Below are 138,825 nucleotides of genomic sequence, written 5' to 3'. Positions count from 1 at the left end.
GTCTGCACTCCGACAGTTCCTGTGCCAGAGCTCACACCTTGAATAAAACCTTTTCGGTCTTAAAGGTGCCTGACCGGACTCAAACTTCATTCTGCAACTGCAGGCCAACATGGCTACACCCCCAAATCTATCCTAGAGTTACTAGTCACCCTGGTTGAGAATGACGGCGCTGAGCAGGGGGTTGGACTAGATGGCCGGCATGGCCCCTTCCAACTCTATGATTCTATGATTCTATATGATCCTGCGTTGAGCAGGGGGCTGGACTAGATGGCGTGTATGGCCCCTTCCAACTCTATGATTCTATGATTCTATATGATCCTGCGTTGAGCAGGGGGCTGGACTAGATGGCGTGTATGGCCCCTTCCAACTCTATGATTCTATGATATGATCCTGCGTTGAGCAGGGGGTTGGACTAGATGGCCTGTGTGGCCCCTTCCAACTCTATGATTCTATGAGTGTGGAACAATTATCTGGGAGGTTCAAATCCCCACTCTGCTGGGGGAAGCCTCCTGGGAGCCCTCGGGCCAGCCACACACAGCCTCCACCTACCCACCTCGCAGGGCCGTCGCAAAGATCTAATGGCGGCGAGGGGAAAGATGGAGGGCCCTTCGCTTTCCCACCGCCTTGAGTCCCTGGAGGAAGACGGGCTACAAGTTCGATAATAATAATTTTTGCAAAACTTGCTCTACGCGGGCCTGCCCGTATCCCTGATCCGGAAACTACGCCTGGTGCAGAATGCAGCAGCCAGGGTTCTTACGGGAATAACCCGGAGGGCCCACATTCAGCCCACAGCTGCACTGGCTGCCAGTTGACTACCAGATCAGGCTTAAGGTTCTGGTCATCACCTTCAAGGCCATGCACCCTCTGGGCCCTGAGCATCTGGGAAACCTCTCTACCTATGCCCCCCCAATGAGCATCACGCTCCCCCAACGCCGACAAACTGGTGATCCCAGGCTCCAGGGAAACTCGTCTGTCGATGACCAGAGCCACGGTTGCAGAATATCGGAACTAGTGTTACTTTAGAAACGTGGGAACACATGTGGGCAAACGTGCCTAAATTGAGTCAGTCAGATACTAAGAGAAAACCGCACAATAAAATGAGAATCCAGTAGCACCTTTAAGACCAACAAAGTTTTATTCAGGGCGTGAGGTTTCGAGTGCAAGCACTCCTTGTCAGAAGAGAAAACTGGGGTAAGGTGTTTTATAGATCAGGAGTAGTCAATCTGTGGTCGTCCAGATGTTCGTGGACTACAATTCCCATGAGCCCCTGCCAGCAAATGCTGGCAGGGGCTCATGGGAATTGTAGTCCATGAACATCTGGACGACCACAGGTTGACTACCCCTGTTATAGATGGTATGTAACACCTAAAGTCTTGTGGCGCAGAGTGGTAACGCAGCAGTCATGCAGTCTGAAAGCTCTGCCCATGAGGCTGGGAGTTCGATCCCAGCAGCCGGCTCAAGGTTGACTCAGCCTTCCATCCTTCCAAGTCCCCAGCTTGCTGGGGGGTAAACAGTAATGACTGGGGAAGGCACTGGCAAACCACCCCGTATTGAGTCTGCCCTGAAAATGCTGGAGGGCGTCACCCCAAGGGTCAGACATGACTCGGTGCTTGCACAGGGGATACCTTTACCTTTTAACACCTAAAATAATTGCAAAAAATGACTAAGGGGTATGACAATACATGCTGGAAATGACATTAAAAAGTGGGCTCCTTTTTCCACATGGGGTTGGGATGTGGGAAAGAGCATAGATTCTGGGCAAAGGTACATAATATTAAACTCTTCTAGAACAGTATGTTTTCTATAAATTTATGTTGTCAAGCGTGCATCCAGAACTACTATCTCAGGCCAGGAATTTCTTCCTCCACGCTAGGACAGCGGCATGATTCGTTCTGGCTAAGAACTGGAATTCCCACGAGGTACCAACCGTCAATTCACGCCTGGCCAAGCTTGCTGAACTTGCAAAAACAGCAGAACTCACGTCTGCAGTTAATAAAAAACCAAAGGAAGATTTTCAGGAGCAGGGGAGCTTTCATCTGGACTGTCTTGTTAAACGAAGGTTGAATTTTACAAAAAATGGAACGATGGGAGGCATATTGTACGGAATGTGGATCTATTTTCTGTCTTTTTGTAAACCCTTGTTAAAAAATCAAAAAGATATTAATAGACCAGAGCCAGGGCCTTCTCAGTCTTGGCCCCCACCTGGTGGAAGAAGCTCCAGAAGGACGTCAAGGCCCCGACGGAATGAAAACAATTCCGCAGGGCCTGGCAAATGGAGCTCTTCCGCCAGGATTTCGGCCCAGGCGAGTGAAGAAGCTATGACCACCAACCAGAAGTAAAAAAAACCCTGCCCTAACAGGAAACGGAAACGCAGTACGCACAGACCAAACTGTTGTTTGTTATTCAGTGCTGTTGTTATACCACACTGTGTGATACAAGTTCCACCATTAAATAAGTTTACTGAATGTTTATTGTATTGTACTGTGTATATGAGCTATAACGTAACCGGAGGGAGAAGAAGGAAGGAAGGAAGGAAGGAAGGAAGGAAGGAAGGAAGGAAGGAAGGAAGGAAGGAAGGAAGGAAGGAAGGAAGGAAGGAAGGAAGTCAAACCTCTTCACAGCAGGAGGTGCAATGCATACTGTGAAACTTTTATTTTATTTACTGACTAGAAATTAAGCCCATTGAAAACAAAATTTGGGGTTGTATCAAGCAGAGTATCGTGTCCAGCACCCCAGTCGACGGGGTATGTAGACAAACTAGAGCATGTCCAGAAAAGCATGGGTTTGGAAATTTCTAAGCAGAGGCTGGATCTCCATCTGACGGAGAGGCTGATTCTGTGAAGGCTCAAGGGGGTGGCAGGTGACAGTGGGTGAGCGAGAGGGTTGTGAGTGTCCTGCCCAGTGCAGGGGGTTGGACTAGATGACCCAGGAGGTCCCTTCCAACTCTGTGATTCTATGAGAGGTTGGGAGACCATCCTACAGGTGGAACCTGGACTCTTCCCTTATTCCAACTCCTCTCCAGACAACAGAGGACAGATACCTGGGAGAAAAAGGCTGCTCTGGAGGCCGGACTCAAACTGCAGAGGCCCCACCCCTCCTCAGACCCCATGCCCCAAAATATCCCCACCCAGAGGCTGCAACTCTCACAGAAAAGGCAGGGCCCTCCCTCGCAATCTGCAGAGTTTTGCAAGAGGTAGCTGCCACAACAATCTCCTGATGTTTACGTTTGCTCTTTAATTCAGGCCATGGCAACATGTCCCATGCACGCCCGCACCTCCACCCACCACGCACTGGATTGCCTGGATCCTATCTGGGATAGGAAGGCCATGCATAGAAAGGCAAATCCAATACGTAGGAAAATTCTGGAGATTTGGAGACGGAGTTTGTGGAGGGCAGGATCCTCTGCACGGCATCAGGGCAGAGAGGTCACCCTCCGAAGGGGCCGTTTTCTCCAGAGGAACGGATTGTCTTTGGCTGGAGACCAGTTGTGATTCCCGGAGGTCTCCATGCCTCACCTGTTACACAGGTCTCTTATCTCACTACGAACCAGAGTTGTGCAGTGGCGGCTAATCTGGCCCGCTGGGCTTGCTCCCCCGCTCCTCTTCCACACACAGCCAGCTGGGTGACTTTGGGTGCGACACAGTCCTGGTAGAACTGTTCTCACAGAGCATTCTCTCAGAGCTCTCCAAGCCTCACCTCCCGCCCTCCCCCAGGGTGCCTGTTGTGGGGAGAGGAAGAAGAAGGGTTGGTTCTTATATGCCGCTTTTCTCTGCCCGAAGGAGGCTCAAAGCGGGTTCCAATCGCCTTCCCTTCCTTTCCCCACAACAGACACCCTGTGGGGTGGGTGAGGCTGAGAGAGCCCTGAGATTATTGAAGAAGAAGAAGAGTTGGTTCTTAGATGCCGCTTTTCCCTACCCAAAGGAGTCTCAAAGGGGCTTCCAATCACCTTCCCTTTCCTCTCCCCACAACAGACACCCTGTGAGGGAGGTGAGGCCGAGAGAGCCCTGAGATTACTGAAGAAGAAGAAGAATTGGTCCTTAGATGCCGCTTTTCTCTACCCAAAGGAGTCTCAAAGGGGCTTCCATTCGCCTTCCCTTTCCTCTCCCCACAACAGACACCCTGTGAGGGAGGGAGGCTGGGAGAGCCCCGAGATTATTGAAGAAGAAGAAGAGTTGGTTCTTAGATGCCGCTTTCTCTACCTGAAGGAGGCTCAAAGTGGCTTCCAGTCGTCTTCCGTTCCTCTCCCCACAACAAACACCCTGTGAGGTGGGTGAGGCTGAGAGAGCCCTGAGATTACTGAAGAAGAAGAAGAGTTGGTTCTTATATGCCACTTTTCTCTACCTGAAGGAGTCTCAAAACGGCTTACATTTGCTTTCCCTTTCCTCTCTGCAGGAAATTCACAACTACCTGCCCACCCACAGTGACCCCTAGCCAGTCTGGCCTGGAAGAAATTTGCCTCCTGACCCCAACGTGTGGATTGGCCTTTGAATCTAGCTCCCCAGGGCTCTTGTGAGGATAAAATGAAGTAGGGTGAAATTATGCAAGCCCTTTTGAGTTCTTAGAGGAATGAAACACAGCATGCAAGCAAAGTAAACGAGAACTTTATGTTCGGCGACACATCTACCCTTGCCAGCCAGCCTACATTAATGTTTACTTATGGTATGGTGCATGGAGAATGTAGAAAGCAGCTCCGAAGACCGTCTGGCAGACAGGCAAGGTAGGAAGTGCCTTGGAGGAACGGCCGCACAAATCTCTGGGGTCTCCCATCCAAATAATAGGCAAGGTCAGCTCTACTTCGCCTCCAAGAACTGATGGGATCGGCCTTGAGTTTCCCATTCCTGCACCCCCCCAAAAGCAAATATATTGTTATTCCTAGAATCACAGAGTTGGAAGGGACCTCCTGGGTCATCTAGTCCAACCCCCTGCACTATGCAGGACACTCACAACCCTCTCGCTCCTCCACTGTCACCTGCCACCAACTTGAGCCTTCACAGAATCAGCTCTCCGTCAGATGGCTCTCCCGCCTCTGTTTAAAAACCTCCAAAGATGGAGAACCCACCACCTCCCGAGGAAGCCTGTTCCACTGAGAAACCGCTCTGACTGTCAGGAACTTCTTCAGAGGTTTAGATGGACTTTTAAAATTAATTTCATCCCATTGGTTCTGATCCGTCCCTCATAGAATCATAGAGTTGGAAGGGGCCATACAGGCCATCTAGTCCAACCCCTGCTCAATGCAGAATCAGCCCAAAGCAGCCTAAAGCATCCAAGAAAAGTGTGTATCCAACCTTTGCTTGAAGACTGCCAGTGAGGGGGAGCTCACCACCTCCTTAGGCAGCCTATTCCACTGCTGAACTACTCTGACTGTGAAAATCTTTTTCCTGATATCTAGCCTATATCGTTGTACTTGAAGTTTAAACCCATTACTGCGTGTCCTCTCCTCTGCAGCCAGCAGAAACACAGCTCCTGCCCTCCTCCAAGTGACAACCTTTCAAATACTTAAAGAGGCTATCATGTCCCCTCTCAACCTCCTTTTCTCCAGGCTGAACATTCCCAAGTCCCTCAACCTATCTTTATAGGGCTTGGTCCCTTGGCCCCAGATCATCCTCGTCACTCTCCTCTGTACCCTTTCAATTTTATCTACGTCCTTCTTGAAGTGAGGCCTCCAGAACTGCACACAGTACTCCAGTGTGGTCTGACCAGGGCCGTATACAAAGGGACCTATGACATCTTGTGATTTTGATGTGATGCCCTGTTGATACAGCCCAAAATGGCATTTGCCTTTTTTACCGCTGCATCACACTGCCTGCTCATGTTTAGTTTACATCCACAAGGACCCCAAGGTCTCGTTCACACACAGTGTTACCTAGAAGCGTATCCTCCTGGGCAAGAGGGTGGAACTCTGTTCCATCCTCCACATGGCAGCCTTTTAAATACTTGAAGATGTTTATCAGATCCCCTCTCAGTTGTCTCCTCTCCAGGCTAAACAGACCAAGGCTGACAGACACCTCCTTCTGTTTTCAGGCACGGGGGAAACATACAATTGCAACAAGCTGGCAACTTATTATGGGAAGGTGCTCAACTTGAAGAAGGCCCTTCCTGGAACTCAAGGGTGTGGGAGGGGAGGGAGAAAAGATTAAACTCCCACAAACTCTCTTCTGACACACTTGTCAGGTGAGTGGAGAGTCCAGGTGACTCGGCCCCGCATGCAAAGTTCTGCCGGCAGCCCCAATCCCCGAAAAAACCACCCATCTCAAAGACACTAGGCCAAAGCTCAGCTACGGTGGCCCCTTTAAGACCACCAAATTTTATTCAAGGTGTAAGCTTTCGTGTGCACAGCACACTGGAATGTAAGACAATGGCTCACGCATTTGATGTACAAAACAACATCGGCGTTAAGAAGAAAAAAGTATTCGATATTAGATATTGACCGTCAAAACCGAGAGGAAAAGATTTTCAGGCGAACAGTCCTGTCAGGATTTTTAGAGGAATTTTACTATGCATTTTTTATAATGTATCCATCAATTATACAATTTTATATATTTTAAATTTTGTACTGGCTCCCTGATTATGCAATTTTCTGCTGTGAAATGTTGTTTTTCCCCCCCCCTTGCTATCTGTTTTATCTGGCCGCAGTGCTCTATTAAAACAAATTTGAATTTGAAAGTCCTGTCAGGCTCCTTCAAGACCCTTTTTTCAAGGCATGCGCTTCCCAGTGCATGCGCTCTTTCTCAGATGCAATGTCACAGAACGAGAGCCACCTGTTCACACTTGGAGGCAAAATGTGAGAGGAAGTCTACCTACGTCAGGGGTAGTCATCCTGGGCTCCTCCAGATGTTCATGGACTACAATTCCCACGAGCCCCTGCCAGCGAATGCTGGCAGGGGCTCGTGGAATTGTAGTCCGTGAACATCTGGAGGACCCCAGTTGACTACCTCTGACCTACGGCATAAAGAACATGGGTAGCAAATCCCAGAGATAAAAAATCCCCTGAGGTCACGGCCTCACATAAAAATTCCGAAACTTGGATTTGTTTGTATTCACTTGAAGAGAATAATCCACTGCTGACTGCAGGTACCGGAGGCCCTGGCGCCAGATTTTTAGACTGTAGGTGTCAACTTGGTGGGAAATGCAAACGCTGGGGAAAATGCACGATGCAAAAGAAGAAGACTTTGTTCTTATATGCTGCTTTTCTCTCCCCGAAGGCTTACAGGCGCCTTCCCTTTCCTCTCCCCCACAACAGACACACTGTGAGGAGGGGAGGCTGAGAGAGCCCTGATATTCCTGCTTGGTTTAGAACAGCTTGATCTGTGCCGTGGCGAGCCCAAGGGCACCCAAGCTGGTTGATGTGGGGGAGCGTGGAATCGAACCCATCTCCCTAGATTAGAAGTCTGCACTCCTAACCACTATACCCAGCTGGCTCTCTGAACAGGCATCTGACGGAGAGGCTGATTCTGTGAAGGCTCAAGGGGTGGCAGGTGACAGTGGATGAGCGAGAGGGTTGGGAGTGTCCTGCATAGTGCAGGGGGTTGGACTAGATGACCCAAGAGGTCCCTTCCAACTCTTATGATTCTAAGATCCGTATTGTCAAACAACAGCTGTTCTGACGGGCCCATGGCAGAGGCCGGGCCATAACCATGTGAGATGTTCTCCTCCCTACTGGAATCATCCCCCGACTGGAAGAAACACCTCCCAAAGGGACACAATCATTATAGGAACTGGTTTTCAGGCAGGCTATGGCGTTGGGTGGCTTAGAACCCTCTGGGATTTTAGCAGGGACGGGGTGGGATATAGCTAAAATATCTTATTTATTTCACATAGTATAGATTCATAGAATCATAGAGTTGGAAGGCACCTCCAAGGTCATCTAGTCCAACCCCCTGCAAAATGCAGGAAATTCACAACCCAGTTGCTAATTGCCACTGTGGGTAGGTGAGTTTCCTCCAAGCCAGGCTGGATGCTGGAGATTTTTGGTGGAGGGATTCCTTGGGTATGAAATCGGGGTCCGCTCTGGTGGGGCAGGTTATTGTGAGCCCCTGCATTGTGCAGGGGGTTGGACTAGATGACCCTGGAGGTGCCTTCCAGCTCGTGGATTCTATGAACGACCTGCCCGTCCACGGGGACCCCAATTCCAGGCCGAGATGATGCCCCTCCCCGAAAAACCCAGAATCCCCGGCCAGTCCTGGAGGGAATGTCGCCTCCTGACCCCAAGGTGGGAATCAGAACTTCCCTGGGCGTGCAAGAAAGGCCCACCAGAGCCAAGCTCGGCCACCCCCCCTCCCCATCTGCCAAAACTTGCAGAATCAGCACTTCCATTCCTACCACCTTTGCCCCCAAAGCCCCACCCAACAAGGTACATTTCCACGAAAAAGAGCTCTCCTCGCCCATTCTACTAGCCCAGCTCCTCCCTCCCCCCAAGCATTATCTCCTCTCTTTTCGGCATTCACATTTTTTAAAGGAAAAAGCACAACCTTGTGTTGGCCTGGCAAGCGTCCACAGGCAACACACCTGAGCGACACCGCCGGGCCCAGGCGACGGACTCGCCCCCCGGTCCCAACCCTCCCGTCCCCTCGCCCTGCAGCCCCGCGGGGGTCTCCATGGGTCCCATGGGAGCAGCAAGGCCGCGTTGAGCCTCCGGGCTCTGAGTGCCCCTGCCGAACAAGGAGGCGACTGGCACCGGATCCCGGGCCTGCCCCAGCGTGGGTGCGCGCCAGCCTCCGGGCGGCACAAATCCCTTGGCCGGGCGTCCCTCTGCCGCGATCTCTTTGCAGAAAGGAGAAAGGGGCTGGCGGGTGCCAAAGGCAGGGCTGGGGGGGGGGGCAGAGGGACCCGATCCCCTCTCCTTCCCTCTGCTTCCCTCCCCTCGGGCGTGGATCCGACCGAGTTCTTCGGAAGGGCCGGCCTTTGAAACTGACTCACACACCGGCTGGCAGCGGACGGGGGTCCGAGCGCGCCCTCCCGGAAGCCGTCGAGCCGGAGGGGGGGAAGGGGAGGGCGGCTGCCGGGTAAATGCAGATGTGGCCCAAAGGGAAAAGGGGGAGGGGGTCTCACGAGGGGTGGAAGGGACTTCCGGGGTCTCTAGTCCAGCCCCCTCCTGCGCCATCCGGGGAATGCACGGCTAAGGCTCCCCCACCCGGATCCCCAGGGGGAAGCAACGGCAACAGATCTCCCGCTCCCCTCCACCGGGATCCCCGGGCGGGTCGGCGCCGAGGCTGATCCCTTCGTCGCCGCACGCTTCCTGGATGGGGGAAGCGCCCCTGCGGAGCGGGGCCACGCGCGGACCGCGCAAGAGGAGGAAGGGGAAAAAACTACCGAGGGGAGGGGGATCAAGTTTGGAAAAAAATGAGCATTTTTTAAAAACACACGTAACCCCCCCCCCAAATGCTCCCCCCCCCGCCCAGGCTCGAACCCGCGGGGTCCTCGTCCCGTTTCCCGCGAAAGGAGCCCCCCGCGACGGCGCCCAGCCGGGGGGAGGGTCGGAAAGGGCAGCGAGGCCGGACTCACGCGGCGAGGCGGGCGGGGTCGTCGAGGCTCGTCCGTCGGGCTCCGGGCCGGCCCCCCTCTCCTCTGGGGGTCTCTCTCCGCCGCCCTGCGGCCCCGAGGGCGGCCCGGGAAAGCGCGCAGGCGAGCAAAAGCGGCCCCGCCGCACCGGAGCGCTGGGCCGAGGCAGTGCCCTGCAGCTGCGCGCCGGGGCCGGGCGATTCCGCGTCTGCACCTTCCTGCCCGCCCACCAGCCCGAGCAATCGACCGCGGAGCCAGCGCAGGCCGGGAGCGGCCGCCCCTCCGGTCAATCGGGGCGGGGGAGGGGCCTGGGGGGCGGGCTTGGGGGCAGAGGAGGGGGCGGGGTCTGGCGGCTCCCCCCACCCCCACCCCTGTCCCCGCCTTGCCAACCGTGACTCATCGCGGCCAGCCAGCGCGCTCCTGCCACCGCGCCCCGACGGCCGGCCTGACTCAGCGCCCAGCAGAGCCGAGCCATGCAGGGGGAGGGAGATGCCCCGCGGAGAAGCGCTCGCACGGCCGCCGCCCCCTCCCCCTTCTGGATCGCAAGCAAGGGAGCTGCGAGACTCCCCAGGGCGCCTCCCCGGCCCCGACGGCGCTGCTGGATCCGGGCTCTCCTCCCGCTGCCGACAGACGCCCATCGGCTGCAGAAGGGAGCCCTGAGACTTCCCGAGGGAGGCCAGGAGACCTGTTGGGTCCTAAGGCTGCGGACCGAGGCGGGATCGCGGCTCTGCGCGCAATCCGCCCGACGGCGGCGCCAGCCCGTCCGCGCTGAGACTGACCCTGGCGGGAAAAAGCCACGGGGTTGCCCTGGGTACCAGGAGGGGAGGGGGGTTCAATCACCATGCAGGGGGTCAAAGCCAAAATCTGAAGGGACCTCCCCCTTGGATTTGACAGGCGCCCTCGAGACTAACCCGATTTGTGTCCCTTGTGTGTCCGGGCTGGCTTCTTGCAGCTCCCACCGGCTTCTCCCTGGCCTGCCCACGGATTTCTTCCTTTAATTTATATCCCACCCTCCTGCTAGCAGGTGCATCATTTACATAAGACATGCAAATAACCTTGCCCGTGCTCCTCGTCTCTGGCGCGTTCCTCTGGCCCCTGGCAGGACGGAATCCAGCAGGAGCTACTTTCCAATGTGTGGGGCAGGCAGAAAGGGCAGGGAGCTTCGCCTGTTGAATTACAGTCTGCTACGCAGCTTTCTTACAGGTGGAGCCGGCAGAAAGGGCAGGGAGCGTCACCTGTTGAATTACGGTTTGCTACGCAGCTTTCTTACAGGTGGAGCCGGCAGAAAGGGCAGGGAGCGTCACCTGTTGAATTACGGTTTGCTACGCAGCTGCAGAAAGCTGGAGGCCGTGCACAATGGCAGCTGGACTGACTTGGCTGGAGACAAAAGGCTTTTCTAACTCTGCTGTAGCCTGGGGGAATTCACAGAGATCCACCCCCCCCCAGTAGCATAGACAGCTGTGGATTGGGAAATGGTTATTGTTACTGTTTGTATGAATTTTATGCCACCCTCCCACAGAGCAATTCAGGGCGCTGAATAGCATAATTGGGGACGATAAACAATAAATAAATTATATCAGCCATTCATTGAATCATCTAGTTGGGTCATCTAGTCCAACCCCCTGCACTGCACAGGACTCTCCCAACCCTCTCGCTCATCCCCTGTCACCTGCCACCCCCTTGAGCCTTCACAGAATCAGCCTCTCCGTCCGATGGCTCTCCAGCCTCTGCTTAGAAATCTCCAAAGATGGGGAACCCACCACCTCCCGAGGAAGCCTGTTCCACTAAGGAACCCCTCTGACTGTCAGGAACTTTTTCCGGATGTTGAGATGGAATTTCTTTTGAATTAATTTCATCCCATTCGTTCTGGTCTGTCCCTCTGGGGCAAGAGAGGACACCTCTGCTCTGTCCTCTACATCAGCGGTCCTCAACCTTTTTCAGGTTGCGGCCCGTTGCCAAGCGGTGGGGGGGAGAGGGCGACCCGGGCGCCTGTGCACGCGCGGTAGGCCTGCGCACATGCTCATGCGTGGACCTGCTGTGCATGCATGTTTGCGCCCGGCAGGGGGCGCAAATGTGCACTTGTGGCAGTTCGTGCATGCGCGCATGTGCAGGGGTGCAACACATGCGCATTTGCGCTTCCATTGGGGCGCAAACATGCATGCGTGGCGGTTCTGCGCATGTGCAAAACTGCCAAGTATGCGCATTTGCAGCGGGCAGAAATGTGCATGCGCGGCAGGTCTGCCGCGCTTCTGCGAGCTTCTCGCTGCGGGGGGCGGGGAGCGGGCGCTGCGGCCTACTGCCAAAGCTCCCACGGCCCGACACCAGGCTGCGAACCGAGGGTTGGGGACCCCTGCTCTACATGGCAGCCTTTTAAATACTTGAAGATGGTTCTCAGATCCCCCCTCAGTCGTCTCCTCTCCGGGCTGAACAGACCAAGCTCCCCCAACCTTTCCTCCTACGTCTTGGTCTCCAAACCCCTAACTTCTTTGGGTTGTGTAACGTTCCGGCCGGTGTCCCTTTCGGTCCCGTCCAACCACTGAGCCTTTTGTCGGCCTGGTTTCCTTTTCCACGGACTAATCCTGGCAGAATTACACTCCCCATTGAATTGGATTGCATGATGTGGCCAAAGTAAATGAACCGGAATTTCATGATTTTGCCTCCCAGCGAGAGATGAAGCTTTATTTCCTTGTAATTTTTGCTGTCTGTGAAACCCGCAAGCTGGAGTCCCCTCCAGCACCGGAGTTCAAACCCGTCGACTCTTCTTGTTTTAATCATGCACATCTTCATTAACATGCACAAAATACAAAAATGTATTACAACTAGTAATTAAGACCGCTGTACTTGAAAGACCGCGGCTGCTGGGAGGGCTCTCCCCTCCCCCTCCCGGGGCAGTGTCCCGGCTTCGTGTAGCTGGACCCAGCTCTTTCCCCGCCCAAGAAGCAGTCTCCCCCCCCCCCTGGCCAGGCGCTCTATGCCCCCTCCCAGGCCAGCTTCCCGGCTTTGCAGCTGGGGAGGAGCTGGGCCGGTACCGGGCCAACTCCTGGGCTGGCTGCGAAGGCCTCCCCTCCTCGGGCCAGCTTCCCGAGGCCTGTGGGCCTACCTCACCTTTCGGCGGCCAACATAGGAATGGCCGCCGTTGGGCGAAGGTGGGGCACATGGGGGGTTGGGAGGCGCTAGGCATGCTGCCACTGATTGGTGCCTTGGCCCCAGACTGACAAGTGGAGGGCCTGCGCCTCCTGATTGGGCCCTCCGCTTGTCAGTCCGGGGGAGGGGCCAATGGGCACCCTTCCCCATCCCGGACAGGGACCACCCTAATGGCCCTTACTGTTTTATTTATACCGCTCCCGCGGAGCGGTTACAGATAAAAAAAATCAATTCCAACGAAATTCTATCGTCTTCAACCAATAATGAAACATTTAAAACTGCAGATAGGCAGCTGTCCCGATCAGTTTATTACAGCTGACTTCAGTGGGGTACAAGGCCTTAGAACCCCCCTCCAAAGCAGCCCTTTTTCCCAGGGGAACTGGTCTTTGTAGTCTGGAGGTGAGCAGTGAAACCGGGGGATCCCCAGGTCGGGGCCTGGAACCAGTTTGGCGTACTGGTTAGGAGTGCCGAGTCGGAGCCGGTCGATTCAGCGCTCCCCCACATGCAACCAGCTGGGTGTCCTTGGGCTCGCCACAGCTCTGATAAAGCTATTCTGACTGAGCAGTGATATCAAGGCTCTCAGCCTCACCTCCCTCACAGGGTGTCTGTTGTCGGGAGAGGAAAGGGAAGGCGACTGTAAGCTGCTTTGAGACTCCTTTGGATAGAGAAAAGCAGCCTATAAGAACCAACTCTTCTTCTTCTTCTTCAGTAATATCAGGGCTCTCTCAGCCTCACCCACCTCACAGGGTGTCTGTTGTGGGGAGAGGAAAGGGAAGGCGATTGGAAGCTGCTTTGAGCCTCCTTCCGGTAGAGAAAAGCAGCGTATAAGGACCAACTCTTCTTCTTCTTCTTCTTCTTCTTCTTCTTCTTCTTCTTCTTCTTCTTCTTCTTCTTCTTCTTCTTCTTCTTCTTCTTCTTCTTCTTCTTCTTCTTCTTCTTCTTCTTCTTCTTCAGTAATCTCAGGGCTTTCTCAGCCTCCCCTCCCTCACAGGGTGTCTGTTGTGGGGAGAGGAAAGGGAAGGCGATTGGAAGCCGCTTTGAGCCTCCTTCGGGTAGAGAAAAGCAGCATCTAAGAACCAACTCTTCTTCTTCTTCTTCAGTAATCTCAGGGCTCTCTCAGCCTCACCCACCTCACAGGGTGTCTTTTGTGGGGAGAGGAATGGAAGGCGATTGGAAGCTGCTTTGAGCCTCCTTCCGGTAGAGAAAAGCAGCGTATAAGGACCAACTCTTCTTCTTCTTCTTCTTCTTCTTCTTCTTCTTCTTCTTCTTCTTCTTCTTCTTCTTCTTCTTCTTCTTCTTCTTCAGTAATCTCAGGGCTCTCTCAGCCTCCCCTCCCTCACAGGGTGTCTGTTGTGGGGAGAGGAAAGGGAAGGTGATTGGAAGCCTCTTTGAGACTCCTTCGGGTAGAGAAAAGCGGCATCTAAGAACCAGCTCTTCTTCCTCTTCCTAACCCCCAGGGACAGGCTAGAGGGAAGGGACTTCCCAGCTAGATGAAGACATCTGGTTCAAAGCTGTGGGGGGGGGGGGGAGAGAGAGGAAGCAATCTCGACTGGGGGGTGGGGGTGGGGAACCAGGTTAATGTTTCCAAGATGACTGTGCAGATAGGCCTCTTGCATTAGTCAGGGGGACGTCGTCAAGCCCGGTTCCTGTTTTACAGATTTCACTCTCGGTCTGCCAGATGACATTTGCCGGAGCCCCAGAGCTTTTCCCCGGAACAGGAAGGGTTTCCCGCAAGACTTCGTAGGTGCCAGAGCTCAGCGGGGCAGCTGCATCCTTAATTTGGCCTTTACAGTGGATCGTGACTTGAGTAGTGCCCATTCAAGACGGGTCCCCAACAGGGTGCCCACGGGCGCTTGCCGATGTCTTTCCCCATGCCTGCCGAGTGCTTCACAAAGTGGGCAGAGCCAGGTGGAGGTTCTGCCCTCCCAAGTCACCTGGTTGGCTATTGGAGATGTACCAGTCTGGTGTGGATGGCTCCGGGTGCCCAGATCTCATCCGGTCTCAAGAGCTAAGCAGGGTCAGCCAGGGTTAGCACGTGGGCGGGAGACCACTGTGGAAGGCTGGGCTTCTTATGCACCTGTGGCTTGACAGAACTCTGGATTTTCCATACACAACTCCCACAATTGTCGGCCTCTGATGTCACTTCTGGGGGTGTGCCAAGGGGCGTGGCCAGCTGACCTCACTTCCGGGGCTCTTTGAAGCCTGAAAAATTGTTCCAGGGGTTCCTCCACAGTCAAAGTGTGGAAAAAGGGTAGTCTAGGGGAAAATCCTCAAATACGGCACTATTATTATTATTATTATTATTATTATTATTATTATTATTATTATTATTATTATTATTATTATTATTATTATTATTATTATAATATTTGAATACTGCCCACCACTGAGGCTCAGGTCAGCTCACATGGAACATAAAGAATACATAAAACTTTGTTTCTTTCATCGTTTGACATATAGATGGACTGTAACAATATAACCATAACAGTAGCAAGCATAATGGAAAGGAAAACTCGAATTCCATCTTTGGAGATTTTTAAGCAGAGGCTGGGTAGCCATCTGACGGAGAGGCTGGTTCTGTGAAGGCTCAAGGGGGTGGCAGGTGACAGTGGAGGAGCGAGAGGGTTGTGAGTGTCCTGCACAGTGGAGGGGGTTGGACTAGACGACCCAGGAGGTCCCTTCCAACTCCATGATTCTATGATTCTAATTTATAACAGTTCAAACATGTTCATGGTTCAGTTTGTATGGGTTCTTGGGAGGGAAGTTCAAGGGCCCTGCAGAGGTTACTGATTTAGCAAAGGTTTCCAGCGTACTGTCATGGTTAAGATCGACAGCTTCTAATTTGGCAACCCGGGTTTGATTCCCTGCTCCTCCCCCACATGCAGCCAGCCGGGTAACCTTGGGCCAGTCACAGCCCTGATCAAGCTGTTCTGACCAAACAGGACTATCAGGGTTCTCTCACTCAGGCCTTCCCCGGAGAAGACCCTCAGAAGAGCCTGCTGGGTCAGATCAGGGAGGGTCCCTCCAGTCCAGCCTCCCGTCTCACCCAGGGGCCAGCCAGTTCCTCTGCAGGGCCAGCCACAGGGCAGAGGGGCCAAGGCCTTCCCCTGAGAAGACCCTCAGAAGAGCCTGCTGGGTCAGATCAGGGAGGGTCCCTCCAGTCCAGCCTTCCCTCTCACCCAGGGGCCAGCCAGTTCCTCTGCAGGGCCAGCCACAGGGCAGAGAGGCCGAGGCCTTCCCCTGAGAAGACCCTCAGAAGAGCCCTGCTGGGTCAGACCAGGGAGGGTCCCTCCAGTCCAGCCTCCCGTCTCACCCAGGGGCCAGCCAGTTCCTCTGCAGGGCCAGCCACAGGGCAGAGGGGCCAAGGCCTTCCCCTGAGAAGACCCTCAGAAGAGCCTGCTGGGTCAGATCAGGGAGGGTCCCTCCAGTCCAGCCTCCCCTCTCACCCAGGGGCCAGCCAGTTCCTCTGCAGGGCCAGCCACAGGGCAGAGGGGCCAAGGCCTTCCCCTGAGAAGACCCTCAGAAGAGCCTGCTGGGTCAGATCAGGGAGGGTCCCTCCAGTCCAGCCTCCCCTCTCACCCAGGGGCCAGCCAGTTCCTCTGCAGGGCCAGCCACAGGGCAGAGGGGCCAAGGCCTTCCCCTGAGAAGACCCTCAGAAGAGCCTGCTGGGTCAGATCAGGGAGGGTCCCTCCAGTCCAGCCTCCCCTCTCACCCAGGGGCCAGCCAGTTCCTCTGCAGGGCCAGCCACAGGGCAGAGGGGCCAAGGCCTTCCCCTGAGAAGACCCTCAGAAGAGCCTGCTGGGTCAGATCAGGGAGGGTCCCTCCAGTCCAGCCTCCCCTCTCACCCAGGGGCCAGCCAGTTCCACTGCAGGGCCAGCCACATGGCAGAGAGGCCGAGGCCTTCCCCTGAGAAGACCCTCTGAAGAGCCCTGCTGGGTCAGATCAGGGAGGGTCCCTCCAGTCCAGCCTTCCCTCTCACCCAGGGGCCAGCCAGTTCCTCTGCAGGGCCAGCCACAGGGCAGAGAGGCCGAGGCCTTCCCCTGAGAAGACCCTCAGAAGAGCCCTGCTGGGTCAGATCAGGGAGGGTCCCTCCAGTCCAGCCTCCCGTCTCACCCAGGGGCCAGCCAGTTCCTCTGCAGGGCCAGCCACAGGGCAGAGGGGCCAAGGCCTTCCCCTGAGAAGACCCTCAGAAGAGCCTGCTGGGTCAGATCAGGGAGGGTCCCTCCAGTCCAGCCTCCCGTCTCACCCAGGGGCCAGCCAGTTCCTCTGCAGGACCAGCCACAGGGCAGAGAGAATCATAGAATCACAGAATCACAGAATCATAGAGTTGGAAGGGGCCATACAGGCCATCTAGTCCAACCCCCTGCTCGAAGCAGGATCAGCCCTAAGCATCCTAAAGCATCCAAGAAAAGTGTGTATCCAACCTTTGTTTGAAGACTGCCAGTGAGGGGGAGCTCACCACCTCCTTAGGCAGCCTATTCCACTGCTGAACTACTCTGACTGTGAAAAACGTTTTCCTGATATCTAGCCTATATCATTGTACTTGAAGTTTAAACCCATTACTGCGTGTCCTCTCCTCTGTAGCCAGCAGAAACAGCATCCTGCCCTCCTCCAAGTGACAACCTTTCAAATACTTAGAGGGCTATCATGTCCCCTCTCAACCTCCTTTTCTCCAGGCTGAACATTCCCAAGTCTCTCAACCTATCTTCATAGGGCTTGGTCCCTTGGCCCCAGATCATCTTTGTCACTCTCCTCTGTACCCTTTCAATTTTATCGACGTCCTTCTTGAAGTGAGGCCTCCAGAACTGCACACAGTACTCCAGGTGTGGTCTGACCAGTGCCGTATACAATGGGACTATGACATCTTGTGATTTTGATGTGATGCCTCTGTTGATACAGCCCAAAATGGCATTTGCCTTTTTTACCGCTGCATCACACTGCCTGCTCATGTTTAGTTTACAATCCACAAGGACCCCAAGGTCTCGTTCACACACAGTGTTACCTAGAAGCGTATCCCCCATCCAGTAGGCATGCTTTTCATTTTTCTGACCCAGATGCAGAACTTTACACTTATCTTTATTAAATTGCATCTTGTTCTCATTTGCTCATTTTTCCATTGTGTTCAGATCTCATTGAACTCTGTCTCTATCTTCCGGAGTATTTGCCAGTCCTCCCAATTTGGTGTCATCTGCAAACTTGATGAGTAGTCCCTCCACCCCCTCATCTAGATCATTAATAAATATGTTAAAAAGTACCGGGCCGAGCACCGAGCCCTGAGATACCCCGCTACTCACCTCTCTCCAGTCTGATGAAACACCATTGACAACAACTCTTTGAGTGCGGTTCTCTAACCAATTCCCTATCCACCTAACTATCTGAAAATCCAGATTGCAGTCCTTCAACTTATCCATCAGAACATCATGGGGAACCTTGTCAAAAGCTTTACTAAAATCCAAGTAAATGACATCAACCAAATTTCCCCGATCCAGCAAACCTGTTACTTGGTCAAAAAAGGAAACTAGGTTGGTCTGGCAGGACCTGTTGGAGAAAAATCCATGCTGACTTCCTTGGATCACCAAATTGTCCTCCAGATGTTTGCAGATCGCTCCCTTTAATATCTGCTAAATTATCTTCCCCACAACAGAGGTCAGACTCTCTGGTCTGTAGTTTCCCGGGTCATCCTTCCTCCCTTTTTTGAAGATCGGAATAACGTTTGCTCTTTTCCAGTCCTCCGGGACATCTCCATGTTAACCTGCCACCCAGACACTGTCCTTTGGCTATGGCCATCTCTAGATGTGCCTAAACACTTTGACCTGTGGGAAAAAACAGATGTAAAATAGGCACTAAGCCTTTCTGCTTTCTCTGCATCTTCCGTTAGAGTTTGTCCATCCGCACCCAACAGTGGGCCTATTGCCTCCTTTACTTTACTTTTGCTCCTCACATAACTGAAAAATCTTTTCTTGTTACAATGGGCTTCCCTGGCCAATCTTAGCTCACTCTCAGCTTTGGCCTTTCTGATGATTGATCTACAGTGCCAAGTAACCTGTAGGTACTCTTCTTTAGAGCTCTGTCCTTCCCTCCATTTCCTGAACATTTTCCTTTTCTTTCTTAGTTCCTCTTGAAGTTCTCTGTTCATCCAAATAGGCTTCTTAGAGCTCCTGCAGTGTTTTCGTCTTTCTGGGATAGTCATTGATTGAGCATGCAATAGCTCTTCTTTGAGTAGCGCCCACCCTTCACATGCTCCCTTCCCTTCCAGCATTCTCGTCCATGGTATGACACTCATAATGTCTCTGAGTTTATTGAAGTTTGCCCTACGAAAATCCAACATCCGCGTCTGGCTACAAGCTTCCTTGGCTCCCCATCTCAAAAGGAATTCTATGAGGACATGGTCACTTCCCCCTAGGGTCCCCACCTCCTTCACCTCATCCACCAACTCTTGCCTGTTGGTCAGTATTAAGTCCAGTATGGCTGAACCTCTTGTGGGTTCATCTACCATTTGATAAATGAAATTGTCAGCCAGGCAGGTCAGAAACTTGCATGACTGAGGACGCTTCGCAGAGTTAGTTTCCCAGCACACATCTGGGAAATTGAAGTCACCCATGATGACAAGGTCCTGCCGCTTGGATATTTTCTCAAGCTGCTCACAAAGTGCAGCATCCACATCCTCTCGTTGGTCAGGCGGTCGGTAGCAGACACCAACCACCACACTGTTTGTTTTCCCCTCGCTTATTTTCACCCAGATGCTTTCCACTGTAGATATGCTCTCCTTCACTAGAATTTCCTGACAGGTAAGCCCTTTCCTCACATACAGTGCCACTCCTCCACCTCTTCGATCTATTCTGTTTTTTCTGAACAGTTCATATCCATCCACCATTACATTCCAGTCATGAGAATCATTCCACCAAGTTTCTGTGATGCCTACTAGATCATACCTTCCCATCAGCATGAGAAGTTCCAGCTCTTCCTTCTTATTGCCCATGCTTCGGGCGTTAGTATAAAGACATCTGAATCCTTTTACTTTTGGTTCCCTATGAGCTGGCCTTGCCGGTTGGGCTGCCTCCGATAGTTTTCCTTCCATACACTCCCTATGTTGATCATCTCCTTCCCCTAGTGGCTTTAGTTTAAAGCTCTCCTGATGAATCTCCCCAGGTTCCTGCCAAGGCCGAGGCTTTCCCCTGAGAAGACCCTCAGAAGAGCCGTGCTGGGTCAGGCCAGGGAGGGTCCCTCCAGTCCAGCCTCCCGTCTCACCAGGGGCCAGCCAGTTCCTCTGCAGGGCCAGCCACAGGGCAGAGAGGCCGAGGCCTTCCCCTGAGAAGACCCTCAGAAGAGCCCTGCTGGGTCAGGCCAGGGAGGGTCCCTCCAGTCCAGCCTCCCGTCTCCCCCAGGGGCCAGCCAGTTCCTCTGCAGGGCCAGCCACAGGGCAGGGAGGCCGAGGCCTTCCCCTGAGAAGACCCTCAGAAGAGCCCTGCTGGGTCAGGCCAGGGAGGGTCCCTCCAGTCCAGCCTCCCGTCTCCCCCAGGGGCCAGCCAGTTCCTCTGCAGGGCCAGCCACAGGGCAGAGAGGCCGAGGCCTTCCAATGAGAAGACCCTCAGAAGAGCCCTGCTGGGTCAGGCCAGGGAGGGTCCCTCCAGTCCAGCCTCCCGTCTCACCCAGGGGCCAGCCAGTTCCTCTGCAGGGCCAGCCACAGGGCAGAGAGGCCGAGGCCTTCCCCTGAGAAGACCCTCAGAAGAGCCCTGCTGGGTCAGGCCGGGGAGGGTCCCTCCAGTCCAGCCTCCCGTCTCACCCAGGGGCCAGCCAGTTCCTCTGCAGGGCCAGCCACAGGGCAGGGAGGCCGAGGCCTTCCCCTGAGAAGACCCTCAGAAGAGCCCTGCTGGGTCAGGCCAGGGAGGGTCCCTCCAGTCCAGCCTCCCGTCTCACCCAGGGGCCAGCCAGTTCCTCTGCAGGGCCAGCCACAGGGCAGAGAGGCCGAGGCCTTCCCCTGAGAAGACCCTCAGAAGAGCCCTGCTGGGTCAGGCCAGGGAGGGTCCCTCCAGTCCAGCCTCCCGTCTCACCCAGGGGCCAGCCAGTTCCTCTGCAGGGCCAGCCACAGGGCAGGGAGGCCGAGGCCTTCCCCTGAGAAGACCCTCAGAAGAGCCCTGCTGGGTCAGGCCAGGGAGGGTCCCTCTAGTCCAGCCTCCCGTCTCACCCAGGGGCCAGCCAGTTCCTCTGCAGGGCCAGCCACAGGGCAGAGAGGCCGAGGCCTTCTCCTGAGAAGACCCTCAGAAGAGCCCTGGAGAGCCACAAACAGGGCAGAGAGGCCCAGGCTTTCCCCTGACACTGCTTCCTGGCTCTGGGTTTCAGAGGTGGACTGCTTCTGAACATGGAGGTTCCCCTCCGCCACTGATAGACAGATCCTCCATGAATCTCTCACATCCCCTTTTAAAGTTGTCGGTTCTTGTGCTTTTCTCGCAGCCAATACCATGTCCAAAGTATTCTTTGGGTAAACCAGCAGGGCTTCTTCTACTGGCCCCTGAGTGTTGCTCCTGCTTTTCTCCTGCTATGTAATGTCTGTATCGTTTAGCATGTTGTTTTGTCCGCTTGGCCTTTGTGGCGGCTCCGTTTCGGATTTCGGCTCCGTTTCAGGTTTCTGCACTCCAAATCCTGCGGCATTGTTTGTTTGTCAGGTGCCCCATCCTGTAATCGCAGTTGAGTTACGTTGAGGATTGCCAGCTGCGGGTTGGGAAATCCTTGGTGATTTGGGGCGTGGAGGCTGCGGTGGGGGGAGGGGAGGTATCGACTGACCCCCAAGTGATCCCCTGGAAGGGGGCCGGTCAAGCCAGGCAAAATTTAAGCAGCTGACAGATAAGCCCCCCTCACACCATCCCCAGGAACAAAGTCACAGCTCTCCTGGAACTCACAACCTCATCTTGCCAGTTTGGTGTAGTGGTTAGGAGTGCCGACTTCTAATCTGGCAAGCCGGGTTCGATTCTGCGCTCCCCCACATGCAGCCAGCTGGGTGACCTTGGGCTCACCATAGCACTGATAAAGGTGTTCTGACCGAGCAGGAATATCAGGGCTCTCTCAGCCTCACCCACCCCACAGGGTGTCTGTCGTGGGGAGAGGAAAGGGAAGGCGAATGTAAGCCGCTTTGAACCTCCTTCAGGTAGGGAAAAGCGGCATATAAGAACCAACTTCTTCTTCTTCTTCTTCTTCTTCTTCTTCTTCTTCTTCGATGGCCCTTAACCAGCCTGTGCTGAGGCAGCTGCATTGGTTGCGTCTTTTTGCCTGGATCAGGTTCAAGGTTTTAGTGATGACCTTCAAGGCCCCTCCGCAGTCTGGGACCCGCATATTTGAGGGACCACCTGTCACCCTATGCCCCCCTGCAGGGCTTTACGCTCTGCGGATACTGATTTGTTGGTGATTCCCGGTCTGAGAGAGGCACGCCTGGCCTCGACCAGGGTCAGGGCCTTTTTGGTCCTGGCCCCGACCTGGTGGAACATTCTTCTGGGCAAGCTGTGGGCTCTGCAGGAGCTTTCCACATTATGCAGGGCCTGCGGAACGGAGCTCTTCCGCCATGTCTTTGATCGAGGCCAGGGCAGTGAGGAAGATTACTGGAAGATTACCCCGCTCCCCCGGGCTCGTGTTATCACCTGAGCGTTGCCCGCTCTCTTCCCAAATAGTGGGCATTCGTCTTGGGCGCGGGGCTTGCGTTATTTATGGCCTGTTTGCTGTGCATATTTAGATTGTATTAGTATGTCCTTTTGATGGGGGTTTTAAGGGGATTTCTAATGAGGACCTTGTGACCCGCCCCGAGCCATTGTATGGAGTGGTGGCATATAAATAAATAAATAAATAAAATCAAGAAAGCCCCCCCCCCCCTGCAAGCAAATTTACACAGCAAATTTACACAGAACCTATAATCTGGTAGCTGTAGCCCCTGAGGGCAAAAGTCCTGCGTTCGGATTGAGTTCCAGAATGCCACAAGAGACAAGGGTTTTATTTTTTTTAATTGTGCAGAGATAAAAGAGCAAGGAAACCTGAGGAGTAAAATAATAAAGCAAGAACAACCCAGAAGTTGAAGCTAAGCACATTTTCAAGCCCTGATCCAAGAGCCAGATCTTACCAAAAGGCAGATTTCGATCAATTCCCAAACCCCAGGACAAAGTTCCAGGTGGATAAGATCCACCCGAAACCAGACGCCTCCCCAAGGGGACTGTTCCTACAGCAAAGGGATAAACTGGAATGAATAACCTTCAGTGGTTGATTCTAGTTAACCATTCAAAGGTATAGCTGATGGTATCACTTGACTGACTTGTCAGAGATGGATCTCCTTGGGAGGCTATCCGTAGCAGCCGAAGAGAGCCAGAGCCCAGGGGCACCGTAACGACTGGCATAATTTGTGCCAGGGGCAGAGGTTTTGTGAATCACGGCTCATTTCTTCCAATACTGAAGATCCAGGATCCAGGATCACCTTCAGGACAAACAAAATTTGTGGCAGGCTGAGTGTTTTTCAGAGACACCGCTCACTTCTTTAGAAAGTGGTGAGCTCCCCCTCACTGGCAGTCTTCAAGCAAAGGTTGGATACACACTTTTCTTGGATGCTTTAGGATCATAGAATCATAGAGTTGGAAGGGGCCATACAGGCCATCTAGTCCAACCCCCTGCTCAACGCAGGATCAGCCCTAAGCATCCTAAAGCATCCAAGAAAAGTGTGTATCCAACCTTTGCTTGAAGACTGCCAGTGAGGGCAGTCTTACTGCCAGTGAGGGCAGTAAGACTGCCTCCTTAGGCAGCCTATTCCACTGCTGAACTACTCTGACTGTGAAAAACCTTTTCCTGATATCTAGCCTATATCGTTGTACTTGAAGTTTAAACCCATTACTGCGTGTCCAGGATGCTCTGGGCTGATCCTGCGTTGAGCAGGGGGTTGGACTAGATGGCCTGTATGGCCCCTTCCAACTCTAGGATTCTATGATTCTAAGAAACAGCTAGAATGAGTTAGGAAAAAAAATTGGATACCTCTCAGTCGCGCCAAGAATTATATGGGCAAAAAGATGGAAGTCAGAAGAAACACCTACTGTTCATGAATGGCAATGTAAAGTTATGAAACTAGGCAGCTGTGCAGAATTAACTATGAATATAGAAGACAAATATACTTCAGATTTTGACATAGAATGGAAGCAATGGAAAATTTATATTGAAAAAAAATTCAAAACAAAGATGTGATTATAAATATTAAGGATGGCTCTATATTTCATGGAGGATTTGAGATTTGTTATTGTAATAACAAGGACTGATCCTGCGTTGAGCAGGGGGTTGGACTAGATGGCCTGCATGGCCCCTTCCAACTCTAGGATTCTATGATTCTAATACAACAAAAGTTTAGATACAGGCAAAAAAGGTTAAGCATTTTCTTTTTCTTTTTAAGTACAGTTGGAAGTCTTTTTAAAATGACATTATACGTATTTTTCTTTTCTTTTTTTTTCTCTTGTTATTTTTCTTATATGTATTTGCTGTTCTGTAATTTCTATGTGATTTTTTTCCGTAACAATAAAAAATTATATAGAAAAAAAAAAAGAAACAGCTAGAACATGAATCCATCTGTCCGTTTAGAGTGTGACATGATTTCAAATGCCCAATGACACGATCAGGTATGAGCCTCAGGCTAGGCTGGTGTATCAATTATAAAATAAATGAGTAAATATGCAGAGGGGGACAAATCATATCCCCTGATAGTTTTTTAAAAATTAAAATATATATGGCAAATGAATTAACTCCCGCCCAATTGATGAAGCCCTTCCGGGCTGGGGAGGAATCCCAGAGTGTCCCAAAACCCCTTTTGAGAAAGGCTGCTCGTGACAATGAACCCTCCTGGCCCGAATCAAGACCTAGGTTTCCTGCCTCATTACTCCCCCTCTGCATATCACACCTCATCCAATCATAACTGCTATTGTCGTTTGCCTGCTCTTGTCCTTCGGCATCCGAAATCCCTCTTCAAGTTATAAGGGCGGACAGGCTCCCCTGTAGCTGTAGCTGAAGAAGTGAGCTACGAGTTATGAAATTGCATTGCCTGCCGCAGATTCCGTTCATCTTTGCTCCTGGACTCTCATCTTGTACTTTCCCTGCGCTTTAGAAGCAGACAATCCTGTTCCGCATGGGAAAATTCAGCAGCAAAAGGACGCTGACAGTGCATTATCCAACATGTGCAGAATGGGCCTACGTCTGTCGTTAACCAGGTGATCCGGCCAATAGCAGCGGTTGACCGATTAACCCCCAAACCCTGCGGCTCCTTTGGATTCAGCCGATCAAATGCCCTCTCCCGCCCCTAAGGGATGGAAGGGACCCAGTTTGATGCTCACAACCTTGAAGACAGAGGGGCTGATGAGGTGACCAGCAGCTGGGTTAACACCCATCACCCTTGTCCAAATCTTTGAAGCTGCAAATGGCTTGACCAATCTGCCAGTTCTAGGCCTCAGCCTGAACCGGAGAGTTGCCAGCTCTGGGTTGGGAAAGCCCAGGAGACTATAGGGGTGGAGCTGGGAATGGGTGGGATTTGTGGCAGAGGGGGGCATCAGTAGAGGAGAACGTTATAGGGCCCACCTTTCTAAGCCGTCGTTTTCTCCAGGGGAGGTGATCTTTGCCTCCTGGAGATGAGCTATAATTCCAGGGGATCTCCTGGGCCTAGTCTGCACACACAGGATAATGCACTTTCAATGTGCTTTGGCAGCTGGATTTTCCTGTGCGGAACATGAAAATCTACTTCAAAAGTGCACTGAAAGTGCATTATCTATTGTGTGCAAACTAGGCCCTGGTCTCATCTGGAGGCTAATATAAGCCATTGTTTTAATCTACACCAGAGACCAGGGCCTTCCCCCAAGAAGCCGTTTTCTCCAGGAGAATTCATCTCTGTGGACTGAAGACCAGTCATAATCCTGGGAGTTCCTCTGGAGGCGGTGGGTTCTCCATCTCTGGAGATTTTTAAACAGAGGCTGGAGAGCCATCTGATGGAGAGGCTGATTCTGGGAAGGCTCAAGGGGGTGGCAGGTGACAGTGGAGGAGCGAGAGGGTTGTGAGTGTCCTTCACAGTGCAGGGGGTTGGACTAGATGACCCAGGAGGTCCCTTCCAACTCTATTATTATTCTATGATGATGATTCGTCAGAAATGCCCCTGTAAAATAATGTCAATAAATAAAATCTTTTGGGTCCCCGTGGGCGAGAAAGGTGGGGGGTGGCATTTGTTATAAATTTAATTTGGGGCAACAGTTCACAAAAAGGGACAGCTGGTCTTCGTGCCTCTCCCTTTGTCACTCAACCTTTGGGGCAGAATCACTGATTTGGTAGTCAAAGGTTGGTTAAATATAGTGAGCACAGGAAGGTCTGCGGTTGGAGGGCAGAATAAACAGGGGCAGGACGCCATGGCTTCATGAAATCAGATGCCTTGGGAGGAAAGAGGTTGACATTTGTTAATCTGGAAGCAAAAGGGAAGGGGCGATGTTTTAAAAGGACAGTAGCCTAATCAATCCAAAACTGCAGCGGTTCTGGAGCGATGAACGTTGATTGCATGATGCGCTTTCTGCGGGAAGTTAGAAATCCTGGCAGCAATTTAACTATGCATGTGGAATAAGGCGTTGCCGTAATTGCATTTAAATCGCCACCAACAAGACTGGAAGGAAAGCAGGAGGTAAACAGCGGCAGCAGCTGATTGAAACCAGCCCGCACCTATGCTACCTGAATTTTCCTGTTCCTCTAACCACGACGCTTCTCACCGTGCTGACTGGTGTGTTTTAAATATTATACCGTGCCGACTTGTGTGTATTAAATATTATATCTTTAGAAAGTCTAAGTCGGGGGGGGGGGGGGAAAGATGGCGTACAAAGGTTTTAAAATAAAAATAAAAAACTCGATGGCCCATTGGACTGCATTGCTTTGGAGTTTCAAGGTGTCGAGAACATCAGAAGAGCCGAGATGAATCAGACCGATGGCCTACTGTCTCAAATAGGGGCCAGCCAGTTCCTCTGCAGGGCCGGCCACAGGGCAGAGAGGCCGAGGCCTTCCCCTGAGAAGACCCTCAGAAGAGCCCTGCTGGGTCAGGCCAGGGAGGGTCCCTCCAGTCCAGCCTCCCGTCTCACCCAGGGGCCAGCCAGTTCCTCTGCAGGGCCAGCCACAGGGCAGAGAGGCCGAGGCCTTCCCCTGAGAAGACCCTCAGAAAAGCCCTGCTGGGTCAGGCCAGGGAGGGACCCTCCAGTCCAGCCTCCCATCTCACCCAGGGGCCAGCCAGTTCCTCTGCAGGGCCAGCCACAGGGCAGAGAGGCCGAGGCCATCCCCTGAGAAGACCCTCAGAAGAGCCCTGCTGGGTCAGGCCAGGGAGGGACCCTCCAGTCCAGCCTCCTGTCTCAAATAGGGGCCAGCCAGTTCCTCTGCAGGGCCGGCCACAGGGCAGAGAGGCCGAGGCCTTCCCCTGAGAAGACCCTCAGAAGAGCCCTGCTGGGTCAGGCCAGGGAGGGTCCCTCCAGTCCAGCCTCCCGTCTCACCCAGGGGCCAGCCAGTTCCTCTGCAGGGCCAGCCACAGGGCAGAGAGGCCGAGGCCTTCCCCTGAGAAGACCCTCAGAAAAGCCCTGCTGGGTCAGGCCAGGGAGGGTCCCTCCAGTCCAGCCTCCCGTCTCACCCAGGGGCCAGCCAGTTCCTCTGCAGGGCCAGCCACAGGGCAGAGAGGCCGAGGCCTTCCCCTGAGAAGACCCTCAGAAGAGCCCTGCTGGGTCAGGCCTGGGAGGGTCCCTCCAGTCCAGCCTCCCGTCTCCCCCAGGGGCCAGCCAGTTCCTCTGCAGGGCCAGCCACAGGGCAGAGAGGCCGAGGCCTTCCCCTGAGAAGACCCTCAGAAGAGCCCTGCTGGGTCAGGCCAGGGAGGGTCCCTCCAGTCCAGCCTCCCGTCTCCCCCAGGGGCCAGCCAGTTCCTCTGCAGGGCCAGCCACAGGGCAGGGAGGCCGAGCCCTTCCCCTGAGAAGACCCTCAGAAGAGCCCTGCTGGGTCAGGCCAGGGAGGGTCCCTCCAGTCCAGCCTCCCGCCTCACCCAGGGGCCAGCCAGTTCCTCTGCAGGGCCAGCCACAGGGCAGAGAGGCCGAGGCCTTCCCCTGAGAAGACCCTCAGAAGAGCCCTGCTGGGTCAGGCCAGGGAGGGTCCCTCCAGTCCAGCCTCCCGTCTCCCCCAGGGGCCAGCCAGTTCCTCTGCAGGGCCAGCCACAGGGCAGAGAGGCCGAGGCCTTCCCCTGAGAAGACCCTCAGAAGAGCCCTGCTGGGTCAGGCCAGGGAGGGTCCCTCCAGTCCAGCCTCCCGTCTCCCCCAGGGGCCAGCCAGTTCCTCTGCAGGGCCAGCCACAGGGCAGAGAGGCCGAGGCCTTCCCCTGAGAAGACCCTCAGAAGAGCCCTGCTGGGTCAGGCCAGGGAGGGTCCCTCCAGTCCAGCCTCCCACCTCACCCAGGGGCCAGCCAGTTCCTCTGCAGGGCCAGCCACAGGGCAGAGAGGCCGAGGCCTTCCCCTGAGAAGACCCTCAGAAGAGCCCTGCTGGGTCAGGCCAGGGAGGGTTCCTCCAGTCCAGCCTCCCGTCTCACCCAGGGGCCAGCCAGTTCCTCTGCAGGGCCAGCCACAGGGCAGAGAGGCCGAGGCCTTCCCCTGAGAAGACCCTCAGAAGAGCCCTGCTGGGTCAGGCCAGGGAGGGTCCCTCCAGTCCAGCCTCCCGTCTCACCCAGGGGCCAGCCAGTTCCTCTGCAGGGCCAGCCACAGGGCAGGGAGGCCGAGGCCTTCCCCTGAGAAGACCCTCAGAAGAGCCCTGCTGGGTCAGGCCAGGGAGGGTCCCTCCAGTCCAGCCTCCCGTCTCACCCAGGGGCCAGCCAGTTCCTCTGCAGGGCCAGCCACAGGGCAGAGAGGCCGAGGCCTTCCCCTGAGAAGGCCCTCAGAAGAGCCCTGCTGGGTCAGGCCAGGGAGGGTCCCTCCAGTCCAGCCTCCCATCTCACCCAGGGGCCAGCCAGTTCCTCTGCAGGGCCAGCCACAGGGCAGAGAGGCCGAGGCCTTCCCCTGAGAAGACCCTCAGAAGAGCCCTGCTGGGACAGGCCAGGGAGGGTCCCTCCAGTCCAGCCTCCCGTCTCACCCAGGGGCCAGCCAGTTCCTCTGCAGGGCCAGCCACAGGGCAGAGAGGCCAAGGCCTTCCCCTGAGAAGACCCTCAGAAGAGCCCTGCTGGGTCAGGCCAGGGAGGGTCCCTCCAGTCCAGCCTCCCGTCTCACCCAGGGGCCAGCCAGTTCTTCTGCAGGGCCAGCCACAGGGCAGAGAGGCCGAGGCCTTCCCCTGAGAAGACCCTCAGAAGAGCCCTGCTGGGTCAGGCCAGGGAGGGTCCCTCCAGTCCAGCCTCCCGTCTCACCCAGGGGCCAGCCAGTTCCTCTGCAGGGCCAGCCACAGGGCAGAGAGGCCGAGGCCTTCCCCTGAGAAGACCCTCAGAAGAGCCCTGCTGGGTCAGGCCAGGGAGGGTCCCTCCAGTCCAGCCTCCCATCTCACCCAGGGGCCAGCCAGTTCCTCTGCAGGGCCAGCCACAGGGCAGAGAGGCCGAGGCCTTCCCCTGAGAAGACCCTCAGAAGAGCCCTGCTGGGTCAGGCCAGGGAGGGTCCCTCCAGTCCAGCCTCCCGTCTCACCCAGGGGCCAGCCAGTTCCTCTGCAGGGCCAGCCACAGGGCAGGGAGGCCGAGGCCTTCCCCTGAGAAGACCCTCAGAAGAGCCCTGCTGGGTCAGGCCAGGGAGGGTCCCTCCAGTCCAGCCTCCCGTCTCACCCAGGGGCCAGCCAGTTCCTCTGCAGGGTCAGCCACAGGGCAGAGAGGCCGAGGCCTTCCCCTGAGAAGGCCCTCAGAAGAGCCCTGCTGGGTCAGGCCAGGGAGGGTCCCTCCAGTCCAGCCTCCCATCTCACCCAGGGGCCAGCCAGTTCCTCTGCAGGGCCAGCCACAGGGCAGAGAGGCCGAGGCCTTCCCCTGAGAAGACCCTCAGAAGAGCCCTGCTGGGTCAGGCCAGGGAGGGTCCCTCCAGTCCAGTCTCCCGTCTCACCCAGGGGCCAGCCAGTTCCTCTGCAGGGCCAGCCACAGGGCAGAGAGGCCGAGGCCTTCCCCTGAGAAGACCCTCAGAAGAGCCCTGCTGGGTCAGGCCAGGGAGGGTCCCTCCAGTCCAGCCTCCCGTCTCACCCAGGGGCCAGCCAGTTCTTCTGCAGGGCCAGCCACAGGGCAGAGAGGCCGAGGCCTTCCCCTGAGAAGACCCTCAGAAGAGCCCTGCTGGGTCAGGCCAGGGAGGGTCCCTCCAGTCCAGCCTCCCATCTCACCCAGGGGCCAGCCAGTTCCTCTGCAGGGCCAGCCACAGGGCAGAGAGGCCGAGGCCTTCCCCTGAGAAGACCCTCAGAAGAGCCCTGCTGGGTCAGGCCAGGGAGGGTCCCTCCAGTCCAGCCTCCCGTCTCACCCAGGGGCCAGCCAGTTCATCTGCAGGGCCAGCCACAGGGCAGAGAGGCCGAGGCCTTCCCCTGAGAAGACCCTCAGAAGAGCCCTGCTGGGTCAGGCCAGGGAGGGTCCCTCCAGTCCAGCCTCCCATCTCACCCAGGGGCCAGCCAGTTCCTCTGCAGGGCCAGCCACAGGGCAGAGAGGCCGAGGCCTTCCCCTGAGAAGACCCTCAGAAGAGCCCTGCTGGGTCAGGCCAGGGAGGGTCCCTCCAGTCCAGCCTCCCGTCTCACCCAGGGGCCAGCCAGTTCCTCTGCAGGGCCAGCCACAGGGCAGAGAGGCCGAGGCCTTCCCCTGAGAAGACCCTCAGAAGAGCCCTGCTGGGTCAGGCCAGGGAGGGTCCCTCCAGTCCAGCCTCCCGTCTCACCCAGGGGCCAGCCAGTTCCTCTGCAGGGCCAGCCACAGGGCAGAGAGGCCGAGGCCTTCCCCTGAGAAGACCCTCAGAAGAGCCCTGCTGGGTCAGGCCAGGGAGGGTCCCTCCAGTCCAGCCTCCCATCTCACCCAGGGGCCAGCCAGTTCCTCTGCAGGGCCAGCCACAGGGCAGAGAGGCCGAGGCCTTCCCCTGAGAAGACCCTCAGAAGAGCCCTGCTGGTTCAGGCCAGGGAGGGTCCCTCCAGTCCAGCCTCCCGTCTCACCCAGGGGCCAGCCAGTTCCTCTGCAGGGCCAGCCACAGGGCAGAGAGGCCGAGTCCTTCCCCTGAGAAGACCCTCAGAAGAGCCCTGCTGGGTCAGGCCAGGGAGGGTCCCTCCAGTCCAGCCTCCCGTCTCACCCAGGGGCCAGCCAGTTCCTCTGCAGGGCCAGCCACAGGGCAGAGAGGCCGAGGCCTTCCCCTGAGAAGGCCCTCAGAAGAGCCCTGCTGGGTCAGGCCAGGGAGGGTCCCTCCAGTCCAGCCTCCCATCTCACCCAGGGGCCAGCCAGTTCCTCTGCAGGGCCAGCCACAGGGCAGAGAGGCCGAGGCCTTCCCCTGAGAAGACCCTCAGAAGAGCCCTGCTGGGTCAGGCCAGGCAGGGTCCCTCCAGTCCAGCCTCCCGTCTCACCCAGGGGCCAGCCAGTTCCTCTGCAGGGCCAGCCACAGGGCAGAGAGGCCGAGGCCTTCCCCTGAGAAGACCCTCAGAAGAGCCCTGCTGGGTCAGGCCAGGGAGGGTCCCTCCAGTCCAGCCTCCCGTCTCACCCAGGGGCCAGCCAGTTCCTCTGCAGGGCCAGCCACAGGGCAGAGAGGCCGAGGCCTTCCCCTGAGAAGACCCTCAGAAGAGCCCTGCTGGGTCAGGCCAGGGAGGGTCCCTCCAGTCCAGCCTCCCATCTCACCCAGGGGCCAGCCAGTTCCTCTGCAGGGCCAGCCACAGGGCAGAGAGGCCGAGGCCTTCCCCTGAGAAGACCCTCAGAAGAGCCCTGCTGGGTCAGGCCAGGGAGGGTCCCTCCAGTCCCGCCTCCCGTCTCACCCAGGGGCCAGCCAGTTCATCTGCAGGGCCAGCCACAGGGCAGAGAGGCCGAGGCCTTCCCCTGAGAAGACCCTCAGAAGAGCCCTGCTGGGTCAGGCCAGGGAGGGTCCCTCCAGTCCAGCCTCCCATCTCACCCAGGGGCCAGCCAGTTCCTCTGCAGGGCCAGCCACAGGGCAGAGAGGCCGAGGCCTTCCCCTGAGAAGACCCTCAGAAGAGCCCTGCTGGGTCAGGCCAGGGAGGGTCCCTCCAGTCCAGCCTCCCGTCTCACCCAGGGGCCAGCCAGTTCCTCTGCAGGGCCAGCCACAGGGCAGAGAGGCCGAGGCCTTCCCCTGAGAAGACCCTCAGAAGAGCCCTGCTGGGTCAGGCCAGGGAGGGTCCCTCCAGTCCAGCCTCCCGTCTCACCCAGGGGCCAGCCAGTTCCTCTGCAGGGCCAGCCACAGGGCAGAGAGGCCGAGGCCTTCCCCTGAGAAGACCCTCAGAAGAGCCCTGCTGGGTCAGGCCAGGGAGGGTCCCTCCAGTCCAGCCTCCCATCTCACCCAGGGGCCAGCCAGTTCCTCTGCAGGGCCAGCCACAGGGCAGAGAGGCCGAGGCCTTCCCCTGAGAAGACCCTCAGAAGAGCCCTGCTGGGTCAGGCCAGGGAGGGTCCCTCCAGTCCAGCCTCCCGTCTCACCCAGGGGCCAGCCAGTTCCTCTGCAGGGCCAGCCACAGGGCAGAGAGGCCGAGGCCTTCCCCTGAGAAGACCCTCAGAAGAGCCCTGCTGGGTCAGGCCAGGGAGGGTCCCTCCAGTCCAGCCTCCCGTCTCACCCAGGGGCCAGCCAGTTCCTCTGCAGGGCCAGCCACAGGGCAGAGAGGCCGAGGCCTTCCCCTGAGAAGACCCTCAGAAGAGCCCTGCTGGGTCAGGCCAGGGAGGGTCCCTCCAGTCCAGCCTCCCGTCTCACCCAGGGGCCAGCCAGTTCCTCTGCAGGGCCAGCCACAGGGCAGAGAGGCCGAGGCCTTCCCCTGAGAAGACCCTCAGAAGAGCCCTGCTGGGTCAGGCCAGGGAGGGTCCCTCCAGTCCAGCCTCCCGTCTCACCCAGGGGCCAGCCAGTTCCTCTGCAGGGCCAGCCACAGGGCAGAGAGGCCGAGGCCTTCCCCTAAGAAGACCCTCAGAAGAGCCCTGCTGGGTCAGGCCAGGGAGGGTCCCTCCAGTCCAGCCTCCCGTCTCACCCAGGGGCCAGCCAGTTCCTCTGCAGGGCCCGCCACAGGGCAGAGAGGCCGAGGCCTTCCCCTGAGAAGACCCTCAGAAGAGCCCTGCTGGGTCAGGCCAGGGAGGGTCCCTCCAGTCCAGCCTCCCGTCTCACCCAGGGGCCAGCCAGTTCCTCTGCAGGGCCAGCCACAGGGCAGAGAGGCCGAGGCCTTCCCCTGAGGAGACCCTCAGAAGAGCCCTGCTGGGTCAGGCCAGGGAGGGTCCCTCCAGTCCAGCCTCCCGTCTCACCCAGGGGCCAGCCAGTTCCTCTGCAGGGCCAGCCACAGGGCAGAGAGGCCGAGGCCTTCCCCTGAGAAGACCCTCAGAAGAGCCCTGCTGGGTCAGGCCAGGGAGGGTCCCTCCAGTCCAGCCTCCAGTCTCACCCAGGGGCCAGCCAGTTCCCCTGCAGGGCCAGCCACAGGGCAGAGAGGCCGAGGCCTTCCCCTGAGAAGACCCTCAGAAGAGCCTGCTGGGTCAGGCCAGGGAGGGTCCCTCCAGTCCAGCCTCCCATCTCACCCAGGGGCCAGCCAGTTCCCCTGCAGGGCCAGCCACAGGGCAGAGAGGCGGAGGCCTTCCCCTGAGAAGACCCTCAGAAGAGCCCTGCTGGGTCAGGCCAGGGAGGGTCCCTCCAGTCCAGCCTCCCGTCTCACCCAGGGGCCAGCCAGTTCCTCTGCAGGGCCAGCCACAGGGCAGAGAGGCCGTGGCCTTCCCCTGAGAAGACCCTCAGAAGAGCCCTGCTGGGTCAGGCCAGGGAGGGTCCCTCCAGTCCAGCCTCCCGTCTCCCCCAGGGGCCAGCCAGTTCCTCTGCAGGGCCAGCCACAGGGCAGAGAGGCCGAGGCCTTCCCCTGAGAAGACCCTCAGAAGAGCCCTGCTGGGTCAGGCCAGGGAGGGTCCCTCCAGTCCAGCCTCCCCTCTCCCCCAGGGGCCAGCCAGTTCCTCTGCAGGGCCAGCCACAGGGCAGAGAGGCCGAGGCCTTCCCCTGATGTTGCCTCTGTCTCTGGGATTCAGAGGTTTAGTGCCTCGGAATGTGGAGGTTCCGCTCAGACACCATGGATGGTAGTGAGTGATAGACTTCTTCTCGGTGGAGATCCTGGTGCTGAGACTATCTGATCAGTTATGTGTTTGCTGTCTATCCCAAGGCAGTTTAGAAGACCTTCTCCGAAAGCAAGGCATCTGGTATTTCTGTAGCCGTTTAATTTAGCTGTCAGAGGCACAAGAGCAGCCTCATGCGGCCAGACTGACCTATGGATGAACCCATAGCAAAGGCACTTTCCCATGGAAATGTGCACCATCAGCAAGAAAACCTGTGATGGTATCAAAATCCTGCTTCCGATCTGTCCTGTTGTGGGACAGGTCTTTCACCTGTTTAAAAAATGCCCTCCTGAAAGATATGGCAATTTCCTTTTTTTCCTTCGGCCACCGAGAGAGGAGAGCCAAGAATTCAGTGAATGACTGATAGAATCACAGATTTGGAAGGGATCTTGTGGGTCATCTAGTCCGACCCCCTGCACTAGGCAGGATACTCACATCCCATTTGCTCATCTACTGTCACCTGCCACCCCCTTGAACCTTCACTGAATCAGCCTCTCCGTCAGATGGCTATCTAGCCGCTGTTTAAAAATCTCCAGAGATGGAGAACCCACCACCAACCGAAGAAGCCTGTTCCACTGAGGAACCGCTCTGACTGTCAGGAACTTCTGCCGGATGTTGAGACGGAATTTAGAATCATGGAATCCTAGAGTTGGAAGGGACCTCCTGGGTCATCTAGTCCAACCCCCTGCACTATGCAGGACACTCACAACCCTCTCGCTCCTCCTCTATCACCTGCCACCCCCTTGAGCCTTCCCAGAATCAGCCTCTCCGTCAGATGGCTCTCCAGCCTCTGCTTAAAAACCTCCAAAGATGGAGAACCCACCACCTCCCGAGGAAGCCTGCTCCACTGAGAAACTGCTCTGTCAGGAAAAAATTAACTTTAAAAAACATTCTCATATCGTGTTTAGGGACGAGCACCCCCCAGGACCCAAACTGGCCCTCGACCCTAGGGCACGATTCCGCTCTCTGCTTGTTCATTCATTCGACTGTCATGAAACAGAACATGGTGGAGCCCAGGGGCACCTTTAAGAGAAACCAAGTTTAGTTCTGGGCGGAAGGATTTGTGCTCATGCACACTTCTTCAGCTAGAAGCAAGTGCAAGCCCAGCGGCATGTTTAGCTCTGAGTGGAAGCTTTCTTGAGCAGGCACGCAAGCAAAGTTTGAGTTCGGGGGCACCTTGAAGACCCCCAAAGTTTGTTGTTGTTATGTGCGAAGTCGTGTCCGACCCATCGCGACCCCATGGACAATGATCCTCCAGGCCTTCCTGTCCTCTCCCATTCCCCGGAGTCCATTTAAGTTTGCACCTACTGCTTCAGTGACTCCATCCAGCCACCTCATTCTCTGTCGTCCCCTTCTTCTTTTGCCCTCGATCGCTCCCAGCATTAGGCTCTTCTCCAGGGAGTCCTTCCTTCTCATGAGGTGGCCAAAGTATTTGAGTTTCATCTTCAGGATCTGGCCTTCTAAAGAGCAGTCAGGGCTGATCTCCTCTAGGACTGACCGGTTTGTTTGCCTTGCAGTCCAAGGGACTCGCAAGAGTCTTCTCCAGCACCAGAGTTCAAAAGCCTCAGTTCTTTGACGCTCGGCCTTCCTTATGGTCCAACTTTCGCAGCCATACATTGCAACTGGGAAGACCATAGCCTTGACTAAACGCACTTTTGTTGGCAGGGTGATGTCTCTGCTTTTTAGGATGCTGTCTAGATTTGCCATAGCTTTCCTCCCCAGGAGCAAGCGTCTTTTAATTTCTTTGCTGCAGTCCCCATCTGCAGTGATCTTGGAGCCCAGGAAAATAAAATCTGTCACTATCTCCATTTCTTCCCCTTCTATTTGCCAGGAATTGAGAGGGCCGGATGCCATGATCTTTGTTTTCTTGATGTTGAGTTTCAAGCCAACTTTTGCACTCTCCTCCTTCACCCGCATCAACAGGCTCTTTAGTTCCTCTTCACTTTCTGCCATTAGAGTGGTATCATCTGCATATCTGAGGTTGTTGATATTTCTCCCTGCAATCTTGATCCCAATTTGTGACTCCTCTAATCCCGCATTTCTCATGATGTGCTCTGCATACAAGTTAAATAGGCAAGGCGACAGTATACAGCCTTGCCGAACTCCTTTCTCAATTTTGAACCAGTCAGTGATTCCATGTTCAGTTCTCACTGTTGCTTCTTGACCTGCATATAAATTTCTCAAGAGACAAATAAGATGCTCTGGTATTCCCATCTCTTTAAGAACTTGCCACAATTTGTTGTGCTCCACACAATCAAAGGCTTTAGCATAGTCAATGAAGCAGAAGTAGACGTTCTTCTGGTACTCCCTAGCTTTCTCCATGATCCAGCGTATGTTGGCAATTTGATCTCTAGTTCCTCTGCCTCTTCGAAATCCTGCCTGTACTTCTGGAAGTTCTCGGTCCACATATTGCTGGAGCCTAGCTTGTAGGATTTTGAGCATAACTTTGCTAGCATGAGAAATTAGTGCGATGGTGCGGTAGTTTGAACATTCTTTGGCATTGCCCTTCTTTGGGATTGGAATGTAAACTGACCTTTTCCAATCCTGTGGCCATTGTTGAGTTTTCCAAATTTGCTGGCATATTGAGTGTAGCACTTTTACTGCATCGTCCTTTAAGATTTTGAATAGTTCAACTGGAATGCTGTCACTACCACTAGCTTTATTGTTGCTCAGACTTCCTAAGGCCCATTTGACTTCACATTCCAGGATGTCTGGCTCCAGGTCAGTAACTACCCCATTGTGGTCATCAGGGATGTTAAGATCGCTCTTGTATAGTTCTTCTGTATAATTTTGCCACCTTTGTTTAATCTCTTCTGCTTCTGTGAGGTCCCTACCATTTTGGTCCCTTATCATACCCATCTTTGCATGAAACGTTCTCTTCATATCTCCAATTTTCTTGAAAAGATCTCTGGTCCTCCCCATTCTATTGTTTTCTTCTATTTGTTTGCACTGTTCATTTAAGAAGGCATTCTTATCTCTTCTAGCTTTTCTCTGGAATTCTGCATTCAATTGGGTGTATCTTTCTCTTTCTCCCTTGCCTTTCACTTCCCTTCTCTCCTTAGCTATTTGTAAAGCTTCCTCAGACAGCCATTTTGATTTCTTGCATTTCTTTTTCTTTGGGATGGTTTTAGTTGCTACCTCTTGTACAATGTTGCGAACCTCCGTCCATAGTTCTTCAGGCACTCTGTCTATCAGATCTAATTCCTTAAATCTATTTGTCACCTCCACTGTGTATTCGTCGGGGATATGATTTAGTTCATACCTGAGTGGCCTAGTGCTTTTCCCTACTTTCTTCAATTTAAGCCTAAATTTTGCAACAAGAAGCTCATGATCTGAACCACAATCAGCTCCTGGTCTTGTTTTTATTGACTGGATAGAACTTTTCCATCTTTGGCTGCAGAGCACATAGTCAATCTGATTTCTGTGTTGACCGTCTGGTGATGTCCATGTGTAGAGTCGTCTCTTGGGTTGCTGGAAAAGAGTGTTTGCTATGACCATTGTATTCTCTTGACAAAATTCTACCAGCCTGTGCCCTGCTTCATTTTGTACTCCAAGGCCATACTTGCCAGTTATCCCGGTTATCTTTTGGCTTCCTACTTTAGCATTCCAATCCCCCATGATGATAAGCACATCATTTTTGGGCGTTGCTTCTAGAAGGTGTTGTAGGGCTTCATAGAACTGATCAACTTCATCCTCTTCAGCAGCAGTGGTTGGGGCGTAGACCTGGATCACTGTGATGTTGAATGGTTTGCCTTGGATTCGAACTGAGATCATTCTGTCATTTTGGGGATTGTATCCCAAGACTGCTTTTCCTACTCTCTTATTGATTATGAAGGCTACTCCATTTCTTCTGTGAGATTCTTGTACACAGTAGTATACCTGATGGTCATCTGAATTAAATTCACCCATTCCTGTCCATTTTAGTTCACTGATTCCTAAAATGTCGATGTTCAGTCTTCTCATTTCTTGTTTAACCACGTCCAGCTTGCCCCAAAGTTTACTTTTGGGGAAAAGCGTTCAGGTACGTGCACACTGCTTCAGACAGAACAAAATTGGATGCAGGGATACTCTTCTGGCCAACCAAATTCAATTCTGGGTATAAACTTCTAAGACCGACTCATGTTTGAGTCCAGTGGTCCCGTTAAGAGAGTGGTTTTCAACCTTCCTAATGACACTTTAATACAGTCCCTCATGTTGTGGCGACTCCCAACCATGAAATCATGCAAGGGTTTCTTTCACAGAAATTAAACTAAAGCTGACCAATGGCGTGAACATCCTTTGTTCAGGATTGTATATAAATTGTTTTTTTTTCTGGGGTTTCTCAGTTCAGTTCTGCCTCTTGTCCCACCGTGCCGATCTTGCTCTTTTCCACTGCTCCAGACTGACGAACGCTCAATTTCATTCATTCATTCATTCATTCATTCATTCATTCATTCATTCATTCATTCATTCATTCATTCATTCAATTTATATACCGCCCTCCCCGGAGGCTCAGGACGGTTTACATGGAGCATATGAACGATACGTTCGCGGTCAGGGCCCAGTGTACCTGAGGGACTGCCTCCCCGCCTATGCCCCCAAAAGAGCTCTGTGCTCCACCGCCACCAACCGGCTAATGGTCCCTGGCCCTAAAGAAGTCCACCTGGTCTCGACCAGGGCCAGAGCATTCTCTGTCCTGGCCCTCACCTGGTGGAATGAGCTCCCGGAGGAGATCAGGGCCCTGACAGCACTAAAACAGTTCCGCAGGGCCTGCAAAAAGGAGCTCCTCCGCTAGGCATTTGGTTGAGATCAGGCACAGCCAACAGTGAATGAAGGGCCCCCGCTCCCCCCCCCCTCTCCCCGCCTTCCTCCCAGAACTCCACCAGAGTGCTCTGGACCTGTTCTGCCATTGCACTGTTGCATCATTATACTATTTTATTATATTGTTATACTGTTATATTATTCTATGAGAGAATAATATAATATAATAATATGAGAGCCAGTTTGGTGTCATGGTTAGGAATGCGGACTTCTAATCTGGCATGCCGGGTTCGATTCTGCACTCCCCCACATGCAACCAGCTGGGTGACCTTGGGCTCTCCATGGCACTGATAAAACTGTTCTGACCGAGCAGGAATATCAGGGCTCTCTCAGCCTCACCCACCTCACAAGGTGTCTGTTGTGGGGAGAGGAAAGGGAAGGTGACTGTAAGCCGCCTTGAGCCTCCTTCGGGTAGGGAAAAGCGGCATATAAGAACCAACTCTTCTTCTTCTTCTTCTTCTTCTTCTTCTTCTTCTTCTTCTATTATACTGTTACAACCACTGTTATTAATGATTGTATGATTTTTAACGAAGACTGTTTCATGTATTGTTTATTAGTTCAATGTAAACCGCCCCGAGCCTTCGGGGAGGGCGGTATATAAATAAATAAACAAATAAAATATCAATAACACATGAATAGTTAGTTGTAGCAATGAACAGTGTCAACAATGATACAGTAATGATCTACCCCGCAAGGCTGTTGTGTGGGTGGCGCCCCTCCGGCCCAGCTTCTTGCCCTGCTGCGACCCCTGGGAAAGGGTCATTCGACCCCAAAGGGGTCCCGTCCCCCAGGTTGAGAACCGCTGCTTTATGAGTAGCAAAATTTAATTCTGGGGATAGGTTTTCATGGGCATGCCCAGTCCTTCAGACAGAACCATGTGGGAGTTGAATGGCACCTTCAAGACCAACTACTTTTAATTCTGGGTAGAAGCTGGACTCCAACTGGTTCTGTCTGAGGAAATATAAACGCGCACGAAAGCTTAGAATTAAAGTTGGCTGGTCCTAAAGGATGCCACTGGAGTGGACTCAAGCTCTGCTGTGCCTCCAAATAAAACCAGATTGTGGCTCTCCAAAAGCAAACGTTGATCTCGAGCACCCCCTGGTGGCCCTGCTTCTCCGCACTCGGCCGAGTTTCCAAGGGGAGCCGTGTTGGTCTTGAGTAGAAGACCTAGGCCTAGTCTGTGCACATAGGATAATGCACTTTCAATGTGCTTTGGCAGCTGGATTTTCCTGTGCAGAACAGGAAAGTCTACTTCGAAAGTGCGTTGAAAGTGCATTATCTATTGTGTGCAGACTAGGCCCTAGATTAGACTCCAGGAGCCTCTTCGAGGCTGGCAAGATATTATGGAATATGCTCTTTCAACATTCAAAGTGCCTTTTGTCAGACACAAATAGAAACGGAGACCTCTGAGTTAGAATCATAGAATCCAAGAAAAGTGTGTGTCCAACCTTTGCTTGAAGACTGCCAGTGAGGGGGAGCTCACCACCTCCTTAGGCAGCCTATTCCACTGCTGAACTACTCTGACTGTGAAAACTTTTTCCTGATATCTAGCCTATATCGTTGTACTTGAAGTTTAAACCCATTACTGCGTGTCCTCTCCTCTGCAGCCAGCAGAAACAGCATCCTGCCCTCCTCCAAGTGACAACCTTTCAAATACTTAGAGTTCTTTTCTTACGCTCAGAAGTTGGGAGGGATGTTGAAAAGCATCCATTTTCTCCAGGCGAACGGATCTCTTTAGTCTGAGATGAGCTACAATTCCTGGGGGTCCCCAGGTCCCACCTGGAGGCTGGCATCCCTACTGTCTCCCAATCGGATCCTGTACATCCTCCCTGTTTACAGAGTTCAGTTAGCTCTAGACCTCTGCAACTTCCCACTGTATCTGCTTATCCTTTGTTCACGAGTAATACTATTCAGCCCACCTACAAACAGCTGGGAACTAGGCCTTCTCCCAGACCGAATTAGATTCTAACACATTATAAGGAACATGAATAAAACAGTTAATTAGCAGCAAAGGAAGGACCGAATGCAAAACCGTCGGAAGAATGGATTTACATCCCGGTATATCTGATGAAGTTAGTGCTGATTCATGAACGTTTGGGCCGGGGTGAACACCTCTGTCGGGTGTCTAAGTGGCCACTTCTGGTGCTAGCCTAGGGGACTCCAAGCTTTTCGAGCCTGCGGCACATTTGGAATTCCAACAAGGCAGGGTGGGATGTTACAAAATGGCTGCCGCAGGAGGCGGAGCCAGACCCAAAATGGCCACCGCAGCTTCCTTTTAGTCCTGCGGTGAGGTAGCTTGTGTTGTGGTGGCCGCTGCTGCCAATGTAATCTCCAACAGCTTTTGCCGGGCAAACGCTCTACCTGGTCCCCCCCCCCCACACACACACTTCCTAAAAACACCTGGTTTTAGGAACAAGGTGGCCATGGACACCACGCAAGGGATCTCCTACCACCGGCTTTTTCTGGCCTTGAGCCCACATGGGTGGAGCGAATTCTGTCTAGACAGGCATTTCGCTCTGAGCGTGGAGCAATCTGAAAGAGAAGGCAGGTGTTTATGGGATGTGCGGCGAAAAAGGTGTAGTCTGCGGGTTCTGTAGACACACACTGGACGTTCTTCGAAACAACTGCTCTTCTGTTGAATGCAACACCAACCAAGCACCGGACGAGGGACAAGGAGGAAACCATAAACTTACATTCGTTTTGGTGAGCACAGCAAAGCACCTGATTGGTCCTTACTGGGCATAGTTCATTGGTCCGTAAGGTTCCCACAATCAGCGTCTCTGCCTGGTTGTTGTCCAATCCTTTGTTTCATTATGGCCTGTATTAGCCCAACATGAATGACAGACGTCACAAAGGTGTCCCAAGATCAGAGGCAGCCGTGGAGTGGCAAAGGCCTGTCCCGTAAACGTGGAGAGTCCGGAAATGTTTTGACCCGTTTTAATAACAATGCAACGAGTCCGTTCACCTCTCTGGTGCGGAATATGAGAGACCAATACAGAAAAATGACTAAGAACATCTTGCTGGGGCAGGAAAGGGGACAGCTAGGGAGCCTAGTGGGGTTAGGGACCTCACCCTATTTCTAAGGATGCCAGCTTTGGGTTGGAAAATGCCTGGATGCTTTTGGGGGTGGAGGTGAGAGCAGGCGGGATTTGGGGTGGGGAGGGAGTGGAGTATAATGCTATGGAGCCCCCTCCCAAGCAGCCCTTTCCTCCAGGGGAACTGATCTCTGCAGTCTGGAGATGAGCTGTGATTTCGGCAGATCCCCAGTTCCCGCCTGGAGGCTGGCATCCCTCAGTCTCCCCTCCCAAGCAGGCATTTCCTCCAGGGGAAACCATCTCTTTAGTCTAGAGATGAGCTATAATTCCAGGGTATCCCCGGATCCGCTTAGAGGCCGGAATCCCTATAATTACTCCCTTATTGTCTCTTGATTGTCACGTTTTCATGGTTCTTTTGAGGACAGCCTGTTCCTCTTCCTCTCTAGCTCGATTTAAGCAATCAGGTCTGTCTGTCTGTCTGTCTGTCTGTCTGTCTGTCTGTCTGTCTGTCTGCTCCTTCCTATAGTTTATTCTCCATTCATTCATTCATTCATTCATTCATTTGTTCGTTCATTCATTCATTCATTTTCTCGCTTGCTCGCTTGCTTGCTCATTCGTTCGTTTGTTTGTTCCTCCATCCCTCCATCCCTCCATCCCTCCATCCCTCCATCCCTCCATCCATCCATCCATTCATTCATTCACTCACGCGTTTGTTCATTCATTCATTCATTCATTCATTCATTCATTCATTCATTCATTCATTCATTCAGTTTGTTTCCTGGCTCTCCCCGGCCTGCTGGCTTGTAGCGGGTTACATAATAAAACCCAATAAAATCCACCATTAAAATGCCAATTTAAACCCCACTCCTCACCCTCCGGGCAGCAAATCCCCTATCTCCAAACCCTCCCCTCCCATCTGCCTGACGACCCCCAACTGCACCTCACGGGGGTGTTACTGGGGTATCCTGGTGCTCTGGCTAATAAACCACGTTTATTCCCAAGCAGCGTGTGCTCCGCTTTACTGCACCATTCACCTCCGCCAACATTCGCACCTGTGGCTTTCAGATCCTAAAGCTCCCCAGATCCTGCCTTCCAAGATGTCCCCTCTTTGAAACAGCAGCAGGCGGATCATCACCGCTTTCGGAGAGTGGCGTAAAAGACCCAAAGCTCTGCAGTAGTCATCAGGTTTCTCGGGCCGTTGTTCTCTTCCACCATTTCCAGCAGGCAATGTGGAATTTAAGGAGTGCGAAAAGGCAGCAGACGGAAGCGGGACAGGAAGAAGGTGAGGAATGGCTGGAGATGCGATAATTTTTAGCACTACACCATTATGCTGGTGCAATGCGATTTTTTTCGATGTGCGGAAATGCCCACGGAATTGCATGAAAAGGAAGCTGACAGTCACTGGCAGTCTTCAAGCAAAGGCTGGATACACACTTTTCTTGGATGCTTTAGGATGCTCTGGGCTGATCCTGCGCTGAGCAGGGGGTTGGACTAGATGGCCTCTGTGGCCCCTTCCAACTCTATGATTCTATGATTCTATGATTCTAGGATGCAGCCAGCACAGAAGGCAAAAAAGGACCAGCTGTTTCATGTCCTGCGAATCAGCATGGCTCAGACAGGAACAAGGAGCCAGGCTTCTGAGAAACCTACAGCTTCGAACCCAGAGAGCTCCCTGATTCTCCTCCCACTGTCTGTCGCTGTCAACACAGGCTTAGAGTTGCTTTACAAGACAGACGGAAAGCAGCACACCTACAAAGCTCTGGCAGGGAGTAGTTCCAGAAGGGCTCCCATGAAGACCGCAGGCGTGATTGAAGGCATGGCCGGGAGGAATGCTGCGTGGGAACAACTTGTGTGGGTCCTGAGACAGACAGCCTCCTCTCCTTGCTCCTGAATCTCCCGACGACCCAGACTGCCATGGAATCTGGATCCTCCTTACTGGCATACAATATACACGGCAAGAAGACGGAGACGAACAATTGCCTTCCCCTCCCTTCCCTGTGAAGAAGGTGAGCCTGAAAGAGCCCTTAGATTAATGAAGAAGAAGAAGAAGAAGAAGAAGAAGAAGAAGAAGAAGAAGAAGAAGAAGAAGAGTTGGTTCTTATATGCCGCTTTTCTCCTCCTGAAGGAGTCTCAAAGCGGCTTCCAGTCGCCTTCCCTTTCCCCTCCCCACAACAGACACCCTGTGAGGGAGGGGAGGCTGAGAGAGCCCTGAGATTACTGAGGAAGAAGAAGAAGAGTTGGTTCTTATATGCCGCTTTTCACTCCCTGAAGGAGTCCCAAGAAGCTTACAAACACTTTGCCCTTCCTCTCTTTAGAGCATCCCATAAACACCTGCCTGGCCGGTGCTGAGCTGGCTGACCCTTTGGCGTATCCCACAGGGCGTCAGAGGCTGCTTCTCGCACCAGTTGTAGTGAAGGAGGCCAGAAGTGCCCCCTGGCTTTGTTCTCCTTGACCAGGCCTTGAGTGAAATGCAGAGTCCGCGAGAGGGAGCCACCCGGATGCACGTCTCCTCCACATCGTCCGACTGCATTCCTGCGCCGAATTCCTTCTGAGAAGGAGATCAAACTCCCAGGCACAGGAGGGATTCTTGCCTTGACCTTGCTTAGAACAAGCGGCAAGTGGGTTATTTGCTGAAGGCCGTGGGACTGGCCAAGGAATGCCTGATAAGCTCTCTGGAGAAGGGAGCCGTGACTCCCGGAAGCTCCTCCCCTGCCAGAAATGTTCTCAGTCTTTCTGGACTCTGGTTCCTTTCTTCTGCCACAGACAGACTCTCAGGGCCAATCTGGAGCCAGTGTAAATGGGAGAGCACCAGGGACTTGGGTGTTCACCATAGGCTGCTACGTTATGGTCCAGCTGGAGTCTCCAGAACAGCTTCAAGGGCAGCCCTGGGTAGAACGAGTTACAGAAGTCTAGCCTGGAGGTGACCGATGCACGGATCACAGTGGCTAAATTGGGCATCGACCGGCAAGGTGGAAGTTGTTGTCCCGGGCGAAGGGGTTAGTGAGCAAGGAAGGGGTGGTGGGGAACAATGTTGGACACAGACCGAAAAAGCCCGAATCTCTACGTTTCGGCCTTGGCCATCCCTGGTTTTGCGCCTGAAAAGGCAAATTTCAGTGCGGAAATGGACTAAAATGCTCAACCCTGTTCAAGTACGAATCTGGGCCAAAATCCTAGTGCGGAACGTGTCTTGATGGGGCTCCTCCCCAGAATCGATGGTCTGAGTAGACTTCTAATTAATAGTGGGTGCAGAAGCTGGAAGTAGGGTCGCCAGACTTCAGGTGGGACCCAGGGACCCCCCTGGAATTATAAGAGAGGCAAAGCATATCAACTGAGTACCAAAATACTAACCGGTTCTGACAGGTAGGCCGGTAGACCAGATGGTTTTAGGGCTCAGCCACAGGCCTGGCGGAAGAGCTCTGCCTTACAAGCCCTGCGGAGAGGAAGTGTTTGAGACAGGAGGCTGGACTGGATGGACCACTGGTCTGATCTAGCAGAGCTCTCCTGATGCTCTTAAGAAGGCCTCGGTGTCTCTGTCCTGTTGTTGGCCCTACAGAAGAACTGGCTGACCCCTGGGTGAGAGGGGAGGCTGGAATAGATGGCCCCTCCCTGGTCTGATCTAGCTGAGCTCTCCTGATGCTCTTAAGAAGGCCTCGGTCTCTCTGCCCTGTTGTTGGACTTTCAGAGGAGTGGGCTGGCCACTGTGTTAGGCAGGAGGCTGGACTAGATGGACTGGGAGGCAGCAGCAGGAGTTTATTGGGGTTGGCTCCTGCTTCCCCCAGGGATCCAGGAAACATTTCCTTTGCCCAGGAGGCCTGTCTGCATGGCCTGGATGGACTGTGGAGGATGCTGTCGGTTTCCCCCTCCAGCCCGTGCCGCCTGCCAATCACCTGTTGGTCACGGGCGTGCGGCTTTCCCTGCTGACGTACCTGTCTACAGGTGTTGCCGCCCGTCAGGAGTCAGCAGGTGTAGCCGCCCCGCCAAGGAGAAAGGAATTTTGGCTCCTCGGCAGGTGCCTTGCGAAAGGCAGGAACGCCTCTGCTGGAGAGTGAGGACGTGTTGAGCCAGTTCTGCTCTCGCTCTTATCAGAAACAAGGTCAGGGAATCCAACCTCCCTGCGGGGCGGGGCAGGGGTGCCGATCAGCACTCCAGAAAGGAGCCGGGGACGGAACGCCGGCAGGAAAGGTATGCTCAGGGGCTGCGGGAGGGAGGGGGATAGAGTAGCCCGTTTGTTCTCTCTCCAGACCCCCCGGGGCCAGCAAATAAACGAGAGATTTCAACTTGCGTCATATTCCTTCCCCGGAGGCCTTCCTTGAACGGGTTAGTCTGATTTTGACAGTGCTTCCTCTGGATCGTACCAGGTTCTGGTTAGAGTTTCGGACTAGGATCTGAGAGAGTCACTCTGCCGTTGAAACTCGCTGGGGGGATCTCAGTTTATGCCTACCCTGTAGGGTCGTTGTGGAGCTAGAATGGAGGAGTGTAAAATGATGGAAGTTGCTTTGGGGTCCCCCACTGGGGAGTTTTTGGAAGTGGAGCCTAGGGAGGGTGGGATTTGGGGATGGGTGTGACTCCAGGAGGATATAATGCCATCAAATGCACCCTACAAAGCAGCAATTTTCCCCCAAGGAAAGAGAACTTGGTTGTCAGCAGGGAATCTCCAGGTACCACCTGGAAACTGACAGCTCTTTTTTGAAATCAGGTACGGGGTCTTTTTAGTGCTGGCCCAACGCTGATCATGCAGCATCTCCCCCAGAAATATTGGGCTGGAGCCTCCTTTTAAAACACCTTTCCTTTTTTCATGCTTTTGGCTAGAGACAGGCCAGCCTGTGGGGCAGCTTTAAGGTCATGCCGGCTTGTCGGCTTTCTTGTGAAGGGCCATTCGGGATGGATAAATAGAAACAGAGTAATAATGATACTCATAAAGTACATTCCTTTTTCATTGGGATCTATTTGATTTTCCTCCAAAATTTGATCTGTCTTGTAAACCAGGGGTAGTCCACCTGTGGTCCTCCAGATGTCCATGGACTACAATTCCCATGAGCCCCTGCCAGCGTTAGCTGGCAGGGGCTCATGGGAATTGTAGTCCATGGACATCTGGAGGACCACAGGTGGCCTGCCCCTGTTGTAAACTACGGCTTTTCCTGTTAATCGTTTTTATTCCTGAAAATTTTACAAACCAGCCAATTTTTTAAAAAGAACCTATGTCACACTAATAAATTAAAATCTGTTGGTAAGTTGAAATGTTTCATTAATAAAAAAAACTAAAGTTTTTACAGGGTGGGGAAGCCCAGTATAATCCCAGTATAATCAAGACCTCAAAAGTCTGCAGAAGACTCTATCCGGTCGGCCGGACCCCCCCAAATACATTTGCCAGCTGTTTGGAAGCAGTGGCTGGATGGCTCCGGCAGAGTGGCCTGAAACTCCTCCAAGACGGAGGCCCTGTGGCTGGGGAGACGAGGGCAGGACCAGGAAGCCTGTCTGGGGTGCAATTAACACCTGCACCAGTTCCCAGGAATTTGGGAGTGACCTTTGAGGCCTCCCTTTTTACGGAGGCTCAGATCACGAAGGTTCTTCCGCCTGCACCCAGCTCTGCCTGTCCTTGGACCACCTGGCCACTGTGATCCACGCAACGGTCACTTCCAGACTGGACTTCTGTAACTTGCTCTACATGGGCCTACCCTTGTCTTTGACCCGGAAATTACATCTGGTTCAGAATGTGGCTTCCAGGGTCCTCACTTGGACACCTTGGAGGGCTCACATTCAGCCAGTTTTGAGACAACCACACTGGCTACCGGTCTGCTTCCGGATCAAGGTCAAGGTGTGGGTTTTAACCTTCAAGGCTATACGTGGCCTGGGTCAGGCCTACCTGAGAGACCGCTTGTCTGCCTATGCCCCCCGCAGGGCTCTCCGCTCTGCAGGTAGGAATCTCTTAGTTGTCCTGCCCCCCCCCCCGCAATAGCCGCCTGGCCTCAACCGGGGCCAGGGCCTTTTCGGCCTTGGCACCCGCCTGGTGGATTGAGTTCTCAAAAGAGCTGAGGGCCCTGACGGAGCTGTCTAGGTTCTGCAGGGTCTGCAAGATGGAGCTCTTTGGTTGAGGCCAGGGGAGGCTTGACCGGAGTTTTGATCAAGGGCCTCACCCCGTCTGAGCATCCCAGGACTATAATGACAACTGAGATCCGAATAACATTCTGGCTGGACACAGGAGAGTTGGGTTGGGGTAGATTGTTTTCCGCCAGCCTGCTTGTGGGATATGATGTCTATTGTACTGTTGTTGTAATGGGCTTTTAGGGCATGTTGTTTTATGTTTTTTTTAATTGGTAGCTGCCTCAAGGCGATAAAAGTCGTGAGAGGCGGGGAAGGAAGGAAGGAAGGAAGGAAGGAAGGAAAGAAGGAAGGAAGGAAGGAAGGAAGGAAGGAAGGAAGGAAGGAAGGAAGGAAGGGAGAGAGTGAGAGAAAGAGAAAGAGAAAGAGAGAGTGAAAGAGAGAGAGAAGGAAAAAAGAAAGGATGGAAGGAAGAAAGAGAGAGAGAAAGAGAAAGAAAGAAAGAAGAGAGAATGAAAGAGAGAAAGAAAGAGAGGAAGGAAGGAAGGAAGGAAGGAAGGAAGGAAGGAAAAAGGGGAAGGAAGGAAGGAAGGAAGGAAGGAAGGAAGGAAGGAAGGAAGGAAGGAAGGAAGGAAGGAAGGAAGGAAAAAGGGGAAGGAAGGAAGGAAGGAAAGAAGGAAGGAAGGAAAAAGGGTAAGGAAGGAAGGAAGGAAGGAAGGAAGGAAGGAAGGAAGGAAGGAAGGAAGGAAGGAAGGAAGGAAGGAAGGAAGGAAAAAGTGTAAGGAAGGAAGGAAGGAAGGAAGGAAGGAAGGAAGGAAGGAAGGAAGGAAGGAAGGAGAGGTAATGGGGAATATTAACCGTAACAATGTAAATAGTCTCTCCATGAAGAGAGGCAGTGTACCTTGGAATACTAGAGGCAAGATATGAGAAGAAGAGCTGGATTTTTGTACTCCTCTTTGTATTACCAAGACGAGTCTCAATCATCTTCCCTTCCTCTCCCTGCAACAGACACCCTGTGAGGCAGGTGGGGCTGAGAGAGCTCTGAGAGAACTGGTGGTGGCCCCAGGTCACCCAGCTGGCTGCATGTGGAGGAGGAGTGGGGAATCAAATTACAGGACACCGCAACTCAGCCACAATGCCACGCTGGCTCTCTAGCAATAAGGGAGAGATATCCATGAGTTTAACCAGGCTGTGTACTTGGGTGGGCCAGCCAGCCAGAAACCACCAGAAACAAGGTACTTGGACAGACAGGTCCTGGATCTGATCCGGCTAGGTCAAAAATAATAATCCTTAAGTGGATCTACGGGCAGCTATGTGCTGTGCAATGAAGATGAAGCCTCTCCTCTCAGGTGCAGTCTACCTCTGGATGCCACCTGCAGGGTAATAAACCCCAGAAAAGAGCTGCTGCCTCCATGCCTGATTGGAGGGCTGGCCGGGAGAATCTGGCTACTTCCCGCTGGGAACAGGAGACTGGGGCCCAACCCAACCAGACCCTCCTGGGCTCAGTCGCACCGTTCATTCTTGGAATTCACTCTTGCTAGGGGCTGCCCTTGAATACTGTTCGGGGGCAGCAGCTAGTGCAGATAGCTGTCCACTGTCAAGCCCAATTCAGGGGTCTGGTTTTGTCCTTTAGAGCAGGGGTAGTCAACCTGCGGTCCTCCCGATGTCCATGGACTACAATTCCCATGAAGCCCCTGCCAGCATTCGCTGGCAGGGGCTCATGGGAATTGTAGTCCATGGACATCTGGAGGACCGCAGGTTGACTACCCCTGCTTTAGAGCCTTATATGGCTTGGGACTGGGGTATCCCTCTTTCCTTATATGTTCCTGCCTGGCATCACAGGGAGAAGTCATCCTGAGCAAAGAAGCTGATTTGGTGGCTATACAAGACAGGTCCTTTTTGGTGGCGACCCCGTGGTTGTGGAACCGCAGGACTGTCAAGTTGTAAGGGCCCATAGAGGCCATCCTAATCCAACCCCCTGCTGAATGCAGGATCCAAGAGGTACGCATGGCCCCCTTCCCCTGGATTGTTAGGGAGCTGTTGAAGACAGTTCAAGTTAGGGCCACAGTTTGGAGAGCCAGCTTGGCGTAGGGGTTAGGAGTGCGGACTTCTAATCTGGCGAGCTGGGTTGGATTCTGCGCTCCCCCAAATGCAGCCAGCTGGGTGACCTTGGGCTCGCCACGGCACTGATTAAAACTGTTCTGACAGAGCTGTGATATCAGGGCTCTCTCAGCCTCACCCACCCCACAGGGTGTCTGTTGTGGGGAGAGGAATGGGAAGGTGACTGTAATCTGCTTTGAGCCTCCTTCGGGGAGAGAAAAGCGGCATATAAGAACCAACTCTTCTTCTTCAGTAATCTCAGGGCTCTCTCAGCCTCACCCACCCCACAGGGTGTCTGTTGTGGGGAGAGGAAGGGAAGGTGACTGTAAGCCGCTTTGAGCCTCCTTCGGGGAGAGAAAAGCGGCATATAAGAACCAACTCTTCTTCTTCTTCAGTAATCTCAGGGCTCTCTCAGCCTCACCCACCCCACAGGGTGTCTGTTGTGGGGAGAGGAAAGGGAAGGCGAATGGAAGCCGCTTTGAGCCTCCTTCGGGGAGAGAAAAGCGGCATATAAGAACCAACTCTTCTTCTTCTTCAGTAATCTCAGGGCTCTCTCAGCCTCACCCACCCCACAGGGTGTCTGTTGTGGGGAGAGGAAGGGAAGGTGACTGTAAGACTCCTTCGGGTAGGGAAAAGCGGCATATAAGAACCAACTCTTCTCCTTCTCCTTCTCCTTCTCCTTCTCCTTCTCCTTCTCCTTCTCCTTCTCCTTCTCCTTCTCCTTCTCCTTCTCCTTCTCCTTCTCCTTCTCCTTCTCCTTCTCCTTCTCCTTCTCCTTCTCCTTCTCCTTCTCCTTCTCCTTCTCCTTCTGTTGCTGATGTCTTCCAGCAGTCTGGAGTTCTGGTCTTAAATGTTTTTTTTTTAATGTCTTTGGATTTACGGGTGATTTATCTATGTTTGTCAGCTCCTCCGAGCTCCGTGAGGAAGAAAAGCTCTCGTGAACCAAACTGGTCGATCAATAAAAAACAAATTCCCTCCTTGTAGGTGGGTTCCTGTAACTGCCAGGCTGCAGGTGCCAGCCACCTTTCTGTCGTCTCCGAGGGTTTGCAGGCAGCTCCCGTGGATCCAGGATGTCCTCTGCCGGCACGCCGGAGAAGGGCTCCTTGGCCAATAAGATCCTCAGGCAATTGCCCCTGGCTGAGAAGGTGAGTGTGTGTGTTTGGGGGGGGGGGATGCCCTGGATGCTTCCTTTCTTCCTTTCCGTGAGCCTCTGTAGTGTCGTGGTTAAGAGCAGCAGCTTCTAATCTGGCGAGCCAGGTTTGATTCCCCGCTCCTCCTCCACATGCATCCACCTGGGTGACCTTGAGCTAGCCACAGTCCTGTTAGAGCTGGTCTCACAGAGCAGTTCTGTCAGAGCTCTCTCTGCCCCACTTACCTCACAGGGTGCCTGTTTTAGGAAGGCGATTGTCAGCCGCTTTGGACTCCTTTGGGCAGTGAAAAGTGGGGTACAAAAAGACAACTCTTCTTCTTTCTTTCTGGGGTTTCGCCTTAGTGATAGAGGAGTCTAAGCAGGCCGCCGTTTAGTGCCCCGAACTTGGAGGGGAGGGGAAAAGATCTCGGGGTCAGAGAAGAGAGCTCCACAAAGCGTCGGCCCAGCATTGCCAGGGTGATAAAGGAAAACTCTCTATCAGGGATTTTTAGGAAAGGGACTGAGAATAAGCTGACATTATAATGCCCCCAAAGGATCCTGCAGAGATGGGGAAAGTGTAGAGGAGTCCCTTCCCTAGGAGGAGAGGCGGAAGAGGGACTGGCTGGCCCCTGGGTAAGATGGGAGGTTGGACGAAATGGGATCTCCCTGGCCTGACCCAGCAGGGCTCTTCTTGTGTTCTAACATTAATCCGGACTTGGACCATATCCGCATGGGGTTTGTCCCCGTAGTACGTTGGTCCACCCCCTCATTCCTGCATGCATCTTTCCGATTAACAAATCTAATAAACAAGCCAACCAGTACATGAACGCCATTCTGACGGTTCCCTTTTCTGCGATGTCTTTATCCAGACAGCCGTCTGGGGCACTTTGGGGACCATCCGGCCTCTCCTGAGCTTCGAAGTAGAGAGAGATGTGCAGACTCTCCTCGATGCCCTCACAGGGGAAGGTATCGTGCTAGATTTATTGTTATTACTACTCTTTAGGCCGTCTTTATTCAGCGTCGTTCCAGTGGTCACTCCAAGAGTCTGCCTGTGGATTTTTTCCATCTACACCAGGGGTAGTCAACCTGTGGTCCTCCAGATGTCCATGGACTACAATTCCCATGAGCCCCTGCCAGCATTCGCTGGCAGGGGCTCATGGGAATTGTAGTCCATGGACATCTGGAGGACCGCAGGTTGACTACCACTGATCTACAAAACATTCCTGTGAGGTCGGTTAGGAGGACAGAGAAATGACCGGCCTCCAAGATCTCCCTCTTTGCCACCATGGCTAAGCAGGCCCTGAACTGAGGGGTGGGTGAACAGTGTGGGGGGGGGGGTGCGAAAAACAAACCACACAGGTATAATTGAACCTGAGGACTTCTTTCAGAGGGAGAGGTACCAAATTTGCAGCATACCTGCTCGGGCCTCTCCTTGGCAAAAAAAACACACACACACACCAATTTTGTAAAAGATTGGACCACATGGTTCGGTTCTGTTGCCCCCGATGGAGGGTTGTTGTTGTTAGGTGCGAAGTCGTGTCCGACCCATTGCGACCCCATGGACAAAGATCCTCCAGGCCTTCCTGTCCTCTCCCATTCCCCGGAGTCCATTTAAGTTTGCACCGACTGCTTCAGTGACTCCATCCAGCCACCTCTTTCTCTGTCGCCCCCTTCTTCTTCTGCCCTCGATCGCTCCCAGCATCAGGCTCTTCTCCAGGGAGTCCTTCCTTCTCATGAGGTATTTGAGTTTCATCTTCAGGATCCGGCCTTCTAAGGAGCAGGCAGGGCTGATCTCCTCTAGGACTGACCGGTTTGTTCGCCTTGCAGTCCAAGGGACTCACAAGAGTCTTCTCCAGCACCAGAGTTCAAAAGCCTCAATTCTTTGATGCTCGGTCTTCCTTATGGTCCAACTTTTGCAGCCATACATTGCAACTGGGAAGACCATAGCCTTGACTAAACACACTTTTGTTGGCAGGGTGATGTCTCTGCTTTTTAGGAAGCTGTCTAGATTTGCCATAGCTTTCCTCCCCAGGAGCAAGCGTCTTTTAATTTCTTTGCTGCAGTCCCTATCTGCAGTGATCTTGGAGCCCAGGAAAATAAAATCTGTCACTACCTCCATTTCTTCCCCATCTATTTGCCAGGAATTGAGAGGGCCGGATGCCATGATCTTCGTTTTCTTGATGTTGAGTTTCAAGCCAACTTTTGCGCTCTCCTCCTTCACCTGCATCAACAGGCTCTTTAGTTCCTCTTCACTTTCTGCCATTACCGATGGAGGGTAGGAAAGCATTTAAACCTGAAAGGGAATATCGTACTTTTAAAATGTAAACATCTTCTGGAAGCTGCACAGGAAGCGTCCGAAGGCACATCACCTGGGGCCATCCAGTGGTCCCGAAAATTAACAAATGTTTTTGGGATTGTTCAGGTTCAGCCATTTCAGATAGCCGAAAAATCATGCACACACCCAAAAAAAACAACAGGTATTTTTCTTTTTCCCCCAGCTTGCATTAGGTGGCACACCCATGTAAACGAAATATGAGGTCTCACCCAGCAGGACTATTTTGATGTTCTTCTGAAGGCCTTGGAGGAACTGGATTGCAACTGGGCAGCACAAGATGCTGGACTAGTTAGGTCTCTTCTGATGCTTTTATGTCTACTGTCCAGAGCTTCGCTGGCCACTAAACTCTCTCTCTCTCCCCTCCCCCCCCAACCTCACAGCTGTCGACTACAGAACCATAACCCACCTGATCACCAACAGGACCAATGAACAGAGACGGCAAATCGCCGAAGGCTTCCAGAACTTCACGCAACAGGTGAGGAGGAGAGGTCATTGGTCACCTGTGAGGAGGGCCTAGGGTTGCCAACATGCATCTGCCTCATACAGAATCAGACCCTTGGTCCATCAGTGTTCAAGATTGTCTACTCAGGCTGGCAGCTGCTCTCCGGGGTCTCAGGCAAAGGTCGTCCCCATCCCCTCCTGCCTGGTCCTTTTAGCCTGAGATGCCGGGGATTGAACCGGGGACCTCCTGCCTGCCAAGCAGAGACTCTGCCCCTGAGAAAAGGAGGTTGAGAGGGGACATGACAGCCCTCTTTAAGTATTTGAAAGGTTGTCACTTGGAGGAGGGCAGGATGCTGTTTCCGTTGGCTGCAGAGGAGAGGACACGCAGTAATGGGTTTAAACTTCAAGTACAACGATATAGGCTAGATATCAGGAAAACAATTTCACAGTCAGAGTAGTTCAGCAGTGGAATAGGCTGCCTAAGGAGGTGGTGAGCTCCCCCTCACTGGCAGTCTTCAAGCAAAGGTTGGATACACACTTTTCTTGGATGCTTTAGGATGCTTAGGGCTGATCCTGCATTGAGCAGGGGGTTGGACTAGATGGCCTGCATGGCCCCTTCCCACTCTATGATTCTATGATTCTATGATTCTATGATTCTAACTGCAGCCCATTCTCAAATAAAAAAGTCCCATGCCTTTAAGAGAGGCTCAGTGTGCAGAAATGAATCTTTTGGGGCATAAAAAGGTAAAGGTCAAGGTATCCCCTGTGCAAGCACAGAGTCATGTCTGACCCTTGGGGTGACGCCCTCCAGCGTTTTCATGGCAGACTCAATACGGGGTGGTTTGCCAGTGCCTTCCCCAGTCATTACCGTTCACTCCCCAGCAAGCTGGGTACTCATTTTACCGACCTCGGAAGGATGGAAGGCTGAGTCAACCTCGAGCCGGCTGCTGAGATTGAACTCCCAGCCTCATGGGCAGAGCTTCAGACTGCGTGTCTGCTGCCTTACCACTCTGCGCCCCAAGAGTCTCATAAGAAAGTTATAGGAGGGAAGAAATTTTGAAAGTGGAATACCAAAAAACTGGGATGAACAAGTACGGCATGCTCTACAGCTGAGGGAGCCAAAGTTTGAACTAAAGCTTATTCATTTAAGTTAAAAGGTAAAGGTAAAGGTATCCCCTGTGCAAGCACCGGGTCATGCCTGACCCTTGGGGTGACGCCCTCAAGCGTTTTCATGGCAGACTCCATACGGGGTGGTTTGCCAGTGCCTTCCCCAGTCATTACCGTTTACCCCCCAGCAAGCAAGCCGGGTACTCATTTTACCCACCTCGGAAGGATGGAAGGCTGAGTCAACCTCGAGCCGGCTACTGGGATTGAACTCCCAGCCTCATGGGCAGACAGCTTCAGACAGCATATCGGCTGCTTTACCACTCTGCGCCACAAGAGGTTCTCTTTTGGGGCATAGCAGTCAATAATATCACCTGGGAAATTTTGATGCAGCTGAGAATCTCTTAAGGGGATGGGACAATCTTTTCTACTGTCATATGACATGCTTTCGGGGTCTCCTGAGTTGCCCGAGCGTCTTGACTTCAGGGCCAAGTTCCCATTTGCACTGTGCTCAACCTTCCCTCTTCCTTTGCATTCCTTTCTCCAACTGCTTCCGCTCCCCCCACTGCAGGGAGCTCTGCCTTCCCAGCACATGGCCTTGGTTCCCAGGGGAGCAGATTGAGGGCCAGTGGGAGACTTCCTGGCATCTGGGAAGAGATCAGTCTGGATGTCTCCAGGTTTCTCGCCTAAATAGTTCAAGGGTGCTTTTGACGTGAACCCCTATTTCCCGCCTGTAGTTCCAGCACTATAAAAGGCTGGCTGGATCCTTATTCTGTGTATCAGTCCATTTTGCGCTTTGCTAGGCTTCGGATTTCTATCATGCTTTGCGAATATCGTCAATAAAGACTCTTATCCTTTACCTGCTCTCCGGAGTCGTGTGGATTAAGTCAGAGGAATGATGCTACTGAAACCAAAGTTCCTGACATCTACAGGTTGTTGGCAGCCCCAGAGAAAGGGAAAGCCTCCCTTAAGAAAGAGTGGCTGAACCTTAGAGACAGGCAGAGCTTCTAGCAGAATGTCCATCCATCCATCTATGCTTCCATCTACCCATCTTTCTATACTTCTACCCTTCCATCCATTCTTCAATTCTTCCATCCGTCTGTCTGTCCGTCCGTCCATCCGTCCATCCATCCGTCCACCCTTCCTTCCTTCCTTCCTTCCTTCCTTCCTTCCTTCCTTCCTTCCTTCCTTCCTTCCTTCCTTCCTTCCTTCCTTCCTTCCTTCCTTCCTTCCTTCCTGCCATCATCCATCAACCCATCCTTCCATCCATCCATCCATCCATCCATCCAACCAACCAACCAACCAACCAGCCAGCCAGCCAGCCAGCCAGCCAGCCAGCCAGCCAACCAACCAACCAACCAACCAACGTCCATCCTTCCTTCCTTCCTTCCTTCCTTCCTTCCTTCCTTCCTTCCTTCCTTCCTTCCTTCCTTCCTTCCTTCCTTCCTCCCTCCCTCCCTCCCTCCCTCCCTCCCTTCCATCCATCCATCCATCCACCCATCTTCCACCCACCCACCCATCCCTCCTTCCCTCCATTTTTCGATCACATTTGTACATGTACGGAAATGGCTCTAAAGAAGGCTGTCACAGAAAGCATCATTGTAGATGCATTTCTTCCCTGGGCAATGTGGATTGGAATATGCCTTCTAAGGCAGTGGTCCCCAACCTTTTTATCACCGGGGGCCAGTCAACGCTTGACAATTTTACTGAGGCCCTGTAGGGGGGGGTAGTCTTTTGCCGAGGGACGTCACCACTGCCTGAGCCCCTGCTCCGTTTGCTTTCCTGCTGGTGCCCCTGACTTCCTGCCACATGCTGGGGGGCGCTGCCAGCAGCAGCTGTGCAGTGCCACGCCAAGGGGGAGCCCCAGCCATGGCGGCCACCGGAGAGCACCAAAGGTGAGCCAGTGGCAGAGTGGCAGGGCAGCCCCCGAGGCAGTAGCCGGGAAGGAGGACAAGGAGGAGCCGCGGCCCGGTACCGACTGATCCATGGACCGGTCCCAGTCCCCGGACCAGGGGTTGGGGACCACTGTTCTAAGGGACTGTCGGAAGAGGCCTGTTTCCTTGTGTTTGTCAGGTCTGGAGGACAATGTCCCACTCCCTTATCAGAGTTTTATTGACCTCCATGCCAGGCAAATGCTTCCGTGTCCATTTCGGAGACTAAAGTCTCTATTAAAAGGACTGAATGTTGTTCTCATAAAAAATCCACACAGCCAATCAGATCTCCGACGGCCATTTAGAAGGCTCCCAGGAGAGAAGCCCCGCCTCCCCCACCCACTCTCTATAAACACTTGTTGAGTGCCCACGGGTGCCACCTCTAAAACCTCCCTTTGCTTTCCTCCTCCAGGATCTTTTGAAAACCCTGCAAGCTGCCGTATCCGGGAACTTGGAGACAGCTGTGGTGGGACTGCTGAAGCCAGCGGCTCAGTACGATGCTCATGAGATCAAACTGGCCATGAAGGTACAGCTTGATGCGGGCTCAGCACTGCTTGGAGATGCCATCAGCCTGGAGAAAAAAGCCCTGGCCCTTTAACCATCCTACTGATTTTCTGTGCGGCAAGAAACTGTCTTTCTAAATGTTTTTCTCCTGCTGGTTTCCTTCCACTCCTTGAATACCCCCTTTCTCAGTTTTATCCTCCCAGCAACCTTGCAAAGCAGGTTAGATTGAGAGAGAATGTGAGTGTCAGGACGCCATACAGTGGCCTTGCTTGTGGCTAAGATTCGAACTCAAGGCTTCCCAGTCCTAATAAGCCACTAGCCACTTGGTGGATCTCAGTCAAGTGGCAGATGTGCATGTCTCTCAAACACATTTTGAGAGACCCCCTCCCATTCACTATCAAACCATGTTTGGAAGGACAATTTGGATACCTGTTTTGTCTCAGATGCAATTTTAGTTGGGGATCCTGGAGGCATCAAATTTTTAGATGTTATTGTTAGGGTGTTTCCGCACAAGGACCAATGTTGCCAATTGGTTCCTGAAAGCGGAAACGCTATTTTAAATAGTGCAATATCGGCATTACGCATACCTGCCTTTGTAGTGGAATCCAGTAGCGTTTCAATCGTTTCCCACATGTTTCTGGTCTCGCAAAAATCGCTAGAAAGGAAGCAATTTGCAGGACTGTTTCAGGAGTGTTGCAGATTGTGTGTGACGTCTTGCGGAACTGCAAATTAGTAGCGTTTACAATTTGCAAGCCTTCTGCTACATTAAATTTGTGCGGAATGGACCTCATTGTTATTATGTAATCAGTTGTGCTCCTTTTATTCCCTGCCCAAAAGGTAAATTCTGCAGGACGATCTTCTGCTGCTGTACCATTCAAAATGATCCAATCCAGTCTATAAACCAACTGTGCCCACTTGAGGCCTGCATAATTTCATTCAGTATCTTTAGATTTTCTTTTGGATAGGGGCAGCCAGGACCCAGGGTCAGGCGCATGTCAGTTGTAGCTAGTAAAAGGGGAATAGTCGTCACTGCCCTTCCTGGCATTACAGTCCCCCCCAAAATAAGACACACAGATGGACAGTCTACAAGAAGGTCCCCAAAACCTGCCCCAAAGGCCTTTCCCTGTCTTTTGGATCCAGGGGGAAGCTACGTAAGTTAACAAGAAGATATGTAATAACCACAGGCATGTAATAAGCACAGGTGACTGCCCGAAATTTGGCAGGGACTCCGAATTGACTCTGAATTGAACTCCAGGGTCATCTAGTCCAACCCCCTGCACAATGCAGGGAATTCACAACGACCTGTCCACCCACACCCAATTCCATGTTCAAATGATCCCGCCCACACACACACACATCAAAAAATCTCAAGAATCCAGCCTGGCCTGGAGGGAATTCATCTTCCATCCCACTGTGGCGTTCAGCAGTTCCCTGGGTCTGCAAGGAAGGGCCACAAGAGACAAACCCTGGCCCATCCCTTCCTGCCCGCCCCCTCAATCACCATCTGCCTAAATTTGCAAAATCAGCATTTCAGTCAGATGGCTATCTAGCCTGTGCTTAAAAACTTCCAAAGATGGAGAACCCGCCGCCTCGTGGGGAAGCCTCTTTCACCTGTTTAAGATAATCTTTCCCCGTGCTTATTATGCTCCCTCTCCTCTCCGCAGTGGACTTTTGCTGGCCATTGTTCTCGACTATCTGCCTGGCTTGCCGAGCGATTTGAAATCTTGAAATTGCCCCTTTATGTACCACGGAGCTTTTGCGTGCAAACAATTCATCCAGTCTGTTTTGTTTACAAGCAGACAAGGTCGTTTGCTCCTCTTTACAGTCCAGCTTCCTCCTCCTTTTGCTTCCACCCATATTGGATAGTTTAATTGAAGAGAAAAAGGGCGTAGGAAGAGGCCAAATTATTACAGCAGTTTCTTGAAAAAGTTGAGGGGAGGAAAACAAGATGTAGTAAAGATGAAATAATGAGCCTCTTGTGGCGCAGAGTGGTAAGGCAGCCGTCTGAAAGCTCTGCCCATGAGGCTGGGAGTTCAATCCCAGCAGCCGGCTCAAGGTTGACTCAGCCTTCCATCCTTCCGAGGTCGGTAAAATGAGGACCCAGCTTGCTTGCTGGGGGGTAAACGGTAATGACTGGGGAAGGCACTGGCAAACCACCCCGTATTGAGTCTGCCATGAAAACGCTAGAGGGCGTCACCCCAAGGGTCAGACATGACTCGGTGCTTGCACAGGGGATACCTTTACCTTTTAAAAATGAAATAAGTCTTCGGTAGCCAGCGGCACAGCTCAAGGCGAAGTCAAAATTGAGTCATTCTCACCCCATACTGCTGCATGCCATGCAGATAAGTAAAGATAGAATAAATTGACTTACCAAAGTTGGAAGGTTTTGAGCAGGGGTAATCAAACTGCGGCCCTCCAGATGTCCATATGATTCTATTCTATGATTCTATGATTCTTTCGGGTCAAGACAATAACCTTGGGTCTCCACCCTTTGCACATCCCACTGTACCACCCGAATACCATCATGCCAAGTCACTGGAAAAGGTCACAAAAGGCAATTTTTGTCTCTTCCCCCTTTCTCTGCCCGCCTTCAATTGGGTAATATAAACAGTTAATGGCTATTCCCTCTGGCCTTGAGGCCAGTTTGCCATGGGCAATATTTCAAGACCCAGCCAAGAACAAGCCTGGCCTGATTACGAAACCCTTCTGGACGCCAAGTTTCTCTCTTCAGAACAAGGGATCTCACCCCTCATCCCATCAGAAGGAAGGGAGAGTATCAGTCGTAGAATCATAGAGGTGGAAGGGACCTCCAGGGTCATCTAGCCCAACCCCCTGCAGAATGCAAGAAATTCACCACTACCTAACAAAAGAACAGCAACATATAGTGATAGGAAGGTTCTTTCGGGCCCTGGCCTATCTGTATTTTGAACTCTATGGTAGCACCGCTGTGGATTCTGACTTCGCAAAATCTTTCACTTTCAGCATTCTCCTCCTTCTCTCCCTTTGGTCTGGAGTTCTTACTCTTCTTCTTCCCCCCAAAACAGATGACTGGTCCTTCAGCTGAGTGGCAGGCCCAGTAGGATCGGCCCCCTTGCTCTGGGTTGGATTTTCGGGGGGGGGGGAACACCCCAGCAAGATTCCTCCCCTCTCCAAAGTGGTCCCTTCCTCTTGCTCCTGCTGTCCACCTTCCCATGCAGCTGGGTTGTGATTTTCTTCCAAGCCAGATTGACCATGGATTCTGGGTGGGTTTTTTTTTGGGGGGGAGCATCATCTGGGCATGGAATTGGGGTCACGGTGGGTGGGCAGGTAGTTGTGAGTTCCTGCATTGGGCAGCGGGTTGGACTAGATGATCCTGGAGGTCCCTTCCAGCTCTAGGATTCTATGATTTCCTCCAGGGGAACTGACTGCTGTAGGCTGAAAATGGATTCTCATCCCAGGAGATCTCCAGGCCCCACCCGAAGATGGCAACTCTAGTCCCGAGGCTGGCCAGGAAGCTCCTCTCCCGGATCGTCCCTGCGAACCTGTTCTTACTTTAGAGTCTGGGCCCTGCTCGATTCTGCTTTTAGCTTTGCAGGAACCCCAGGAAGAAAAGGCGTTAAGTCAGCTTTCTGGAGAACAGGTCAAAGTCCTGCTTCACCTTCCACCGACTAGACTAAACACTGACCCGGAGATTTAAAAATCGTAAAGTGGGCAGCTTTGCTGTAATCTGAATAACATGAAGCCTTAATTAATTGGATCGCTCAGGCTTGTCGTATTGTCTGGATTACGTTTGTGCTGTTTTTTTAATCTGATGCTCCCCGCCCTGAGTCAGCCCGAGAAGGGCGGCGACTAAAACAAGTTAGGCAGGGCGGGTTCGTAGGGAGGCCAAATCAAGCTTAGAATAACAGAATCCTGGAATCACAGAGTGGGAAGGGACCTCCTGGGTCATCTAGTCCAACCCCCTGCACTAGGCAGGACGCTCCCAACCCTCTCGCTCACCCACTGTCACCTGCCACCACCTTGAATCTTGAATCTTTAGAGCATCTCGCTCTAAAGACTGGGTGTCCCTGGCACTTAGGGTAGCCAACCTCCAGGTTTGGCCTGGAGATCTCCCAGGATTACGTCTCCGGACAAGGAAGATCCCTTCTCCTGGAAGAAACGGCAGGTTCTGATTGCATTTTAGCCTGCTGAGGCTCCCTCCTCTACCCAAATCTCTAGGAATTTCCCAAACTGGAACTGGTAACTGACCGGCAGCCCTCGTGATATGTCAGTTGGTTGGGATAATTCTTGGTCCGTGCAGGTCCTCATCACCTGGGTTGCCAACTCCAGGGGGGGAGAATACCTAGGGGGCTGGGGGGTGGAGCCTGAGGAGTGTGGGACTTGGGACTTCAGCCTATAACACCATGGGATCCAGCTTCCAAAGCGACCACTTCCTGCAGGGGAACTGATCTGCGTGATCCGGAGATCAGTGGTAATCCCAGGAGCTCTCCAGCCACCACCTGGAGGTTGGCAGCCCTACTCACCAACCAGTGAGTGCCAACGATCTTCACAAAGGGTTGTCATCCTCCAGGAGATCTCCCCAAGTTGCAACTGACCTTTGGACAGAGTGAGAGAAGACCAAACGGTATTGCCTGCTCAGCCTGGCAGCTGCTCTCCAGGGTTTCAGGCTGAGGTCTTCCCCATCCCTTCCTGCCTGGTCCTTTTAGCTGGAGATATCGGGGATTGAACCGGGGACCTTCTGCATTCCACGCAGGTGGTCTGCCCCTGAGCCACAGTCCTTTCCCTTGTCTAAAGTGCCTCAATTTTCTTGCCATACAGCAGACTTCTCATGTAAAGTAGCTTTAGCAGCCTCCAGGTGGGTCCTGGTGTCCTCCCAGAATTTCAGCTGGTATATAGGCTGGTGTATAGTTTCCCTGGAGGAATTGGCACCCTAAGAAAGTGGGTGCTTTGGCTCCCTTGCCTCCCCAAAACATGTCCTCCCCACTTACTGCCCCCAAATCTCCAGGGCTTTCCCTTGCTGGAGTTGGCAACTGCAGAAAACGGCTACATCCTTCAGAATTGGTGTCCTTTTGGTCACTAGGTCACCCACTCTCCGCAGGGCCCAGACGGAGCCACCTTGGCTGAAATCCTCTGCACTCGGCCAGCTCAACAGCTACGGGGAATCTTGGACTTTTACAAGCACGGTAACGTTGGAGGGCCTCAAGGGGCCCATGTTTCCCTTTTTGTATTGCTTGAAGCGTTGTGGATAGGCGAGAGACTAGACCTCTAGGGCATCCAAGGAAGCAGGTGACAGGCAGTAGGTACAGGAGGGACAAAAGGAGATACTACTTTACACAGGGAGCAATGGAAATGTGGCATGCGTGGCCAGAGGGTGGAGTCATGGCCACAGGAATAGAGGAGCTGGTTGGCCACTACACGGGACAGGAGGTTGGACTAGATGGGCCCTCCCTGGTCTGATGTATCAGACATTTGTTCTTATGATTCTGAGTTCTATCTGCGCTCACAGTTTAATTCCAGTTCTTACTGAATTGAAGTGGTATCTCTTTAATCCACATCTCGTGTCCCTGCACTCTGCACCTGTTTCCATTCTTGGGCTTTCTCCTCCAAATTGCAGAGTTTAACTCTGCATGCTAATAAGAAAAATCGGTTTGTTGAGATTTCCCCGCCCACTTTTGGAGCTGGTCATTGGTTTTCTCCTGATTGGTTGGTGTGCGGGAGAAGCAGCCCCTTTTGAATTCCTGTTCCTCCATTTCAGCTCTGGCTTCATTGAGTCTAAAGTTTTGTGCTGTAGAAGTATTTTTTTTTCTGCTTTAGTCACGTTGACTACCCTATCAGAAGGAGCCTTCAGCTGCCTCCTTCTCCCAATCTGCTCTCAATGTTCGTGTGGGGAGAAACCATTTCAAAGAGTCCGTGAATGTTGTAAAAATGTTACACAGGGCTGTTAACTTCAACACAACTGGGACAGGTCATTTAATAAAGCACTTGCATTGAATCCATAAATTTATGAGTTTAGGGCTGGCTGTGGATCTTCTTTTTTTCCCCCATGCTGGAGTTTTCATTTATTTATTTATTTAGCTTTTGAACAGCTCGTGTTTTAAAAAACACACCATTTTTTTTTACTTTTGATCATTTTAAAAACTTTTTCAAAAGTGTGTGAGGGGGGAGATTGGATCCACAGCCAGCCGGACTCATATAGCTGTGGTATCAATACAAGGGCTTTACTAAATGGCTTTAGTTGTGTTGAAGCTAACCGCCTGTGGACCTTTTAACAACTGTTGACTTTTTGCAAGCATCCAGATTGGGAGCAGAGATGGCAGCTGAAGGCAGCTCCTCTGATAGGAGTGCTGAAGGGGCGAGGCAAAGCAGAAAAAAATACTTCTACAGCACAAAACTTTAAACACAATGAAGCCAGAGCTGAAATGGAGGAAAAGAAACTCACAGGGGTGGCTTCTGCTGCACACAACCGATCAACAGAAAACTCAGTCAGCAGCTGGTGCAGAGAGGGAATCCAAGGCAGGCCATCTGCACCTGGAAGAGAGTGCCACGGGCTTGCACTTCTCTGAGGAAACAGAGATAATCCACTCTTGGATATGCTGGGGAATATGTGGTTTGAGTCAACCCTGAGCAGTGCAGATTGGTAGAAAAAAGCGAGTAGCATCAGAGTGGAGATTGGGGCTAGGTGCAGATGGCTTTTGTTTAGCTGAACTCAACAAGGTTTAAAAACCCGGTGCAGATAAGCCCCAGGTGTTAGAGAACAAGAGCTGGGGTTATTTGTATCCTGATTTTCACAATTAGAGTAATGTTGGGGTTAAGAGCAGAAGCTTTTAATCTGGTGAGCCCGGGTTTAAATCCTCCTCCACATGCAGCCAGCTGGGTCACCTTGGGCTAGTGATTGTAAGCCTCTTTGAGTCTCCCTTGTGGATTGAAAAACAGGCTATAAACAGCAACTACCCAAAGGAGTCCCTTACAAACACCTTTCCTTCCTCTTCCCAGAACAGACAGCCTGGGAGATAGGTGGGGGTGAGAAAGTTCTGAGAGAACTGCTCTGCATGAACAGCTCTGAGAGAACTGGGACTGGCCCAAGGTCACACAGCTGGCTGCATGTGGAGGAAGAGTGGGAAATCAAACTCAGTTGTCCAGGACAGTCTGCCGCTTTGAACTCCTACACCCCACAGCTCTCCATCGAGGTCCCTCTGCAAACGCCACCCTCTCCCCGATCCATCCCCAAATCTCCAGGAAGGATGCAACCTGCAGTTGGCATCCCTACATCCTCCTCTGGTCACCAAATGCTGATTCCATTCCAGTCACTTTCTGGAGATGTTGTATCCTTGGCAGCCCCCTTCTGAATTCACATTCCACGCTGCTTCCTGTGACGCTCTGAGTGTAATCCTTTTAATCTGGATTTGTTCCCCCCACCTGTGACGCTCTGAGTGTAATCCTTTTATTCTGGATTTGTTTCCCCCCACCCAACAATCCGAATTTCTTCCTCCACCACCTGTAGACTTTAAAACGGACTTAGAGGCGGACGTCGCATCTGGACCCAGTGGCTGCTTCAAGGACCTCCTCCTTGCCCTGATCAAGGTAATAAGAATCCAAACAGTGGATGGGTTTTCCTCTGGCAAAATAGGGGCCACCACCCAAAAGTCTATGCGCAGGGCCAGGTCAACCACTAGACCAATCGAGATAACCATCTAGATCTCCCTTTGGGTGCCATGGCACTTGCTGGCAACTTTCCTAGTAGAAGAAGAAGAAGAAGAAGAAGAAGAAGAAGAAGAAGAAGAGTTGGTTCTTAGATGCCGCTTTTCTCTACCTGAAGGAGGCTCAAAGGGGCTTACAGTCGCCTTCCCTTCCTCTCCCCACAACAGACACCCTGTGGGGTAGGTGAGGCTGAGAGAGCCCTGATATCACTGCCTGGTCAGACCAGTTTTATCAGTGCCGTGGCGAGCCCAAGGTCACCCAGCTGGCTGCATGTGGGGGAGCGGGGAATCGAACCCGGCATGCCAGATTAGAAGTCCGCACTCCCAACCACTACACCAAACTGGTACCCACCAGTTGTTTTTATAAAGTGGGTGAGGCTGGAGGAGGTGTTTGCCCAGCAAGCCTTCCGATTAGCCAGTGGACGTCTGATTGGCTGGGCAGGCTGGTTAAAAATACTGCTTGGCCTCTCACCACAGCACGAGGATCTTCATGGTGTGGCTGAAGGTGAGCTGTTGGCCGCCATTTTTTTCCTGGCTCCGCCTCCTGCAGCAGCCATTTTGGGGCAGTGTCCACTGTATCGTGTCAAAATTCCAAAGGTGCTCAAAAAGGTTGAGGCCTCGCCTAGAATGACAGTTTTTGAGGGGCACCGTGGAGGCGAGAAGAGTCTCCTCGACTGGCTCGAGGATAAGCTCGGCCGTTCATCATCTTCTAGAACAGGGGTAGTCAAACTGCGGCCCTCCAGATGTCCATGGACTACAATTCCCAGGAGCCCCTGCCAGCTGGCAGGGGCTCCTGGGAATTGTAGTCCATGGACATCTGGAGGGCCGCAGTTTGACTACCCCTGTTCTAGAACCTTCATATCAGTTGTCTCTGTTTGGTGTCGTGGTTAGGAGTGCGGACTTCTAATCTGGCATGCCGGGTTCAATTCTGCGCTCCCCCACAGGCAACCAGCTGGGTGACCTTGGGCTCGCCAGGCACTGATAAAACTGTTCTGACCCAGCAGTGATATCAGGGCTCTCTCAGCCTCACCCACCCCACAGGATGTCTGTTGTGGGGAGAGGAAAGGGAAGGCGACTGTAAGCCCCTTTGAGACTCCTTTGGGTAGGGAAAAGCGGCATATAAGAACCAACTCTTCTTCTTCTTCTTCTTCAATAATCTCAGGGCTCTCTCAGCCTCACCCACCTCACAGGGTGTCTGTTGTGGGGAGAGGAAGGGAAGGCGACTGTAAGCCCCTTTGAGACTCCTTCAGGTAGAGAAAAGCGGCATCTAAGAACCAATTCTTCTTCTTCTCCTTCAATAATCTCAGGGCTCTCTCAGCCTCACCCACCCCACAGGATGTCTGTTGTGGGGAGAGGAAAGGGAAGGCGACTGTAAGCCGCTTTGAGCCTCCCTCGTGTAGAGAAAAGTGGCATATAAGAACCAACTCTTCAGGGCTCTCTCAGCCTCCCCTCCCTCACAGGGTGTCTGTTGTGGGGAGAGGAATGGGAAGGCAACTGTAAGCCGCTTTGAGCCTCCTTCGAGTAGGGAAAAGCGGCATCTAAGAACCAACTCTTCTTCTTCTTCAGTAATCTCAGGGCTCTCTCAGCCTCCCCTCCCTCACAGGGTGTCTGTTGTGAGGAGAGGAAAGGGAAGGCGACTGGAAGCCACTTTGAGCCTCCTTCGGGTAGGGAAAAGCGGCATCTAAGAACCAACTCTTGTTCTTCTTCAGTAATCTCAGGGCTCTCTCAGCCTCCCCTCCCTCACAGGGGGTCTGTTGTGGGGAGAGGAAAGGGAAGGCAACTGTAAGCCGCTTTGAGCCTCCTTCGAGTAGGGAAAAGCGGCATCTAAGAACCAACTCTTCTTCTTCTTCTCTAGCTTCTGTCACGGTAGGCCAGGGAGCCATGTCAGGTGTCACCTTGTTCATTTTGAACAACGAGGAAGGGAAAAAAGGGTTAAAGATGTTCTGTCTCCCCTAAATCGTTTCATCCTTGATAAAGGTATCCTGGGTAGTTAAGTTCTGGCGTTGATCTGAAGTGACAAAAGTTTGAATCCAGGGGCACCTTTATGACCCACAAAGTTCAATTCTGGGTAGAAGTTTTCGTGTGCATGCAGACGTCTTCAGATAGATCAAACTTTGAGTCCGGGGGCACCTTTAAGGCCAATTCTGGGCCGAAGCTTTTGTGCTCCTCGCTCACCCTCCTTCAACCTTCTACCCAGAATTAAACTTTGTAGACCTTCAAGGTGCCGCTGACCCAAACTTTGATTTGGGCCGTGAAGTTTGCAAATCTTGAAAACAGACACAGACGAAAACTGAACATTTCCTTGAGCCCTCCTAGTGAGATGATCGGGTTGAAGCTGTGTACTGCCCAGCCTAATTGCCAACGTCTCGTTTTCTGTCTTTGCGTCAACCACAGACCAGCCGAGAGAAATATTCTGGGGTCATTGACTACGTCTTGATCGAACAAGACGCCAAGGTGAGAGAGGTGGGGCAGGGGTGGCAGAAGCAGGAAGGAGAAGGCCCTGTCCTGGCTCTGCAAGCCAAGAATTGCTTCCATGAATTGCTGACTGGTAGCATTCATTCACCTCCTGGGAAATTCAGTGACTGTTCATCGCAGTCACATCACAAGTGTGTGCAGTGCATTGGGCTTTTCTTTTTTTCTTCCTGCATTTCTCTTTATACTCACTGCGCATATCCATCAGGTTTTCTTTTTTGCTCTTCATTGAATTTGCCCCTTGCAGTCCGCTTTCCCATCGTTTTTTTTTTCTGAGAGTGGTTTCGTGCCACTTTCCCCCTTGTTTCACTTTCTGTGCCAAAGGTAATTCGAAAATGTTCAGATTCACTCAGATTTCTCTCCCCTCACCCCTTTCCTGCCCCTTGAAGATCATTCTCTGCCCACATCGGGTTAGAATCATAGAATCATTGAATCCTAAAGTGGGAAGGAGCCATACAGGCCATCTAGTCCACCCCCTGCTCAGGGCAGGATCAGCCTCAAGCATCCAGGAGAAGGATCTGTCCAGCCGCTGCTTGAAGATGGCCAGTGAGGGGGAGCTCCCCACCTCCTTAGGCAGCCCCTTCCACTGCTGAACTAGACTCCTAGAATCCTAGAGTGGGAAGGGGCCATGCAGGCCATCTAGTCCACCCCCTGCTCAGTGCAGGATCAGCCTCCAGCATCCAGGAGAAGGATCTGTCCAGCCGCTGCTTGAAGACCACCAGTGAGGGGGAGCTCCCCACCTCCCGAGGCAGCCCATTCCACTGCTGAACTAGACTCCTAGAATCCTAGAGTGGGAAGGGGCCATGCAGGCCATCTAGTCCCACCCCCTGCTCAGTGCAGGATCAGCCTCAGGCATCCAGGAGAAGGATCTGTCCAGCCGCTGCTTGAAGACGGCCAGTGAGGGGGAGCTCCCCACCTCCTGAGGCAGCCCCTTCCCCTGCTGAACTAGACTCCTAGAATCCTAGAATGGGAAGGGGCCATGCAGGCCATCTAGTCCAGCCCCCTGCTCAGTGCAGGATCAGCCTCAAGCATCCAGGAGAAGGATCTGCCCAGCCGCTGCTTGACACGGCCAGTGAGGGGGAGCTCCCCACCTCCTCAGGCAGCCCCTTCCACTGCTGAACTAGACTCCTAGAATCCTAGAGTGGGAAGGGGCCACAAAGGCCATCTAGTCCCACCCCCTGCTCAGTGCAGGATCAGCCTCAAGCTGAGCAGGGGGTGGGACTGGATGGCCTGCATGGCCCCTTCCCACTCTAGGATTCTAGGAGTCTAGTTCAGCAGTGGAAAGGGCTGCCTAAGGAGGTGGGGAGCTCCCCCTCACTGGCCGTCTTCAAGCAGCGGCTGGACAGATCCTTCTCCTGGATGCTTGAGGCTGATCCTGCACTGAGCAGCGGGTGGACTAGATGGCCTGCATGGCCCCTTCCCACTCTAGGATTCTAGGAGTCTAGTTCAGCAGGGGAAGGGGCTGCCTAAGGAGGTGGGGAGCTCCCTTCCTCGTGCTAAGATGTCCACCTGTGGAATAAGTGATGATATAATATTCATAAAATGCCAGATGGCTAACTCTTTGAAATGTGCAATGTTGCTTATGCCCCTGGATCTAAAGAAAACAGATGAAACATATAGCTAAGCCACTGTAATTAAAAATTAAATTAAATTAAAAAGTCTATTATATTTTATAATTAACTGCCATTTGACTGAATATCAGGCATTGGCCCTAAGCCGGTAAATACAGCACCATTCGTTCATTGGCAGTTAATGCTGAGGACTCAGCTTTTAATATAATCTCAATAACTTTTTTTCTTGTATAATTTATGTGAAATTGAATGTTTTAAATCTTGGTGTTACTGCCCACAGCCAACTAGGGACGGGCGGGTTATCTAAATGAACTAATTATTATTATTATTATTATTATTATTATTATTATTATTATTATACAATTTAATAGACTTTTAATAGACTTTTAAAATATATTTGGACATTTGTCTGTATACCACACAGAGATGCTTATGTGAAAACCCATAGGCATGTGGTTTCTAAATGAGATTTTAACACGGCTCAGATTAAATATTTATGATGTCCTTTGAGCTAGCATGGCATCGTCCTGTTTCATTTTCTTCGTCTCTGCCTGTCTGCCTATTAATCTGGGTCCCAGGCAAGGCACTAATGTGAACTGATTGCTGCAGAACACTGACAGAACGGGATTCCCCAGAGGCAAATGTCTTTGGGAATGCATGCCGGTAACCATGTTTATGGATAAGAAAGTAAGAATTTCGTCTGTTCTAGCCACATCTAGATGAGGAGCCAGTTGTCATGCAGTATCCTAATTCTGAATAGGGAATGAGGGGTGAGCATTAGAAAAGCCCATGGTGCAATATTCAGGGTACGTCGGAAGTTCCAGGGCTCAGAGACAGGGGGACGGTATGCAAGTTGAATCAATGAATGAATCAATGAATCAATGAATGAATCAATGAATGAATTAATGAATCAATGAATGAATGAAGAGAAGACACTTCTAGGGTGTTTCACCTTCTTGGGTTCAACGTGAAGGTAACCGAGACAAGCTACTCTATTCTCAGTTCCCTTGCAGGACCTTCACACTGGACCCCAGATAGTGAAGCACCCGAAAAGTAGAAATGAAAACTTTTACACTGTTCTGCCCCCTAAAACTCTGGTGATGCCATTTTTGGATTGATTTGGAGCGCCAGTTGGGAGTAGTGGTTAAGAGCAGCAAACTCTAATCTGGGGATATTATGCACGGCAGGATACCTTGCAAAAAGTCTGCAAGAAAAGGATATCTTTTTAAATTCTGTAGGTGGTGGTGGTTTCACCACGGAAAACCCACCATAGTATTTTTGATTCTGCATTGGGCTACCCCCTCTTTTCCACATGGATCCTGTACAGTGTTTGAAACTAGCTTTACAATGACTTTTCTTTTATGACAGTATCAAGGATGCCTGTTTTCGCATGAATAAACACTAGTGTGTTTTTGGTCTCATAGAATCATAGAATCATGGAAGGGACCTCCTGGGTCATCTAGCTCTTCCACTGTAACCTGCCTCCCCCTTGAACCTTCACAGAACCAACCTCTCCATCAGATGGCTATCCAGCCTCTGTTTAAAAATCTCCAAAGATGGAGAACCCACCACCTCCTGAGGAAGCCTATTCCCCTGAGAAACTGCTCTGACTGTAAGGAACTTCTTCCAGAGGTTTAGACGGAATTTAGAATCATAGAATCATAGGGTTGGAAGGGACCTCCTGGGTCATCTAGTCTAGCCCCCTGCACTATGCAGGACACTAACAACCCTATCACTCATCCACTGTCACCTGCCACCCCCTTGAGCCTTCACAGAATCAGCCTCTGCTTAAAAATCTTCAAAGATAGAGAACCCACCACCTCCCGAGGAAGCCTGTTCCACTGAGAAACCGCTCTGACTGTCAGGAACTTCTTCCAGAGATTAAGATGGAATTTCTTTTGAATTAATTTCATCCAATTGGTTCTGGTCCGTCCGTCCAGGGAAAGAGAGAACCTCTGCTCCATCCTTTTAAATACTTGAAGATGGTTATCAGATCCCCTCTCAGTCATCTCCTCTCTAGGCTAAACATACCAAGCTCCCCCAGCTTGGTCTTTCTTCATATGTCTTGGTCTCCAAACCCCTCACCATCTTTGTTGCCCTCCTCTGGACACGCTCCAGTTTGTCTACATCCCTCTCCAACTGGGGTGCCAAAATCTGAACACAGTGAGGCCAAACCAGAGCAGAATAAAGCGGTACCATCACCTCCCATGATTTGGACACGATGCCCCGCTTGATACAGCCCAAAATCCCATTGGCACAATGCCATCGTAAGCCTTGCAAAGGCATCACCGCATGTAGAAAAAAACAGTGCAGTATCAGATCACATGCATAAACACAACCATTTTTAAAGACAATTTAAAAGGTTCAGCATACTGTCTTTGGCAGTCCCTGGAGAACTGGGTTTGATTTTCCATCCCTCCTCCACATGAGGCCAGGTGGGTGACCTTGGGCCAGTCACAGTTCTCTCAGGGCTCTTTCACAGAGCACCTCTCAGAGATCTCTCAGCCCCCTTGAGCATCTCTTGTGGGGAGGAAAGGAAGACTGGCCAGTGATTCTGGTTTTGATACTTTAAGCCACTGAGACTCATTCAGGTAGAGAAAAGCAGGGTATAAATACAAACTCTTCTCCTTCTCCTCTGTCTTCTGTCCTTTCTAATCCAAAAGGGAAAAGTAGGATGGGGTGCCCTCATTGCTTAAGAGTTGAGACGCGTGTCAAAACATCCTATGCAATCCACTGCCCCTTGGTGTTGTCTTCCCCCCAGGCTCTCGTGAGTGCAGGCAGCGGCTACGTGAGCAGGACGGACGAGAGGAAGTGGATCCGGATCCTGACCCAGCGCAGCCCTGAGCACCTAAGCAGAGGCAAGGCCACCACTGAGGTTCACTGAGCAATCCTATGTCAAACTGCTCCTGTCTAAGCCCAGTGTAGAGATGCCAACCTCCAGATGGGACCTGGAGATTCCCAACTCATCTCCAGACTACAGAGATCAGTCCCCCTGCTTTGGCTTCAGGGCATTTTGGCCCCTATGGAGGTTCCCGTCCTCCCCAGGCTTCATCCCCTTCATTGCCAAAAGTTTCACAACCTTAGAATCATAGAATCATAGAGCTGGAAGGGGCCATACAGGCCATCTAGTCTGCTCAACGCAGGATTAGCCCTAAGCATCCTAAAGCTTAATCTGGCAACCATGCCCCCTATCCTTCTAGGGATGGCAGCCTCCAGGTGGGGCCTGGCGATCCACTGGAATTGCAGCTCATCTCCAGAACAGAGAGATCCGTTCCCCTGGAGAAAAGGGCTGCTTGGGGAGGTGGTCTCTTTGGCCTTGTACCCCACTGAGGTCCCTGCCCTCCCCAGCTCCAGCCCCAAATCTCCAGGAATTTCCCATCCTTAAGCTGGCTACCCTTTTCCCCATTCCCCAGAGAGACCTGAAAACATGGTGCATGGGTTTCAGAGGGTGCAAACTTGAGTATTTCTGCACAGGAGAGTACTGTTTGTGGATTGTACACAGCAATTCCTGCACAAGAGATTGACACCCTCGGGGGGGGGGGAATTCCTAGAGTTTTGGAGGTAGGTCTTTGAAGAAGAGGTTTTAGGGAAAGGGGGGACTTCTCAGGGACGTGATGCTCCTGAGCCCCCCCTCCAAAGCAGCCATTTCCTCATGGGGAACTGATCTGTGTGATTGGAAGACCGGCCGTAATTCCTGGAGGTCTCCAGACCCCCCTGGAGGAAGGCCACCCCACTGATACATCTTGCACCCTGTATTTCTTCCAGGCCAAACTGGTCAGGGATTCTGGGGGTTTTGGGGGGAGGGACATCATCCTGGCATGGAATTGGGGTCACTGTGGGTGGGCAGGTAGTTGTGAGCTTCCTGCGTTCTGCAGGGGGTTGGACTAGATGACTCTGGAGGCCCCTTCCAACTCCATTATTCTATGATTCAAGCAGTAGTCACATGGATTCCCCACAACCTTAGGGGTCTCCATGTTTGACCTTCTTCTGACCGCCTTCAAATTACAACCCCCAAACATCCCTGCCCCCAGGAGCACCTTTCGGGGCCCGTAAACTTGCATTCCCTCAGCTTGGTTCTCAACCTATCTGAAACCCCCCCTCCCCCAGCACAAACCGGCTTTAGACCAACACTTGAGAACAAAGCTTGAGTCTGGGGGCCCCATGAAGGCCAACAAAAGGGGGAATTAAATATCTGACGAAGAAGAAACCTTCACTCTCCCTCCAAGTTAGGCTTTTCAGGGGCAGGTGCTAAACGTAGCACTCCGGGGTAAATTCTCCGGCTGCCAGAGATTTGAGGGATGTCAACGGCTTGCTTTTTATCCGTGCAGTATTCAGCGCCTACCACAAGATGACGGGGCTCCAAATAGAGGAATCGGTGGCCAAGCTCTTCCAGCGTAACGTCCAGGTGGTCCTCTTGACCCTGGGTAGGTACAGCCTCGGGACGGGGGTCTTTCCCAACAAGGGAGGGTGGGGGGCTCCAATCTGCAGTGAGTCCATGTTTTCCCCACCTGAGGACCCTTGGAGAGGTCTTGGGAGGATCTCTCCGCACTGGTGGAAACGGGAACCCAGACTATTTAGCACCTGCCTTGGCCTGATCTAAGGTGGTCCTTCTCATGCTCTTGTGTTCTCTCTCTCCCTGGCAGTCTCAGTCCTGAGGAACACCCCCCTCTATTTCGCCACCAGACTCCGCCAAGCGATTAAGGTGAGCGCCAGCCCTTCCATGCCTGCCCAATTCTCCCTCTAGCACCTTTCCGGAAAGCATGCGTTTCTAAAAGGGGCTGGGCCATTACTGATTATTTCCAAATCCCAAAACTATACCTGTATTGGGAGAAAATACCAATATTTTTCAGATTCAATATATCTAAACCAGGATTCGCCCTGGAAGGGTTTCCCTAATGGGTGAGAGCTACTTAATTTTGAATATATGTTTTAAAATTATTAACCATTTATTGGGTGATATCTTATATGGTCATGTCGACCCATATCCGCCCCCTCCCCAAATGGCCAATGATAGGTCTGGAAGGGGTGGGGCCCCGGGTGGGCGTGTCCACAGGTCTGCTTCCCAGCCATATTCTGCATCATCTCGCCACTTCTGGGGTTTCTCAAAGCGTGAAGAATGTTTCAGGGGTTTCTCAACGGTAAGAAAGTGCTGAGTTTTCGGTTGTGCTCCAGGAGAATGTGGGAGATTTTCACGGAAGGAGGGAGTCTTCCGAGCGGTTGCCTTTTGCTCTTCTCCTGACCTCCCCCTTTTCAATTTCTCTTCCTGCTTCCGCAAGGGCCCAGTGGCCAGCCACAGAACTCTGGTTCGCATCCTGATTTCCCGCAGTGAGACCGACCTCCTCAGCATCCGAGCGGAGTTCAGGAAGCAGTATGGGATGTCCCTCTACTCGTTCATCCGGGTAAGATCCCAACTTTGTTTAGGGCTTTAGCGGAGGGTCATTGGCGGCTTCTAGAGGGCCAGCCTGGCACGGTGGTGAAGAGCAGCAGCCTTTAATCTGGAGAACTGGGTTTGATTCCCCACTTCTCCTCCACATGCAGCCTTGAGTCAGTCACAGTTCTTTTAGATCTGTTCTTGCATCAGTTCTCTCAGAGCTCTCTCTGCCCCACCTACCTCGCAGGGTGTCTGTGGTAGGGAGAGGAAGGGTCTTTCAGGCAGTAAAAAGAAGGGTACAAAAAAACAGCTCTTCTTCCTGGCTGTTGCCCTTCCCACTGAGTTACACTTCCCAGGATTTTTTCTGCCAGACATTGAGAGAACTTCTGTGCTGGACTTCCAGGAAAAGGCGACCTGAAAATGAGCATTCTTAAGGGCTCAGGACTTATCTCACTGTAGGCATGGCTATACCAGGATAGAGGAAATGTATTTTTCCATTTCCACTTTCCGCCTTATGGGGGAGATCAGACTAAATCCACAAGAAGGGCCTGTGAATTATTTAGACTCCGCTGGGTTCCGATAACACCAAAGTCAGCACAGAATAAGGAGATTGCTAAGAAGAAGAAGAAGAGTTGGTTCTTATATGCTGCTTTTCTCTACCTGAAGGAGGCTCAAAGCGGCTTACAGTCGCCTTCCCTTTCCTCTCCCCACAACAGACACCCTGTGGGGTGGGTGAGGCTGAGAGAGCGCTGATATCACTGCTTGGTCAGAACAGTTTTATCAGTGCCGTGGTGAGCCCAAGGTCACCCAGCTTGCTGCATGTGAGGGAGTGCAGAATCAAACCCGGTATGCCAGATTAGAAGTCTGCACTCCTAACTACTGCACCAAACTGGCTCTAAAAAAAAAATCTCCATCTACTCATATATACTTGAGCACCAGCCGACCCAAATTTTAGCTGATGTACCTAATTTTACCACAATATCCACAATAACAGGTAAGTGGGAACCCTCACTCAAGTATAAGCCTGGGGGGCTTTTTCGGCATTAAAAAATGTGTTGACAAAGTCAGGTTATACTCGAGTATATATAGTATATTTTTTAATCTTTTCCCTCTTTCCTTTTTTTTAAACCTCTCTTTTATACATTTGTGATACCTTGTCTCGTTTTCAAAGAGAGAACTTCCGTACCGATGCCTCTTTTACCACTCCTTATTTCCTTGCAGGCTGAAACACAAGGCTATTACCGGTCAGTCCTGCTGGGACTGTGCCGGGCAGAAGATCTGTAAGCCTCTCTGGGGAGGGATTTCACACTGGACAGAGGCAGTCTACCTTCGAACACCTGCAGAAACTGTTCTCCCCTCCCCACTATCTGCAGTAGAAAAATGCCAGTGTCCAGGAGCACCTTAAAAACTAACAACATTTGTGGCTGGGGAGCTTCCGTAAGTCGCTGCTCGCTCCTTTGGATTGCCGTCTGCAGTTATGGCAGTCTGAATCAAGAAAGAAGACGTCACGTTTGAGCCACGGAAGACACCCCTGGGGCTGCTTGTCTCGATCCCTTCTACTGAGCAGTCACCTAGAAGGGTAGAAACTTTCTATGAAACAAGGACAAGCAGAGTCTTGGGGCTCTTCTGCATTCTCTCCTTTATCTGATGTTACCTGCCCTGAGTCAACCAGAGACGGGAAAGCTATTCAAATAAACTTATTATTAATATTATTGTAGCTTCAGGGTTTTGTTTTGTTTTTTGCTATTGCTTCAGAGTTTTTTATTTACGGTTTTTCGCATGTTGTTGGCTCCCTCTGGTGGTCGATTCAATATTACATCCATTTGCATTGAGCCTGAAAACTTGGTTTCAATCTAAGAAGAACTGGGTTTTTATACCCTGCCTTTCACTGCCTGAAAGTGGTTTACCAAACTCCTTTCATTTCATCTCCCCATAACAAGACACCGCAGGAGGTAGGCCTAAGAGTACCGCTCAAGTAGAAATGCTGTGTGAGAACAGTTCTGAAAGAACTGGGAGTGGCCCAAGGTCACCCAGCTGGCTACCTGTGGAAGAGCGGGGAATCAAACCCGGCTTCTCTAGATTAGTGGTTCTTAACCAATACACCACCCTGGCTCTCTACACGGAGACCGGCAAGGGGCCCTCAGACCCAACACTAGAAAGAGGATAAAATATGCCAAACAGGAAAAAAAATGAGAATCCAGAACTCTGAGTCAGCACAAAATTTTTCAGCCATTTTTTTGGGGGGTGGGGGAATGTAGTGCTTTTGTAGGTGGGGTGAAAAAATCTTGAAACCCCGCCCTCCCAGCCAACCCTTCGGTTGTGGCTTTTCTCTCGGTGCTTTGCCGTTTCTCCTCCCTTTTTAATCCCTTCTTATCCCTCCCTCCTTTCACGGTTCGGGTGCGATCCTAGAAAATCAAGGCTGGCACAGGAGTGTCACGGAGCTGGGCACTAATCCACGGCCACGTCATTAAGGGCAAACGGGCTGCTCAAGATATGGCCTCTCTTTGCCAAAAGCTACCCCCCCAAAAAAAAAATGTTTAGATTGACCCTAATATTTAAATAGTCGCGTGGCTACCTTGAATCGTCGCTTCCGGTCTCAGATGGAGTGTTGTGTGGACAACAGTTCGCAGGGCTGTTGTGTGGATTATATACAGAGGAGAGATGTGTCTTTCAGATCTCTGGCAGAGGGGGGGGGGGGAGTTTGGGATAAAACATTTTGCCAGGCGATTGGAAAATGATCCACAATGCAACTGAGGAGGTGGCTGGATCTTCTTCCTCTGGCCCCGCCAGCTTAGCATGGCTCCTCCCCTTTTTTGACCTCACCCCTTCCTTAGTTGCGACAATAAATATATATAATAAAGAAAAATATCTTAGAGTATGTGCAGAGTGCCTTTCCCTTCCCGCTCCCCAGCTGCGATCTTGTCGCTGCCAGGTTGGAGCCGGATTTCGTTTGAAATAGCTCCCATACACACCTGAGGGGCAGCACCTTTGTTTAATCGGGAAGGGGAATTAAGCTCCACCCCCCTGTCCGTGGAGCTGACGGAAGGTCGTGGTTCCAACAAGGGTGCCAACCTCTCGGGGCAGCCTGGAGATCTCCTGATATGACATTAGGGGAGACATGGCAGAGGTCTGCAATTTATGCAGGGGCTACAGAAATTAGAGAGAGAAGGACTTTTCTCCCTTTCTCACTACTGAAGAACTCTTGGACATGCCATAAACTTAATAAGCAGGAGGCAAAGGAGTTGAGTTCACTCAAAGAGTTGTCCACAGTGGAATTCCCTGCTGCAGGAAGTGGTGGCAGCTACAGGCATAGACAGCTTCAAGAAAGGACTGGAGAAACATGGAAGAGAGTTCCGTGAGTGGCTCTTAGCCCCAAGGTTTAGATGGAACACTCTGCCTGGTGCATTGATGCTTGGTCTTCTTGGTACTTAGAGAGTCATCGTGGGAGGGTTTCTGGAGGCCTTGCTGGTGGACTACCTGATGGCCCCTAGGTTTGGGCCACCGTGTGACCCAGAGTGTTGGATTGGAGGGGCCAATGTCCAGAACCAACATAGAATCATAGGATCATAGAGTTGGAAGGGGGCACACAGGCCATCTAGTCCAACCCCCTGCTCAACGCAGGATCAGCCCTAAGCATCCTAAAGCATCCAAGAAAAGTGTGTATCCAACCTTTGCTTGAAGACTGCCAGTGAGGGGGAGCTCACCACCTCCTTAGGCAGCCTCCCGATGGCCACTGGGCTTTGGCCTCTATGTGACACGGAGAGTTGGGCTAATGGGATACCGATCCAACATGGCTTCTCTCACGTTCGTAAGCACTCAACCCATTTTTTATATACATTTTGGAAAAATGTAGCCAGACATGTTTGATTACTGGATTACTGGAGCAGTCGACCCATTCTGATTAGCCGAACCAAGTGTCTGTCGAAGGGTTAGATCAGGGGTAGTCAAACTGCGGCCCTCCAGATGTCCATGGACTACAATTCCCAGAAGCCCCTGCCAGCATTCGCTGGCAGGGGCTCCTGGGAATTGTAGTCCATGGACATCTGGAGGGCCACAGTTTGACTACCCCTGGGTTAGATGCTTCTTCCCAGGAAGGACCCTGAAGCAAAAAGAGGCTACAGGCTGACAAAGTTTGCCGTCTGGGCAGGATCATTCCCCCCCCCCCATACAAAGACCCCCAACCAGCGATTCTCTCAATCCTGGAACCAACTCATGCTCCCCGCTTGACAGAACCACGAATCAGGTCCCGGCAGGGTTGCGAGGAAGAGAACCCAAACAACCGTTTCTTTTCCAAGGTTTTTTGCATTTTAAAATTTTGGTTTCGGGCCCCCGGGAAGGGGAGACGTTAAATAGAAGTCTTTGAATGTGCACAGGAGGAGAACTTTTCTTCCATGGCAGGTTCTGGCAGTTTGTAAGGGGGGAGCTGGGGGAGGGAACCGTCGGGGTTACAGGACGACGCAGTCCGAATCCGGCTTCTGCCTCTGCCTGCGCTCCCCGGCAGGACGGGCTGGAGGCTGTCCTCTCCCCTAAACCGAAAAACAAAAAGCACGAGTGTAAACCAAAAAACAAAAAGCATGGGTGTAAGCCAAGAGAGTTCGGGGGGTGTTTCTCCCAAGGAGGGGATGGCTGTGGGGGATAGAATGGATCGGGGCCCAGCCTGGCCCAGCCAACGGTGAGGCGATCGTGGGCCCAGGATCTCTGGGTGCACAGAAGGAGGCAAAGTGTGGGCTGATCCCTTTGGGATCACTGGCCAGAGCTAAGAGCTACACCCCCTAGAGTCCATGGGCTTGTCCCCAATTGTTCCCCACCTCTTTAGGAAGCCGATTCCACTGTTGAACTACCCATACGTAGAATCATAGAGTTGGAAGGGACATCCTGGGTCATCTAGTCCAACCCCCTGCACTATGCAGGACACTCATAACCCTATTTCTCACCCACTGTCACCTGCCACCCCCTTGAACCTTCACAAAATCAGCATCTCCATCAGATGGCTATTCAGCCTCTGCTTAAAAATCTCCAAAGATGGAGAACCCACCACCTCCCGAGGAAGCCTGTTCCACTGAGGAACCGCTCTAACTGTCAGGAACTTCTTCCGGAGGTTTAGAATCCTAGAATCCTAGAGTTGGAAGGGACCTCCTGGGTCATCTAGTCCAACCCCCTGCACTATGCAGGACACTCACAACCCTCTCGCTCACCCACTGTCACCTGCCACCCCCTTGAGCCATCACAGACTGTGAAAATGTTTCTCCTGACATCTAGCTGGTCCCATTCTCCATGTAGTTTTCACCCGTGACTGCAGGTCCTCTCCTCTGCTGCCAACAGGAACCTTTCCCTGCCCTCCTCCAAATGACAACCTTTCAGATACTTCAAGAGAGCCACCCTGTCCCCACTCCGCCTCCTCTTCTCCAGGCTGAACATTCCCCAGTTCTTCAGCCTTTCCACATAGGGCTTGGTCCTCAGGCCCCAGATCTTCCTTGTTCTATCCTCCTTTCCGCCACCCCTGGAGGGGCAACAGATCCCCAGAGGCCCCCTGGCCACCAACAGAGGACAGGGAAGGTGGGGTAGGGTTTGCCGTATCCATGTTGGGAGGGGTTGCCTGGGGAGGACAGGGAGCTCAGTCGAGTACAAGGCCACAGAATTCACCCTTCAACGCAGCCGTTTTCTCTAGGGGAACTGATCTCTCTCATCTGGGGATCTCCAGGCCCCAACTGGAGGTTAGCATCCCTAGCCCTAGCCCTGTTTCTGGCGTCACCAATGAAGAAGAAGAGCTGTTTTTTAACACCCCGCTTTTCACCACCCGGAGGAATCTCAGAGCAGCTTACAAACACCTTTTCCCTTCCCCTCTCCACAACAGACACCCTGTGAAGTAGGTGGGGCTGAGAGAGCTCTGAGAGAACTGCACTGAGAGAACTCAGACTGGGCCAAGGCCGCTGAGCTGCCTGCATGTGGAGGAGGAGTGGGGGGATCAAACTCAGTTCTCCAGATTAGGAGTTGGTTCTTAGATGCCACTTTTCTCTGGCAGGAGTCTCAAAGCGGCTTCCCTTTCCTCTCCCCACAACAGACACCCTGTGAGGGAGGGGAGGCTGAGAGAGCCCTGATATTCCTGCTCAGTCAGAGCAGTTTTATCAGTGCTGTGGCGAGCCCAAGGTCACCCAGCTGGCTGCATGTGGAGGAGCAGGGAATCAAACCCAGCACGCCAGATTAGAAGTCTGCACTCCTAACCACGGCACCAAGCTGGCCGCCACACTTAACCACTCTCCAGGGAATACAAAGGGTGAAACATCAGTTGTGAAACGTGGTCCAGAGAAGCCCCCCCCCCAGATGACTCCATGATACCTGTGCCGGGGGGGTGGCCGGTGGGGGCTGTTGGTACTCCTCCTGCTGCAGCTGCTGGGCCAGCTCAAGGTCACTCAGCACAGCGCCCCCTTGCTGCTGCTGCAGGGACAGGGCGATCATGTAGTCCTGGGGGGAGAAAAAAGATTGGGGAGATGCCATTCTGTTCATCTTCCCTTTTGCCACACACCCCCCCCCCACACACACACACTCCGCAGGCCCTCGATCCCTGCTGCCCGTTGCTAGCCCGTGGGCATACTCAGCTTGCTCCTCGGGATACGTTTTTGACTGTTTAATCATTCGCTTTGTTGAGACCCCCCACCTTTCTCCCCAACGAGGATTAAAAGTGGCTCACGTCATTCTCCTCTCCTCCGTTTCAACCTAACAACCCTGCGAGGTAGGCTATGCTGAGTGCAACATGACCGTCACTCAAGGTCTCCCCATCCGCTCTCACATCCAAGGGGAGATTTGGATCTGATTCGGATGCTCTAAGTACCACCCCATGCAGACTCTGTGTGGGCGTCATTACCTGGTCCACCTGCCTCTGGTTTGATTGCTGCTCCTGCGGGGAGCCGCCGGCGGCCTCCTTCCCCAGGGCGTGACTTAGGTGGAACTCGGCGTCACAGAAGCAGCTGTCCCCGTCAACGTTGTGCAGGCTTTCCCAGGCCACCTGCTCCTCGTGCAAGAAGCCTTGGTCCGTGACCAGGAGATATAAGTGGCTCTGGAAGGAAGGAAGAAGCGACAGAAACTCCTCGTTAGGTTTTGCAACCATCATCCCTGCAGTCACTAAAGGGTTAAGCTAAAGTAACTGTCAACTAATAACAACTTTAACATAGGACCAATTAGGGGTAGAGTCTCCCTGCCAAAAGTGGGTGGAGCTTTTGGGGGAATTTCCAGCCCTTTCTGTTCCTCTCCTCATAAGGTAAGAGATAGAACAAAGAAACAAAACAATTAGAAAATTGGGTCATTCCATGTAATCCCTTCCCCTATTTTAACAGCAAGTTGTTTTCTTATAAATTAAAACGTACAAGTAATTCTATGATTCCGTCTGTGCCACATTATTCCACTGTGCTGTGTTTTCTCTTCTAAATATCAACATATTAAGGTTATGGGCCCAGGATACTATAAAAAGCGGCCAGATGTGTTTTTGCTTTCAGGCAACAAAGCTCCGACTATTTTCAATTTTAAAATAAATTTTCCCCGAACATGTAAAGCAGGGGGTCAGCAGCGCGTAGCTGCTGGGCACAATCTGGCTCACTTGGAGTGTGCTTGGACCCACAACGACCATCCCAGAGGAGAAAGGGAGGCTACTGGGAAGGAGAATCTTGATTCATGGTCCCCCTCTTCCTGGATGCCAAGCTCTCAGGCCAAGCTAGATTCTTAATAGAAAATCAAGATAACAAAGTCGAAATATACTTGGAAAGATGTATACAGTGGGGGGGGGGCACTGTGCAGCCCAAAAAATCTTGTAGTTGACAGAAAAATCCCTATGTTCCTACTAAAGGTTAACATTAAACATGAAGAGAACTTCTTGCCTTCAGAGTCTTTTAATATCATCACAATAATTGAGATCTTGTTCGTATCTATGCCCTGATGGAACTCTCAAGGGATTTCCGCACTCTTTAAATGTAGTGTCATGTAGTCGACTCCATTGGATATAATGGGATGGGGGCACCCTGTTTGGGAGCCCCTAGACGTGGACCCCTTGGCCCAATCATTTTCAAATATGGAGGGGAGTCAGGGAAGAGACTCTCAGGGCTACCCTATAATTTTGGAGGCTGTACCTGAAAAACCCAGCCCCCAGGCCCCAGGAACGGCAGGAATGCTGACATTCCCATTACAGTCTGTGGCGCCATTGACTTCCATGGCCACCAAGGTCGAATTGGCCAAATCGGACACTTCGTGCACAAGCCTGTTCGTGATCCCATAAGGGGGATCAAAAGCACTATGCATCTATGATTCTATGCATAGGCACTGCAAGAGAGAAGTATGATTTTTAAAAAGATTAGCAGGCATCGCAGGACCTTTAAACTGCATCAGAATATGGAGGAAGGGGATTGGTTGCCTGAATTGATTGACAGGTGAAAGCGCAACACATATAGGCACATAGCTCTCTTCCGTCTCTTCCAGCAGTAGGTGAGGAGGGTAAGATGCACAAAAAGAAGGCAGACAAAGGTGAGACAGCAAAAAGGTGAGGTGGGCCGGGGGGAGGCACAATATAATGTCACGCTTTGCCATTTTGCGGGCGTGATGCTATTTTTACTAATGTGCGGAAATGCCTTCAAAGTTTCGCAAGGCCTGTAAGATGGCACCCTTCCACCAGACCTATGGCTGTGACCAGAGCAGGCCAAAGTTATAACGGCCTCCGTCCACCTCTTCTTTCGTAGCTCCCCTTATTTTAGATTTTTTGAATGTTACCCCAAGCCTGGGATAGGTGTCGGAGAGCACAAAGGGAGTGGTGGGTGGGTTTTTTAATTGCATTTAATTGTATTTTATTATTGAAACTGATTTTATTGAACATTTTTATTGTTGTGAATTGCCCTAAGCCCATATCGGGTGAGGCAGTATACAAATTAAATATTATTATTATTTCCATTCATTGTCTTCAGAATCTTTAACATCATGAAAACAAGACTCCTAGGTAATGACTACTTTCGTTCTGAGACGTCTTCTGCAAGGTCTCTTGAGAACAGAACAGAGTCTAGCAATTCATGGCCTCTATTCTGTTCCCAAGAGACCTTGTGCTCTGCATGGATTTTATGTTGCGTGCAATTATTACTACACAGCTGAAGAAGACTCACGACGAAACTAGCCTTTCCTGATAATTTAACTCAGGGGTAGTCAACCTGTGGTCCTCCAGATGTCCATGGACTACAATTCCCATGAGCCCCTGCCAGCAAATGCTGGCAGGGGCTCATGGGAATTGTAGTCCATGGACATCTGGAGGACCACAAATTGACTACCGCTGATTTAACCCACAGCCCTTCTATCAGATGCAGTCAAAGAGCAGCAAGTTAAAATTAGGTGGGGCTTGTTATTAGCTTCCTCTCAGGCAAATGAACGAATTTTTGACTGGAGAATAAGGAGGACTGATGTGACGTTGGGCTTTCCTTCCTTTGTCAGCATCTGGTTCCATCCCCCCTTCAGGATTTTCTTCTTTTCGCCATTTCGGGTTTGGCTCCACCTCCTGAGGCAGCCATTTTGAGTGGGTGCTCACTACTGCCTCTCAAAATTCAAGAGGAGCCAGCAGCCTCAAAAAGGCTTGGCAGAACTTGCCTTGTGCTTAATCATGGTGCTGAAGTGGTTATTCCTGAAGAAGACACTCAGCTCCCCCTCTTTCACTGTGGAGGTCAGTTCACACAAGCCGTGGTAGGTCAGCTGAGAGGCCGTGGACTCCAGAAACTGCTCTGCTATCAGCCCTGGCAGAGGAAGAAGAAGACCAATGATGCATCTAGTTCAGCAATGTGTCCCACTCACACGGTGGCCAACCAGTTCCTCTGGAGAACCAACAACAGGGCATGGCGACGAAGGCATTTTTAAGACCCTCAGAAGAGCCCTGCTGGGTCAGGCCAGGGAGGGTCCCTCCAGTCCAGCCTCCCGTCTCACCCAGGGGCCAGCCAGTTCCTCTGCAGGGCCAGCCACAGGGCAGAGAGGCCGAGGCCTTCCCCTGAGAAGACCCTCAGAAGAGCCCTGCTGGGTCAGGCCAGGGAGGGTCCCTCCAGTCCAGCCTCCCGTCTCACCCAGGGGCCAGCCAGTTCCTCTGCAGGGCCAGCCACAGGGCAGGGAGGCCGAGGCCTTCCCCTGAGAAGACCCTCAGAAGAGCCCTGCTGGGTCAGGCCAGGGAGGGTCCCTCTAGTCCAGCCTCCCGTCTCACCCAGGGGCCAGCCAGTTCCTCTGCAGGGCCAGCCACAGGGCAGGGAGGCCGAGGCCTTCCCCTGAGAAGACCCTCAGAAGAGCCCTGCTGGGTCAGGCCAGGGAGGGTCCTTCCAGTCCAGCCTCCCGTCTCACCCAGGGGCCAGCCAGTTCCTCTGCAGGGCCAGCCACAGGGCAGGGAGGCCGAGGCCTTCTCCTGATTAGAACATCAGAAGAGCAATGCTAGTTCCTCTTGAGGCTCAACTACAGGGCAATAGGGGTCAAGACCTTCTTAAGACCACTAGAAGAGCCCTGATGGATCAATCCAATGAGGGTCCATCTAGTCGAGTGTACCATCTCACACAGAACCAAGGCCTTCCTAAGACCATCAAGAGAACCCTGCTGGATCAGGCCACTGGTCCATCTAGTCAGCATTTTATCTCACACAGTGGCCAACCAGTTGACCTGAAGAATTAAAAGAGCATATAGGCTGAGGAATGGTGAACCTTGGTTGAAAATAACCAGACTTCAGATGCAAATACAAAAGTCTGGTGTGTAGAACGGGGATGGCTCCCTCTCCTCACTCCACCTGTCCCAGCAAGGCTGCCCCCAGACCCACCTGGGATAAGTTCAACCAAGAGGAGATGATGTAATGTAGAGGAGACCTGTGGCTGAGTGACACAGCACCTGCTTGGCATGCAGGTCCCCTGCAGAGCCCTGGGGAGGGGCCAGAGCTCAGGGGCAGAGCCTCTGCTGGGCAGGCAGGAGGTCCCCGGTTCAATCCCAGGCAGCATCTCCAGCTGAAAGGACCAGGCAGGAGGGAATGGGGAAGACCTTTCTCTGCCTGAGACCCTGGAGAGCCTGGGGAGGGGCCAGAGCTCAGGGGCAGAGCCTCTGCTGGGCAGGCAGGAGGTCCCCGGTTCAATCCCAGGCAGCATCTCCAGCTGAAAGGACCAGGCAGGAGGGAATGGGGAAGACCTCTCTCTGCCTGAGACCCTGGAGAGCCCTGGGGAGGGGCCAGAGCTCAGGGGCAGAGCCTCTGCTGGGCAGGCAGGAGGTCCCCGGTTCAATCCCAGGCAGCATCTCCAGCTGAAAGGACCAGGCAGGAGGGGATGGGGAAGACCTTTCTCTGTCTGAGACCCTGGAGAGCCCTGGGGACGGGCCAGAGCTCAGGGGCAGAGCCTCTGCTGGGCAGGCAGGAGGTCCCCGGTTCAATCCCAGGCAGCATCTCCAGCTGAAAGGACCAGGCAGGAGGGGATGGGGAAGACCTTTCTCTGCCTGAGACCCTGGAGAGCCCTGTGGAGGGGCCAGAGCTCAGGGGCAGAGCCTCTGCTGGGCAGGCAGGAGGTCCCCGGTTCAATCCCAGGCAGCATCTCCAGCTGAAAGGACCAGGCAGGAGGGGATGGGGAAGACCTTTCTCTGCCTGAGACCCTGGAGAGCCCTGTGGAGGGGCCAGAGCTCAGGGGCAGAGCATCTGCTGGGCAGGCAGGAGGTCCCCGGTTCAATCCCAGGCAGCATCTCCAGCTGAAAGGACCAGGCAGGAGGGGATGGGGAAGACCTTTCTCTGCCTGAGACCCTGGAGAGCCCTGTGGAGGGGCCAGAGCTCAGGGGCAGAGCCTCTGCTGGGCAGGCAGGAGGTCCCCGGTTCAATCCCAGGCAGCATCTCCAGCTGAAAGGACCAGGCAGGAGGGGATGGGGAAGACCTTTCTCTGCCTGAGACCCTGGAGAGCCCTGTGGAGGGGCCAGAGCTCAGGGGCAGAGCATCTGCTGGGCAGGCAGGAGGTCCCCGGTTCAATCCCAGGCAGCATCTCCAGCTGAAAGGACCAGGCAGGAGGGGATGGGGAAGACCTTTCTCTGCCTGAGACCCTGGAGAGCCCTGGGGACGGGCCAGAGCTCAGGGGCAGAGCCTCTGCTGGGCAGGCAGGAGGTCCCCGGTTCAATCCCAGGCAGCATCTCCAGCTGAAAGGACCAGGCAGGAGGGGATGGGGAAGACCTTTCTCTGCCTGAGACCCTGGAGAGCCCTGGGAAGGGGCCAGAGCTCAGGGGCAGAGCCTCTGCTGGGCAGGCAGGAGGTCCCCGGTTCAATCCCAGGCAGCATCTCCAGCTGAAAGGACCAGGCAGGAGGGGATGGGGAAGACCTTTCTCTGCCTGAGACCCTGGAGAGCCCTGGGGAGGGGCCAGAGCTCAGGGGCAGAGCCTCTGCTGGGCAGGCAGGAGGTCCCCGGTTCAATCCCAGGCAGCATCTTCAGCTGAAAGGACCAGGCAGGAGGGGATGGAGAAGACCTTTCTCTGCCTGAGACTCTGGAGAGCCCTGGGGAGGGGCCAGAGCTCAGGGGCAGAGCCTCTGCTTGGCAGGCAGGAGGTCCCCGGTTCAATCCCAGGCAGCATCTCCAGCTGAAAGGACCAGGCAGGAGGGGATGGGGAAGACCTTTCTCTGCCTGAGACCCTGGAGAGCCCTGGGGAGGGGCCAGAGCTCAGGGGCAGAGCCTCTGCTTGGCAGGCAGGAGGTCCCCGGTTCAATCCCAGGCAGCATCTCCAGCTGAAAGGACCAGGCAGGAGGGGATGGGGAAGACCTTTCTCTGCCTGAGACCCTGGAGAGCCCTGGGGAGGTGCCAGAGCTCAGGGGCAGAGCCTCTGCTGGGCAGGCAGGAGGTCCCCGGTTCAATCCCAGGCAGCATCTCCAGCTGAAAGGACCAGGCAGGAGGGGATGGGGAAGACCTTTCTCTGCCTGAGACCCTGCAGAGCCCTGGGGAGGTGCCAGAGCTCAGGGGCAGAGCCTCTGCTTGGCAGGCAGGAGGTCCCCGGTTCAATCCCAGGCAGCTTCTCCAGCTGAAAGGACCAGGCAGGAGGCGATGGGGAAGACCTTTCTCTGCCTGAGACCCTGGAGAGCAGCTGCCAGTCTGAGTCGACAATTCTGATCTGATTTGACGTAAAGCGATATCTTCGGCTCCACTGGTAAAGGCATCCTGATGTTTTAAAGGGCCGTGGGCAGATCGGCAAGAGGGCAAGGCGTAGCCCGAGAACAACCAGCTCGCGGGAGTTTTCCCACGCCACCCGATGTTTTCAAAACAGGATCCTGCATATATCTTTCCTCATAAATATTCAGGGAGGGCAAGTCTCTCTTTCCCGGGGTGAGCGAAGACTGTCCCGACAGGAGGAGCTACCGGAGATTTAAATCACAGACAGAACATTTCCCCCCCCCCCGCCCTGCAGCTCACCTGTGGAGCCAGCTCACCTGTCTAGCTCAGAGTCATCTGTTGACAAAAATATACGAGACAGAGACGTCATCTGAGAAACGTGTGGGTTTAGCTGATAGAGCTGGGGACAGAACCTCCCCATCCTCGGGCAGTATACCTTACATCAATGCAACATGAAGCTGCTCTACTCTATTACGCTCTGCAGGGTCTCTGGTGGAGGTTTTTCACATCCCCTCCTGCCTGGTCCTTTCAACTGGACATGCTGGGGACTGAACTGGGAAACCTCTGCCTCCCAGAAAGATGATCTACTGTTGAGTCATGGCTCAGTCGACAGGAAGGAGGAGGAGGAGGAGGAGGAGGAGTAGTTGGTTCTTCTATGCCGCTCTACCCAAAGGAGTCTCAAAGCAGCTTACATTCGCCTTCCCTTTCCTCTCCCCACAACAGACCCCCTGTGAGGGAGGGGAGGCTGAGAGAACCCTGATATTACTGAAGAAGAAGAAGAGCTGGTTCTTATATGCCGCTTTTCCCTACCCGAAGGAGGCTCAAAGCGGCTTCCAATCACTTTCCCTTTCCTCTCCCCACAACAGATACCCTGTGAGGGAGGGAGGCTGAGAGAGCCCTGAGATTCCTGCTCAGTCAGAACAGCTTCATCAGTGCTGTGACTATCCCAAGGTCACCCAGCTGGCTGCATGTGGAGGAGGAGTGGGGAATCAAACCCAGCTCGCCAGATTAGATGTCTGCACTTCTATCCAACATGGCTTCTCTGGGGCAGCAATGGTCTGTCTTCTTGGTGCTGGGGGGGGGGGCAGGAGTGGGAGGACTTCTGGAGTTCTGGCCTCACTGGGGGACCTCCTGATGGTTGGGTGATTGGCCACTAAGTGACCCAGAGTGTGGGACTGGAATGGCCATTGGTGTGATCCAACTTGGCTTCTCTTGTGTTCTTATATTTGGGGCAGGGATGCTCTGCCCTCTGGGAGGACTTCTTGAGTTCTGGCCCCACTGGTGGACCTCCTGGTTTTTGGCCACTGTGTGATACATCTTGTTGGCCTGATCCAACATGGCTTCTCTTGTGTTCTTACGTCTGGGGCATGGATGCTCTGCTTTTTGGTGCTTGGGGGGCGAGAGTGGGAGGACTTAAGGCCCCACTGGGGGACCACGTGATGGTTAACCCATTGGCTACCAGAGTGTTGGACTGGATAGGCCATTGGCCTGATCCAACATGGCTTCCCTCATGCCCTTAAGCACTCTTCAGGCGGTACTAGAGTTGGCTGCTGCTGCAGACCCAACCCTGATACCCCCCCCCCCCAAGCACAGGCTCTGATTCCGCCCCACCATCCAGAGGTTCTTACCTTCGGTCACCACATTGGGGTCCCTGGAGTGTTTGGCGGTGATGATCTTCTCTACCAGCTGGTTGTAGCTCAGCTTGCCCACGGCCCGGGCCACCTCTGCCAACTGGGGGGGGGGACAATATTGGAAAAATCCTTCGCTGAGTTCTGGACTGCAAGGGAAGGGACCGTCTGCAATGTGAGGTCAAGAAGCTCCTTCTGCGGACACAACTGGGGTTCTGACCTGGCCTGGTGGCTGCAGCGACAAAATGGCCGCCACAAAATGGCCGCCACAGGAGGCGGGGCCGGCCACCACATGATTGCCATGGCTTAAATTCAGTCCCAGAGTGTAGCCGCTGATGCAGCAGCCAGAAAAGTGACGTATTTTAAGAAACCTGCACAGACAATCAAATCTCCACTAGTCAATCAGAAGCTTTTCTGGTCAAGAGATCTAGTTGGCACCAACATTCGTTAAGAGCACTTGATGGGCCCTGGGGAGGAGGAGGAGGAGAAGGGGGAGGAGGAGGAAGAAGAAGAAGAAGAGGAGGAAGAGGAGGAGGAGAAGGGGGAGGAGGAAGAAGAAGAAGAGGAGGAAGAGGAGGAGGAGAAGGGGGAGGAGGAAGAAGAAGAAGAGGAGGAAGAGGAGGAGGAGAAGGGGGAGGAGGAAGAAGAAGAAGAGGAGGAAGAGGAGGAGGAGGAAGAAGAAGAAGAGGAGGAAGAGGAGGAGGAGAAGGGGGAGGAGGAAGAAGAAGAAGAGGAGGAAGAGGAGGAGGAGAAGGGGGAGGAGGAAGAAGAAGAAGAGGAGGAAGAGGATGAGGAGAAGGGGGACGAGGAAGAAGAAGAAGAGGAGAAAGAGGAGGAGGAGAAGGGGAGGAGGAAGAAGAAAAAGAAGAGGAGGAAGAGGAGGAGGAGAAGGGGGAGGAGGAAGAAGAAGAAGAAGAGGAGGAGGAAGAGGAGGAGGAGGAGGAGGAGGAAGAAGAAGAAGAGGAGGAGGAGGAAGAGGAGGAGGAGTTGGTTCTTATATGCCAACTTTTCTTCTTCTTCATGCCTGTGGGCACCATGTTGGGCACCATCTGTAAACCACTTGATCTCATCAGATCTCAGAAGCTAAGCAGGAGGGTCACCCCTTGTTAGAACCTGGACAGGGGTTGCTATTTGCTATGCAGAGGCAGGTAAGGGCTTGTTTCCTTCCTTGAAAAACATGCGGGGGTCACCAGAAGCTAGCTCCCCCCGGATGGCAAGAAAAGGGGGGGGACTGACACCTTGTCCCCACCCGCATCCAGCTGCAATTCAATTTGCAACCAATCTGGGGACAGCAAGAAGCTAGAAGCTGAGTCTTTACCTGTGGGTTCCTACCTGCGCACGTGGCAGGAAGCAGTTCCGCTGGCCAAGCCCCAGAACCCTCGGGAAACGCGGAGGACCCCTGCTCACAGCCTGAAGCCCCCACTCCCGCCCCACCCAGATTAGGCTGGAAACGACTTACTTGTGGGTCCACCAGCCACCCGTGATAAAGGGGCACGTTGAGGAGGTCGAAGACGATGCACTCCGGGGTGTACTCGAAATCGGAGACTCCCGTAAACCTCACGTTCACATCCAGGCCCGTGGAGAGCTTGGGGAGGACCGTCATGGCATCGTTGACGTTCTGGGGAGGGAGTAGGAGGGAAGGAGAGCAGCACAGGGAGTTTAGGAACCGGAGAGGAAATTTATACCTAGCTTTGTTGGTTTTCAAGGTGCCGCTGGATTCAGACTGTGTTCTAGATGAGGGGCCGCATTAGTCTGTCTGTAGCAGCAAAAGAGAGCATGAGACCGATAGTATGGCCCATTCCGCACAGATTCATTGTAGCAAGAGTGTGGCAACTTGTAATCGCTACTGAAATGCAGTTATGCACAACGTCATGCACAATCTGCCACACTCCTGAAACCGATCAGCAAAAAGCGCTTCGTTGTAGCGCTTCCAGGGAAATCCCCAAAAGTGGATTCACCCTCTGGAAAGCGCTACACTCTTGCAACCAATCTGCAACACTGGTGAAAAAGTTCTGTGCGTTCCCATTGTTGCGGTTTCTGCAAAGCCCCTCCCTCTGGCTCTCTCCTCTGATCTTCCGCCGAGCGATCGCCATTTTTTTTTCTCGGAGCGAGCAGAGAGCAACGAACTGGCGAGCCTTCATTCACCCAGCGAGGCTTCCCCGGCTGCAGTCCCTACACAGAGCTGTTTTAAGTCACCAAGCACAACACAGCCCTGTTTTCTGGTTCCCTTTATTTTCGGCCAAAAATCGTGCCTGTACGGTGGGGGGGGGGTATTTTTTTTTTCACTCGGGGGGAGCGTGGTCAATGATGAAACGGCAGCTCACACGCCACCTGCCAGCTGGATGGGTCTCTCCGTTGCAATGAATCAACACAGATTCATTGCAACGTGTTTTTTGGGTTTTTTTTTAAACCTGCCTTAAAGCGAAAGGGGCTTTTCAGGAGCATGATAACGGCCGCCCATTGGCTGTTTGTTTGATTGACGGCCAGGGGCGGGGCAAAGCACGGAAAAAAAATCGCTTCCTTTCTAGCGATTTTTGCCGAGACCGGAAGCCTGTGGGAAACGATAGAAACGCAACTGGATTCCACTACAAAGGCAGGTATGCATAACGCCGAATTCCACTATTTAAAATTGCGTTTTTTCTTTCCGAAACCAATTTGCCACATTGATCCTGGTGCGGAATGGGCCTATTTTAATGACTAACACAATTTGTGGCTGGGGAGGAGCTTCTGTGAGTCATTACTCCCTTCTTCAGAGCCCGCGAGCACGTAATCCCATCCGCTCTATAATGTGGAGAGGTACGTGATTTCTGACAGCTGCCGTTGTCGTTCGGCACCCAAAATCCCTCCAAGTTTGTGTCAGGTCCTGGCTCAGGCACCAGGCATGCCACAAGCCACGAACCAACCCTGAACCCATTTCTCCAGCCCAGGCCCGTTCCTCGTGGACTGTGTATTTATTTATCGTTTTGACACTGCATTATAGATGGCCTGGTGGCCTCACCCCCCACCACCTGTGAGCAGCTTTGAGCTGTGGGGAGGGGGGGCAGGAAGAGGCTCCCTCCATCGATCTGTCCGCCCAACGAGCCCCCCGGCTGACCCACCTGCTGGAAATTGAGCTGGAGGCCTTCCGACTCCTTCTCGGGCTTGATGGATAAGATGCAGTCCCCTTTTGAGACAGAGCAGACAGACAAAGACAAAAGAGAGAAGGAACAATCCCGTATTCCGCATCATTACCAAATTCGGGGGAAACCCTGGATCGGGGATGCAACATTCCACCCCGATGACTTCTGTTCATCCATGAGCCCCAAGATGCAGGAGTTGATATTGAGGGTTTTGAAGAAAGTCCTGCTGGATCAGACCTGTCGTGTTTGTGGATCTGCCTTGCGGTCCAAGGCAGCATCCAAGCCGAGGCATAACTGAGCAATGTGCAGGGGGGGATCCCGTCTGCCGGATCCAATCAGTTTAAAACTCCATCTACCAATCGTGCGCATCGGTAGGAAGATCAGAACAGAAAGAGCTGTTTTAAGGCTTCCTTTCGAACCCACAGATTTAACAAGACCAGGGAGGGTCCATCTCGTCCAGCCTCCTGTCTCACACAGGGGCCAAGAAGTTCCCCTGGGGGGCTGCCCTGACTCCCCCCACCCCAGAAAGCTTTGCCAGTTGTTTGGAGGCCGTGCCGGCTTGGCTCAAGAGAACCTGGTTGAAACTCCAAGCATCCAAGATGGAGGTCCTGAGGTCTGGTCGGAGGGGGATGGATTTGGAAGCGCGTTTACCCACCCTGGACGGGGTGTGATTGAAGATCTCCCACTCTGCCAGGAATTCCTAACCTTTGTGGTTTCCTAAATCTCCTGGAACTAACTCTCCTGGAACTTCCAGGCCTGGAGCTGGCAGCCCTGTCACAGGACTGGGGACCCCCTCTCCACGGGCCCATGCTGGGGAAGGGGGTGCCCGTTGACCCCGCAGCAACCAGCTCCGTATTTCCCCCTGGATCTCAGGTTGCAGGCTGCAGGCCCGGACTTTTCAAAGGATGAAAGAAAAGAAAATCCTTCCCCGGAGATGCAGGTGAAAGGGGGGGGGGGGGTCATGTGCCTCTACAACTCACCAAGGTGTGCCATCAGTTCGTCAGAGGTGATCACTTCTTTCTGGGGAGGAAGCTTGACCTGAAAGCAGAGAGGGAGGAATTAGTCTCCTCCAGATACTGGATGTAGACATGTACCGATGAGAGGCCCATAAGATTTCACCTGCCAAGTAAAGTACTTGGGAGATGTGCAGGCCGGTTTTCTAAATGGGGCCAGATACCAGGTCCCGAACGTGCTTGTGGTACGGCCCACCAAGCTATTTTCCGTCTGTCCCAGGGATGTACGGATGCCAGTACCCCAAATTTATAGCTCGTGTCCCAGAGATGGGAATCAGTTCCCCTGGAGAAACAAACTGCTTTTGAGGGGGGCTCCATAACGTTCTAGCTGATGTAAAGGTTAAGAGTTGCGGTTTCTAATCTGGCAAGCCGGGTTTGATTCCCCGCTCCTCTACATGCAGCCAGCTGGGCGACCTTAGGCTCATCACAGTCCTGTTAGAGCTGTTCTCACAGAGCAGTTCTCTCAGAGCTCTCTCAGCCCCACCTCCCTCACAGGGTGTCTGTTGTAGGGAGAGGAAGGCGATTATAAGCTGCTCTGAGACTCCTTCTTCTCCTCCTCCCTTCCCACCCCCAAATCCTGCCCACTCCTGGCTTCAACCCCAAAATTGTCCAGGTATTTCCCAAGCCAGAGCTGGCAAACCTATGGGGATATGAGCATCATGCTTTCCAGGGAGATGTGACAGAGCTCTTTGAACTCTCCCCAGCTGCAATTGAGTGAATTGGAAACTTAGATATTAGTCTTTAAGGGGGATAGCCCAGTAGGTCTGCATAGCCATCGTGCCTACTTGGATATATATTTCATATTATTATACCTTTCCTTGGCATAATTCTGCCATCCCCCCTAATTTGGATAAGCATACTGACTCAGGGTACGTGGCCATCAGCTTCGGCGCAGAGACGGCTGCTCGGGGAGTGCCTACAGGCACTCCCCGAGCAGCCGTCTCTGCACCGAAGCTGATGGCCACGTACCCTGAGTCAATATGCTCTGTTTGCATCTTCCGGCCGTTAAAAACGGCCCCCGGGATCTCCTATCTGGCAAGCCGGCCTGTCCCGGAAGCCAAGCTTAGCCAGGCCCTCTGTGCTCCGATCCTGCAGCACGGATTCTGCCTTAATTCCGGGGGAGGCCCTGCCGTAACAGCGGCCTCCGCTCTTGCAAAACTTATCCCTTGACGGCGGACGTGAACCGGAATGGTGCAGCGGGCTGGAAAACGTCCAGGATCCTGGACAGGGGGGTACAAAATCCCGCTCCATTTGTTTTTCCGAAAACCAGCTTCCCCCACCCCCTCTCTTCCATCCCTCCACCCACCCCCACCCCAGATAGAGAAATTCCTTTCAGCTTCCCTTTACCTTCCACTGCAGAAAAAGCATATTCATGATGGCCAGCAGTGGGCATGGCCCGTTCTCGCTCTGGGTGATGACGGGGGTCCGCTCCCCTTTCCAGCTGATCCACTTCACGCAGTAGAAGTCGGGGGGCTCGGGCTGATGGCTCGGGGAAGGCCGAGCTTTGGGGGCCTCCGTGGCCGGCTCGGGGGTGGTGCTGCAGCTAGGGCTGGAGACCTCCGAGCTGAGGAGCGGGGTATCCGGCAGGGCCGAAGCGCTCTCCGATGAGATATCCTCTCTTGGCTCCTCTTCTTTATTTGGGGTTTCTCCCTCTCCCGGCTTTGCGGGCAATGCGATCGGGGCCTCACCCCCCTCGCCCGTCCCCTCTTTGACATCGGGAGTGGGGGTCTCCTCGCAGGTCGGGCCTACATCCGCCTCCTGCTCCTGCCCGTTCAGCACAGGGCTCTCTCCCGCGGCCGCCTCTTCCTCCTCTCGCCCGTGACCAGCATCCACCTCTCCCTGTCCTTGGGGGACCTTGGTGGTGGTCTCATCCTGCCCTTCCCCTCTGGCTTCTACTGACTCTATAGGCTCCATCTGTGACTCCCCGTCCCACGGCGTCCTTCACAGCCCCCCAACCATTCACTGCGAGATTCTTCGGACCCAGCTGTCTTGACCAGGAAGAAGAACCTGCAAAAACGTGACCCCGGAAGTTAGATCTCACTTCCAATTGCACCTCTCGGAGTCTGGCGTTCCCGTCCTACCAACACCCGGCCCCTGGGGTCGACAAATCACAACGTCCGCCGTGCAGAAACGCCTCTGATCGCTTTGGTTATAAACAATGATTGTGCGACAGAGTTTACTAAACCAAATCAGATTCCGATTAATCGGTCCACAGGTTTCCGGACATACGCTTCCTCTTTTAATGCTTATAATAATAATAAGTACGTAATAAGAGAGTCATTAGACCTCGGCTCCCTGGTCGGGGCTGCTGCGTGTGTGATTTTCGGATAGGCACTGCTGATGCTATTACTTTTTAAGAAAACGTTTATTCTTCCAAATCGTCTCTTCCTTTCCACTCTCCGGCTCGTGCGCGTCTCATGTGCCAATCAATTCTGCCGTCTCCTCTTCTTCTTTGTCTTCAGATTCAATTATTTAACAACCAGGAAATACAATCTCTTCTCGTCTCCTCCTGTGTGTGTGTGTCTGTGTGTTTCTGTGTGCGGGATAATTATAGTTCCAGATCACCTCTTATTTTTTTCAACCTCAAAAAAGAAATGTTTCCTTTTCGTAAAAAAAAAAAGTAATAGAAAAGAGGGATCTAAAAAAAAAAAAAGCCACCCTACATTTGAAATAAAAGGGGACAAAAGATTATTTACAAAAAGTGATTTTTAAAAGATTAGAAACGTGAATAATCTGCCCTGCAAAAAGCTCAAAGCAAAACCAAGAAACTTGGCAAAGGATGTTTTGGGGTAAATCTGTCCCGATCTCTGGGTTTGAATTTGCCCGGTCGACTGTCCACCTCACTGTATCTGTACCTGAGGTTCATGCAGACGCCAGATAACCTATCTTGTTCTCATCTGTTTTGGGGGGTTTCACCCTTTGTGATGCATTCTAGAATCCCAGCTTTCGCACTCAGAACCGAGTCCCGGCAGGATGGAGCCAGCTTGCCAAGGGCCGGTCTGGATGGGTCTCTAAACCCAACGGAGGACGGAACCTGGCAAAAGACAGGAGAAAAAAAAAACACAGTGAGACGACCTAGTATTCTCCCACCGCTCCTGCTCACACACGTGGCAGAATATTATAATATTTCTCAGGAGTCCCCAACATATCCCTACGTTTTTAGAAAGTGAGAGGAACCAGGCAGGCCTTTTGACCAGCAAACCTCCTGACTTTCCGTTGTACATCCGGCCACCGCAGCACGAGGTAAACCACGGCAGCCATTTTGTGCCTGGCTCCGCCTCTTGTGGCAGCCATTTTGAAGCAGATATTTTGTGCCAGAATTCCACAGTGGATTGCAGATTGGGAAGGGCTGGTAATCCCTGAACCACGTGTACTTTTGGCTATGCTGATCTGTCCCGTGCTATCGAGCTTTCTTTCAATAGTATTCGGAGGTCCAGAGGCTTAAAAGCCACGCCAAAGCGGAAAGCCACCCAAACGGGCAGTCCCTGACCCTGATTGGCTCCCACCAGCCCAGCTTTCTGATTGGTTGGATGTTCTAGTGACCTCCTTCTGCTCCACTCCTAAATTCCAGGTGTGAACACAGTCAAGAATAAGGTCTCTGCTGCATTGCAGCTAGGTAGAAACATGTGGAAGTTCCAGGAACAAATATAAGAACTCCGGTGTACTTAAAAAATGCAGAGTGAGAAGGCTGACAAACAGCCAGTGCTGACGGCGTTCTTCGCAAGAAAAGCATGCGCAAGCACACTCGAAGAAAACTGCACACTCTGTGCTGAAGCAGCCACCGCGGTGCGATTCCAAATCTTCAAAAGGCTCCCTGCCCTGCATACGAACACATGAATTTCAGAGGCTCTGCCCCTGAGCTCTGGCCCCTCCCCAGGGCTCTCCAGGGTCTCAGGCAGAGAAAGGTCTTCCCCATCCCCTCCTGCCTGGTCCTTTCAGCTGGAGATGCTGCCTGGGATTGAGCCGGGGCCCTCCTGCCTGCCCAGCAGAGGCTCTGCCCCTGAGCTCTGGCCCCTCCCCAGGGCTCTCCAGGGTCTCAGGCAGAGAAAGGTCTTCCCCATCCCCTCCGGCCTGGTCCTTTCAGCTGGAGATGCTGCCTGGGATTGAACCGGGGACCTCCTGCCTGCCCAGCAGAGGCTCTGCCCCTGAGCTCTGGCCCCTCCCCAGGGCTCTCCAGGGTCTCAGGCAGAGAAAGGTCTTCCCCATCCCCTCCTGCCTGGTCCTTTCAGCTGGAGATGCTGCCTGGGATTGAACCGGGGACCTCCTGCCTGCCCAGCAGAGGCTCTGCCCCTGAGCTCTGGCCCCTCCCCAGGGCTCTCCAGGGTCTCAGGCAGAGAAAGGTCTTCCCCATCCCCTCCTGCCTGGTCCTTTCAGCTGGAGATGCTGCCTGGGATTGAACCGGGGACCTCCTGCCTGCCCAGCAGAGGCTCTGCCCCTGAGCTCTGGCCCCTCCCCAGGGCTCTCCAGGGTCTCAGGCAGAGAAAGGTCTTCCCCATCCCCTCCTGCCTGGTCCTTTCAGCTGGAGATGCTGCCTGGGATTGAACCGGGGACCTCCTGCCTGCCCAGCAGAGGCTCTGCCCCTGAGCTCTGGCCCCTCCCCAGGGCTCTCCAGGGTCTCAGGCAGAGAAAGGTCTTCCCCATCCCCTCCTGCCTGGTCCTTTCAGCTGGAGATGCTGCCTGGGATTGAACCGGGGACCTCCTGCCTGCCAAGCAGAGGCTCTGCCCCTGAGCTCTGGTCCCTCCCCAGGGCTCTCCATGGTCTCAGGCAGAGAAAGGTCTTCCCCCTCCCCTCCTGCCTGGTCCTTTCAGCTGGAGATGCTGCCTGGGATTGAACCGGGGACCTCCTGCCTGCCCAGCAGAGGCTCTGCCCCTGAGCTCTGGCCCCTCCCCAGGGCTCTCCAGGGTCTCAGGCAGAGAAAGGTCTTCCCCATCCCCTCCTGCCTGGTCCTTTCAGCTGGAGATGCTGCCTGGGATTGAACCGAGGACCTCCTGCCTGCCCAGCAGAGGCTCTGCCCCTGAGCTCTGGCCCCTCCCCAGGGCTCTCCAGGGTCTCAGGCAGAGAAAGGTCTTCCCCATCCCCTCCTGCCTGGTCCTTTCAGCTGGAGATGTTGCCTGGGATTGAACCGGGGACCTCCTGCCTGCCCAGCAGAGGCTCTGCCCCTGAGCTCTGGCCCCTCCCCAGGGCTCTCCAGGGTCTCAGGCAGAGAAAGGTCTTCCCCATCCCCTCCTGCCGGGTCCTTTCAGCTGGAGATGCTGCCTGGGATTGAACCGGGGACCTCCTGCCTGCCCAGCAGAGGCTCTGCCCCTGAGCTCTGGCCCCTCCCCAGGGCTCTCCAGGGTCTCAGGCAGAGAAAGGTCTTCCCCATCCCCTCCTGCCGGGTCCTTTCAGCTGGAGATGCTGCCTGGGATTGAACCGGGGACCTCCTGCCTGCCCAGCAGAGGCTCTGCCCCTGAGCTCTGGCCCCTCCCCAGGGCTCTCCAGGGTCTCAGGCAGAGAAAGGTCTTCCCCCTCCCCTCCTGCCTGGTCCTTTCAGCTGGAGATGCTGCCTGGGATTGAACCGGGGACCTCCTGCCTGCCCAGCAGAGGCTCTGCCCCTGAGCTCTGGCCCCTCCCCAGGGCTCTCCAGGGTCTCAGGCAGAGAAAGGTCTTCCCCATCCCCTCCTGCCGGGTCCTTTCAGCTGGAGATGCTGCCTGGGATTGAACCGGGGACCTCCTGCCTGCCCAGCAGAGGCTCTGCCCCTGAGCTCTGGCCCCTCCCCAGGGCTCTCCAGGGTCTCAGGCAGAGAAAGGTCTTCCCCATCCCCTCCTGCCGGGTCCTTTCAGCTGGAGATGCTGCCTGGGATTGAACCGGGGACCTCCTGCCTGCCCAGCAGAGGCTCTGCCCCTGAGCTCTGGCCCCTCCCCAGGGCTCTCCAGGGTCTCAGGCAGAGAAAGGTCTTCCCCCTCCCCTCCTGCCTGGTCCTTTCAGCTGGAGATGCTGCCTGGGATTGAACCGGGGACCTCCTGCCTGCCCAGCAGAGGCTCTGCCCCTGAGCTCTGGCCCCTCCCCAGGGCTCTCCAGGGTCTCAGGCAGAGAAAGGTCTTCCCCATCCCCTCCTTCCTGGTCCTTTCAGCTGGAGATGCTGCCTGAGATTGAACTGGGGACCTCCTGCCTGCCCAGCAGAGGCTCCGCCCCTGAGCTCTGGCCCCTCCCAAAGCTGGCCTGGAAGTCCTTTGGGGTAGACCCATGACCCACTGTTTGGCCCAACTTGAAGCTGGAATCTGTATTTACCTTTTATGATGGGGGGGGGGGGGGCAAAGGGAGGCAGGGCTGGAATAGGAGACGCCCATTAAGGGAGTTACAAAGGTTCTCCCCACCCCACTGCAGGAGCAGAATTAAACTCCCTATTTGGCACACACTAGGGATGCCATCCTCCAGGTGGCACCAGGGGATCCCCTGGAATCCCTCTCCAGTCTACAGAGCTCAGTTCTCCTAGAGAAAAGGGCTGCTTTGGAGGGGGGGGGACTCTCGTTTGGACAGGACCTTTGAGGTGTACAAGGTCCACCCTCCAAAGCAGCCCTTTTCTCCAGGGGAAATGAAGAAGAGTTGGTTCTCATATGCAGCTTTACCAGAGGAGGCTCAAAGTGGCTTCCAGTCGCCTTCCCTTTCCTCTCCCCTCAACAGACACCCTGTGAGGGAGGGGAGGCTGAGAGAGCCCTGAGATTACTGGAGAAGAAGAAGAAGAAGAGTTGGTTCTTAGATGCCACTTTTTTCTACAAGAGGGAGTCTCAAAGCGACTTACAGTCACCTTCCCTTTCCTCTCCCCACAAGACACACCCTGTGAGGGAGGGGAGGTTCAGAGAGCTGAGAGAACTGCTCTGTGAGAACAGCCCTATCAGGGCTGTGAGTAGCCCAAGTTCCCCCAGCTGGCTGCATGTGGAGGAGCAGGGAATCAAGCCCGGCTCGCCAGATTAGAAGCCGTGGCTCTTAACCATTATACCAAGCTGGCTCTCTAGTCTGGAGATGAGCCATTTTTCCAGAGGGTCTCCAGTTCCCACCTGGCGTCCACAGATGGTGGTGGGTATCCCCCCTCCCCTCTAAGTAGCCCCTGCCTCCAGGGAAACCGATCATTTTAGGAGGTCTCCAGGCCCCACCTGGGGATTGGCAACTCTACTTGCTCCCCCTCCCTGGGTTCCAAACCACCTTCAAAACCCCACTGGTGTGACCACAAACCACAAACCAGGGGCCAACCAGCGACACCCTCTGTGCCTGACCTACCTCGCAGGGCTTTTGTGAGGATCAACTGGCGGCCAGGAGAATGAGGCCAGGCACTCTGGCCAGGCACTCTGAATAATAATAATAATAATAATAATAATAATAATAATAATAATAATAATAATAATAATAATAATAATAATAATAATAATAATAATACCCACTGGGGAGAAATTCAGTAAATAAGTCTCCGCCCCACCTGTCCCCCATGCTCTCAGGACGATACTTCCGGGACCCTTCCCTGGTGCCTGCTCCTCACAACAGTCCTGCAAAGCAGCCCCAGCCTAGCCCATGATTGCTCAGAGGTCTTCTGCAACACAACTCGAACCCGGGTCTCCTGACTAACAGCTCTAGCAGAGGTGAGGTGGCTGTCTGACATTCACACCAGCTCCGTGAAGGGGGAAAGCGGGAACTGTGAGGGAGGGGAGGCTTAGAGAGCTCTGAGAGAACTGTGACTGGCCCCAGGTCAGCCACCTGGCTGCATGTGGAGGAGTGGGGAATCAACATACCTTCCCCAGCTCTCCAGATTAGCTTGCCGTCCTTAACCACCACACCACGCTGGTTCCCTTAAGCTGCCACAGCTACCGGCCCGCTGACCGACGTCTCCTCCGTGGATCCGTCTAGCCTGCTTTTAAAGCCGCTTATGTTCTGGGCCGTCGCTACATCCTGTGGCAGCGAATTCCACATTTCCCGCTCTCCGGGCGTCGTGGCATTTCCTTTTGTGCACCCTGAACCTAGTGCCGACCCACTTCCTTGGATGCCCTCAAGTCCAAGTCTTCAGGGAGAGCCACTGGGCAGAAAGTTGCACAGGGGGCTGGACTAGATGGTCCTTGGGGGTCCCTTCCAGGTCTGTGTTTCCTGGCGCTGGCAGTTTTTGGCCCTGTGGATAACAGACCCATTCTCCTTCACGGAGGGGTCAAATCGCCTTAAAACCACCACGAGCCAGAATTTCTGGGAATGGCGGTATATAAATTAAATTAAAAATTAAATTGAAAAATGTAAAAAAACAGCAGAGGCCCATCTGAGGCCTACCTGGGCATGGGTTCCCCGCCCTTCTAATTTTATTTAAATACAGGTGCGGGTCATGCAGCATAAGGAAATGCCAGTCTGGACGCTCTGGTTCTGCGAGGGAACCTGGGCCTCCCCCCACCCACCCTCCCTTCCACGCCAGGGACACGTCTCCCCACGGTTCGGACCACTCCGAGGTGCACGGCACGCCCCCAAAAGAGTTTGGCAATCCGGACAGAGGCACAGCAGGAGAGAGAGTAGGAGACATGGGAAGAGCAGAGACCAGGAAGCAGAAAGGAGGAGACCGGTTGCCAACCTCCAGGGGAGGTCCGGAACTCTCCCGGAATGACAGCTGCAGCTTCGGAGGGCGGATTCAGAGGCACGGGGTCCCACGGCACTCCAAACCGTGTCCTCCGCCCATAAATCACCTGGAATTTCTTTCCCTGGCGTTGGCCACTCTAGAGCAATGGGGAGCTGGGCTTTGACGCAAGAGCCAGGCTCGGGGTATAGGAAGAGATCTGGTTTGCTCGCTCTGTCCTGCTCCCAGTGTGAACGCCCCATGGCTGAAGCGCCCAGCTCCAGATGCAGGACAACGTCACACCCGAGAATCTGCAACAAACGCGCACACACCAGAGAACCTGGCCCCTTGAGCATCGGCACGCACCTTTTTCTCCCTCTCCAGTGGAAGCAGAGTTGGTGGGGTAAGTTTCCCTTCTTCCGTTTTCCCCTCCTTTTCTTTCTTTCCTCTCTGCCTTCCGCCCCTGCCTCCTTTTCCTCTCCGGGCGAATGAGCAGACGAGAGGCCGTCCAGCTGGCGGAGAAAGGAAAAACATTTTTCAGAGGGCGTGTGGCTTTTATTTCCCCTCCGCCTTCCCACAGGGACATCTGCTGGGGTGGAGGATCTGCAACACACAAGGAAGGAAGGAACCCTGCCCAGCCAGAAAGGAGGAGAGAAATAAAACAGACCAAAGCTCAGGAGGAGAGAAATGCAACCGGGCCCTGCACACAAGACGGTGGAGAATGGAAGCAGGGGCTCCTTGGGGCTTAGGGTCTGGTTTCGGAGGAGCCCAGCCCTCGCGTCCCTGCACGAGTCCCTGTTCTGGGTGACTCTGCAAACTGCCTCATTTCAAGGCTTCGGTTGTTGAGCTGGCAGGAAATGGGGCCGGATTACTCCAGTAGAGGCCAACTGGAAGAACAGGAGACACGGCTCCTTCAGAGGCACAGCAGGCAGCCTCCTCTGAGTGTTGGTAAATTCGGTTCAGTGGGAGCAATGAATCTAATAGTCACACTCAGGGGACAGAGATAGGGGACAGTTACCGACCTCCAGCCGGGCAGGATCAGGCGGAGCCATGCGCTGTATCACACAGAGACACAACAGGCAAACTCCCACCTGTACTTTTAGGCTCTCGGGAGGCTCCAACAGTTTCATTCATTTTTAACAGCCTGGGATTGCTGAAGGTAGGGCGCCCCTTAGCAACTGCACACAACTCAGCAGGTTACAGGGAAAGCTTTATCCGTTGGATATTTGCCTGCTGTACCAGAGCCCTGGCAGAGGGGAAAAATGCAAACAGAAGCGGTAAACCAAGTCCTGGTCAGCAGATCTTATCCCAGACTCAAAAGGAGACCAGGGGGGGGAGGGGGGTTGAGAACCTCCTAAAGCCCCAAATCTGGGGGTCTGCTTGGTCTTAAATTTCCCACTGGACAGGATGGTGTCAGATACACCAACTTTGGTTATGACCTCAGTGTGATACGAAATCTAAAAAGACATTTTGAGGAAAGGGGCAGGGGGGGGAGACACTCCGGCAGCCAGAAAACCTACCGTTTGGTGCATTTGAAAGCCTTGGGTTCTAGAATCTACACGGCCAGCCAGCCCTTTAGGGGAGTGGAGGCTGGTGGTCTTAAAGGGGCACGGAAAGATCCACACAGCCCCGGCCAGGCCTCGGCTTGCTCTCCTGCAGCGCGGTGGCTAAGAACACTTCCTCGAGAGGAAGCCCCTGAGTAGTATTGTCTACGCGTAGGAGCAGAACAGCTCAGTGTGACCCAGTTAGTCCCAGAAGTTGGGAGGGTCCCTGGATTAACCATGGGACTAGTCCTCAATTATTCCTTGACTCCCATTTTCTTTTAAATCATTTATCTGCACCCTGCCTTCATCACCCCAAGGGGAACCTAAAGCCGCCTTCATCATTCTAGCATGCATAGGTGGATTCCCTCCAGGCCAGGCTGGATTCTGGAGATTTGGGGTGGGGAGGAACACTTGGGCATGAAATTGGGGTCTTTGTGGGTGGGCAGGTAGTTGTGAGTCTCCTGCCTTGTGCAGGGGGTTGGACTAGATGACCCTGGAGGTCCCTTCCCACTCTATGATTCTATGATTCCCCTTGGCTGTCACACTCACAACAATCCTGAGAGGCGGGTTAGCCTGAGTGGGTGTGACTGTCCTGAGGTTATCCTCAAGCCCGAGAGCCTGGGATTTTCCCAAGGCTCATCCAGCGAACTCCCAAGACCAAATGGAGATTCGAACTTGGGCCTTGGAGATCCTCGACCAACAATCTTACTTCACTTGGGAACTATCTGGAGATTTGGGGTGGTGGAGCCTGGGGAGGGACCTCAAGCAGGGCATGATGTTGTAAAGTCCACAGTCCACAGCAGCCGCTTTCCCCTGGGGAATTGATCTCGTGGCCCGGGAGCAAAATAGCCACAGCACCCTGGCTGGCTCCCTTTTTCTCTTTCTCTCCAGCTAAGCCAGCCACCTCTTCCAGATAGATTTTGGGGGTCGCCAATGTTGGTCTGAAGCAGCAGAACCAAGTCTGAATCCCGGGGCACCTTTAAGACCAGCTGAGTTGAATTCTGGGAAGCTTCGTCAGATGCAAGTGTGCAAGGCCCCAGGATGCTTCAACCTCAAATAAAATTTTGTTGGTCATAAAGGTGCCCCTGGACTCGAACTTGGTTCTCCAGTTTCTCCAGATTCTCATGAGCTACAGAGGGCACAGCTGTGTTATTATGTAGACGTCCTTGTGCCCCAGAAATAAATTAAGGCACACTGAAGACGCCAGTCTTTTGATCCCGTTCTCTATTTAAACGGCCGTGGACCAGAATAATAGCAAATAGTAAAAAATGAAGCACTTTCCTTTGGTGGTAATGGATTGAACAGCCTTATAATATTGAAATATCCAGTGTGAAGAGAGGCAGCACGTGGACCTGGGCTTAAATGGCAAACTAGGATCTGGGAAACCTGGGTTTGAATCCCACCTGGGTGACCTTGGGCCAATTCCAAAGGTCGTTGTTGGGAGGAGAAAAGGGTGGAGTTGTGTAAGCCACCTGGGGAGAATAAATAGAATCATACTGTTGGAAGGGACCTCCTGGGTCATCTAGTCCAACCCCCTGCACTATGCAGGACACTCACAACCCTATTGCTCATCCACTGCCACCCGCCACCCCCTTGAACCTTCGCAGAATCAACCTCTCCGTCAGATGGCTCTCCAGCCTCTGCTTAAAAATCTCCAAAGATGGATAACCCACCACCTCCCGAGGAAGCCTGTTCCACAGAAACTGCTCTGACTGTCAGGAAATTCTTCCAGAGGTTTAGATGGAATTTAGAATCTTAGAGTTGGAAGGGGCCTCCTGGGTCATCTAGTCCAACCCCCTGCACTGTGCAGGACACTCACAAACCTCTTGCTCATCCACTTCTACTGGAGGTTTAGACGAATGTTTACATGCCAGTGAAGCAAGCAGTGGAGAATAATTGAGGGTAAACAATAAATAATCTGGAACAACAAATAAATAAAAAATAAATGAAGTAAACAATGAAGAATAACAGTAATTAAGAAATGATAATCAATACTTATACTGATCACTATGTAATAATAGTCAATATAATTGGAGTAAACAACAGACAAAAATACAGAGTAAATAATAAAGTGGTAAACAGTGATAAATAATAATTAATATAATTATTATTATTTAATTTATATCCCGCCTCCCCCCCGGATAAATAATTGTATGTGTATAATAACTATTAAAAAGGAGGAATAGAGAAAAATGCAGAGTCAATAATATGACAGTAAATAACAAAATGAAATATATATATTATAATAAACATGAATGAAGGGCGAGGACGTAATAAATAAAGCGTCTAATAAAGGGGTAAAGAATAAACTGGTAGAGAATAACCATGGTAAGGGAAGGTAAATGCAGGGAAGGCGCTTTTAAGAACTAGTCTTAAGGCTCAGCCACTTTCCGGCTGCAAAAGGCGATTTGCTGCATGCAGCAAAACGAGCGGCGCCCCGCTCGACACGCGTCTCCGCCCGCCCCGCCCCGCTCAGCCCACGTCACGTGTGAACAGGCCGCCGGTGACGGGTGTCCCCGCGGAGGGGGCGGGGCGGCGGGGGGCGTTCCCGGGGCTCCTCCGCCCCGCCCCGCCCGGCCCGGCCTCCTCTGGCGCCGCCGCCGCCGCCGCCGCCGCCATGGAGCGCTTCCTGGGAGGCTGCCGGGCCGCCCTGCAGGTACCAGACGCGTGTCGGGGGAGGAGCGCGTGTGGACGCGCGCCAGGAGTGCAGCACGCTCCTTTCCCCCCAATGCACTTCGCGTGCAATTGCACAGGTGCACCCAGCACCCAACCTGCCTCCTTCCCAATACTTTAGGAGCTCTCCTTTGCACAGCCCCCCTTCTCCTTGCACTCTTGGGGGGGGCATTATTGCACCCAAAGGTGAGGTGGGGTGGGGGGGGGAGTTGTTGGCTGCTCTAGCTTACTGCTCTGGGGGGCTCAGACCATGCAATTCCCCCCCTTCCCCCCCCAAAACCCCGCAGTTTATATGGCCTGCGGCACATCTTAAGGGTTCATGGCTTGGCAGTCAAGCGACTGGGGGGCACCAGGTTGGGGACCCCTGAACTGATACTGGTTTCCATTGGTTTGTTGTGCAGGGAGGGGGCACCTCCTAGCCTTATTCTGCCCACCCCCAAATTCCTCTGCCCGCTTCATGTTTTCCTATAGCCCTCCCCCCCTAAATAGTCATGAACAGAATGTGCTAGGGATGCCAGCCTCCAGGTCAAACCTGGAGGCTCCCCCAGATTTACAGCTCGTCTCCAGGAGACAGAGATCAGAGTCCCTGGAGAATGGTGGAGGGTGGACTGTAGGACAGGGGTAGTCAACCTGTGGTCCTCCAGATGTCCATGGACTACAATTCCCATGAGCCCCTGCCAGCGTTTGCTGGCAGGGGCTCATGGGAATTGTAGTCCATGGACATCTGGAGGACCACAGGTTGACTACCCCGGCTGTAGGGCACGGAACCCCCATTGAGGTCCCTGTCTTCCCCAGGTACTGTCCCCAAATATCCTGGTGCTTTCCCAACCTGGGAGCCAGCTGGAGAGGGGCCTTGTAAACTGGTCTGCGGACCACGCCCACCCCCAATTACGCACTCAGACGGGTGAGTCCAGGGACACCTTGAAGAGCAACAAAGATGAATTCCGTGCAGAGGCTTTCGTTTTTTAAACATAATTTTTAATTGAAAGTTTTTTTGAATTCATAAAAGAAAAAAGAGACAAAGCAGTAGGACAAAGAGAAAGGGACAGGAGACATCTAGAAAAGAAATGTCCAAGAATAAATGCAAGGGACGGCGGGGCTTTTCCGCAGATGCTGCGGAAAAGATGTTCTATATCTGGTGAGGTGGAACTGCCTGTGGAAGTTTACGCCTTGAAGAGAGCTCAGCAGCCCCTGGACTTGGACTCTGTTTTACTTACTTACCGACCCATTTCGTTATTTAAAACATTTCTTTCCCTTCGCCTGGAGAAAAGGGCCTTAGGTCGTTCTGTCTCGAAGAGTGGTCAAATGACAACAGCGGGCGTGATTGGATGAGGTGTGATATGCAGAGGGGGGGGGGTAATGAGAAAGGAAACCAAGGTCTTGGTATAGCCCAGGAGGCAAGTTGGCGTGAACTTCACGCCTACTTCCCCCTCTGCATATCACACCTCATTATGCCATCGGGCCTCTGAAATCACTCTGCCCTCCGAAATTGGGGGCATTTCCGCACATCTGTAAAAATAGCGTTACGCCAGCCGAATGCTGTAAACACCTTTTTCCGGTCTCACTCTTCTCTGCCGCCTTTTCTCACCTCACCCTCCACGTCGCCTGTTTGAAATGGCGGAAGAAAGCAACACGGTTTATACATGACTATCTGCCACCTGTCAATCAAGCCAGGCAGCCAATCCCCTTTCTTCAAGCTTTAGACAGACTTTTTTGACCTCCTTCCTCGCCCCTCCGGTAGTGGGGGTGGGTGGATGGGTGGGTTTTCCGCCATGTTTGTGATTTTTTAATGTCTTTTAACAGGGGTTTTAATGGGACCGTGTAACCCGCCACGAGCCGGCTTCAGAAGTGGCGGGAAATAAATTGAATAATAATAATAAGTTCTATCATGCCCGCTAATTTTTTTTTAAAAAATGCATACTTCTCCGTTGCTATGCTTATGCATCTAATCATAGATGCATAGCGCTTTTTGAACACTACCCCTTCTTGAATCGTGAGTCTTGTTAATTTTAAAAATTGATCTCATTCCTGTTTTTCTTTTTTTTTGGGGGGGGGAGTTTTAGAGAGCCACAACGTTTGGAAAAAATTATTTCCACCATCGCCTGCACGCTTGTCCGCCTATTCAGATATTTTTAAAAAGACGTTCCCGTCCCCGGGAGAGGGGGGCAGGACAAGGCAGGAGCCTTTAGTGCATTTGAGTCCCTCCGCTGGTTGCCTGCTGCTTGCATCCCATTAAATAGTACTATATAGGTTGGGGAATCCCCAAAAGGGGATTCCCCAACAAGCGCTTTAAAATGGAGGATGTAGCCGGCCGCTTACTGCCCAGACGTTGCATGCTGGCGACGTCATACGGAGGGCTGGAATATAACCACTACATAAGGCAAGCATTTCGCTGTTTTTAACATGTGCGGAAAAGCCCTGGGATTTCTTGGTGGACTCCTGCCTAAATGCTAAGAAGGGCTGATGTTGCTTCTGAGATGGGAGGAAGCAGGTATGGTTGGGGCATCCAAGGTGGGCTAGGCTGACGCTTTAATAAACGGTCAGCCCCCCAGGTTTTTTGGCCCTCGGCCCAACGGGGCAGATGTGTTGCGGTGCTTATTCTGGGGCCAGGGATCCGAGCAGATGGGGACGGAGGGGAGGGGGCGGGAAGGCCTCCGTTGGCCGCCTCACAATCGCCGTTCTGTTTGCCGTCCCCGCGAAAATAAATAAGAGCTTGCCGAAAAACATCCATCTGCGCTGGGCGCGCTGTCAAAAGCCGGCCGCGTTGGCTTGTTTGCACTTTGCTGTCTTTTGAAGGATCTTTGTGTTGAGTTCATGGAGTGAAAAACAGCCTCGCCAGTTCGTGGAGCTCTGGGCCCTAGGGTGGCAAAGGGCGGAAGATTTTGGCCGGGGGGGGGCATAGTTCAGTGGGAGAGCATCTCCTTGGCAAGCAGAGGGTCCCTGGTTCAGTCCTCAGCACCTCCAGTTGAAAGGACCGGGCAGGAAGTGATAAGAACATCAGAAGAGCCCTGGTTCTCCAGTTGTGCCAAGCGACTGGTGGGACTGGCCCACCTGGGGGGGTGGGAAGCATCCCAGCCAAAGGCTGTCCAGGGGTTCCCTTTTTGTGCAAATACTACCAGCGAGCAGGTCTGCTTTAATGCATCCCTTGATTCATTTTAAATCCTTTCTTAGCATCCTTCCTTCCTTACTGAGTGCAGGGAAATGAAATGCAACCAATGAAGATAATCTAAAACAAAAAACACCAACCTGGAAAGCCTCAGTTCATGACTGTCCACAGGCGTAACCAAGTGTGGGCCCAAATAAATCCATCGAACCAGCCACCGTCCGAAGACGGAAAGTGCAGGAGGGGGGGTGCATTTCCCCGGGGAGATTTGGTTGGTTGTTTTTTAAAAATATTTTTTATTTAGTCAAAAAAGAAAAGAAAAGCACAACATATTTCTAAACTATTATTATGCCATTAAGGGTAATCTATATCTACTAGACCGTAAGGAAGGCCGAGCGTCAAAGAATTGAGGCTTTTGAACTCTGGTGCTGGAGAAGACTCTTGCGAGTCCCTTGGACTGCAAGGCGAACAAACTGGTCTGTCCTAGAGGAGATCAGCCCTGACTGCTCTTTAGAAGGCCAGATCCTGAAGATGAAACTCAAATATTTTGGCCACCTCATGAGAAGGAAGGACTCCCTGGAGAAGAGCCTAATGCTGGGAGCGATCGAGGGCAAAAGAAGAAGGGGACGACAGAGAATGAGGTGGCTGGATGGAGTCACTGAAGCAGTAGGTGCAAACTTGAATGGACTCCGGGGAATGGTAGAGGACAGGAAGGCCTGGAGGATCATTGTCCATGGGGTCGCGATGGGTCGGACACGACTTCGCACATAACAACAAATATCTACTAGAGCAGGGGTATTCAACCTGTGGTCCTCCATGGACTACAATTCCCATGAGCCCCTGCCAGCATTTGCCCCGGGATCTAGGGTGGCAAAGGGCGGAAGATTTTGGCCGGGGGGGGCATAGTTCAGTGGAGGACATCTGGAGGACCACAGGTTGACCACCCCTGTACTAGAGGACAGGAAGGCCTGCAGGATCATTGTCCATGGGGTCGCGATGGGTCGGATACAACTTCACACCTAACAATAACAATATCTACTAAACGATTATTATTAAAAGACTTAAGCTGCCATTTTGTAATACATTTTAAAAAGAGAACTACCTATCTTATTCTGCCAAACATTGTCAAAATACTGTAATATCACATACCATGTCTTTTCCAACATTTACATATATAGTCTACAAATCAGTTATTTCTTTCGATTTTATTATTATCATTCATTCATTCATTCATTCATTCATTCGATTTTTAGCCCACCACTCTCTAGAGACTTGTGGCAGGTTACAATGTTTGTTTGTTTGTTTGTTTATTTATTTGATTTATATGGCCACCACTCTCAGCAAGCTGGCTCCTGGCAGTTTAAAAGAGTATAAAATACAGATCCAATTCATAAAACAACAACGCCAACAGAATAAAACAATCCCCCCATTAAAATGCAAAATATTTTATAAAAGATGTAAAATCCCCCTAAAGCGTATAAAACCCCATCTAGTCCCATAACAATGCTGAAAGGACATTCAAAGCAACCTGAACCAAAATTGGAAGCGTAAAATTGGCCCCTTCACCCCTGGCCCCATTTTCTGCAGCCCTCCACCCCTGGGTGGGATACATTAAATATCACCATGTCATTTCTCGCCCTGGGCTCAGCCAAAGACCTGGCGGAAGATCTCCGTTTTAAGGCTGATAGTTCCGTCAAGGCCCTAATCTCTCTTTATTTTTCCTAATCAATATAATCTAAGATTAGCTTCCATTTTCTCCTGAAATTGATCTGTTTGCGCATCAAACAGGCGAGTTTATTTGACCAGTCCGTATGATCTGGGAATGTTTCTTTTTTCTGCTCAGTCGCAGACGGGTTTCTTTGGTCGATGGAACCGTCCGGGGGGGCCTCTCCCTGTGGCCTGAACCCCCCGGGAAAGAAGCATTTCTGAAACAATTTATTTCTCCGTGCTGCCCTCCTGAGGCAGCTCAGACAAATTAAAATAGATTTAAAAACTGACATAGACACAACAGCCTTGTGAGGTGGGCCTTTAGGATGCGTGGTGTGACATCTGGAGAACTAGAGTCTGGGCGCATGGAGGGAGCACACTGCCCAAGGATGGCTCAGGCACTTCAGCTAATGCATTTGAAGAAAGGACAGGGACCCCCCCATTTATTATTATTATTATTATTATTATTATTATTATTATTATTATTATTATTATTATTATTATTATTATTATTTATCATACTTATATACCGCCCTCCCCAGAGGCTCAGGGTGGCTTACATAATAACAAGGAGCAATACATAAAACGTTCTATAAAAACATGTGAATAACCTTATAATAATAACTAATAATTGTAACCAGATAACAGTGCAAAATAACAATTTCCCACTACCTCCCCTGTGAATTGACTCAAAGGGCGTCATTTTCTCGGAGGGCCTTTTGGTGCAAATGGAGTGTGCTTCTTTCCCTCTCGCCCTGTTTGACTTCCCTCCCCCCCCCCTCCCCGCCTCTAATTTTAATTTCCATTTTCCTCTGCTGTTTTCTCCAGCCGTAATGTGGCTGGGGTCAGTCGGTTCCTATCACCATCAACTATCTGGGGCCGGCTTATCTGCGTGGGCACTTTGGCAGACGGAGGCAGGCATTTCCCCATCTCTGGGAAACAGCGGCCGTTCCCTTCAGCCTTCGCCTGGCCGGGAGGGGGGCAGAGGAGGGGGGGCCCTTCCAGTAGGTTTCTAGAGGGGATGCCGACTGGATCCCAAAGAGAACAGCCACACTGTTTGGACAGCCTTTCTCCAAGGTCCACAGGCCTTTGCAGAGCTTGAACTCTTCGCCCTGTCTCTGGGGACCGTACCTGCGTTCAGAAAGGCACCTGGTACAGGTGTCCAGGGTGGTACAGTCCCCTCAAGAGCCCAGGAGGGTCCCACAGACTTGGACGGTTGGTAGTACCAAAGTAGAGTACCCCGCAGCACTCTGAGGACCCCTTCTACACTGAAATTGCTCTCTCTTCTGAGTAGAAATACACACAATCCATATTGACTGCATCAGGTTATCCTGCATTTCCTTGGGATAATAGAGGACCACATCTTAGAATCGTTGAATCAAAGAGTCGGAAGGGACCTCCTGGGTCATCTAGTCCAACCCCCTGCACTGTGCAGGACTCTCACAACCCTCTCGCTCACCCACTGTCACCTGCCAGCCCCTTGAGCCTTCACAGAATCAGCCTCTCTGTCAGATGGCTCTCCAACCTCTGCTTAAAAATCTCCAAAGAGGGAGAACACCCCCCCTCCCGAGGAAGCCTGTTCCACTGAGGACCCGCTCTGACTGTCAGGAACTTCTTCCGGAGGTTGAGACGGAATTTCAGTTCTGTATTGGAGCATACAAATTCATCTGCCACGTTTAGGGTGGCTCCTTTATGCTGTCATCGATCAAGTTAAGGAAATGTTTTGGGCATGCCAATTGATATGTCTGTGGTCTCTCCTTTTCGGGCTAAGTCTAACTTGTATTTTTCTAACAGTATTTCTGTATTTTTACCACATCTTATTGTTGCTATAGCTTGTCAGTTTTATGATGTTAAGGCTTGTGGCTATAACACTAATACGTTAAGGCTTGTTAAGGCTTGTGGCTATAACGTTACTAATTGTATACTGGAATTCTTCCTTGGGAGTGTCACCAGAAATCTGGTTTCCACCTTTGGGTTTATTGGCTTCTGAAGAACAGAACTGAATCCCAGACACCAGCATTTAGATACTATGATCCCCAAATGGCCCTTGTCTGTCTGATGGGGTCCTCTTAAATCCACCGCCTGAGTTTGTGTGGTGAGACTTGAACTGGGGACTCCATTGTGCAGAAAAGGAAATATTTCTTTACAAGGAGAGGAACTGAAATGTGGAATTCACCCCCAGGGGATGCTGTGACGGCCACAGGAATAGTCAGCTACAAAAGGGGGTTTGGAAAGATTCGTGGGGGGGAGGTCTGTCAGTAGCCACTCACCACAGTAACTGAAGGGAGCCTCCATGTTCAGAGGCAGTCAATCTCAGTGCCAGGAAGCAGCATCGGGAAGGTCTTGTCCTCTCTGCCCTGTGGCTGGCCCTGCAGAGGACCTGGCTGGCCCCTGGGTGAGACAAGATGCTGGACAGATGGACCCTCCGTGGTCTGACCCAGCAGGGCTCTTCTGAGGGTCTTCTCCTTTCCCCCATTCTTCCTCAGAAGTGCAAGAACTGGGCTGACCTAACTGGGAAGGGAGTTCTTTACAGCAGGGGTAGTCAACCCGTGGTCCTCCAGATGTCCATGGACTACAATTCCCATGAGCCCCTGCCAGCATTTGCTGGCAGGGGCTCATGGGACTTGTAGTCCATGAACACCTGGAGGACCACAGGTTGACTACCCCTGCTTTACAGCACCCATTCCAATTTCTACATTGCATTTCTGAAAACTGCCCCAGGGGTGGTGGGTGGTGATGGTGGGGAGTGTGTGGATTTTTAGCCGCTCACCTGGGATGCAAGAGGATGCTGAAATTTGTCTGCGATGCCCCCCGAATTTCTCCCGCCCGCCTTCTGAATCCCTCCTGTGCTTTCTTGAAGAACACTTTTCTTTCTTTCTTGCCTCCCTTGGCAGGAGTGCATCCGGAGCCGCCGGGCCGTCCACGTGGTCCTGGGCAATGAGTCGTGTGACCTGGACTCCATGGTGTCCGCTCTGGCCCTCGCCTTCTTCTTTGCGAAGGTCAGCCCCTTGTTCGGCCCCCATTTCTGTCTCTAGGCTGGGTTGGACACATGTTCAGTCTCCTTTTTCAGAATCCTGCCCTTCCTTCAAAAGTCGTTCAGGGTTGTTTTTATTCCCCCCTTTCCCCCAATTTTATCCTCACAGCAACCCTGTGAGGTAGGCTAGGAGGAGAGAGAGACTGGCCCAAAGGTACCCAGCTAACTTCACGGCAGAGTAGGGATTTGAACCCAGGGCTCCCCATCCCTAACTAGACCAGGGTCCCCAAGCTTTATGTCCTTGGGGGCACATTTGGGCCCATGACGGTGCGTGGCGAGGGCAGCCAAATCAACACTGCTACAAAATGGCCGCCACCAGAAGGCAGAGCCAGCTACAAAATGGCTGCTGCAGTTTATCGTCACTCACACTGTTTCCCCTTGTTTTGGGGGGGTTTGCATGGGGGGTGTTGATCACAAGGGCCATGCTTGCTGGACACACATGCGCCAATGCAGTCTGGAACCTGCTTTAAAAAAATTAGAATTGCGATTCTCAAAATTCTGCGCTTGCTCCGTCCTAAAACACAAGCGTTGATCGATTGCGTCGTCCGGCAGATGTCCCCAGAGCCAAGGGCGGCCTCCATTCCGGTTCTGAACATCCCTCGCTCTGACTTCCCCCTGCGGACAGAGAGCACCTTTCTCCTCAAGGAAGAGCGCATCCCCGAGAGCTCCCTTGTCTTCCGAGACGAGATCGACCTCCTCGCCCTCCACCGATCCGGGCTCCTCTCCCTCACTCTGGTCGACCACCACGTCCTGCCGAGGTAGACTCTGGAGGAGGGAAATCGGAACGGAAGCCGGAGGCGGGTACACGGGGTGGAGAGAGCGGCCAGGAGGGACTTATTCTCCCTCCCGGAGGGCGTCCCTTGAAGCTGAGGGGCAGTAGGTTCAGGACGGGCAAAAAGACATCCTGCATTATACAGCCAGAAATTAAAAGGTGGAATTCGCTGCCAGAGGGTGGAGTGGTGGCCACAGGAACAATCAAGGTTTAAAGATCCCTGGGGGAGACGGGAGGCTGGACTGGATGGACCTTCCTTGGTCTGACCCAGCAGGGCTCTTCTGAGGTTCTTACGAAGACCTCAGCCTCCCTGCCCTGTTGTTGGCCCTCCAGAGGAACTGGTTGACCAGTGTGCAAGACTGGATGGACCCCTGGCTTGATCCAGCAGGGTTCTTCATAGCAAGGGCAGGGCCTTCTGGCCGCAGGACCCAAGGCTTAGAGGTGACCCATCTCAATTGCCGACCTCCGTTGCTTTTTCGCAGCCGGGACGCGGCTCTGGAAGAGGCGGTCGTCGAAGTGATCGACCATCGTCCCCTGGAGCGGGAGAGGGGCCCTCCGTGCAAAACCACGTCGGAATTGGTGGGGTCGTGCGCCACGCTGGTGACGGAGAAGATCTTTCAATACCCGGTTGAGGTTTTGGACCGGACCACGGCAGCCCTCCTGCACGGTAAGGCCAGCAATGATCTAGGGCAGGGGTAGTCAACCTGTGGTCCTCCAGATGTTCATGGACTACAATTCCCATGAGCCCCTGCCAGCGAATGCTGGCAGGGGCTCATGGGAATTGTAGTCCATGAACATCTGGAGGACCACAGGTTGACTACCCCTGATCTGGGGGAATAGACAGCTGTTCTGTGTTCTTTTGGACACGGGGGCGACCTATGCTGGTCTCAATCTTTCCTTATCCACACAGGGCAGGGGGAAATGCAGAGGCTGATATATGTTCTTCCCAGCCAGCAGGAAGTTCACGAATCCTCCTGCCCAGGGAATTATTTCTTTATTTCCTCAACTGTATTTACATTCCCGGCTTTGTCCTGGAGACTCAGGATGTATCACACTCTCTGTCAGTCAATGCAGCCAAGAGAATGAGGCATCTAATAATGCACAGATGCACAAAGCTGCCCCCCCCCCGAACAGCCCAAGGGTCAGTCAGGGTCAGTATTGTGTGTTCGGACGGGAAGCTGCTCTCCGGAGAATCGGGCGGAGAGTCTTTCGGAACGGCCGTGGGTCAGCGGATGGGTTTAAGCAATTCAAAGGTTTATTCAAGGTATAAGCTTTCATGTGCGCGCACACAGGTGTCTGATGAATCAGTATTGTCTACTCAGGCTGGCAGCTGCTGTCCAGGGTCTCAGGCAGAGAAAGCTCTTCCCCATCCCCTCCTGCCTGGTCCTTTCAGCTGGAGATGCTGCCTGGGATTGAACCGGGGACCTCCTGCCTGCCAAGCAGAGGCTCTGCCCCTGAGGTCCGGCCCCTCCCCAGGGCTCTCCAGGGTCTCAGGCAGAGAAAGGTCTTCCCCATCCCCTCCTGCCTGGTCCTTTCAGCTGGAGATGCTGCCTGGGATTGAACCGGGGACCTCCTGCCTGCCCAGCAGAGGCTCTGCCCCTGAGCTCTGGCCCCTCCCCAGGGCTCTCCAGGGTCTCAGGCAGAGAAAGGTCTTCCCCATCCCCTCCTGCCTGGCCCTTTCAGCTGGAGATGCTGCCTGGGATTGAACCGGGGACCTCCTGCCTGCCCAGCAGAGGCTCTGCCCCTGAGCTCTGGCCCCTCCCCAGGGCTCTCCAGGGTCTCAGGCAGAGAAAGGTCTTCCCCATCCCCTCCTGCCTGGTCCTTTCAGCTGGAGATGCTGCCTGGGATGGACCCGGGGACCTCCTGCCTGCCCAGCAGAGGCTCTGCCCCTGAGCCACGGCCTCTGAATACAAAGCACTAGAAATACAGGTCTTGAAACAAAGTGCAAAATATCAGATTTCCTATGTTAAGCCAACCTTTTTGAGCCTGCAGGAACATTCGGGATTCTGACACAGCACAATGGTTGCAGCCCCAAAATGGCTGCCCCAAAATGGCTGCCACAAAATGGCTGCCACTGGAGGCGGAGCCAGCCTGACAGTCATTGCCACAGCTTAACCTCAGTAACACAGTTCAGATCTGCATGCTGCTCCTTGCTCCGCAGGCACCATCGTCCTCGACTGCGTCAACATGGCTCCTGAAGCAGGCAAGGTCACCCCGAAGGATGTTCAGTTTGCTGGCCTCCTCGAATCGAAGTTCCCGGATCTGGCCCCGAGAAGCGTCATCTACGAGGCCCTGCAGAAGGCCAAGTTTGATGTCTCAGGTACGTCCCCGTCTGACAAAGAGCAGAGAAGAGGTAATATCCCACTTCCCCTCGGAAAATTAGAGCTCCCTGGCTGCATGGAGGGCAGGATGCTGTTTCTGCTGGCTGCAGAGGAGAGGACACGCAGTAATGGGTTTAAACTTCAAGTACAACGATATAGGCTAGATATCAGGAGAAAGTTTTTCACAGTCAGAGTAGTTCTGCAGTGGAATAGGCTGCCTAAGGAGGTGGTGAGCTCCCCCTCACTGGCAGTCTTCAAGCAAAGGTTGGATGCGCACTTTTCTTGGATGCTTTAGGATCATAGAATCATAGAATCATAGAGTTGGAAGGGGCCATACAGGCCATCTAGTCCAACCCCCTGCTCAACGCAGGATCAGCCCTAAGCATCCTAAAGCATGTCCCTCACTTCTTCTCCTCCGACAAGGATTTTGAGGTCTGGCCATTGTCCCTCCCTCACACTTGGTCTCTCTGTCCCTTTCAGGACTCACAACGGACCAAATGCTGAGGAAAGACCTCAAAGCCGTCTCTGGGAAAGAGGCCGTCATCGCGCTGAGCTCTGTGTATGTGACTTTGCAGGTAGGTGTGACGTGTGGGTCCCTGGTGTTTGTGGCCTGGTTTCTGGACCTTCAGCCACTGGGGTGGAAACAGCAGTTCTGTCGGGCAACGGAGGTCTCTGTGAAAGCTGTTGTGTTTTATTGATTGATTGATTAATGATTGGAAACACTTTGGAGCCTCCCTTCAACTCAGATTGGGCCCTAAGGCAGTGAATGTTGAAACATTTAAGACAGATTCCCAACATGGGCACCTGCTGGGCATTTCAGGAAGGGGGTGGGGCCATGGTAAAAATACTGCTTTTGATTGGCTGCCCACATTTCCTCTGGAGGATCAGAAGGACTGGTAAGTACCTAGATCAGAGTTAGTCGAACTGCAGCCCTCCAGATGTCCATGGACTACAACTCCCATGAGCCCTGGCAGGGGCTCATGGGAGTTGTAGTCCATGGACATCTGGAGGGCCACAGTTCGACTACCCCTGGCCTAGATTTTCGCCAGTGTGTAGTTCCATTCCACCCTCGGGCTTCTCTTCTTTCCCGGAAGCGCAAGACGCAAGGTGTTCTGTTTGGCTCCGCCTCTGGTGGAAGCCATTATTGGGGTGGCGTTCACCTCCCCCTTCTCAAAATTCTCAGTGTGCCTGCAGGCTCAAAGAGGTGGGGAATCCCTCTTTTGATACATTAAGACAGCATGGAAGTGGAGCCTCTGTAAAATATTTGAAAAATTCAATTAAAACATATAAATATGGGATACACAGAACCAGGGAGGAGGACTGGTAACAGCTAATGGGGGAATGGCGAACAAAACCCCAAAGCTTTTCTCCGCTGGCCGAAGGCAACGGAGACACCTGAATTTCCCTTGGTCCTAAAGTTTCAGAGCCACCACCCAAAAGGCCCTGTCTCAGGTTGCCACCTAAGTTAGCTTCCGCTTGTGGGGGCACCCGAAATGCGCCCTGGCCGGAGGGTTCCCTTGTGTATGTCGTCCATGCATAATGTTTCCATTCAGGACTTCTTGCGCCGTCCAGCGGTAGAAGAGGATTTGCGTGCCTTCTGCCAACAGAGAGGCTACGACGCCCTGGTTGTGATGGCCATCTCCTTCAACGAGAGGAACGAGCCCTTCCGGCAACTCGCAGTGTACAGCCAGCAAGGGACGCTCCGGACAGCGGTAAGCCGAGTCTTGCGGGAAAGGAGAGACAAGGATTTCCCCAGAAACTGTTGAGATTTCTGGGCAGTTACTAAATTCCTCCCAAGAGCCCTCGGCTCTGATGTGGTCCTGGCTCAGTTCTGATTCGGGGCTCAGCTCGGCTCCGATTCGGTCCTGGTTCGGCTCCGATTCGGTCCTGGTTCGGCCCCGATTCGGTCCCTGCTTGGCTCTTATTTGGTTCCGGCTCAGCTCTCATTCTGGTTCCAGTTTGGCTCTGATTCAGTCCCGGCTCGGCTCCAATGTGTCCCTGGCTATCTTAGGCTAGTGCCTATCCAAATGCGATTTCTCCTTCAGAGACTTTCCTGTTTTGATACTTTTGTTGAGGAACACCTGCCTGTCGCAGAGCCCCTTTTCCACTGTGGAGGATTCTGGGATATATCCTAAGGTGCCTGTTTAGTTTGTAAGGTGTGCTCACCAGTCCTGTCCGTTTCCGGACTGGGTGAGGGTGCCTGAGAGAGAGACTCACTGGCACAATGAAGGGGCACAGTGGGCAGTGAGACCCCATACCTCCCCCATTGGGATGACAATCACCCGTGACTGACTTTCTCTTTGAAGAACCCCACTTCACAAGTCATAGAAAGGTATGCCTATATTTAGCGGCTGTACTTCTGGCCCCTGGGTGAGACGGGAGGCTGGACTGGAGGGACCCTCCCTGGCCTGACCCAGCAGGGCTCTTCTGAGGGTCTTCTCAGGGGAAGGCCTCGGCCTCTCTGCCCTGTGGCTGGCCTTGCAGAGGGACTGGCTGGCCCCTGGGTGAGACGAGAGGCTGGACTGGAGGGACCCTCCCTGGCCTACCCAGCAGGGCTCTTCTGAGGGTCTTCTCAGGGGAAGGCCTCGGCCTCTCTGCCCTGTGGCTGGCCTTGCAGAGGGACTGGCTGGCCCCTGGGTGAGACGGGAGGCTGGACTGGAGGGACCCTCCCTGGCCTGACCCAGCAGGGCTCTTCCGAGGGTCTTCTCAGGGGAAGGCCTCGGCCTCTCTGCCCTGTTGTTTGCCCTGCAGAGGAACTGGCTGGCCCCTGGGTGAGACGGGAGGCTGGACTGGAGGGACCCTCCCTGGCCTGACCCAGCAGGGCTCTTCTGGGGGTCTTCTCAGGGGAAGGCCTCGTCCTCTCTGCCCTGTGGCTGGCCCTGCAGAGGAACTGACTGGCCCCAGGGTGAGACGGGAGGCTGGACTGGAGGGACCCTCCCTGGCCTGAGCCAGCAGGGCTCTTCTGAGGGTCTTCTCAGGGGAAGGCCTCAGCCTCTCTGCCCTGTGGCTGGCCCTGCAGAGGAACTGGCTGGCCCCTGGGTGAGACGGGAGGCTGGACTGGAGGGACCCTCCCTGGCCTGACCCAGCAGGGCTCTTCTGAGGGTCTTCTCAGGGGAAGGCCTCGTCCTCTCTGCCCTGTGGCTGGCCCTGCAGAGGAACTGACTGGCCCCAGGGTGAGACGGGAGGCTGGACTGGAGGGACCCTCCCTGGCCTGACCCAGCAGGGCTCTTCTGAGGGTCTTCTCAGGGGAAGGCCTCGGCCTCTCTGCCCTGTGGCTGGCCCTGCAGAGGAACTGGCTGGCCCCTGGGTGAGACGGGAGGGCTGGACTGGAGGGACCCTCCCTGGCCTACCCAGCAGGGCTCTTCTGAGGGTCTTCTCAGGGGAAGGCCTCGGCCTCTCTGCCCTGTGGCTGGCCCTGCAGAGGAGCTGGCTGGCCCCTGGGTGAGACGGGAGGCTGGACTGGAGGGACCCTCCCTGGCCTGACCCAGCAGGGCTCATTCTGAGGGTCTTCTCAGGGGAAGGCCTCGGCCTCTCTGCCCTGTGGCTGGCCCTGCAGAGGAACTGGCTGGCTCCTGGGTGAGACGGGAGGCTGGACTGGAGGGACCCTCCCTGGCCTGACCCAGCAGGGCTCTTCTGAGGGTCTTCTCAGGGGAAGGCTTCGGCCTCTCTGCCCTGTGGCTGGCCCTGCAGAGGAACTGGCTGGCCCCTGGGTGAGACGGGAGGCTGGACTGGAGGGACCCTCCCTGGCCTGACCCAGCAGGGCTCTTCTGAGGGTCTTCTCAGGGGAAGGCTTCGGCCTCTCTGCCCTGTGGCTGGCCCTGCAGAGGAACTGGCTGGCCCCTGGGTGAGACGGGAGGCTGGACTGGAGGGACCCTCCCTGGCCTGACCCAGCAGGGCTCTTCTGAGGGTCTTCTCAGGGGAAGGCTTCGGCCTCTCTGCCCTGTGGCTGGCCCTGCAGAGGAACTGGCTGGCCCCTGGGGGAGAGGGGAGGCTGGACTGGAGGGACCCTCCCTGGCCTGACCCAGCAGGGCTCTCCTGAGGGTCTTCTCAGGGGAAGGCCTCGGCCTCTCTGCCCTGTGGCTGGCCCTGCAGAGGAACTGGCTGGCCCCTGGGGGAGACGGGAGGCTGGACTGGAGGGACCCTCCCTGGCCTGACCCAGCAGGGCTCTTCTGAGGGTCTTCTCAGGGGAAGGCCTCGGTCTCTCTGCCCTGTGGCTGGCCCTGCAGAGGAACTGGCTGGCCCCTGGGTGAGACGGGAGGCTGGACTTGAGGGACCCTCCCTGGCCTGACCCAGCAGGGCTCTTCTGAGGATCTTCTCAGGGGAAGGCCTCGGCCTCTCTGCCGTGTGGCTGGCCCTGCAGAGGAACTGGCTGGCCCCTGGGTGAGACGGGAGGCTGGACTGGATGGGCCCTCCCTGGCCTGACCCAGCAGGGCTCTTCTGAGGGTCTTCTCAGGGGAAGGCCTCGGCCTCTCTGCCCTGTGGCTGGCCCTGCAGAGGAACTGGCTGGCCCCTGGGTGAGACGGGAGGCTGGACTGGAGGGACCCTCCCTGGCCTGACCCAGCAGGGCTCTTCTGAGGGTCTTCTCAGGGGAAGGCCTCGGCCTCTCTGCCCTGTGGCTGGCCCTGCAGAGGAACTGGCTGGCCCCTGGGGGAGACGGGAGGCTGGACTGGAGGGACCCTCCCTGGCCTGACCCAGCAGGGCTCTTCTGAGGGTCTTCTCAGGAGAAGGCCTCAGCCTCTCTGCCGTGTGGCTGGCCCTGCAGAGGAACTGGCTGGCCCCTGGGGGAGACGGGAGGCTGGACTGGAGGGACCCTCCCTGGCCTGACCCAGCAGGGCTCTTCTGAGGGTCTTCTCAGGGGAAGGCCTCGGCCTCCCTGCCCTGTGGCTGGCCCTGCAGAGGAACTGGCTGGCCCCTGGGTGAGACGGGAGGCTGGACTGGAGGGACCCTCCCTGGCCTGACCCAGCAGGGCTCTTCTGAGGGTCTTCTCAGGGGAAGGCCTCGGCCTCTCTGCCCTGTGGCTGGCCCTGCAGAGGAACTGGCTGGCCCCTGGGGGAGACGGGAGGCTGGACTGGAGGGACCCTCCCTGGCCTGACCCAGCAGGGCTCTTCTGAGGGTCTTCTCAGGGGAAGGCCTCGGCCTCTCTGCCCTGTGGCTGGCCCTGCAGAGGAACTGGCTGGCCCCTGGGGGAGACGGGAGGCTGGACTGGAGGGACCCTCCCTGGCCTGACCCAGCAGGGCTCTTCTGAGGGTCTTCTCAGGGGAAGGCCTCGGCCTCCCTGCCCTGTGGCTGGCCCTGCAGAGGAACTGGCTGGCCCCTGGGTGAGACGGGAGGCTGGACTGGAGGGACCCTCCCTGGCCTGACCCAGCAGGGCTCTTCTGAGGGTCTTCTCAGGGGAAGGCCTCGGCCTCTCTGCCCTGTGGCTGGCCCTGCAGAGGAACTGGCTGGCCCCTGGGTGAGACGGGAGGCTGGACTGGAGGGACCCTCCCTGGCCTGTCCCAGCAGGGCTCTTCTGAGGGTCTTCTCAGGGGAAGGCCTCGGCCTCCCTGCCCTGTGGCTGGCCCTGCAGAGGAACTGGCTGGCCCCTGGGGGAGACGGGAGGCTGGACTGGAGGGACCCTCCCTGGCCTGACCCAGCAGGGCTCTTCTGAGGGTCTTCTCAGGGGAAGGCCTCGGCCTCTCTGCCCTGTGGCTGGCCCTGCAGAGGAACTGGCTGGCCCCTGGGGGAGACGGGAGGCTGGACTGGAGGGACCCTCCCTGGCCTGACCCAGCAGGGCTCTTCTGAGGGTCTTCTCAGGGGAAGGCCTCGGCCTCTCTGCCCTGTGGCTGGCCCTGCAGAGGAACTGGCTGGCCCCTGGGTGAGACGGGAGGCTGGACTGGAGGGACCCTCCCTGGCCTGACCCAGCAGGGCTCTTCTGAGGGTCTTCTCAGGGGAAGGCCTCGGCCTCTCTGCCCTGTGGCTGGCCCTGCAGAGGAACTGGCTGGCCCCTGGGTGAGACGGGAGGCTGGACTGGAGGGACCCTCCCTGGCCTGACCCAGCAGGGCTCTTCTGAGGGTCTACTCAGGGGAAGGCCTCGGCCTCTCTGCCCTGTGGCTGGCCCTGCAGAGGAACTGGCTGGCCGCTGGGTGAGACGGGAGGCTGGACTGGAGGGACCCTCCCTGGCCTGACCCAGCAGGGCTCTTCTGAGGGTCTTCTCAGGGGAAGGCCTCGGCCTCCCTGCCCTGTGGCTGGCCCTGCAGAGGAACTGGCTGGCCCCTGGGTGAGACGGGAGGCTGGACTGGAGGGACCCTCCCTGGCCTGACCCAGCAGGGCTCTTCTGAGGGTCTACTCAGGGGAAGGCCTCGGCCTCTCTGCCCTGTGGCTGGCCCTGCAGAGGAACTGGCTGGCCGCTGGGTGAGACGGGAGGCTGGACTGGAGGGACCCTCCCTGGCCTGACCCAGCAGGGCTCTTCTGAGGGTCTTCTCAGGGGAAGGCCTCGGCCTCTCTGCCCTGTGGCTGGCCCTGTAGAGGAACTGGCTGGCCCCTGGGTGAGACGGGAGGCTGGACTGGAGGGACCCTCCCTGGCCTGACCCAGCAGGGCTCTTCTGAGGGTCTTCTCAGGGGAAGGCCTCGGCCTCTCTGCCCTGTGGCTGGCCCTGCAGAGGAACTGGCTGGCCCCTGGGTGAGACGGGAGGCTGGACTGGAGGGACCCTCCCTGGCCTGACCCAGCAGGGCTCTTCTGAGGGTCTTCTCAGGGGAAGGCCTCGGCCTCTCTGCCCTGTGGCTGGCCCTGCAGAGGAACTGGCTGGCCCCTGGGTGAGACGGGAGGCTGGACTGGAGGGACCCTCCCTGGCCTGACCCAGCAGGGCTCTTCTGAGGGTCTTCTCAGGGGAAGGCCTCGGCCTCCCTGCCCTGTGGCTGGCCCTGCAGAGGAACTGGCTGGCCCCTGGGTGAGACGGGAGGCTGGACTGGAGGGACCCTCCCTGGCCTGACCCAGCAGGGCTCTTCTGAGGGTCTACTCAGGGGAAGGCCTCGGCCTCTCTGCCCTGTGGCTGGCCCTGCAGAGGACCTGGCTGGCCCCTGGGTGAGACGGGAGGCTGGACTGGAGGGACCCTCCCTGGCCTGACCCAGCAGGGCTCTTCTGAGGGTCTTCTCAGGGGAAGGCCTCGGCCTCCCTGCCCTGTGGCTGGCCCTGCAGAGGAACTGGCTGGCCCCTGGGTGAGACGGGAGGCTGGACTGGAGGGACCCTCCCTCGCCTGACCCAGCAGGGCTCTTCTGAGGGTCTTCTCAGGGGAAGGCCTCGGCCTCTCTGCCCTGTGGCTGGCCCTGCAGAGGAACTGGCTGGCCCCTGGGTGAGACGGGAGGCTGGACTGGAGGGACCCTCCCTGGCCTGACCCAGCATGGCTCTTCTGAGGGTCTTCTCAGGGGAAGGCCTCGGCCTCTCTGCCCTGTGGCTGGCCCTGCAGAGGAACTGGCTGGCCCCTGGGGGAGACGGGAGGCTGGACTGGAGGGACCCTCCCTGGCCTGACCCAGCAGGGCTCTTCTGAGGGTCTTCTCAGGGGAAGGCCTCGGCCTCTCTGCCCTGTGGCTGGCCCTGCAGAGGAACTGGCTGGCCCCTGGGTGAGACGGGAGGCTGGACTGGAGGGACCCTCCCTGGCCTGACCCAGCAGGGCTCTTCTGAGGGTCTTCTCAGGGGAAGGCCTCGGCCTCTCTGCCCTGTGGTTGGCCCTGCGGAGGAACTGGCTGGCCCCTGGGGGAGACAGGAGGCTGGACTGGAGGGACCTTCCTGGCCTGACCCAGCAGGGCTCTTCTGAGGGTCTTCTCAGGGGAAGGCCTCGGCCTCTCTGCCCTGTGGCTGGCCCTGCAGAGGAACTGGCTGGCCCCTGGGTGAGACGGGAGGCTGGACTGGAGGGACCCTCCCTGGCCTGACCCAGCAGGGCTCTTCTGAGGGTCTTCTCAGGGGAAGGCCTCGGCCTCTCTGCCCTGTGGTTGGCCCTGCGGAGGAACTGGCTGGCCCCTGGGGGAGACAGGAGGCTGGACTGGAGGGACCTTCCTGGCCTGACCCAGCAGGGCTCTTCTGAGGGTCTTCTCAGGGGAAGGCCTCGGCCTCTCTGCCCTGTGGCTGGCCCTGCAGAGGAACTGGCTGGCCCCTGGGGGAGACGGGAGGCTGGACTGGAGGGACCCTCCCTGGGCAGGGCTCTTCTCATTCCCCATGGAAGTTTTGCCGGCTCGTGTTAAACAGGGATCCTCAGTTTTTTAAATGCGGATTGCACAGCCTCCATGTTTGATCTTTTTCCAGGTTTTAAAAGCTTTCCAAAGCTTAAATATTCTTAAATGACAGTTCGGTGCTCTTTCTTAAAAAAAACAAAAAACAAAGACCCTTTAAAATGGATTGAGAACTTCTTTCCAGGAATTACTTGAATATATATTTTATTTAAATTGTTTCCTTATCTCAATGCAAGAAGCCTTCCCTGATGCTAAGTCAAAGTCCATATCTGCAAGAACTGATGTGCTATTATAAGGTTGCCAACTCCAGGAGGGGAAATTCAAAAGGATTTGGAGGGTGGGGCCTGGAGGGCGTGGGCTTTGGGGAGGGGGTCTGACCTCAGTGGGGCGTAATGCCCTAGCGCCCCCCCCCAAAGCAGCCTTTTCTTCAGGGGGGCTGATCTCTCTAGTCTGGAGAGCAGCTGTGATCCCAGGAGATCTCCAGGCCTCACCTGGAGGTTGGAAGCCCAATTAATACACACAGTTTACCAGATAAATGCGTTTTGGCTTTCGCCCAAGCTTCCCTATCGATCGGGAATGCAGAAAGGACGGGTTTTCTTCCGTCGCAATATTTTGCCTCCTGTTGTCCTTTCTGCCGGTCGCTTGTGTTCCTCACCACCCTTACGGGGCACTGCAATCCTCACAACAACTCTGCAAGGTAGGCCGGAATCCTTAGGCCCGTGCAGCAGTGGCGGGGTTGAGCAGGCTGAAGAGCGAGGCCCTAAGGCTGTCTCCGGAGTTGGCGCTGGAGTTGAAATTTCGGGGACAAGATTTTCAGCGTTCATAAGAATCTCAGAAGGGCCCTGCGGGGTCCGAGCGGCTGTCCATCTAGTCCGGCATCCTGTCTCACTCAGCGGCCAACCAACAAGAGGGCATTGAGCCCCAGGCCTTCCTTTGTTGTTGCCTCCTGGCCCTGGGTTTCCGAGGTTGACTGCCCCTGAATATGGAGGCTCCCCTCTGTCCCCATGGTGGGGACCGCTGGTGTGTTTATCCCTCACAGAGGGGAAGCGGATCCCTCCTCTACAGCCCTCTGGTCTGTCCCGACAGTCTCTTCCCCCTGGAAGATCCGATCCTGCACCCCCTTTATCTCCCCCCCCCCTCGAGGGATCCCCAGTGATGTCCAGGAAAGGAGCACTGCGCACCCTCCACCCATGTGCCCGGAGCCGCTCCGGCTCCATCGCTTTCCAGAGCCCCAGCGTGGAGAGAGATGCTCACGCAGGCGGCCCCCCGCCCTTCGCCACACTCCCTTCTCCCCCCAAGACGTCCTCTGGCTCGCTGGCTCACTCATCATTCATTAACCACGGTCAAAGGTTTCGGAGATCGCAGCCAGCCAGGCGGAGGAGCGGAAGAAGGGGGGCGGGCGGGCAGGACAAGGACGCCGGAGCTGCAGCCGGATGACGGGCGAGGGTCTCCAGCCGGCCCCGGGGATGGCAGGTGAGTGGCGGGCGCCTTTGGCTCGTTTCGCTCCCCCTCCCCAGCTGGGCGGGGGTCTTTTTCTCACGTCTGCAGACCCAATTCCTGCTTGTTGTCCTTTCCCCCTCCCCGCGCCGAGGCTACAAACCAGACAAGATGCTTGCCATGCGCATTCTTTCTCCGTTCCCGTCCCTGCTTGCTGTCCCCCCTGGATTCTTGCTGATCGGGCGGACGGCACTGTGACTCCTGAAAGCAGACACCCCCCCCCCCAAAGTATCGTGTTGCTCCCTAAGGGAGAACTGGGCTGGAAGCTAGCTGATACCAGACCTGTTCATTCTCTCTTGCTAGCATAATTCCTGTTCTTTTTAAGGTGGGGCGTGTCTAGCTAGCTCCGGCCTGCGTTTGTGTTTCCCCAGAGCGTGGCAGGTTTCTAGAAGAACCTGTTTTGTGCCATGTGAAAACCACCAAGTTTCCAGTCCTTAGTGTTTCCCCGCAAGATTAAATCACCCAGGTCATTTCAGCTAAGGACCTCGGGGACCAGAGGGGCTTTTACCAGCATGGGTGGGGTCCCGTCTGGGAGAAGCAGAGAAACAGTTTGGGTGGAGGGGCTACGGGGGGTGGGTGGGGGTCTACAGCTGCTTACAATATCTACCGTGTCCGAATCTCTCCCGGATCACAGGTGCTGCATATTATTTTGGGCAGGACTTGGAAATTTGAAAATGAGTGATTCTTCCAGAGTGGCCTTTCTGGAACCAAGGTGCCAAAATAAATAAATTAAATAAACTGAAAAATAAAGTGAGCTCAAACCTCTGCTAAAATAGTATTTTTTAAAACAAAAATAGGCACCCCAAGAAATGTGTTTTGGAAGGCTTTGGAGTTTGGCAGGGTGGTGCTGCCAGGTGGTCTTTATATTGGGGTTATTATGTCCTTCTGCCCCCTGAAACTCTTCCTCTGTGAAGGGGGCAGAGGAAATATTTCGCTCCGAAGGGCTTTTTCAAATATAGAGACGAAAGATAGAAGGGTGCAGTTTTGTTACTGCATTTTTGCAAAAAAAAAAGGGGGGGCACACAACAGAAGTGTCTTTATTTAGCCGTATTCAATGATTTAACTCCTGAAAATGTATTTACAAATCACGAAGGGATGGACAGTTTCCAAAAAAAGCCCCCCCCCCCCAAATCTATCCTTGCCAGCTGGAGTTGACTCTGCGGCCTATTGGGTTTATGAAATGGAGGGTGTTGTGTTTTGTTTAGTTGAGTTTTTTTGCATAGACCCCCTGGTTGGTAGGGTCGCCACCCTCCAGGCGGGACCTGGAGATCCCCCTGCTTTTATAATGGATCTCCAGATTGTAGAGATCAGTTCCCCGGGAGAAAACAGCTGCTTCGGAAAGTAGAGTCAATGGCCTTGTGCCCCAGTGTCCTCCCCAAGCCCCACGCTCCGCAGGCTGCCCCCCAGAGCCCCCCCCCCTCGGGATCTCCCAACCCAGAACTGGGTATGACGGGGAAGATTTGGCTTCAAATGAGAATAAGTAAATTCTTGAACTTTTGTTCGTGATGGTGCTTTGGCGGGCTGGGTTTTGTGGCAGTAGCCCCCAGGTGGAAATTTCGCCCTCCCCGTCACTGTTTTGCAGGGTGTGACCCCTCGTGTACCTGTTTCCTTCCCTTCTTACAGCATTCTCCCCACCTGCTTTTATTCTCACAACCTCCTTGCGAGGCGGGTGAAGCTGCGAGGGTGTGTCTGGCCCAAGCCCACCCAGAACACCTTGGCGGGGATTGGAATCTGGGTCTTCCAGATTCCTGCCCGAGGCTTTAATGATGAGACCGTGCTAGCTCTTGATTCTGCGAATTTGTTTTCATTGTTCCCTGGACGGGAGTCTGGTGGAGCTGGTAGGATTGTTGAAAAGGGGGCAGGCCCCGAGGGGGGAGAATTCTTACCCTGCCAGTGACTGCTGACAGCCAGCCTGGTGCCATGGTTAAGGAGCACCTGGTTTTATTGTTTAAAACAATTAATACAAGTCCATTGACAATACAACCAGGTAAACAATAAAACCAGGTGCTTCTTAACTCTGTTTACCTTATGTTGTTAAGCACCCCAAGCTGGCTTTCAGGAAGGGTGATATATAATTTTAAGAACAAATAAATAAATTATGGATTTATTTGTTTCTCTCAGCCTCCCCTCCCTCACAGGGTGTCTGTTGTGGGGAGAGGAAAGGAAAGGCAATTGTAAGCCACTTTGAGACTCCTTCGGGTAGAGAAAAGCGGCATCTAAGAACCAACTCTTCTTCTTCTTCTTCAGTAATCTCAGGACTCCATCAGTCTCCCCTCCCTCACAGGGTGTCTGTTGTGGGGAGAGGAAAGGAAAGGCAATTGTAAGCCACTTTGAGACTCCTTCGGGTAGAGAAAAGCGGCATCTAAGAACCAACTCTTCTTCTTCTTCTTCAGTAATCTCAGGACTCCGTCAGTCTCCCCTCCCTCACAGGGTGTCTGTTGTGGGGAGAGGAAAGGAAAGGCAATTGTAAGCCGCTTTGAGACTCTTTTGGGGAGAGAAAAGCGGCATATAAGAACCAACTCTTCTTCTTCTTCAGTAATCTCAGGGCTCTCTCAGCCTTCCCTCCCTCACAGGGTGTCTGTTGTGGGGAGAGGAAAGGGAAGGCAGATGGAAGCCCCTTTGAGACTCCTTCGGGTAGAGAAAAGCGGCATATAAGAACCAACTCTTCTTCTTCAGTAATCTCAGGACTCCCTCAGCCTCCCCCCCCCCCCTCACAGGGTGTCTGTTGTGGGGAGAGGAAAGGGAAGCCGAATGGAAGCCGCTTTGAGCCTCCTTCGGGTAGAGAAAAGCGGTGGGGCCAGGTGGGTCTCGTGACCCAGCAGGGCTTCCGATCGGCCGCTGGAGATTGCCTGTGCAGGTTAAAATAACGCTACTTCCTCAGCCATCACCCCAGGGTCGGTTTTATTCTCTCTCGCTCCTCTTTCTCATTTACGTTAATGGCCCCTCTTCTCCCCTCCTCCCCTGGGGCTTCACAGCTGTGCCCACCCCTCGGTGTCAGAACCCCAAAGGCGTCCACAGGCTCAGAAAGGCCAGGGACCCTCCACCCCATATCTCGAAAGCGTTTTGGGTGTGCAGAGCACCACCATTCACGTTTTGCGTGGCTCCGTCCCCCGCCCCGTGAGCTTTCAAGGAAAAGAATTCCGGAAAAGACAAGAATACTTTTTAAAGTCCCAGTTGGCAGCCATTGCATCCCCCGGGACCCCACAGCGTCTTCCTTCCTGGCCTCGGAGCGCCCTGCCATTATGGGTGGCCGGAAGGATTGCCTCGCTCTGCCCCCTTGCCATGAATACCAATGAGGGCGTTTGTTAGGGCCTGTGGGAAGGGAACCCTTTGGCCTCGGGCTCTCTCTCCGCCTGCGGCAGCTGCAAGATCTGGGCTGCTGCCGGCCGTTCCCGCCACTGTGGATCTCTGGGGACGACGTGGGTCGGTATTCTGCACTCAGGCACCGGCTCTCTGCTCTCCCGCCTCTCGGCGGCAGGAGCAGAAGAAGCTGGACTTCCTCTCAAAATCGTCCAGGGAAGGCCAACTTTCAGCCTCGGTGTAGCGGCGAAGGACGTGGGACCGCACACACAGGAGGGCGTTGCGAGGATAAAAATATAGGGGAGGGGGGAAGGACGATGGAAGCTGCTTTGGGTTGCTGCTGTGGAGAAAGGAGGGGTAGGAATGAAATATATAAATAAATGTGGGGGTTCTTGCGCCCAGCCTTGCAGAGCCTTCTTGGGGGTGGCACCGCAGGGAGGGAAGGAAGGAAGGAGCTTCCCGGGGAGACCCCTCAGTGGTCAGCAGAGTCACTGGCCAGGGCCTGGATTCTCCTGTTTCTCAAGCCTTCTCAGGCCTTCTGAAGAAGTCCCTAAACGCTGCCTTATTATTGATTATTTATCCTCACAACAACCTTGTGAGGTGGGCTAGGCTGAAAGAGAAGGACTGGGCCAAATTCAGGACTATGTGAGAACGGTCAGGGTCCTTTGAACCCACCCCAGGATCTGAGCTGCTGCCGACTGCCCCGGACAACCGAAAACTTGTGAAGAGCCCACAGGATAGGGGAACATGGAACTATCATGCGTTTCCACATCTTCCTTCAAGGAGCTCAGTATGGCAGCATTTTCTCACGACATCCCTGCGAGGTAGATAGGCCGAGAAGCTGAGGCGTTTTCTGGCGCAAGGTTTATCAGTAAATTTCCTCGCAGTGGGGGCGGGGTGTGTGTTTGAACCTGTGTCCCTTGAACTGCTTGGCCACGTCTCGGGGTGGGCCTCCCCTGACTGGGGGCTGGGGGGGTAGCCAGCTGTAGGGGGGGGGCTAGTCAAAATGACTTCCTCGGGAATGAGGAGAGAAGACGTTTTCCTTCAAGAAAACCAGAGCTCCTGCATGATTAGCCCTTTTGGGGCCCTCCCAACGTTAAATTAAATAAACAAAACAGTCCTGCGAGGGTGGTTAGACTGGCCCCTGAGCTCCCTTCCTCATCCCAGGGGTCCCTCCCAGAGCTCAGCTGTCCCTCTCCAAGGATGTTTGGATCCCAGCCGAACGGGCGCTTCCCCGTCCCACACGGAAGGCAGCCTCTTCTCCCTTTTCTCCGAATCGTTTCCTGTGTTTCGGATTCCCCCGCAGCTCATCCTGCTGCCGGTTTGGTCCCTTCCCGGAGTTGCAGCAGCAGCCGTGGCAGACACGCCAAGCCCCCGGGAGGGCCGTGAGTCACAGTCCAGGGCGGGCTAGGCCTGGCGCGTGCTGCTTCTGTCCTCGGCTGACTTGCATCTCTCGGAAGGGCTAAAAAAAGGCAGGAGGAACCGCCGAGCCTCGGGTGCCAAAGAGAACCGGGGAAGGGGGACCCTCTGGCTTCCCGCCACCGCTCGCCAGACCCCAGAATTGGGTGCAGACACCTCTCCCCGCCAGGTGGGTGGCAAGAACCCGTGGAGAGCTGTCTGGCCAGGAGAGGCGGGAGGAAGGGTTTAAGGTTGGATCCTGTGGGTTTGTTCTAAAGCGATTCGGGTTTGCATAATTCGTTCGGTGTCGTCTACTCCTGTGTGTGTGTGTGTAGGGCGGTTATACCAGTTTTTGCTGCCTAGCCATTAGGCATGATCTCTTAATGGAGCCTCCAGGTTCAGGGGCAGTCTACCTCTCAATGCCAGTTGTCTTTAGGGGAAGTTCCAGAGGTAGAGCTTTCCCAAGGAGCCCCGCCCGTGTTGGAAAATTTCTGCCAAGGGAAAGCCTGGCCGGTCCCTCCCAGGGAGGCGATGAACTGTCCCACATTTTTAAAACACAAAGAGGGAATTTTGTGCCCCTCCGTAGTTGACTGGCGTGCCCTGAATAAATTAGGCTGATTCGGCCGCAGCAATCCAGTTTGGTGTGGTTTAGATCTGTGGGATGTTGACGTCCAGATTTGCTGCCTAGCCATTAGGCACAATCCCTTAATGGAGCCTCCAGGTTCAGGGGCAGTCTACCTCTGAATGCCAGTTGTCCTGGGGGGGAGCTGCTAGAGGTGTCTCATTGGACCTGCACGGGGTTCATTCCATCAGGGCTGCTCTGCGTTCAAATCCGGTCCTCTCCACGGTGCATTCATTGGGCCCCCCTCTGCGCCATCACACGTACAAGCCGGCCTTTGTATCCGTGCCGTTTAGGGCTCTGGCTGCTTTGCTTGCTTTTCAGTTTTCTTTCTTTCCCCCCCTCCCCGGGATGGTGAGTTTTGTGCCGTGTGGGCATGGGGGTTTCAGAACCAAAGCTATTTTTAGCTGCGGGTGATTCATGTTTTTCTTCCTCCTCCTATTTACCACTTCCCAACAACCTTTAATTTACACGGAGCCTGAAAGCTCCCTTTTGGCCTCCGCTTTAGGCCTGGGATGCTGGTCACCAGTTCTCCAGCAATTCAGGGCGCCGGCGATGGACAGCGGACGGGCCGAAATGCTCAAGGGCACGCAAATGTTTGTCTGCGCCTGAGATGAGACTCGAACCCACTTACTGTGTTCAGTTTTGGGCACCCCAGTTGAAGAGGGATGTAGACAAACTGGAGCGTGTCCAGAGGAGAGCAACAAAGATGGCGAGGGGTCTGGAGACCAAGAGGTATGAGGAAAGGTTGGGGGAGCTTGGTCTTTTTAGACTGGAGAGGAGATGACTGAGAGGGGATCTGATAGCCACCTTCAAGTATTTAAAAGGGTGCCATGTAGAGGATGGAGCAGAGTTGTTCTCTCTTGCCCCGGAGGGACAGACAAGAACAAATGGGATGAAATAAATGCAAAAGAAATTCCATCTAAACCTCTGGAAGAAGTTCCTGACAGTCAGAGCGGTTCCTCAGTGGAACAGGCTTCCTCAGGAGGTGGTGGGTTCTCCATCTTTGGAGATTTCTAAACAGAGGCTGGAGAGCCATCTGATGGAGAGGCTGTGAAGGCCATCTGATGGAGAGGCCATCTGATGGAGAGGCCATCTGATGGAGCCATCTGATGGAGAGGCTGTGAAGGCTCAAGGGGGTGGCAGGTGACAGTGGGTGAGTGAGAGGGTTGGGAGTGTCCTGCATAGTGCAGGGGGTTGGATTAGATGACTCAGGAGGTCCCTTCCAACTCAATGATTCTATGATTCTCCCCCATCCCTACTTTGCGCTGACTTCACGTGAAATTTCTTGTGAAATTGCGGTCTGTATCGACAGATAGAACCTCCAGCAGCAGGGGCAATGTAGCCCTGAACACTAGCCAGTGCGGACAGAGTGAAGTACCCTGGGCGACCCTAGGACCCCGGGCGACTAGGATTCTAGTCCCCACTTCGACCATGGAAACTCACTGGCTGACCTGGGCCTGTCACAATGTCTCCACCTGGCCTCCCTCACGAGGTTGTTGTGAGAAAATGGATTAACGAGGCTGGATGACTGTAGTTTTCGTGCCCTGTTTATGTCCTTCCCGCTGGGTGGCTGTTCTCGAAGGACCTTTTCCATACTCTTAAGTCATTTAGGATGAGAACCCCTTAAAACTACAAGGAAGCTGAATTTTTACACTCACAGCATACCGGGGGGGAAAGGGAATATGTTACTTCCTCCTGTGAAACACACCGGTAACACTGAAACCCCGGATGTCTTTTTTTTTTTTTTTTAATCTTGTCTCCCCACAGGTGTGCCAGAGCTTGGAGGCCTCTAGCAACCCCTCTCTCCATCTGTCCCCGCTGGAGAGCCCGCACCCGACTATCCACGCCTACGCCCAGGGCAACGCCACTGCCTCTCGGAAGAAAGTTCTCCCCATCGTCAGAGACTTCCTGAGGGATTGGGGCCGTGGCGGCACCATGCAGCCGTGCCGCAAGACCCGAGCCGAGCCCGTGGAGGCGTCCCCCAGCGGCACCGATAGCCGCCCTCCGGAGAGGGGTGCAGCAGGCCGGAAGGATGCCCCCAAAGCCCAGCGCTTGGGGGACGACCTCTTAGGAGACGAAGACGCCCTCTTGCCCCCCACGCCCATGAACAGCCTGGTGGACGAGTGCCCCCTCGACCAGGGCCTGCCCAAGCTCTCCGCGGAGGCCGTCTTCGAGAAGTTCAACCGGATCGCCGTGGCCCGCTCCTGCGAGGACAGCCCCGAGAAGAAGTGAGGCCAGCAGCTCTGATTTCAGGGGATCTTTCCAGCCAGGCCCGGGGCCTGGAGCAAGTGTGCGTGTGAGTGTGAGTGTGAGTGTGCAAAGAGATTAAACACACGGGATGTGTGTGTGTGTGTGCGAAGAGATTAAACACACAGTGCATTTCTGGATGTGGTCCTTGGTGTCACGTGCCAGGGGTCGCTCAAAGCAGCCTGGGGGTTTATTTCGGAGGGGTGGGTGGGAATATAAACGGGGAGGAGTCTACTTCGGAGTAACAGAAGCCCATCAGCCGTCCCTGGTCTCGGGGCTTTCAACATATTGGCCCTAAAACATCCTGGGCTACCCCGGTTCTGGCGACCCCCCTTGATGGTGACCTAGACAGCTCTTGCTGTCGAGGGCGACCGCAGCGCAGGGGGGAGTCGGGGTGGGGAATAGCGACATTGGGGCAACGATCCGCAGATGGGAGGGCGAGAGGGTTCCACGGAAGGTGCAGGCAGGAGAGGCCCTTTCAGTTTTCCATGCTTCCTCCCACGTTGATCCCAAACGCTGCAGAGCAAAGCAAGAGAGAGAGAGACGTTGGAAAAGAGAGTGGAAGTTATTCGGAAACGGCCTACTTAGAACTCGGGACATGCGGCTGCCTCTTGCGCTTGCCCCCGGGGGTGTGCTTGATCACAAAAGAGCATTTTGGTGCCAGGAAAAACGCCCAATTTCTTCACTAGTCACTCATTCTTTCTCCTCCCCGCTGGATGCGGGGACCCTGGGAATCGCTGTCCTTTGAGGAGGCGCGTGGCACGCGCATTAACTACCCCGAAAGGACACAGAACCTGTCCCCTGTTGCATGAACGGTTTTTGGGGGAGGGGGATAGAGTCGTGAAACCGAACCCTCTGCTTGTGCATGTGTGTCGTTGCAGTGTGGGGTCATTATTTGGGGTTCCTCCTGATTCGGCAATAAATTGTGCGGGGTCCTGTGCCGCGCACTGTTTGCGTCCACGAGGGGTCGGCACGTGTCCGAGCCCAGCTGGGACAAGTGGATATTTGTCGGAGGGCTGTCGGAGGGCTTTCTCCAGCCGCGTTTGGAGGTGAAGACGGAGTGCAGGGCGTCCATATGTGTGCATGCGCGCACGGTTTAGAAAGACGCACTGGGCCACGAAGAGAAGGAAGTCAAGGAACTATGCCCCACAGCCCTCGGATCGGAAGGCTTCCCTGGAAACTGGCCGGAAAAGCCAGGCCGGTGGGCCGCATGAAGCCCGGACTTGATTCAAGACTGCGCCTCCAAACTAAATGAACCTCAAAATTAATTCAGTCCACTTGTCCGAAGGTTAAAAACCCTCTTCCTTAAATATAGGTTCTGTTTGACAAAACACTCAATTGACTGATTTGCGTTATTTGTGGTTGGTCTTTCTCACTAGATCTCTAGGTGGATTCTGCAAAGTGAGTCGAGAACATCAAAAGGATGTTTAGCAGACAGTGCGGTTGACTCGAGCGTAGGGATGCCAGCCTCCAGGTGGGACCTGGAGATCTGCTTGTTTTATTGCTCATCTCCAGGCGACGTAGAGCAGTTCCCCTGGAGAAAATGGCAGCTTGGGAGGGGGGACTTCCTAGCATTGTACCCCACTGAGGTCCCTTCCTGCCCCAATCCCTGACCTTTCCCAGCTCCACCCCCAAAGTCTCCAGGTATTTCCCATCCCAGAGATGGCAACCCTACTGTGGAAGCAACCAGCAGTCTGAAAACAGACCTGAACAGGATGCACTCTGGAGGCCTCCATTCAAAAGGGATGCAGCCAAAATGAAGAGGGGGCAGAGGAGAGCGAGGAGGGGGATCTGGGGGACCCAGCCCTAGGAGGGAAGGCTGAGGGACTGGGAAGATTCAGCCTGGAGAAGAGAAGGTTGGGAGGGGACAGGGTGGCTCTCTTGACCCTACCTTTTCCCCACAATATCCTGGAATGGATATAAGCCTCGATATTTGAAAGACCACCATCAGGAACCGTGCAGATTTTTGCTTTTTCCAAATTTGCATGCCTGGGAGCAAAGCAGTCTTCCCTGATTGGCCAGGGCATCAGTTCAAATATTTCCTAGTTCCCGGTTGTAAGGCTTCCCTTAAAGTGACTGTGCTCCAGAAGCCCTAACTTCTCTCAGCAGAGATTTGCCTCTTGGATTTATTCCCACTCCTCTGTTGTCTCCAATCCTCTCCCTGTCCCCTTCATTCAAGAAAATAAAGAGCCTTCTACTGCGCATGGCTCCGTCCCCCTTCTGAGCTTCCCCAAACAAGTGCAGAACACTTTCTGTTTCAGTTGGAGGGCGGAAAATAGAGGAAGACCTGAGTTCAAGTCGATCTGAATTCAGCAGGATCCACAACAGAAAAAAAACAAAGTAAGTGCAGAATCAGGCCAGGTCTAGGATTAGCTTCTGGGAGCTTCTGGGTTGCGCATTTCCTGGAGAAGAAAGCTCTTGGGCCTCCTTGGGGCTTCCTCACAACCAGGTGTGATCTTTCAGCACCCCTCAATGGCAGGCATGAGGTAGACCCCTGGGTTCCAGATGTTTTCATGTGAATCTTGGAGTTGGGGGGGGGGGGCCCGGTGTGCAAAGACAAAATTCACTTTGATTCCTCATGTGTTACACACACAGGAGCCCCAAAGCTCCTCCCCTGCCACAAATGTTTTTAGCCTTTCAGACACCCCTGGTGTCTTCCTCCTTTCTGCACACACATACACAAGTCCCTGCAAGCAGAAATCTAGATCAACAGGGTGTGGTTTAGTATGTTTACTTGCAGAGGTTTTAAACTCTGACCTGGATGGCCAGGCTCACCTGACCTCACTGGACCTTGGAAGGCAAGCAGGCTCAGCCTGCGGTCCGTCTGCTCCATCTGTCCCTGCTTAGGACTTGGATGGGAGAGCATCAAGGGAATCCAGGGTCGCTGCTCAGAGGCAGGCCATGGCAAACCATCTCTCGGTGTCTCTTGACATGACCTGGACCAATCTCATTCGCTTTCTACAGGTAAGCAGCTGGGGCTTGGATGGCAGGATCCAAAAAACTCTGCGAACCCTATTTATTCTATTTTGTTCTTATAAGATTTTTATACCACCCCTCCCTGCAAGCGGTCTCGGGCTGTTCACAAGAATAAAACGCAGTAATAAAAACACATATTTTAAAATCCAGTGCAATTGATCCAGCATCTTCCACTTGTTAACCCAAAGTGTAGAGTAGATGGGGGGTCACGGGGGGGGGTCTGTTTCCAGTCTGCTCTGGGCCCAGCCATAAGCCTGGCGTAAGGTGACCAGATTGTCCCACTTTTGTACTTATGTTGAAATTTAAATATATATAAAGGTAAAGGTATCCCCTGTGCAAGCACTGGGTCATGTCTGACCCTTGGGGTGACACCCTCCAGCGTTTTCATGGCAGACTCAATACGGGGTGGTTTGCCAGTGCCTTCCCCAGTCATTACCATTTACCCCCCAGCAAGCAATCTGGGTACTCATTTTACCGACCTCGGAAGGATGGAAGGCTGAGTCAACCTTGAGCCGGCTGCTGGGATCGAACTCCCAGCCTCATGGGCAGAGCTTCAGATGGCTGCCTTACCACTCTGCGCCACAAGAGGCTCTTAATATATATATATATATATATTACAATGCTATTTTTGCATTCTATGCATCCCATGAAACTTTTTGTTGCTCCATATAGACCAAATTCTTAATCAAGAACTGAAATGCATTGAAAGTCATGGAAGTTGTTAGGGAAAGACCCTGCTAAAGAAGGGGAGGGGGGACCCCAAAGATTTTGCTTTTGCTTTCCTATCACCACTGTCTTATGGCAACCCCGGAAGGGAGGGGTAGTCAAATTGTGGCCATACGTGGTCCAGACCTGGCGTATCTCCGGGGCCACCTCTCCAAATACCCCCCTCCTCTCTGAAGAGCCCTACACTCAGCGAATACCAGCTGCCTGGTGCAGCCTGGCCCCAAGGACGTATGCCTGGTCTCAAGGAGGATTAGGGTCTTCTCGGGCCTGGTCCCCTCCTGGCGGAAAGAGCTCCCGGAGGAAGTCCCAAAGGGCCAGCAAGACGAAGCTCTTCCGCCAGGCATTTGGTCGAGGCGAGAGCAGCAGAAAACATCTAACTGCCCCCCTAAACTATGTCATTAGGGAGGGACCCTGAAGCTGATTATTTCCTGAGGCAGGCGCTATAAATATCCGGTTTTAAATTCTGAATTGCTGTTTTAACTGTTAATTTTACTTAATTGTTGTGGATTTTCCTGTTCAGTGCTGGTCATGTTGTTCACGAAAGTTGCTGAGAGGGGCGGTATAAAATCAAATAAATAAAATAAAATCGAATCCCTTTTTAAAGGTGTTTGTTCCTGTGGCCATCACAACATCCTCTGGCATCTGTGCCTTTTGGAAGGACTTGCACGTTTTGTTTGTTTGTTTGTATTTTATTTTCTCTCTTCCTGCTGTGCAGCAACAAAATTGATCAGGAAACAAGGCTCAGGTGAGACCGAAGAACAGAAAAATGAAGGAAAGAAAAATAGGCATTTGAAGAAAATATTTGGACAGAAATGCTGATTTTATTAACTGGGTAGCTTGTGAGTGGGTGGGCAGGAAGGGATGTGCCAGGGTTTGTCT

At 53.6% G+C, this 138,825-nt stretch overlaps 4 protein-coding genes across 7 annotated transcripts in view; 2 read left to right on the top strand and 2 right to left on the bottom strand.

Annotated features, from left to right (window-relative positions):
* The window catches only part of CERS2 (ceramide synthase 2), a 53,160-nt gene extending 42,671 nt beyond the window's left edge, over positions 1 to 10,489 (bottom strand). Inside the window, exon 1 of one of the 2 annotated variants that reach the window (XM_077319922.1) lies at positions 10,410 to 10,489. The gene's annotated coding sequence lies outside the window, so the exon portion shown is untranslated. Of the gene's footprint in view, positions 1 to 9,501; positions 9,784 to 10,409 lie in introns of those variants that run through there. The other variant, XM_077319913.1, reaches the window with a different exon arrangement.
* Positions 10,490 to 45,737: 35,248 nt separating this feature from the next.
* Positions 45,738 to 76,111, top strand: ANXA9 (annexin A9). 2 transcript variants are annotated; one of them, XM_077319838.1, is made up of 13 exons: positions 45,738 to 45,908; positions 50,850 to 51,010; positions 51,864 to 51,960; positions 53,710 to 53,804; positions 57,218 to 57,331; positions 62,387 to 62,471; positions 64,790 to 64,869; positions 67,380 to 67,439; positions 71,790 to 71,886; positions 73,357 to 73,452; positions 73,672 to 73,730; positions 74,305 to 74,427; positions 75,621 to 76,111. In XM_077319838.1, the coding sequence occupies exons 2-13, from the start codon at positions 50,936 to 50,938 to the stop codon at positions 75,681 to 75,683; spliced, it is 1,044 nt and encodes a 347-aa protein (XP_077175953.1). In that variant the 5' UTR covers positions 45,738 to 45,908; positions 50,850 to 50,935; the 3' UTR covers positions 75,684 to 76,111. The 2 variants fall into 2 exon arrangements, with proteins under 2 accessions (XP_077175953.1, XP_077175943.1); XM_077319828.1 differs by having other exon boundaries at positions 62,369 to 62,471.
* A 2,570-nt stretch (positions 76,112 to 78,681) lies between these two features.
* On the bottom strand, positions 78,682 to 103,434 carry MINDY1 (MINDY lysine 48 deubiquitinase 1). The gene is made up of 11 exons (XM_077319816.1): positions 103,345 to 103,434; positions 102,191 to 102,336; positions 94,610 to 96,296; positions 93,230 to 93,287; positions 92,229 to 92,293; positions 90,590 to 90,748; positions 89,131 to 89,233; positions 84,009 to 84,151; positions 81,262 to 81,453; positions 80,736 to 80,861; positions 78,682 to 78,925 (listed from the first exon to the last, which is right to left on the bottom strand). Exons 3-11 carry the CDS (start codon positions 95,174 to 95,176, stop codon positions 78,845 to 78,847), a joined length of 1,494 nt encoding a protein of 497 aa, XP_077175931.1. The 5' UTR covers positions 95,177 to 96,296; positions 102,191 to 102,336; positions 103,345 to 103,434; the 3' UTR covers positions 78,682 to 78,844.
* Positions 103,435 to 105,881: 2,447 nt separating this feature from the next.
* PRUNE1 (prune exopolyphosphatase 1) lies at positions 105,882 to 135,577 on the top strand. 2 transcript variants are annotated; one of them, XM_077319891.1, is made up of 8 exons: positions 105,882 to 106,024; positions 113,746 to 113,850; positions 114,438 to 114,643; positions 115,140 to 115,324; positions 116,819 to 116,977; positions 117,459 to 117,553; positions 118,532 to 118,690; positions 133,765 to 135,577. In XM_077319891.1, the coding sequence occupies exons 1-8, from the start codon at positions 105,986 to 105,988 to the stop codon at positions 134,227 to 134,229; spliced, it is 1,413 nt and encodes a 470-aa protein (XP_077176006.1). In that variant the 5' UTR covers positions 105,882 to 105,985; the 3' UTR covers positions 134,230 to 135,577. The 2 variants fall into 2 exon arrangements, with proteins under 2 accessions (XP_077176006.1, XP_077176014.1); XM_077319899.1 differs by lacking the exon at positions 105,882 to 106,024 and adding an exon at positions 112,420 to 112,560.
* The last annotated feature ends 3,248 nt before the right edge of the window (positions 135,578 to 138,825 follow it).

The sequence above is a fragment of the Paroedura picta genome, chromosome 1 (assembly GCF_049243985.1).
Source record: "Paroedura picta isolate Pp20150507F chromosome 1, Ppicta_v3.0, whole genome shotgun sequence".
Lineage (NCBI taxonomy): Eukaryota > Metazoa > Chordata > Lepidosauria > Squamata > Gekkonidae > Paroedura > Paroedura picta.
This window is presented reverse-complemented; position numbering and strand designations above follow the sequence as displayed.

Excerpts from the sequence above, each read along its gene's own strand:
- PRUNE1 (XM_077319891.1), top strand. The coding sequence starts at position 105,986 with ATGGAGCGCTTCCTGGGAGGCTGCCGGGCCGCCCTGCAG. Across the intron at positions 117,554-118,531 it reads CTGTGTATGTGACTTTGCAG|GACTTCTTGCGCCGTCCAGC; the intron begins GTAGGTGTGACG and ends GTTTCCATTCAG. Across the intron at positions 118,691-133,764 it reads AAGGGACGCTCCGGACAGCG|GTGTGCCAGAGCTTGGAGGC; the intron begins GTAAGCCGAGTC and ends GTCTCCCCACAG.
- MINDY1 (XM_077319816.1), bottom strand. The coding sequence starts at position 95,176 with ATGGAGCCTATAGAGTCAGTAGAAGCCAGAGGGGAAGGGCAGGATGAG. Across the intron at positions 80,862-81,261 it reads ACCAGAGGCAGGTGGACCAG|GACTACATGATCGCCCTGTC; the intron begins GTAATGACGCCC and ends TTCTCCCCCCAG. Across the intron at positions 78,926-80,735 it reads CGGCCACCCCCCCGGCACAG|GGGAGAGGACAGCCTCCAGC; the intron begins GTATCATGGAGT and ends TTTTCGGTTTAG.
- ANXA9 (XM_077319828.1), top strand. The coding sequence starts at position 50,936 with ATGTCCTCTGCCGGCACGCCGGAGAAGGGCTCCTTGGCCAATAAGATC. Across the intron at positions 51,011-51,863 it reads AATTGCCCCTGGCTGAGAAG|ACAGCCGTCTGGGGCACTTT; the intron begins GTGAGTGTGTGT and ends GTCTTTATCCAG. Across the intron at positions 73,731-74,304 it reads GACTCCGCCAAGCGATTAAG|GGCCCAGTGGCCAGCCACAG; the intron begins GTGAGCGCCAGC and ends TGCTTCCGCAAG.